We start from the raw sequence: 138,319 nt of genomic DNA on the forward strand, positions 1-138,319 counted from the left end.
TTAATTTTAGAAAACCGGGTACCCGGTACCCCTTTTTTTTTTTTTTTTAAAAAAAAAAACAAATTAACAAAAGAGACAAAGAGTGAAAGACGTCACGAGCCGTCTGTGCAAAAAAAATCCCCAAATGCCAAATCTGAAAATTTCAGATGCCCTAAAACTAAAACCCGTCAGGCCGTCACTCTCCAGTCTCCACTCTCCACTCTCCACTGTGTAAACTTCCAGTCTCACTGTCTCAATCTTCCACTCTTCGTCACTCGTCAGTTGACTCAGTTCGTCTCTTCACTCTCTTCCATTCCAGTACTCAAGTCCTGCAGCTTTGCTTCCCACCAGACTACCATATAGCCGTTTCTTTCACTAATCCGGTCACCGACTGTCGCTGCCAAGTGCTACCAGCAGAGTCTCCTACTTGAAGCTGCTGTCGACCTACAAGTTTCTAACCAGGTAAAATTCTGCATTTTTTTCTCTTTATTATTCATTTCTTTAATATTTTTTCGCTTTTAATTTCATTCATTCAATAACCATCTAGCTACATTTCTTGTCAGGATCTGTCACCGACTACCACCAGTAGCCACCACCAAGCCGAACTTAAAGTTAGAGAGAGAGTAAATTAATTTTTGTTATTGTTAATCTGATGTTATTTTATATTTACAGTAGTTTGTTTTTTTAACTTAACGTAATTTCTTTTAACTTGTGTTATGTTAATTAACTTGGAAGTATCTGAAGTTTAATCCTGAAAACTAGAAACAAATTTGATGGAAAAGATTTCAGCATACAAAGCTGAACAAAATATTATACTGTAGTGTTCTTTTTCTTTTCTCCTTTGTTCATACACAAAAGTGTCCAGAAAATTTTAGCTTTATTAAAGCACTTTCACTCTCTTTTTAGTTCTTCGGCTTAATATATCATATAACTTGAGTCTCTCAAAATTATTGTAGGTATACCTCTTAGTTATGGCAGAATTTTATTCTAGTTTTTATCAAACCCTGTGGGAGAATAACTTTTTTACTGACACTTTCGTAATGACAAGGCTAGCCTTAAAAACAATACGATCACTGAAGTAATGTATGATAATAAGTTGTACATTTCTATATCCTTTGGAATATATTTAACTAATGATACTAAGTTGTGGGGCAGTCACATTTTGACATCAATCAAATTCATAAACCCCATGTAAATATGTTTTTCTCATAAATTAATTACATATTTGAAGCCGAAATTATCAACAACGTTATAAAGAGTTTATTTATTAGTAAGAAAAGCTTATTTAAAGTCATAAACATTAAACACCATTGAATTATTTGGTTGTATTTTAAGAAGGCTTGTAGGATTTTAAATAAATTAATTTACGGCTTTTTTAGATTCTCTCATTAGCTCTTTTGGAGCTTAATTAAATTGTTAAAATTTCAGTCTATTCTTACATGTTAAAACCTTTTTCTTTTTGGTTAATTAATATTTGAAATCTTTTTAAAAATTTTGTAACCAAACAATATAAAAAATTCGGGTACCAAAATCGGATACCCGGTTTTTTACCCGAATTTTCGGGTACCCGCAAAACCGGGTAGTTTAAAACCGGTTCGGTTAGCGGGTATATTTTTGGAGGTATCCAAATTTTCGGGTACCCGGTTTTTGGCTAAATTCGAAGCGGGTATCCGGTTTTGCACAACCCTAGTGCTAGGTTAGCAGATGGTTGGAAATCGTTCACATGTCCAAACCCTACATAAGTCGAGGAAATCATTCGGACAAACCCTACATAAGTCGAGGAAATCATTCGGACAGGTGAGCAATAAATGAAAACTAATGCCATACTGCCATGGAATCAACAATAAAAAATTATTTATCCTCTCAAGTGGCGGGCATAATATTCACCCATACTTTACCACTTTTATGAATCTATGATCAAAGATTCTTAAGAACAACTCTGGTGGACCCAACACCCCTTCAGCTGTTAGTGTTGGAAATTACTATATTATCTGTGCCTATGGTACCTTAACTTATAGATTTCAAGTGTTTGCAGTAATTGATTGGTGTTCAGTAGATATCAAAATCTGACTTTAATCTAAGAACTAAATTTCATTGGTATATGAGTATGAAATATTCATCCAATTGCAATGGAGTGGTACCAGATTAAAACCTATGAGTGCAGGCTATTATTTGTTGATCAAGCTGATATCATGCTGGAAACTGCATGTTGCATGTCAACTTTTTGGAATCTGATGCTGCAAGGTTGGCGGCAAAGGTTAAATGTCTGCTGTAGTTTTTAGGTTCTGCTGTAAATCTTCGAAGCTGAATTTTTTAATTAATGTAATGTTAATTTAGGTGAATTCAACTGTAAATCAGCTGGTTAGGTGTTTTGTAATGTGATGTGTTTGTAGTAGTTAGCAAAGTATGGCTGATTTATTTTGATTGTAAACCTGCTGCAGAGTAGGTGTAACAGCAGTGCAAACCATGTATATTATTTTCATTATTGTTCAATGAAGGGTAACAATTCCCGTATGCAGTTTTTTCAGTGTGTGCCAACCTCATAGCAGTGCTTTTCCTTAGGATTCTCCAACCCAAACAAAACTTTCATTTGGTATCAGAGCCACGTGAGTTTTTAGACCAAAACCTCAACTCTTCAAACACAGCTCAACTCGCTATGAACGCTTGGCTGCCACAAGCCAGTTATCCCTGTGGTAACTTTTCTGACACCTCTAGCTTCAAATTCCGAAAGTCTAAAGGATCGATAGGTCGCGCTTTCACGGTTTGTATTCATACTGAAAATCAAAATCAAACAAGCTTTTACCTTTTTGTTCCACACGAGATTTCTGTTCTTGTTGAGCTCATCTTAAGACACCTGCGTTATGTTTTAATAGATGTGCCGTCCCAGCCAAACTCCCCACCTGACAATGTCTTCCGCCCGGAGCAGCCCGCCGAGACGGGCCTTAGGTCCAAAAAGAGGGGCAGTGCCCCGCCTTCATGGCAACAAATCCAACACCTCTTTCTCCACCTATCTTCAATGGTGAGCAGTACCATATTTGGGCTGTCAAAATGAAGACCTACTTGAGAGCCATTCCTTATGGCAATATGTGGAGGAAGAGAGACAAATCCCTCAACTTGGAGCAAACCCAACACTGAATCAGATTAGGATACATTAAGAGGAGGTAGCAAAGGCTCTAAGAGCACTCTCCTGCATCCATTCTACAGTAACCGACCAGGTCTTCTCCAGGATAGTGGCATGTGATACTTCTAAAGAAGTTTGGGACAAGCTCAATGAGGAGTTTGGGGGAAGTAGCCAAACCAGAAACATGCAGATCCTAAACTTGAGAAGAGAGTTTGAAGTGCTCAAAATGTAAGAAACTGAAAATGTCAAGGAGTATGTGGATAGATAAATGAATGTTGTAAACAAGATTAAGGTACTTGGTGAAGAGCTGACTGATTAGAGGATTGTGGAGAAGGTTTTGGTTAGTTTACCCCAAAGATTTGAAGAAAAAATCTCCTTACTTGAAGACTCTAAAAATCTGTCCCAGATCAGCCTAGTTGAACTTGTGCATTCCCTTTAAGCACAAGAACAGAGGAGGCTACTGAGGCAGGAAGATTTGGATGAAGGAGCTATGTTTGCAAGCCAAAAAAGGAAGGGATTTCAAGGTGAAAGCAGGAGGTATGCTGGAGAGAAGAAGGGAAAAGAAAAGGTGAGTAATCAAGGATGAAAGAATGCGAGTGCAAAAAATTTTGCTCCTTGTCCTCACTACAAGAAAAAGAACTACTCTGAAAACAATTGTTGGTTCAAGCCTAGCATACAATGCAGGTCTTGTAAACAATTTGGACCCATTGAAATGGTGTGTAAGAAAAAAGGGAATCAGTAGGAACAGCAAGCTCAAGCAATGGAAAGTTCCCAGCAGTCCCAACAGACACAAGAGAGTGCAAAGCAGCTATTTGTGGTCTCTGAATGCATGCTTGCAAGCAGCCCTGATGTGTGGTTGATTGACAGTGGCTGCACCAACCATATGACCCTAAATGCTAGCAATTTCGTGAACCTAGATGAGGGTTATCAATCCAAGGTGAAGGTGGGAAATGGTGAGCTGTTGGAGGTGAAAGGCAAAGGTGCTATAGCTATCCAAACCAAAACAGGTACTAAACTCATAGTTAATGTTTTGTTTGTGCCTAAAATCAGTTTAAGCCTACTTAGTATAAGACAAATGTTAGAGAAAAAATATTCTCTGCATTTCAAGGACCTCACTTGTGTTATTTTAGAAAGTGATAGGACTGAATTGATGAAGGTTAGGATGCAGGGAAAAAGCTTTCCTATAGAATGGGGAAAACTTGGTTTTCAAAACCACTCAGCTAGGATAGATGATTCAGAGTTGTGGCATAGGAGATTTGGACACTTTCTTTATCATGCCCTCAAGGAACTCAAACACAAAAACCTTGTCCATAACCTACCCGAAATTGACCAAGGTGAAGGATTGTGCAAAACCTACCAAATTGGCAAACTCAATAGGCCTCCATTCCCTGCAAATAAAGCTAGAGAGCAAGTGAAAAGCTCCAGCTTGTGCACACTGATGTGTGTGGTCCAATGCAGCAAACTTCTCTAAGTGGGAGTAGATACTTCATCCTTTTCATAGACGATTACTCTAGGATGACATGGGTGCATTTCTTGAACTAAAAAAGTGAGGTAGCTGCTGTGTTTGAAAGGTTCAAATTGCTGGTAGAAAACCAAACAGGTTTGACACTCAAGTCATTGAGAAGTAACAATGGTGGTGACTACACTTCCAATGAGTTTGAAGAAGTAAGCAAAGGGGCTGGAATATGGCATCAGTTCAGCAATCCATACACTCCACAACAAAATGGAGTGAGTGAGAGGGAGAATAGAACAATGATGGAGATGGCAAGGTGCATGATGATTGAGAAAAATTTGCCAAAAATTTTCTAGGTAGAAGCTGTCAACACTAGGATCTATCTCCTAAATCGGTTACCAACCAAAGCTCTAGACAACAAGACTCCCTTTGAAGCCTGGTATGGTGTCAAGCCAAATGTGGATCACTTGAAGGTATTTGGAAGTGTGTGTTATGTTTTTGTTCTAGCAAACAAAATGATCAAATTGGATGAGAAGGTTGAAGTAGGCATCATGATTGGATATAGCAGCCAATCTACGGCTTACCGAATTTACAATCCAAGCACCAAAAGGATTGTGATTAGTTGGGATATCAAGGTTGATGAAAGAGCTACTTGGAATTGGGAAAAAAGGCAAGTTGAGAAAAGGACCAGTAGCCAACATGACATAGATCCAGAAAATCAAAATGTAGAATTGAATCCTGAGGAAGTGGATGAAATGCCAGTCCATGAAACCAGGGCTCTTCATGACATATATAAGAGGTGTAATGTGGCTGAATTGGAGCCTACAAGCTATGATGAAGCTGCAAAATCTAAGGCCTTGAAGACTGCAATGCATGAGGAGATGAATGTGATTGAGAGAAATCAAACTTGGGAGTTGGTTGATAGGCCACTTGACAGGAGAGTAATACAAGTTAAATGGATATTCAAAAGGAAGCTGAATCCTGATGGATCAGTGAACAAACTCAAAGCTAGGCTGGTTATTAAACGCTTTTCATAGCAATTTATGGTTGATTTTTCAGAAACCTTTGCACCTGTGGCAAGGCATGACACCATTCAGCTTCTCTTGGCAGTGGCAGCTCAATTCAGTTGGAAAATCTTCCAACTTGATGTAAAGTCTGCATTCCTACATGGATGGCTTGACGAGGAAATCTACATTGAGCAACCGAAGGGGTATGAAGTTAAGGGAAATAAGAAGAAGGTTTATCTCCTTAAGAAGGCCTTGTATGGTCTCAAACAGGCCCCTAGAGCCTGGTATAGCAGAATTAATGACTATTTGTGTAAGCTAGGATATGTTAGAAGTCCAAATGAGCACACCTTTTATGTAAGAGAACAAAGTGGTGAAGTGATGATAGTCTCTCTTTATGTTGATGACCTTCTGGTAACTGGAAGCAAGCTTGATCAATTGGAAGAATTCAAAAGAGTAATAGAGGTGGAGTTTGATATGACTGATTTGGGTGAAATTAGCTACTTTCTTAGCATGGAAATATACCAAAGCTTAAATGGTATATTTGTGTGTCAAAAGAAGTATGCAAATGAAGTGCTGATGAAGTTCAATATGGACAATTGTAGATCAGTTGATATTCCTCTAATTCCTAGCCAAAGGCTGAGTAAAGAAGATGGCACCAAGAGGGTGGATGAATGAGTCTATAGAAGCTTGATAGGATGCTTGCTGTACTTGACAGCAACCAGGCCTGATTTGATGTACACCACCAGCCTCCTGTCCAAATTCATGAGCAAGCCAAGTGAGGTGCATTACAAGGCTGCAAAGAGGGTGCTACAGTACATTAAGGGCATTACTGAGTTAGGAATCTGGTTCAGAAGAGCTGAAAAATTCAGCCTAATTGGGTATTCAGACAGTGACTAGGCAGGTTCTGTTGATGACATGAGAAGCACTTCTGGATATGTTTTCTTTGTTAACCATGGTGCCTTCAGTTGGCTTTCCAAAAAACAAGACACAGTAGCTCAATCTACTGCTAAGGCAAAATACATTTCTGTCATAGCTGCTATAAACCGGGCAGTCTAGTTGAGAAAATTCTGGGAGATTTGAGGTTGAACCAAGGTGAGTCTACTACCATTTATTGTGATAACATGTCAGCTGTTGCAATAGCTAAGAATCCTATTCTCCATGGTCGAACTAAACACATTAAGATCAAATACCATGTTGTGAGAGAGGCAGAACAAAACAGAGAAATCAGTTTGGTTCACTGCTTCGGAGAGAGCCAAGTTGCTGATATTATGACCAAGGGATTGAATAAGTCCAAGTTTGAAGAATTCAGACTCAAACTTGGAGTTTCCAGCATAAATATCAAGGAGGAGTGTTGATCAAGCTGATATCATGCTGGAAATTGCATGTTGCATGTCAACTTTTTGGAATCTGATGCTGCAAGTTTGGCGGCAAAGTTTAAATGTCTGCTGTAGTTTTTAGGTTCTGCTGTAAATCTTTGGAGCTGGATTTTTTAATCAATGTAATGTTAATTTAGATGAATTCAGCTGTAAATCAGCTGGTTAGGTGTTTTTTAATGTGATGTGATTGTAGTAGTTTATTTTGATTGTAAACCTGCTGCAGAGTAGGTGTAACAGCAGTGCAAACCATGTATATTATTTGCATTATTGTTCAATGAAGGGTAACAATTCCCGTATGCAGTTTTTTCAGTGTGTGCCAACCTCTTAGCAGTGCTTTTCCTTAGGATTCTCCAGCCCAAACAAAACCTTCATTATTACGGAGCATTATTGTATTCTTGTGCTCCTTGCCCTCATCGTCTCCAAGTATACAAGAGGGGATTTTTTTTATTGAACAGAAACCTGAGATATGATACTGTCCACCCCTCTTCTAGAAAGAGAACAAGAGCAAGATATTGGTAATGGTAGGCCGTTGCCAATTCATGAAGAAGAGGATGGAATTGCAAAGAACCTTGATGCTGGTGCTCTTTTTGTTCTTAAATCAAAAGGTAAGTGCCATATATAAACACTTAAAGCGCCTTGATAGCTCTTTTCTGCTCATTTTCTTATATAAATCCTCATGCTACGGATACAATCACCATAACTTAGTTTTTATTTTTGTTCTGTTACCATGTTTATATAGAGAAAAAGGAAAATCCAACAACTGGGTTTGAATTGAATGATCAATGAAATACAGGATCATGGCTGCACTGTGGTTACCACTTGACAACTTCAATTGTTGCTCCTTCTCTGCTGAGCCTTCCATATGCCTTTGCTTCTCTTGGATGGATGGCTGGGGTTTCCTGTTTGGTCATTGGAACTCTGGTCACTTTCTACTCCTACAACTTGATGTCCATGGTTCTTGAACACTATGCTCAATTGGGTCATCGCCACCTTCGGTTTAGAGACATGGCTGTGCATATCTTGGGTAAGAAACCTTTTTGAGGTCAATTTTTACATCAAGTTCAGCTTCATAACAGTCTTATTGCAATTCATAAAACTAAGCTAGATCCTAATTGAACTTTCTCTTATGAAGTTGAAAGAAAAATCATGAACCATGCATGTTAGAAATGGCTGCAAAGGTTGCCAATTTTTTATTCATTGGAATCTTGGCAGGGCCTAAATGGGGTTGGTACTATGTGGCACCAATTCAATTCATAGTCTGCTATGGTGCTGTTATAGGTAATACTCTTCTTGGAGGACAATGCATGAAGGTAATGCCCAATCCAAGTTTTCTATAGTATTTTGATTCGTCTCCTTCCAGAACAATTAAACTATCCTTTACTTGTTTCTCTCTTTGCAGACAATATACTTGTTGTCAACCACTGATGGAACTATGAAGCTTTATGAGTTCATAATCATATTTGGATGCTTAATGCTGATTTTAGCTCAAATCCCATCTTTTCACTCATTGAGATACATCAATTTGATATCTCTGTTTCTATGTCTCACATATAGCGCTTGTGTCACTGCCGGTTCTATTTACCTTGGTAATATTTCTAAAAGAGACCACATATCTGACCAGAATCACTTTTACAGTAAATAACCATAGTGATGCTGGTTGTTTAATGATATCTTGCGAATTATGGATTACTTTTACCAGGAAATTCGTCCAAGGCACCAAAGAAGGACTATTCACTGAATGGTAACACTGTAAGTCTCATTTTTGGATTCTTCAACGCCACCGCCATCATCGCGACAACATATGGAAATGGAATAATTCCAGAAATTCAGGTTAATTTGTGCAATAGTTGGGACAATGCTTTTCTACTAAATTTGAGTAACCAGTTATGGTTCTTGTTAGAATATAACTAAATCTCACACAGTTTTTGCTTGTAGGCCACATTAGCTCCACCAGTGAAGGGTAAAATGTTCAAGGGGCTATGTGTATGTTATGCGGTAGTTACAGTAACTTTTTTCAGCGTTGCCATCTCTGGCTATTGGGCATTCGGCAACATAGCAGACAGTCTCATCCTAAGCAACTTCTTGGAGGATGATAAACCTTTATTGCCAAAATGGTTTATTCTTATGACCACAATCTTTATTTGTCTCCAACTATCAGCTGTTGCGTTGGTATGATAACATATTTATCTCCCATTTCACTCCCCAGAAAAATTCTAGGCTCCAATGTTTTACTAGTACTCTGTTTTGTACAGGTCTACTTGCAGCCCACGAATGAAGTGGTGGAGCAAATATTTTCCGATCCAACAAGCAATCAGTTCTCTGTTCGCAATGTTATTCCGAGAGTGATGTTCCGATCAGCAACGATTGTCATAGCAACAACTGTAGCAGCTATGCTTCCATTCTTTGGAGACATCAATTCGTTAATTGGAGCGTTTGGTTTCATGCCTCTGGACTTCGTCCTGCCGATGGTTTTCTTCAACGCTACATTTAAACCATCGAAGTTTGGCCCCATTTTCTGGTTAAATAACATAATTGCAGTAGTTTTCTCAACGTTCGCGGCTATAGCAGCAATTGCAGCTGTTAGACAAATAACCATTGATGCCAAAACTTATCAGTTATTCGCTAATTTATAGAATAACGATGACAAATAACAAAACATAATATTTATATTTATATTTATATGAATGAATTATTTATATGTTATAAAATTAAGACCTCTAGATCATTGTAAGATGATCTGATTATCCTCCAACACAGTTTGTAGTCGTTTAATTTTTTATTGGAACGACTGGGTTTTGTAATTGTTTAATTTACGAGTTCCACATATGCTTTATATCTGCCATTCTGCCTTAATATGTGTGATATAAATGGAAAATTCCCATCAAAAAAATGATGGCATCTTCATTGAGGCCCGGCCCACGTGCACAAATTTCTACTCTCCCATATTATCTTTAAGGTACATTAAACATTTTATAATAGAGTGTTCGGGTTAGTTTATGCGTACCACAACTAATCTCGATTAATATTTGAGATCTCTTGAACACCTTACAAACTTAACGTTCTAAAGTAAGTTATAATCATAAATGTGATAGGTGACCTCAAAGTAATTTAAACTTAAAAAGTCGATAAAAAGAACAAACCTTTTTTATTATCAGGTCAATCTTTTAGGGTTTTGATACGTGTACTTTTTATATAAAATTTGGATTATTTAAAATTATTATTTTTATTTATTGACATATATTTTTAGAATTTTCAAACTAATTTTGATTAAAGAATATTGAAAGTTGAAGACGTACACTACCTTACCGACTTAATNTATATATAAGAAAATGTTTCAAGGTATCATAGAATTCAATTAATTAATGGAGCTTCTAATGCATATATAAGAAAATGTTTCAAGTGCGTTATTTTTTAAAAAGATATTTGTTTTATAATAAATCCAATTGGAATTATATAATTTAAAAATTGAAGTGCTGATTTCATTATTATATATATTTAAAAATTGAGTGCTGATTTCTCTTCTTACTTCAGTAATGTAAATTTCTTCGTTTCAACAATATCAATAACTTATATATAATAGAGGGGAAACGACTTACACCTACCCAAGGTTTGGCGAAATGATGATTAATATCCAAAAGGTTTCAAAACAACAAACAGGTACCTTCCGTTAATGAAAAGACTAGAATGCTCTTTGAGAAATATTAGTCTATTTTTTTAATTATTTTAGACCCCTTAAGTTTATTAATTCCATCAAATACCCTCAGAAAAAAGTTTAAAACTTAACAAAAACACCCCCATCCACCCATACTTGCCAGATTCCGGCGGCCACCACCGGTGGTAGCCTGAATCTATCACAACGGTCTACGCCACCACTAGAAATGGCTGGTAATTCACCGATCTGGCCTTTTTCGGCCAGATCTACGGCCAGATCTGACCGTCGACGGCCGTAACACTCCATCTTTGGTCGTCAGCGACGACTAAAGATGTGGCCGTCGTTGACAGTCAACGATGGCCATTTCTTTGGCCGTCAGTTTCTGGCCAGATCTGGCATTTTCATGTCAGATCTGGACTTTTCCGGCCAGATAGGCCAGATCTGTGAATTACCAGCCATTTACGGTGGTGGCGTAGACCGTTGTGACAGATTCCGGCTACTACTGACGGTGACTGCCGGAATCTAGCAAGTATGGGTGGGTGAGGGTGTTTTTGTTAATTTTTAAACTTTTTTTCTGGGCGTATTTGATGGAATTAATAAACTTAAGGGATCTAAAAGTAATTAAAAAAATAGACTAATATTTCTCAAAGGGCATTCTAGTCTTTTCACTAATGAAAGGTACCTATTTTTCGTTTTGAAACCTTTTAGGTACCAATCGTCGTTCCGCCAAACCTTGGGTAGGTATAAGCCTAGTTAGTAAATACGGGTACGGCAAAAAAAGGGTATGGGAATTTTACAGGTATAATACGACAAACGGTGAAAAATACGTTTATAAAAATTCGGCCATAAAATTCGGGTACGGAAAAAATATGATACGGGTATATACGGGTTTAATACAGTGCATTGTCAATAATACGTTTTGAAAAATACGGCAATATCAATCTTAGTTTTAATACTTTTATGGATTACCTGGTTAAATAAGCTTATTCTTTATGTTAAATAACCTTAAATAAGGTTAAATAATAATTATTATAAAAAATAACTGATATTCAAATTGTAGTTTTCAGACTCAAACACAATATTTAGCCATGATTCTTTACTAATTTAAAACTTGATAAGTTTGATATTAAATGCAACCAATTTTAACTTCCCATTAATCCATTAATATTAAATCAAGAACTAAAATTTTGTCTCACAAATCTATATAAAATATTAGTGTTACAATACCCATAATATATGACTTTAATTGTTTATCATTTATTTATTTATTTTGATTCAATAAAAGTTAAGACTACTGAATTACTAGGTTGAATATCAGTTATTCTTTATAATAATTATTATTTAACCTTATTTAAGGTTATTTAACATAAAGAATAAGATCATTTTAATATCATTAATTCAATCTAAAACCCCTTTTCCAATCTCTTCCCTTACAAAAGAAGACAATATAATTGTATTTTTATAATAATTATTATTGGGAAACCCCAAATATTTTTTGTTGGGTTAATTAGTATTTTATTTCAATTTTATAATCCCATGTTACTATACGTCACAGATTGCTTTGGGATTTTGAAATTGGACAAAATAATTATATCTTGTCCCATTCCACTCTTCTTCTAACGGCTATTTAATTTTCACTGATATTTATTTCTTCTTCCCCATCAAAACGACGTCGTTTCAATCAGCTCCTTTTTTTTTTTTTTCAATCATTCGCGAATAATTCGCGTATAATTCGCGAATTATACGGATATCCAAAAAATTCGCGAATAATTCAGTAGCCATTTAAAAAGTATGTAAATATACGTTTTATATGCGAATTATACGGCTGGCCATATAATTCGCGTATAAAACGCGTATTTACTAACTAGGGGTATAAGTCATTCGGCCTATAATAAATAGCTTTTGTGCTATATATATATATATGAAAGTTGTAAAATTAATGAGCTTTTATAAAGACTGTGATATTAGTTTTATTCAAATAATTAGTGCACATAACATATGAAGCTTACTAAACCAGTATTTAATTACCAAAACAATATTTATTTTATCCTAGTTTTAGTGATTAAATATTGACTAAACTCATCCTAGTCTTGCCATTTTTCACAAAAAATTTGACCTCGGCTGTAGCCCGGGCCATGTAACACTTGCTTCCGCTCCAGAATTAAAATCATTATAAAAAATAATACAGGAGCTCATCCTAAATCAACTAGACCAAAATATATTTTTCCACCCTGATTTTACTGAAATAACATTTGCTTATACTTTGCCACCACAGGTGAATAAAAAATTACAAAATGCCAGCCAAGGTTAGCCTTCGTCTATGGAATATTCTCTTTGAATTGATTTAACGGTTGGAATACCCCCTTTATCAAATAAATTAAGAAATTATTTTACAATCCTTCCTAAGTTAATAAAATTAATGAATAACCACAAATGTTCTCAATTTCAGCACTAAAACCCTCTTCTTCACCACTTACATCTTTACACCACAACACAAAATAAAAAACAAAGCTCCGGCGAAATGAGGTAAGCATACTTTATCTCTCAAAAACAAAGAGAACAAAAGCAGCCTCATCTATCCACAAGGACTTAGCTGGATGGTCAGATTTGTGATTTGTTTCTACAAGGTTTGGGATTTGATCCCCTCATAGAAACCTATATGACAAAAAAACTATATTTAACAGTTTCCTGACGATGACAGGGTTTGGTGGGGGGAAGCTCGCATAGGGATTTCAACAAGCATATAGAAGTGTATTTTTTTCTTTCCCTGTTTTCCTCTGTTTTTCACTCTGCAATTTAGCACTAGAAAAACAGATTAATGGCTACAGATATTCATTCATATTGTGATATGCTTCCATGTCTACCTTTGGCCACATGACGACATTCTTTTAACTCGACATTGCCTTCACCAAGGCTAGACTTAAACTCTCCTTTATTTCAACCCATGTAAACATCCAATACTCTGAAATTCCATAAAATTTAACTTCCCAGTCAAATTTAGTAGATCTCCCATTACCAATTTTGGATCATAAACTCTTGCCTGAAGGTGCTGAGGCAACCATTGATATTTCATTCGCATAAAATCCCATACCTTAAAATCTTTCCTACAAGAAAGATAAAATATATTTTTTATATGATTATATTATTATGGCAACTGAAATCTTTTGAAACTTCAAGTGAAAATGATGGAGAGTTTCTATGCATCACTTCTAATATTTCATGCCAGAAGCATGTACCGAAGAAACTCATTGCTTTCTCATCAGGGTTATATTATACATGTTTGAAGAATGTTGAAATCTATGTAGTTATGAATCAGAAGTTCACTGATCCTAAACTTTTTAAGATTTGGCACGACTATCATGGTCATCCAGGATCTACTATGATCTGTAGGATCATAAAAAACTCACATGGGCACCTATTAAAGAACATGAAGATTTTGTCACCTAATGAGAGTGTTTGTATTGCTTGCTCACAAGGCAAATTGGCTCTTAAGCCATCCATCACTAAAGTTGGTCCAGAATCTTCATCATTTTTACAAAGAATTCAAGGGGACATATATGGACCTATTCAACCACCAAGTGGACTTTTCCTCTATTTTATGGTATTAATTGACGTATCGGCACGATGGTCACATGTTTGTCTGCTATCTACTCGTAATGTTGCCTTTGCTAGATTGCTGGCACAAATTATCAAATTATAGAGACACTTTCCAGATTACCCAATTAAAGCAATCCGTTTAGACAATGCTGATGAGTTCACCTCAAAAATATTTGATGACTATTGTACAACAATGGGAATTGATGTTGAGCACCTAGTACCACATGAACATACCCAAAATGGTATGGCAGAGTCATTTATAAAGTGTATCCAATTAATTGCAAGAACTTTGCTTTTATGTATGCAATTACCGACTTCTGTCTGGGCTCATGCTGTTTTACATGCTACGGCGTTAATTGGCCTAAGACCCACTGCATATCATCAGTGTTCTCCAATACAGCTTGTATTTGGACATTAGCCTAATATATCCCATTTAAGAACTTTTGGTTGTGCTGTGCAAGTTCCAATTGCACCCTGTCAAAGCACCAAAATGGGACCCCAACATCGTTTGGGAATATATGTTGGCTATGACTCACCACCTTCATCATATATCTTAAGCCCTTGATGAGTGATCTATTTATTGCACATTTTGCGGATTGCCATTTTGATGAAACAATATTTCCTCCTTTAGGGGAAAAGGCAAAGCCTCTTGAAGTAAGGCATAAACTTTCTTGGAAAGTGAATTATATGTCTCATTTAGATCTCGCACATCTCAATCTGAAATTGAAATGCAAAGAATAATACATTTGCAAAACATTGCCAACTAAATGCCTGATGCATTTACAGATGCAGCAAAAATAATGAGATCATACATTCTTGCTGTCAATACACCAACAAGGATTGATGTTACCAACGAACAATCCAAGTGAGTAGTAATCAATTCATTTGTTACACGTAAAATCATGGTAGGCTTGTCGGAGCCAAGGATATTGTTCTTAGGAAACAAAAGGCACAAAATCAAATAGGTGCAAATATTGGAATAATTAATTGACAATTCCACATCTTATAAACTAACTCCAGAAGAGTGAACAATCCTTGAAATGGCACAAGCCCCCTAAAGAGAAAGAAATCCCTGAAGGAATACAAGAAAATAGAAATGAAGAAATCTCTATGAACTATGCTCATAGTAAAGAAATGTGGAATCGTGAGACAACGATTGTCAATAACATATTCTCATACACAGTAGCTACTGAAATTATGAATGGTGAGTTTAAACCATGGTTAATTGATGAACGTCGAAAGAGACATGATTGGCCAAAATGGGAAAAGGCAATTCAAGCAGAATTAACCTCCCTAACAAAACGTAATATATTTGGACCTGTAGTCCAAATGCCTCAAAAAGTGAAACTTGTAGGGTACAAGTGGGTATTCACAAGAAAACGGAATGAGAAAAATGAGATTGCTAGATATAAGGCCAGACTAGTGGCTCAAGGTTTCTTGCAGAGACCTAGGATTGACTTTGATGAGATGTATTCACCACTGATAAAGGTGATCACATTTGGATACTTGATTAATTTATCAGTCTTAGAAGGACTTGATATGCGTCTATGGACGTTGTCACTACGTATTTGTATGGTACACTAGATACTGATATCTATATGAAAATCCTTGAAAGATTCAAAGTGCCAAAAGCAAATAAAAGAAACATGTATTCAATAAAATTGCAAAGATTGTTATATGGGTTGAAACAGTCAGGATGAATGTGGTATAATCATCTTAATGAATATTTGATGAAGGATACATCAATAATCCTATCACTACAAGAAAAATGCTTTTCAGCGTCTAGCAAAATTAGACGCAGAAAGTAAAATTTAGACGCTAAACCATATTTTGCGTCTAAATTCTGTAGTCGCTACGTAGTTGTAGAATTGTTGTCGTAGATTGTTTGCGTGTCTAAATTTTTGTTTAGACGCAGAAAGTTTTTTTGTTTAGATGCAGAATTTTTTTTTTTTTAGCAACTAGCAAATTAGTCGCTAATTGCTGGTCAAAATAGTCCCCCTGCTTAGACGCTAATAGTTCAAGAGTAATTTGGTAAAATGGTATAGCGACTAATCAATTAGTTGCAAAATGTACCTTTTAGTGTCTAATAATTTGTTGCGAATGCCACAAAAATTAGATGCTAAAGGTGTAAGGGTAATTTCGTAAAAGGTTTTCGCAACTATTTTATTAGTCGACGAATGTATCTTTTGGTGACCAAAATTTAGTGGTTAATTGTAATACTTTTAGACGCTGAATGTAGAATCCAAAAGGTTTTCGCGACTATTTTATTAGTGGCCGAATATATCTTTTGGTGACCAAAATTTAGTGGTTAATTATAACCATTTTAGATGCTGAATGTAGAATCCAATAGGTTTTCGCGACTATTTTATTAGTGGCCGAATGTATCTTTTGGTGACCAAAATTTAGTGGTTAATTCTAATCATTTTAGATGCTAAATGTGAAATCCAAAAGGTTTTCGCGACTATTTTATTAGTGGACGAATGTATCTTTTGGTAACCAAAATTTGATGGTTAATTCTAATCACTTTAGACACTGAATGTGGAAGCAATTATACTATATTACTTTTTGCTACTAAAACATTAGTTGCAGAATGTGTTTTTTTAGAGCATTTCGTATTGACCTTCAGCGAAATGCAATTATGCTAAATTATTTTTTGCTAGTTTTTTTTAGAGCATTTCGTATTGACCTAGTTTATACATTCAACATCAACAAAATAATTGACACAATATAAAAATCTGATCGCTAACATCAAATATCATATTTTCATACATATATATATTTATATATATAGTCCATACATGGATTTTTATGCATGATGAGCAATAAAAATCCAAAATGCACTATCACATGTGCATAACCGAAAAGAAAAAAAGCATGCACCCACATTTTCCCCACTAGCTATCTATCTGTGCATAACTAACAAAAAAATGCCCACCCCATGTACACCATCTAACATATATATGCAAACAATCCTAAAAAGATGGTTATACCCCATGTCAAAATATCTACTGCCCATACAACAAAAAAGTAACCATCAATACAGTTAGCATGTCAAGTGTCATCAGTTGCGGTTTTTGAAATAGCTGTAGCTGATGAGGACGAGTCTTCATCAGTTGAGATGGCAACGACTGTCGAGTTGGAGTTTTATCAGATTGCTGTAGTTCAAGGGCTATAGTTAGCTGCTTCATCATCTCCAATAGGACAAATTGTTATTGTTCAAGGCTTTATATTTTCTCTTTTTGTTGATCAAATAAGATGAGCTGCTCCTCCAACTGTTCAATCTTATTTTCTTGTTGTTGCACAATGCACCTTAACTCTGCTTCTGCTGCAGTGGAATGATGCTCAGTTTGTGAAAATGCAAAATTTTGGTTAAATCCGGAAGTTTTACCCAGAACTTCCTCACATATTTCAGCTTTTGTTTTTTCACTTTCCCCTGCTTGTGTTTCATCTTGCAGCTCTATTATTTTTTCCTATCATCAATTCAATGCATAATCAATAAGTTAACCAAGAAACTAAATAGCAACATAAAAGAATACTTCAGCACCAAACAAAAATAAAATTGATGGAGTAGAGAAGCAAGTATCTCAAACATTATCAATCTAAACTTCAATTCCCTAGTTTTAATTTTTAAAGTTACATATTTACTAATCAATTAACAACATGCTAACATAAATAAAATCAATCCATGAAAATAAAAATGCTCTTAAAGGCTCCTAAAATTGCACTTTTAGTTATAGCATGTCCCTAGGATGGATGACAACTGACGCAAAAATGCTTAGAAGAAAGTTTGATATATCTACATAAACCATGAAACAGGTTTTTCCTTCTAGAAGAAACTCCAACTTTCTGCTTTAAAAAATACAAACTGTAAAGTTCAATCAAGAGAAACAGTATAACACAAGTTAAATTTGAGCCTTATCCTGCAATGTTTGTAACATATCAATAGCAAACCACAGCATACTTATAAAAGTTTGGTAACACTCAGGAAAACCAAATGCCAATATCAAACAAATGCACAAGCACCAACATAATTACAGGTCAAAAGATGACAGAGAAATGCAATGAGACTCAAATTAAAACAATAAAAGCATGGCAGTATGGAACAGTTATGGAAAAACAATACATTTATACCCAATTGAATGGTAAGACATTTCATTAAATTTTTTATTTAAAGAACATAAGACCATGACCAGTCAACTAATATTTAAAGAACATAAGAGTTACGAAAAACCTACTCCTTTTCACTACTCCTGATCACAACACATAACATTAAAAAAATAAGTTCAATAATGATATTCGGTTGGCTCACATGACACAGCATACAACAGAAATGATATTTTTATGCACTGATAAAGGTGACCTGCAACTTGAATCATTTCCAATGCTATATACATCATTTCCTCTATCACAACACTTTTAAAAGATATCCAAAAATAACAACATTTTAATTTATACACTGCATTATATATAACAATATAATAATTTATCCTCAGTCAATCATGCAACTAGCACTAAACTTGCTATAACTTTAACTATTCTAATTAAACAAAAACATTTCAGTTAATGCTAATAAGATTAGCTAATAACAATAGTAATAATAAAAAGCAAAAATCTATGCTAATTAGTAGTTACATAATGTCTCACCCTTGTCTTCAATATCTTTTTGAGCTGGTTATTGCAAGATTCACAGNCTATTTTTCACTCTTTGTGCTTGGCCATTTATGGTGACGGAGAACTGAGAATAGGTGGTTTTGTGAGCATTGGAGGATAAAAGAAAAGATTGTGAAGAATTTGTTCTTTTTCAATATCACACATATGGGGAAAAATGGGGTTTGGTTTTTCGTTTTGGGTTGTTTACATGGGCTTCCACTAGAATTGGTTAATATGAGATAAATTTGGTTTATAAAAGATACTGAAGTTTTAGTTGCAGTGTCTAGACTATTTTTTTAAATTGATTTTTTATTTATTATGATTTATATGTTTTTGATTTAGTGGATATTGATACGAGGGAAAACGTTTTTCTTTTCTTTTTCTCTTTTTTTTTTTTTTTTTCGGTGTTCGGTGGCTGTGCTTGATTTTTCCGGTGGCTGTATCATGGTCATTGTTATCGGCAGTGGTGAACTGGGTTTATCTTCATTCTTCTATTTCTAAGACATATAGCAAAAGAGTAAACGAACTTTTTCCCACCCAAGGCTTGTCTTAATGACACATATCCATCCAAAAGATTTTAAAATACCACTTTTTCATCCAAAGTTAATATTCCCTTACTATCCAAAGCAGATTCTAATCGCAAAAATTCTTTTGGTCACCACCATTTGAACATTCAATCTCCTCTCGACAAAACCCCTCTCACTTCGACACCTGAGTTTTTGTTAATTGTCGGCTATCGCAAGGCTAAGATTTCCTGTTTTTTAGCTAATTTCGACAATGAATATTCAATCGGTCACCACCATTCAATTCATCGGCCTTCACTCTACAAACCCCTTACCTTAACTCTTAGTAACTAGTTGAACGTCGGCTAAGAAAGTGAAATATATTTTAGGTAGGGGTGTTCAAAAGCGGTTAACCGTTTTTCTAAACCGAACCGGATTTTCGGTTCGGGAAAATTCCCGAACAGAAACCGAACTGGTTTTAGGGAAAACCGGTTTTTCGGTTAACCGAAAAACCGGTTAACCGTTTTAAAAAAAGCGGTTAACCGATTTTGAACCGGTTTTCCCTTTTTTTTTATAAAATTTTTTTTTGTTTTTGTCCTAAATTAAATTGCAAATATAGACAATACATTGGAAACTAAGAAAAAAAATTTGGGTTGGGATTTTAGATTGAATGAATTAGGGATTTATTTTATATATATATATATTTGAAAAACCGGTTTTCGGTTAACCGTTTCTAATTTTTCCCAAATCGGTAACTGAACCGAAAATTCGGTTTTTTGAATTTTTCGAACCGTAACCAAACCGTTTTTTCGGTTAACCGGTTTTTCAGTTCGGTTAGCGGTTTGGTTCGGTTTTTATATTTTTTTGAACACCCCTAATTTTAGGTATTAACGGAATATAAACTTTAAATGGAAAAATAGTATTTGGAAACTTTTTGAGTAGAAAGGTGTCATCAACCCAAACTTTGGGTGGGAAATAGTCGTTTACTGTATAACAAAATTATAATTAAATATATTTATAGTGCAATAAAATAAAATAAAAGGGTATTATAGTATAGTCGTTTTATAACAAAGTTGAGATAGCGTGGCGTCCGTCGAATTGACTTACGGACTCTTTTGGAGCTTAGTTTATGCGCAGTAATGCCCCCGTTTGCGTTGCGTCAATTTATATCTAAAGTTCACATCACAGCCTTTCAAGACAACCTATCAAAAAGTCACATCATGAAAACTAATGCCAGACTACCATGGAATCAACAATAAAAAATTATTTATCATCTCAAGTGGCGGCAGAATATTCACCCATACTTTACCACTTTTATGAATCTATGATCAAAGATTCTTAAGAACAACTCTGGTGGACCCAACACCCCTTCAGCTTTTAGTATTGGAAATTACCATATGATTTGTGTCTATGGTACCTTAAGTTATAGATTCCAAGTGTTTGCAGTAACTGATTGGTGTTCAGTAGATATCAAAATCTGACTGTAATCTAAGAACTAAATTTCATTGGTATATGAGTATGAAATATTCATCCGATTGCAATGGAGTGGTACAAGATTAAAACCTATGAGTGCAGGCTATTATTAAGGAGCATTATTGTATTCTTGTGCTCCTTGTCCTCATCGTCTCCAAGTATACAAGAGGGGATTTTTCTTATTGAACAGAAACCTCAGATATGATACTGTCCACTCCTCTTCTAGAAAGAGAACAAGAGCAAGATATTGGTAATGGTAGGCCGTTGCCAATTCATGAAGAAGAGGATGGAATTGCAAAGAACCTTGATGCTGGTGCTCTTTTTGTTCTTAAATCCAAAGGTAAGTGCTATATGTAAACACTTGAAGCGCCTTGATAGCTCTTTTCTGCTCACTTTCTTATATAAATCCTCATGCTCAGGATACAATCACCATAACTTAGTTTTTATTTTTGTTCTGTTATCATGTTTATATAGAGAAAAAGGAAAATCGAACAATTGGGTTTGAATTGAATGATCAATGAAATACAGGATCATGGCTGCACTGTGGTTACCACTTGACAACTTCAATTGTTGCTCCTTCTCTGCTGAGCCTTCCATATGCCTTTGCTTCTCTTGGATGGATAGCTGGGGTTTCCTGTTTGGTCATTGGAGCTCTGGTCACTTTCTACTCCTACAACTTGATGTCCATGGTTCTTGAACACTATGCTCAATTGGGTCATCGCCACCTTCGGTTTAGAGACATGGCTGTGCATATCTTGGGTAAGAAACCTTTTTGAGGTCAATTTTTACATCAAGTTCAGCATCATAATAGTCTTATTGCATTTCATAAAACTAAGCTAGATCCTAATTGAACTTTCTCTTATGAAGTTGAAAGAAAAATCATGAACCATGCATGTTAGAAATGGCTGCAAAGGTTGCCAATTTTTGATTCATTGGAATCTTGGCAGGGCCTAAATGGGGTTGGTACTATGTAGCACCAATTCAATTCATAGTCTGCTATGGTTCTGTTATAGGTAATACTCTTCTTGGTGGACAATGCATGAAGGTAATGCCCAATTCAAGTTTTCTATAGTATTTTGATTCGTCTCCTTCCAGAACAATTAAACTATCCTTTACTTGTTTCTCTCTTTGCAGACAATATACTTGTTGTCAACCACTGATGGAACTATGAAGCTTTATGAGTTCATAATCATATTTGGATGCTTAATGCTGATTTTAGCTCAAATCCCATCTTTTCACTCACTGAGATACATCAATTTGATATCTCTGTTTCTATGTCTCACATATAGCGCTTGTGTCACTGCCGGTTCTATTTACCTTGGTAATATTTCTGAAAGAGACCACATATCTGACCAGAATCACTTTTACAGTAAATAACCATAGTGATGCTGGTTGTTTAATGATATCTTGCGAATTTTGGATTACTTTTCCCAGGAAATTCGTCCAAGGCACCAAAGAAGGATTATTCACTGAATGGTAACACTGTAAGTCTCATTTTTGGATTCTTCAACGCCACCGCCATCATCGCGACAACATATGGAAATGGAATAATTCCAGAAATTCAGGTTAATTCGTGCAATAGTTGGGACAATGCTTTTCTACTAAATTTGAGTAATCAGTTATGGTTCTTGTTAGAATATAACTAAATCTCACACAGTTTTTGCTTATAGGCCACATTAGCTCCACCAGTGAAGGGTAAAATGTTCAAGGGGCTATGTGTATGTTATGCGGTAGTTACAGTAACTTTTTTCAGCGTTGCCATCTCTGGCTATTGGGCATTCGGCAACATAGCAGACAGTCTCATCCTAAGCAACTTCTTGGAGGATGATAAACCTTTATTGCCAAAATGGTTTATTCTTATGACCACAATCTTTATTTGTCTCCAACTATCAGCTGTTGCGTTGGTATGATAACATATTTATCCCCCACTTCACTCCCCAGAAAAATTCCAGGCTCCAATGTTTTACTAGTACTCTGTTTTGTACAGGTCTACTTGCAGCCGACGAATGAAGTGGTGGAGCAAATATTTTCCGATCCAACAAGCAATCAGTTCTCTGTTCGCAATGTTATTCCGAGAGTGATGTTCCGATCAGCAACGATTGTCATAGCAACAACTGTAGCAGCTATGCTTCCATTCTTTGGAGACATCAATTCGTTAATTGGAGCTTTTGGTTTCATGCCTCTGGACTTCGTCCTGCCGATGCTTTTCTTCAACGCTACATTTAAACCATCGAAGTTTGGCCCCATTTTCTGGTTAAATAACATAATTGCAGTAGTTTTCTCAACGTTCGCGGCTATAGCAGCAATTGCAGCTGTTAGACAAATAACCATTGATGCCAAAACTTATCAGTTATTTGCTAATTTATAGAATAATGATGACAAATAACATAATATTTATATGAATGAATTATTTATATGTTATAAAATTAAGACCTGGAGATCATTGTAAGATGATCTGATTATCCTCCAACACAGTTTGTAGTCGTTTAATTTTTTATTGGAATGACTGGGGTTTGTAATTGTTTAATTTACAAGTTCCACATATGCTTTATATCTGCCATTCTGCCTTAATATGTGTGATATAAATGGAAAATTCCCCATCAAATAAATGATGGCATCTTCATTGAGGCCCGGCCCGCGTGCAAAATTTTATACTCTCCCATATTTCAATCAGGTAACATAATCTTTACGGTACATTAAACACTTTATAATAGAGTGTTCAGACTAGTTTATGAATATCTCAATTAATCTTTGAGATCTCTTGAACACCTTACAAACTTAACGTTATAAAGTAAGTTATAATCATAAATGTAATAGATGACCTCAAAGTGATTTAAACTTAAAAAATTGATAAAAAGAACAAACTTTTTTTATTGTCAGGTCAATCCTTTAGGGTTTTGATACATGTACTTTTTATATAAAATTTGGATTATTTAAAATTATTATTTTTATTTATTAACCTATATTTTTAGAATTTTCAAACTAATTTTGATTAAAGAATATTGAAAGTTGAAGATGTACCCTACCTTACCGACTTAATGATTGTGGAGTAATAGACAGCAAGCGGTGAGTCTCAAGCTGACCAATCCTATTGACTTCAATTATCCTCTTCCTGTTTTTTTGTAATTCAAATGACCATTTCCTCCCCCATTGATTAAACGAGTTTATATATAATTTGATAATTCTTTTAATTTTTTTATGATCATGTTCATCCAAATTAATAACTTTTAAAGAGATAAGATAAAAATATAAAAACTAATACTTGAAAACTATTAATCCCCAAGAATTGACCTGACGATCAAGAATGTTTATTTTTTTAAATGTCTTTTTGAGTTCAAATCACCTTAAGGTCACTTATCATAATTTGTGGCTTACCTTAGAACATTAAACTTATAGGCTGTTCAATAGGTCTCAGTGATTAATTGAAGTGCGTACCTGGCCCAATACCCCAATCATTATTAAAAAAAAAAAAAAAAAAAATTGCCAAATCTAAAACTATTGTTTTCTACTTAGAGAAAGTTAAAAAGAAAAACATTTTACTAAAATTTATGACCTCTCTCATTCCAAGAATTTATTTTTCTTATATACACCTAAAATCAAATTGTAGATATACCAAAAAATTGTACATCCTGGGCTGTTTTTGCTCTTTTTGTTTTGCGCCGTCCGTTGATTTTGTTTAGGGATGTGTTGCTTCGGGTTCTCCCCATTTATTTGTATTTATTTATTCTTTATAAAATTACCGATTACCTAAAATATTGTAGGTATTGTCTAGCCCTCTCCCGAGTATTCTCTATTCCGTCGGATCCGGGCGCTCCGAGGGACTCAGGATCCTAAGAGGAGGATGAATTTTTCAAAAACAGTTTATAAAAATCTATTCATAAAACTTTAATAACTGTAGTGCAACTTAAAATATAATTATGAAAGTGTAAACATTAGAAATCAGTTTATATAAAAACATTGTATCAAAGTGTTCTAATATGTGCAAACATCATGTCGATGAACATGCATCTGTGGCCAACCAAAAGCGTGTAGCATGCGTCTCAAGTGAATATGTGTTTGTGGCCAATTGAAAGCGTGTATCACGTACCCTGTATGCAAACCGGAGAGGATTAAACGATTGTGAAGTAATAGATAGCAAACGGTGAGTCTCAAGCTAACCAATCCTATTGACTTCAATCATCCTCTTCCATTTTTTTCTAATTCAAATGATCATTTCCTCCCCCATTGATAATTTTTTTTATGATTATTGTAGATGCAAAAAATCTACCGTCATGAAAATAAGGTCTGATCCCGTGAGGTTGAGGCCACTGACAATCTGTTAGACCAGCACACATGAAAGGGCAAGCGTGAAGCTTCTGGAAAACACCGGGGTGGTGTTTGCCGTAGGCACTCTGACGTTCAAGTCAAAGAGGCTAAAAGAGATTATTTGATAAGAATTAAGGAGATGAAGAATTATCAGGAGTCTTGTCGGAGGCTAGAATTGCGGCGGAGGCGTCGGGTTCTTGGGAGCAAGAACTTTAGGAGCAAATAGATGGTTTTGAGTAGTGTAGATTGACTATAAGAGATTGCCTCTCTAATGAGAGGGCAAACCTCTGTTTTTATAATGAACTCAAGGGGTTAGAATCTTAGTAGGACATTGAGTCCTCTTTTTTGGGAGATAATCCCTATCAAGAAAGAAATATGATTTCTTGACCTTATCAGATTAAGTTTAATAGTTTAAATAAGATTTGGAATCTTATTAGGACACTAAGTCCTATTTTGGGAGATAATCCCTATCATGAAAGAGATATGATTTCTTAACCTTATCAGATTAAGTTTAATAGTTTGAGTAAGATTTGAAATCTTAGTATAAGAGGAAATAGAATGTGATTCTGATTTCCTATTTATAGACCGTTGCAGGCTAATGGGCTGAAACCCAGTTTAGCTTAACTTATAAGATAGCCCAACTCATAGAGTGGGTAGGTCGCAAGGTGATTTTAAGCGTAGGCCCAATCGGGATTGGGTTGAGGTCTTGGGCCGTGACATGTTTATTTTGTTATTGGGCCTCTTCAAGCCCAAGACAATTTTTGGCCCTAACAGTTAGCCCCCCACTCTCTAAGTTAAAGAGTATTTAGCTTAGAGGGTAGATTTAATCGAATGAGTGCAGACTGAGTGAATTAGTGATAGCAGCTCGTTAGGTCGGATGGATCGTTATGTGGATTAGGTCGATGACTTGTCGATTTGAGGTGCAAGAACCCTTCAACCGGTCTGGCCGACTGAATGTGTAGCTTTATGGACCGGGCAAGGCCGATCGAAGGTGTAAATCCATGGATCGAGCAGGGTTGATCCAAAGGTGAAAATCCGTGGATCGGTAGGGCTGATCCGATGGTGTAAATTCATGGATCGAGTAGGGTCGATCCAAAGGTGTAGATCTGTGGATTGAGCAGGGTCAATCCGAAGGTATAAATCCGTGAATCGAGCAGGGTCGATCCAAAGGTGTAAATACATGGATCAGGCAAGGCCGATCCGAAGGTGTAGATCCGTGGATCGAGCAAGGTAAATCCGAAGGTTTAAATCCGTGGATCAAGCAGGGTCGATCCGAAGGTGTAAATCCGTGGATCGGGTAGGGCCGATCCGAATGTGTAGATCCGTGGATTGAGTAGGGTCAATCCGAAGGTGTAAATCCATGGATCGAGCAGGGTGGATCCGAAGGTGTAAATCCGTAGATTGAGAGCAGGGTCAATCCGAAGGTGTAAATCTGTGGATCAAGCAGGGTCGATCCGAAGGTATAAATCCGTAGATTAAGTAGGGTCAATCCAAAGGTGTAAATCCTTGGATCGCAAAGATGTAAATCCGTGGATTGGGCAAGGCTGATCCGAAGGTGTAGATCCGTGGATTGAGTAGGATCAATCCGAAGGTGTAAATCCGTGGATCGAGCAGGGTTGATCTGAATGTGTAAATCTATGGATCAGGCAGGGTCGATCCGAAGGTGTAGATCTGTTGATTGAGTAGGGTCAATCCGAAGGTGTACATCCATGGATCGAGCAGGGTCGATCCGAAGGTGTAAATCCATGGATGGAGTAGGGCCGATCCGAAGGTGTAGATCCGTGGATTGAGCAGGGTCAATCCAAAGGTGTAAATCTCAAGCAGGGTCGATCCGAAGGTGTAAATCTATGGATAAAGCAGGGTCGATCCGAAGGTGTAAATCCAAGGATTGAGCAGGGTCGATCCGAAGGTGTAAATCCGTGGATCGAGCAAGATCGATCCGAAGGTGTAAATCCGTGGATGGAGCAAGATCGATCCGAAGGTGTAAATCCGTGGATCGGGCAAGGCCGATCCGAAGGTGTAGATTTGTGGATTGAGTAGGGTCCATCCGAAGGTGTAAATCCGTGGATCGAGCAAGGTTGATCCGAATGTGTAAATTTGTGGATCGGGCAGGGTCGACAGAAGGTGTAGATTCATGGATCGAGTAGGGTCGATCCGAAGGTGTAAATCCATGGATCGAGCAAGGCCGATCTGAAGGTGTAAATCCGTGGATCGAGCAGGGTCGATCCGAAGGTGTAAATCATGGATCGGGCAGGGGCAATCCGAAAGTGTAAATCTGTGGATCTTGCAAGGCCGATCTGATGGAGTAAATCCGTGAATCGGGCAGGGCCGATCTGATGGTGTATGCCAAGTGGAGCTTGTATGGAGCTTGCAGTCGAGTCGGCATGATCGACTTGTAGTTGAAACATTTGAGGGCTATGTGGCCCAGTCGGCGTGACCGACTTTGTAGTTGAAAACATTCTATTGAAGTTGGAGCAGTGACATACATGTTTTAAGCAAATAGTCGAATTGAGAGTTAATATGCATGATGTGCATGGGTTATGGACTGAATAAAGAGTGAGCTAAATGGAAAAATAGGCTACATGTATTTAAGTAATGGGCCAAATAGAGAAAGATTTAACCAAATAGAGTGGTAGTTAAAGGAGACAATGACACATACCTTTCCCCTTCAAGTGCTACCACCCATGCTTGCTGGACCGAGTGGAGAGAGGGGTGTTACTTTCTATGTCGGAGCTGAACCAGTTAAAGTTGAGTGGGCACGTGATTCACTTTTGGGTTGATCTGAATGGGCACGTTGGTATTGTATATGCAAACCCAAATATCATTGAGTGGACTACTCGTGTTGTTTAGTGGTGCTGAGTTGTAGTGAGGAGTGGAAAGTTTGCAAATAGCAGGGATGTGAGGGCTTTTGTGACAGGTGTGCTGGAGATTGTGATGTGAAAGTGGTTTGAGTTGATATGTACTGTTTGGGAAGGGGCGATGGTTCGAGTTTGGGTTACCTTCTATTGGAGAGGAGGTCTTGGAGATGCTGGCGTATTGCGGCATCTTCTTGAATGAACAAATTGATTGGTTTTGCGGCAGGTAATGCATTGCAAAGCTTTGATGACGTTGACGGACCACCTGGTGGTTTGATGATTGAAGTGAAAAGGCACGTGCAGAGAGGTTAGAGACAGAAGCTATTGCCTTATCTGAACAGAGGATTAGAGAAGAGAGATTATTGAAGCAAAGTCAATGAATCAAGTGGTTTAGGAACACCACTTTAAACTATGACACATTATTATTCTATTATTAATTTAGAACAATAATATGGAGCTATTATTAATTTAGAACAATAATATGAGCTTCAAGGTCTTATACTACCCGCTGAATGGATATAATATGAAATAAATTACGATATGCCGAATAGATATAATATGACATGTGAATGGATAAAACAAATGAAGAAAAATAAAGAAAAAAAAATCTTATTGTGATGAGATTTTCTGATTAACATTGTTAGTCAAAAGGAGTTTCGTATCACCTCCCATGTTGTAAGTCGTCATTGGCAGATGACTGTCAGGGCCCCACGGTGGGCGTCAAACTGTAGATGCAAAAAATCTACCATCATGAAAATAGGGTCTGATCCCGTGAGGTTGAGGCCACTGACAATCCGTTAGACCAGTACACATGAAAGGGCAAGCGTGAAGCTTCTGGAAAACACCGAGGTGGTGTTTGCTGTAGGCACTCCGACGCTCAAGTCAACGAGGCTGAAAGAGATTATTTGATAAGAATTAAGGAGATGAAGAATTACCAGGAGTCTTGTCGGAGGCTAGAATTACGGCGGCGTCGGGTTCTTGGGAGCAAGAACTTTAGGAGCAAATAGATGGTTTTGAGTAGTGTAGATTGACTATAAGAGATTGCCTCCCTAATGAGAGGACAAGCCTCTGTTTTTATAGTGAACCCAAAGGGTTAGAATCTTAGTAGGACATTGAGTCCTCTTTTTTTGGAGATAATCCCTATCAAGAAAGAAATATGATTTCTTGACCTTATCAGATTAAGTTTAATAGTTTAAATAAGATTTGAAATCTTAGTAGGACACTAAGTCCTATTTTGGGAGATAATCCCTATAATGAAAGAGATATGATTTCTTGACCTTATTAGATTAAGTTTAATAGTTTGAGTAAGATTTGAAATCTTAGTATAAGAGGAAATAGAATGTGATTCTAATTTCCTATTTATAGACTGTTGCAGGCTAATGGGCTGAAACCCAGTTTAGCTTAACTTATAGGATAGCCCAACTCATAGAGTGGGTAGGTCGCAAGGTGATTTTAAGTGTAGGTCCAATCGGGATTGAGTTGAGGTCTTGAGCCGTGACATGTATATTTCATTATTGGGCCTCATCAAGCCCAAGACGATTTTTGGCCCTAACAATTATGTTCTTCAAAATTAGTAACTTTTAAAGAGATAGGATAAAAATATAAAAACTAATACTTAAAAACTATTAACCCCAAAGGGTTGATTTGACTGTCAAAAATGTTTGTTTTCTTCATTGTCTTCTTGAGTTCGAACGACCTTGTGGTTACCTACCACAATTTGTGACTTACTTTGAAGCATTGAGCTCGTAGGATGTTTAATTGGTTTCGAAAATTAGTTGAGGTGTGCGCAAAAAAAAAAAAAAAAAAAATATATATATATATATATATATTAAAACTATGTTTTCTACTTACTGACAGTTAAAAGAAAAACCTTTTACTAAAATTTATGACCTCTCTCATTTCAAGAATTTATTTTTCATATATACTTAAAATCAAATTGTAGGTATATTCTCATTCTTCCTATCCTATAAAGTTGTATAAATGACATTTTTTTTCATGTCCAATAAAGAGTGAAAGAGTAAGAATAGAGAAAGTGCATAACACATAATATTGCTTACATATACCACAAAGAACGATGCACGTAGATCACATGGTTATTAATTTTCATTAATAACTAACAATCATGTTTAATATAAAGATAAATGAGAAAGAAATAATGTGATTAAAGCAAGGATAATGCAGTGCTTCCGTAGAAGAGAGTGAAGGTTAAATAGAAGGGTTTGTAGTTTCTCATAAGGTATCTAACTTCACTTTCTATTTTGAGGTATTAAAACTCTTGAGAGTTGATTATAAATAACCATTAATGACTAAATCAGTATTGTAAACCCTATCAAAACTATCAATTAACACAACATATCTTTTCATTAAATAAATCAGTCGACCTAACCCAAAATAAATGCATATAATTAAGGGCATTGTTGTCCATTCAAATCAACCTTTATCTTTCCGAGCATATAGCTTAAAATACGTAATATACTAATTAAATAACATTTGAAACATTGAATGTTAAGTATAGCTTCATAATTTTCAGGAAAAATAGTCAAAGATACGGTTGCTGGTCACAATATTGAACTATCAATTAACACAACTTGACAAAATTTTTATATAAATATATACAATCTTCTCCATCACAATATTGAAGTATTGAGAGAGATGGGTACAGTTCGTCCAAGCTCCATCCCTGAAGCTTCAAAGATTTCTCAAGAAGCTCACAACGACGGCCATAACCAGAAGGAGCTTGATGCCGGTGCTCTCTTCGTTCTTAAATCCAAAGGTATAATTAAAATAGCTCTTTTTTACTTTTTTTCTTTTTTCCCCTTCCCTCTTTATGCATAGTCGTGATGATCTTTATATTAGATTTTATTCATCAACTTCGATCATTTATATATTCTCCTTTATTTCTTCTTAAACTTGAACACTTTATTAATGAAGAAACTGAACTTCCAAAATGACGATCATCACCATTTCATCCTTTTTTCTTTTTTTCTTCTCATTGACGTGATCATCCTTTGCTTCTTTTGTTTTCTTCTGTGACTCTACCGTCATCTCCATCAACTGTTTTCTTTTTCTTTTTCTTTTTTCTTCTTTACCTGTATTTTCTCCTTGTTTAAGCTTTTACGTAATCAAACAATTTTTTTTTTTTTAAACTATAAAATCTTAATTTGTTTACTTGATTCCGTGAAAAATGTTTCACGGAATCAAGAATCCCGAGATTCAGTTTAGCAGAGTCAAATTATGCAACGTCTATAATTTAGATTATACCTTACAGCTTATCAGGAATTGTCGCACATGCTGATAGCTGTTGGCTTCGGATTAATTTTTTTTTAATACATTAATATTTATTTTAATGAAAAGTTACACCAAATCGTTAACCAGTGATGGGCTGACCAGTGACCACAGTATCTCCCAAATACTAATATTTTATTATTACTTTTTAAAATTTTTATTTTGTAATGGGAGATTGATAAAGATTTGTCCAGGTGTTAAAGACTGTTAAACTCTATTTAAAATTTTAATTACTATATTTTATATTTGAATATTGGATTTTATCACAGTTATTTTGTCTAGATTAATTAAGAAAAAAAAAAAGGTTTTAAAATACGAATTTTGGATGACAAAGATGAATTGGTGTGGAGAGTATTGTTAAGGAAGTTATAAATAACTTACTTGTATTTCAATATATTTAAAATTTTGAAGCATAACTATCTCTAGGTGACTGAGTGGTTCGATAGAGATTTTTAGGTATATTATTTAAAAGGTTCTGGGTTCGAGTCCCTTTTTTATTGCTAATAGAGATAACAATTAGAGTTCTTACCTGATCGATAGTTCAAAGATCTTAGGAGATTAGTTAAGGTACACGTAAGTTGACCTGAACACTCTCAATCATTAAAAAAATTGAAGCATGTATCTTTGATGTAATATTCACTTATTTTCTAAATTAAGAAGTATACAAATGAAAATAATACTAAAGCTGACAAAAAATAGATCTCCTTTATATTCAAAAACCAAAACTAGTATTTAAATTTTATATCTCGTAAGTTAAAAGACTTTCCTTTGTTTGCATACTAAAACTTTAAAACTCCAAAAGCATTAAAATTATATATTTTTAAAAAATAATTTAATAACTATTCAAAATAAAGTTATTTATTAAAACAAAACAACATGCATAATATTTTATTTTTCCTTTAAATTAAATATTTTTTATGCCATCAACCATTAATTTCTGTCACGCATACATCATCACAAACCCTTGGCAATAAATTTTTTTTGTTTTTTTGTTAACATATATAGTTTTTTTAACTCTATAATGGGTAGATAAGATCATATATCACTTTCATTGTCATATATACTGTATATAGGGTCCCATTTCCGTCTATATTAATTGTGATTCTGATTCATGTATATTTATTATTCAATGTTTCTGGATATACATATTGTGGATATCACTTTGATTATTTTTTTTTTTTTAATGTTTTTATGAGTGAAAAAAATATAATAATATCGTGTATACAGGCTCATGGATACACTGTGGATATCACTTGACGACTTCAATTGTGGCTCCAGCTCTCCTTAGTCTGCCGTATGCCTTTACTTTTCTTGGTTGGACAGCTGGAACTTTATGCTTGGTGATTGGAGCTCTCGTCACCTTCTATTCCTACAACTTGATTTCTCTTGTTCTTGAACATCATGCTCATTTGGGTCATCGCCATCTCAGGTTCAGAGACATGGCTTATGATATCTTAGGTAACATATATGTCTTCTACTTTCTACATGTTATATGTCAATAGCGTATTATAGCCTCACATCACACATGATCATTTACTAATATAATTTCAACCTACTCATTAACCAGTTAGACGTAACATTCTACATTCTCTCCTCTACAATTACGTGATGCCCTTGTCACATCCAACACTGTCGTTGACTCACCTTTGGTTGGTTTTTTAATAAGCCCCTCTCAATTACATGATGCTTTCATCACGTCTAACATTATCATTAATCGGTCCGACTTATCTCTGGCCGGTTTTTTAATAGACCCCTCTGCATTACATGATACCCTCATAACATCAGTATCACTGACCAACTGAACTCATCTTTGGTTGGTTTTTTTGGAGGTCCACTTCTTTGGGAAGCCCACATAACAAATGGGAGCTTGAGCTTGCCCTAATACCACCCGCTAACTCTTGGTCGATTTTTAAGAGGCCCATTTATGGGCTTGTTTTGATACGCTTGAAACTTGTCAATTACTTAAAATATTAGGCCAATTATTTAAAAGATTAGCATATTAGATAATGTTGTCTACTCATCATTTTAAACCAAAGATCCGATCCACATAACAAATGAGAACTTGGGTCTGCTTTGATACCATTGGACTCACCATGAGTCAATTTTGTAAAGGGGTCAGTTCCAGGCTTGCTTTGATACTAGTTGTATCCAGTCAGATGCTTACCAATTATCCAAAAGATTAACTTATTAGGTAATATTGTTTACCCGCCCTTCTAAACCCAAAATTCAACCCACGTATATCCTATGTCGGACATAACAATACAAAAGAGTTATCTTACTTAAGTAAATATGTTTCTTTTCTTTTTTATAAAAAAACGTATGTTTAGATCTTATATGGTGAGGAGTAATATGAATTTTATTTTTTAAAATAATAATTTTTGAAAATGAAACTAAGCACTAAGATGCGATAAGTGTGAATTGAATGCTAGGGTTGTACACCTACAAAAGCACTTAAAGATGTATAAATGTGGGTCATACGAAAATGTAAGCAAGTCAAAGAAAATAGGATTGAAAATCCACTCTTTATAGTTTATTGCATACTGCAAATTTGCAAGGCTTGTCACAGTCACAGACTCACAGTCATCTACGTAGTACCCATTCTTGTTAAAATTGAGGCACAGATTTTGTCTCCCAACAACAAGCAACTGTTCATACAACTTCATCTCTCTTCGTGCTGCCCATTTACAAGTTAAACCTGATTGCTATCTTTTCCGACGACAGCTTATATCAATTTTGATGCAGGAGCATCTGAGTTAAATTAGGATTTTAATTAAATTAAGAAAGGATATCAGTTTTAGTTAAACTAGGAAAGAATTTCAGTTATTTCCTTAGTTCTTTTTTTTTTTTTTTTATTTAGGATTCCTATTTAATAAGAAATTGAGAATAGTTTTCAGTCTAGAAATCGGATTTGTCCTAACTAGTATAAATAGGATAACATAGTTAATTTATTGTATCTTTTCTTTAGTTCAGAATTTTAATTCAAAAGTTTTCTTTAAACCTAGTTAATTTTTATTGCTCTAACCACAATCACTTTATTCTAACCCTAATTGTTGAAGATCTAATTGTCCTCAAATTTGAAGCCAAATAATTGGAAAATGACAAACGAGAAATTTGAGTAGACCCATTTATTTGGTTAAATTTTGCAGTGGTAATGAGGGAATCGGACACCACCATCAACACAATTGATAATTCAGTTGTCATAATTAAGAAATTGAAGGCCCTTTTCTATTGTGGCTTCAACTGTTGAACATTATTTACTAGATACCAACTTGACAGTACTACGAAAATCAAATCGTGATAATTGTTGAATTGACAATTTACAAGGGCTTCAGCCTTTTTTTGTAGGGAGAACGACTTATACATACCCAATATTTTTCGAAACAATAAGTTGATATCCAAAAAGTTTTGAAACGACAAATGGATATCTTCCGTCATGTTCTGTTAGTGATTTTGGTTAGATAATAGTGAAAAGACTAAAATACCCTTGAAAGTTTAATTTTTAGTTTTTTATAAATTTAAAAACTTCTAAAAAACCCCCTAGGTTTGCTAATTTGACTAAACAGCCCAATATATAAAAATTTTATAAAATAACAAAAACACCCCCGCCACCCCCGCAGTGCCAGATTCCGGCCACCACCGCCGGAATCTGGCCGAAAAATTGTGTTACGACACAGACCCGTCGGATCTGTGTCGTAACACACCGATCTGGCCTTTTTCGGCCTCGACGGCCAGATCTGGCCTTTTCCGGCCAGATCATCCACGGATCTGGCCGGAAAACGCTAGATCGACGTGTTACGACACAGATCCGATGGGTATGTGTCGTAACACAATTTTCTGGCAAGTTTTCGGTCTCGACGGCCAGATCTGGCCGTAGATCTGGTCTTTTCCGGCCAGATCAACCACGAATCTTGCCGGAAAATGAAAGATCTACGCGTTACGACATAGATCCGATGGGTCTGTGTCGTAATGCAATTTTCCGGCCAGATTCCGGCGGTGGTGGCCGGAATCTGGCACTGCGGGGGTGGCGGGGGTGTTTTTGTTATTTTATAAAATTTTTATATATTAGGCTGTTTAGTTAAATTAGCAAACCTAGGGGGTTTTTTAGAAGTTTTTAAATTTATAAAAAACTAAAAATTAAACTTTCAAAGGTATTTTAGTCTTTTCACTATTATCTAACCAAAATCACTAACAGAACATGACGGAAGGTATCCATTTGTCGTTTCAAAACTTTTTGGGTATCAACTTGTCGTTTCAACAAACCTTGGGTATGCATAAGTTGTTCAGCCTTTTTTTTATTTTTTATGATCGGGTGTTCACAGGGGCTTCAGCTTCTTTTATTTTTATTATAATTGAGATATTTGGATTAGTTTGCACGCATTTTAAATTAATCCTTTGAGATTCTGAAGTTAACGACCGAGTAAGTCTCTAATGGTCACCCCTATTAGCAATCAAGATAGATCGAACTCAAAACTTTTTGAGTAATATATCTATAAGTCTTAGTTGATCGTTCAACCATCTAGTAGTGGTTAAGGTTTCACCTCCATACATACCCCTATGCCTATAAAAAAAAATAATAATAAAGATTGAGAATTTTATTTTTTATGTTAAAATTGTTACGTACTTCTTTTGAAAGTGTTTTAGAAGTCAAAAACATCAGCCTTTTGATAAATGAACAGATTAAGCTACACATTATTAATATTCAAAGTGAGATTAGTTTTCAAAGATGTTTTTGGCCACTACATGTTCATATAGTTGTCAGCTAAATCTAAACTATCCAATTAGGTCAAAAGTTTTGTCTTTGACTATCTTGTTTCAATTTTCTCACCTCCTTCTAATCAATATGTTATAAATAAATAAATAAATAATTGGCTGTTTAAGGGGTGTTGTTGGGTGTGTAAAGGGTATACTTTTCCGGCTTCCATTGCTCTTTTTTGATAGGCGGTGTCTCTTGCCTGTTTAGGGTCATGCTTGTTTTCAGGGTTGTCCCGTTTAGACTGTAATTCTTTATTCTTTATATAATTACCATTTACCTCAAAAAAAATTATAAATAATTGTATTAAAGTGTAAATAATCCAAATGGGCACTTTTTTTTTCTGATTTTTGAGAAATTATATTATATAACCCAAAAACTATTTGTGTTTCCAAACTCTCTCTCAACAGTTATTCCTCTCTATACTTTTTAAAGATAACCACTATATTTCAACCAATCAAGCCAATAGTTCAAATGAACAATATATACAATCCCACAAACACTTATCCAAACATATTATTTTTATTCAAAACAATTTAATTTATCATTCATACTGAAACATGACTTGATACAGAAGCATCCTTGTTTTACTATTCAACAAATCCAAAATGTTACCCAACTTGAATACACAAACTGGATTTTTGCAGGGCCAAATTGGGGTCGATATTTTGTTGGTCCAATTCAGTTCATGGTGTGCTATGGTGCTGTTGTAGCATGCACTCTTCTGGGAGGACAATGCATCAAGGTTAAGTTTCATTATCATTATAATTAACATTCAATTTCTACCCATTTACTGTTTAATCAGATTTATACTATGCTTTTTAAACTTGTTCTTCCTTTTTTGGCAGGCCATTTACTTACTGGTAGAACCAAATGGCACCATCAAGCTATATGAATTCGTGATCATATTTGGATGTCTTATGCTTATTTTAGCTCAAATCCCATCCTTCCACTCTCTTAGGCACATCAACTTGATATCTTTAGCTCTATGCCTCGCATATAGCGCCTGTGCTACAGCCGGCTCTATTTATATCGGTAAGAACAATGGCAGATTATAAACTTATTTCATCAGTTACCAAATGTGTATACTATATTCAGTTATAAATGAACCATTGTTTATTTTTGTCAGGAAGTTCCTCCAAAGGGCCAAGTAAAGACTATTCCGTTACTGGAGATAGTCAGAGTCGAGTTTTTGGGATGTTCAATGCTATCGCCATCATTGCCACAACATTTGGCAATGGTATCATTCCTGAAATTCAGGTCTGAAAATTGAATCTTATCAATTTTTGATGCAAAATTATTTGCACAATCGTTTTGTAGTTGTGGTGTTGTTTGAATGTAATGGGCACTTATAAATTCTACTTGCAGGCGACGATTGCACCACCGGTAAAGGGGAAGATGTTCAAGGGATTATGTGTTTGTTATGCAGTAGTTACTGTAACTTTCTTCAGTGTTGCCATATCTGGCTATTGGGCATTTGGCAACCAATCTGAAGGCCTCATTCTTAGCAACTTCTTGGATGATGGGAAACCTTTGGTCCCAAAGTGGTTTATTTTCATGACCAATATGTTCACCATTCTGCAACTATCAGCTGTTGGTGTGGTAAGAACATTTCTCTATATACAACTTCCTCAGCTCTCTCTGAAAGTTGGAATGTTCATGAAAGCATATTGGTTTTACAGGTTTATTTGCAGCCAACAAATGAAGTGCTTGAGCAAACCTTTGCAGATCCAATAAGCAAAGAGTTCTCTCCTCGCAATGTTATCCCCAGGGTCATTGCTCGTTCATTATCTGTTATTATATCAACAACCATAGCAGCAATGCTTCCATTCTTTGGAGACATCAATTCGGTCATTGGAGCTTTTGGTTTCATGCCTCTCGACTTTGTCTTACCAGTGGTTTTCTTTAACTTGACATTCAAGCCATCAAAGCGTAGCTCCATATTTTGGTTAAATGTCACTATCGCCGTGGTTTTCTCAACACTAGGACTTGTAGCAGCCATTGCAGCAGTTCGACAAATAGGCCTTGATGCCAAAACTTTTAAATTATTTGCTAATGTATAATCACGCCAATCTGGCTATTTGTTAAGACTTTAGGAGCCAGACATATTTTTGTCTCCCCACAACAAGCAACTGTTCATACAACTTCATCTCTCTTCGTGCTGCCCATTTACAAGTTAAACCTGATTGCTATCTTTTCCGACGACAGCTTATATCAATTTGATGCAGGAGCATCTGAGTTAAATTAGGATTTAATTAAATTAAGAAAGGATATCAGTTTTAGTTTAAACTAGAAAGAATTTCAGTTATTTCCTTAGTTCTTTTTTTTTTTTTTTTTTAGGATTCCTATTAATAAGAAATTGAGAATAGTTTTCAGTCTAGAAATCGGATTTGTCCTAACTAGTTAAATAGATAACATAGTAATTTATTGTATCTTTTCTTTAGTTCAATTTTAATTCAAAAGTTTCTTTAAACCTAGTTAATTTTTATTGCTCTAACCACAATCACTTTTTCTAACCCTAATTGTTGAAGATCAATTGTCCTCAAATTTGAAGCCAAATAATTGGAAAATGACACACGAGAAATTTGAGTAGACCCATTTATTTGGTTAAATTTTGCAGTGGTAATGAGGGAATCGGACACCACCATCAACACAATTGATAATTCAGTTTCATAATTAAGAAATTGAAGCCCCTTTTCTATTGTGGCTTCAACTGTTGAACATTATTTACTAGATACCAACTTGACAGTACTACGAAATCAAATCGTGATAATGTTGAATTGACAATTTACAAGGCTTCAGCCTTTTTTTGTAGGAGAACCTTATACATACCAATATTTTTCGAAACAATAAGTTGATATCCAAAAGTTTTGAAACGACAATGGATATCTTCCGTCATGTTCTGTTAGTGTTTTTTGGTTAGATAATAGTGAAAAGACTAAAATACCCTTGAAAGTTTAATTTTAGTTTTTTATAAATTTAAAACTTCTAAAAAACCTCCTAGGTTTGCTAATTTGACTAAACAGCCCAATATATAAAAATTTTATAAAATACAAAACACCCCCGCCACCCCCGCAGTGCCAGATTCCGCCCCACCACCGCCGGAATCTGGCCGAAAAATTGTGTTACGACACAGACCCGTCGGATCTTGTCTAACACCGATCTGGCCTTTTTCGGCCTCGCGCCAATCTGGCCTTTTCCCGGCCAGATCATCCACGGATCTGGCCGGAAAACGCTAGATCGACTGTTACGACACAGATCCATGGTATGTGTCGTAACACAATTTTCTGGCAAGTTTTCGGTCTCGACCCAGATCTGGCCGTAGATCTGGTCTTTTCCGGCCAGATCAACCACGAATCTTGCCGAAAATGAAAGATCTACCGTTACGACATAGATCATGGGTCTGTGTCGTAATGCAATTTTCCGGCCAATTCCGCGGTGTGTGGCCGGAATCGGCCTGCGGGGGTGGCGGGGGTGTTTTTGTTATTTTATAAAATTTTTATATTAGGCTGTTTAGTAATTAGCAAACCTAGGGGGTTTTTTAGAAGTTTTTAAATTTAAAAAAACAAAATTAAACTTTCAAGTTTTTTAGTCTTTTCACTATTATCTAACCAAAATCACTAACAGAACATGACGGAAGGTATCCATTTGTCGTTTCAAAACTTTTTGGGGTATCAACTTGTCGTTTCAACAAACCTTGGTATGCATAAGTTGTTCAGCCTTTTTTTTATTTTTTATGATCGGGTGTTCCACAGGGGCTTCAGCTTCTTTTTTTTATTATAATTGAGATATTTGGATTAGTTTGCATTTATTATTACTTTTTAAAATTTTTATTTTGTAAAGGGGGATTGATAAAGATTTGTCCAGGTGTTAAAGACTGTTAAACTCTATTTAAAATTTTAATTACTATATTTTATATTTGAACATTGGATTTTATCACAGTTATTTTGTCTAGATTAATTAAGAAAAAAAAAAAGGTTTTAAAATACGAATTTTGGATGACAAAGATGAATTGGTGTGGAGAGTATTGTTAAGGAAGTTATAAATAACTTACTTGTATTTCAATATATTTAAAATTTTGAAGCATAACTATCTCTAGGTGACTGAGTGGTTCGATAGAGATTTTTAGGTATATTATTTAAAAGGTTCTGGGTTCGAGTCCCTTTTTTATTGCTAATAGAGATAACAATTAGAGTTCTTACCTGATCGATAGTTCAAAGATCTTAGGAGATTAGTTAAGGTACACGTAAGTTGACCTGAACACTCTCAATCATTAAAAAAATTGAAGCATGTATCTTTGATGTAATATTCACTTATTTTCTAAATTAAGAAGTATACAAATGAAAATAATACTAAAGCTGACAAAAAATAGATCTCCTTTATATTCAAAAACCAAAACTAGTATTTAAATTTTATATCTCGTAAGTTAAAAGACTTTCCTTTGTTTGCATACTAAAACTTTAAAACTCCAAAAGCATTAAAATTATATATTTTTAAAAAATAATTTAATAACTATTCAAAATAAAGTTATTTATTAAAACAAAACAACATGCATAATATTTTATTTTTCCTTTAAATTAAATATTTTTTATGCCATCAACCATTAATTTCTGTCACGCATACATCATCACAAACCCTTGGCAATAAATTTTTTTTGTTTTTTTGTTAACATATATAGTTTTTTTAACTCTATAATGGGTAGATAAGATCATATATCACTTTCATTGTCATATATACTGTATATAGGGTCCCATTTCCGTCTATATTAATTGTGATTCTGATTCATGTATATTTATTATTCAATGTTTCTGGATATACATATTGTGGATATCACTTTGATTATTTTTTTTTTTTTAATGTTTTTATGAGTGAAAAAAATATAATAATATCGTGTATACAGGCTCATGGATACACTGTGGATATCACTTGACGACTTCAATTGTGGCTCCAGCTCTCCTTAGTCTGCCGTATGCCTTTACTTTTCTTGGTTGGACAGCTGGAACTTTATGCTTGGTGATTGGAGCTCTCGTCACCTTCTATTCCTACAACTTGATTTCTCTTGTTCTTGAACATCATGCTCATTTGGGTCATCGCCATCTCAGGTTCAGAGACATGGCTTATGATATCTTAGGTAACATATATGTCTTCTACTTTCTACATGTTATATGTCAATAGCGTATTATAGCCTCACATCACACATGATCATTTACTAATATAATTTCAACCTACTCATTAACCAGTTAGACGTAACATTCTACATTCTCTCCTCTACAATTACGTGATGCCCTTGTCACATCCAACACTGTCGTTGACTCACCTTTGGTTGGTTTTTTAATAAGCCCCTCTCAATTACATGATGCTTTCATCACGTCTAACATTATCATTAATCGGTCCGACTTATCTCTGGCCGGTTTTTTAATAGACCCCTCTGCATTACATGATACCCTCATAACATCAGTATCACTGACCAACTGAACTCATCTTTGGTTGGTTTTTTTGGAGGTCCACTTCTTTGGGAAGCCCACATAACAAATGGGAACTTGAACTTGCCCTAATACCACCCGCTAACTCTTGGTCGATTTTTAAGAGGCCCATTTATGGGCTTGTTTTGATACGCTTGAAACTTGTCAATTACTTAAAATATTAGGCCAATTATTTAAAAGATTAGCATATTAGATAATGTTGTCTACTCATCATTTTAAACCAAAGATCCGATCCACACTCCACATAACAAATGAGAACTTGGGTCTGCTTTGATACCATTGGACTCACCATGAGTCAATTTTGTAAAGGGGTCAGTTCCAGGCTTGCTTTGATACTAGTTGTATCCAGTCAGATGCTTACCAATTATCCAAAAGATTAACTTATTAGGTAATATTGTTTACCCGCCCTTCTAAACCCAAAATTCAACCCACGTATATCCTATGTCGGACATAACAATACAAAAGAGTTATCTTACTTAAGTAAATATGTTTCTTTTCTTTTTTATAAAAAAACGTATGTTTAGATCTTATATGGTGAGGAGTAATATGAATTTTATTTTTTAAAATAATAATTTTTGAAAATGAAACTAAGCACTAAGATGCGATAAGTGTGAATTGAATGCTAGGGTTGTACACCTACAAAAGCACTTAAAGATGTATAAATGTGGGTCATACGAAAATGTAAGCAAGTCAAAGAAAATAGGATTGAAAATCCACTCTTTATAGTTTATTGCATACTGCAAATTTGCAAGGCTTGTCACAGTCACAGACTCACAGTCATCTACGTAGTACCCATTCTTATTAAAATTGAGGCACAGATTTTGTCTCCCGTGCACTAAATACCCAACAACAAGCTACTGTTTATACAACTTCATCTCTCTTCGTGCTGCCCATTTACTAGTTAAACCTGATTGCTATCTTTTCTGAGGACAGCTTATATCAATTTTGATGCAGAGCATCTAAGTTAAATTAGGATTTTAATTAAATTAATAAACGGTATCAGTTTTAGTTAAACTAAGAAAGAATTTCAGTTATTTTTTTAGTTTTCCCTTTTATTTAGGATTTCTATTTAATAAGAAATTGGGAATAGTTTTCAACCTAGAATTATGATTTGTTCTAATTAATAAAAATAGGATAACATAGTCAATTTATTGTATCTTTTCTTTAATTCAAAATTTTAATTCAAAGGTTTTCTTTAAACTTAATTAATTTTTATTGTTCCAACCACAATCACCATATTCTAACCCTAATTATTGAAGATCTAATTGCCCTACAATTCTTCCGCTATGTCAAGTGGTATCAGAGCACACAAGATCCTAATCTAGGGCTGTAAACGAGCCGAGCCGAGCTTTGGGCTTATCGAGCCCGGCTCGTTTACAACAGTGTCGAGTTCGAGTTCGAGCTCGAGCCTGTCGAGCCTCAGAATTGAGACTCGAACTCGAGCTCGGTCGAGTTTGAGTCGAGCTCGCGAGCTTGATTTCCAGCTCGAGCTCGATACGGCTGACGAACTCGATTTCGAGCTCGAGCTCGATAAGGCTCAGTCAGGTTTATGAGAAATTATTCTGGTAAGTTTTGTTTAAAACTACAGCAGGTTTATGAGAAATTCAGGTTAACTTTAAAGAAATTATGGTAACTCAGTCTGTGGATTAGCATAGCCCACTTGCCAAACGGAGCGTCATGAAGCAACAGAGNGGCTTATCTTAGAACATTAGACTTGTAGGGTGTTCAATAAGCCTCAGAGATTAGTTGAGGTGCGTACAAGCTGACCTAATACCCCAATCATTAAAAAAAAAAAAATGCCAAATCTAAAACTATTGTTTTCTACTTAGAGAAAGTTAAAAAGAAAAACATTTTACTAAAATTTATGACCTCTCTCATTCCAAGAATTTATTTTTCTTATATGCACTTAAAATCGAATTGTAGATATACTAAAAAATTATACATCCTAGGCTGTTTTTGCTCTTCTTGTTTTGCGCCGTCCGTTGATTTTGTTTAGGGACGTGTTGCTTGGGGTTCTCCCCATTTAGGTGTATTTATTTATTCTTTATAAAATTACCAATTACCTAAAATATTATAGGTATTGTCTAGCCCTCTCTCGGGTATTCCCTATTCCGTCGGATCTGGGTGTTCCAAGGGACTCAGGATCCTAAGAGAAGGGTGAATTTTTCAAAAACAATTTATAAAAATCTATTCATAAAACTTTAATAACTGTAGTACAACTTACAATATAATTATGAAAGTGTAAACATTAGAAATCAGTTTACATAAAAACATTGTATCACAGTGTTCTAATATGTGTAAACACCATGTCGATGAACATGCGTATGTGGCCAACCAAAAGCGTGTAGCATGTGTCTCACTTGAATACGTGTTTGTGGCCAACCGAAAACGTGTAGCATGCGCCTCACGTACCCTGTATGCAAACCTGAGAGGATTAAACGATTGTGAAGTAATAGATAGCAAGCGGTGAGTCTCAAGCTAACCAATCCTATTGACTTCAATCATCCTCTTCCATTTTTTTCTAATTCAAATGATCATTTCCTCCCCCATTGATTAAACGAGTTTATATATAATTCATTAATTTGAATTTTTTTTTTTTATGATTATGTTCTTCAAAATTAGTAGCTTTTAAAGAGATAAGATAAAAATATAAAAACTAATACTTGAAAACTATTAACCCCAAGGGGTTGGTTTGACGGTAAAAAATATGGTTTGTTTTCATTATCTTCTTGAGTTCGAACCACCTTGTGGTCACCTACCATAATTTGTGGCTTACTTTAGAACATTGAGTTTGTAGGGTATTTAATTAGTCTTGGATATTAGTTGAGGTGTGCGAAAAAAAAAAAATTATATATATATTGTCAAATCTAAAACTATGTTTTCTACTTACTGACACTTAAAAGAAAAACATTTTACTAAAAAATATGACCTCTCTCATTTCAAGAATTTATTTTACATATATACTTAAAATCAAATTGTAGGTATATTCTCATTCTTCCTATCCTATAAAGTTGTATAAATGACATATTTTTTTTCATGTCAAATAAAGACTGAAAGAGTAAGAAAAGAGAAAGTGCATAACACATAATATTGCTTACATATACCACGAAGAACGATGCATGTAGATCACATAGTAATTAATTTTCTTTAATAACTAACAATCATGTTTAATATAAAGATAAATNACTTTAAAGAAATTATGGTAACTCAGTCTGTGGATTAGCATAGCCCACTTGCCAAACGGAGCGTCATGAAGCAACAGAGCTCGATAAGGCTCAGTCAGGTTTATGAGAAATTATTCTGGTAAGTTTTGTTTAAAACTACAGCAGGTTTATGAGAAATTCAGGTTAACTTTAAAGAAATTATGGTAACTCAGTCTGTGGATTAGCATAGCCCACTTGCCAAACGGAGCGTCATGAAGCAACAGAGCTCGATAAGGCTCAGTCAGGTTTATGAGAAATTATTCTGGTAAGTTTTGTTTAAAACTACAGCAGGTTTATGAGAAATTCAGGTTAACTTTAAAGAAATTATGGTAACTCAGTCTGTGGATTAGCATAGCCCACTTGCCAAACGGAGCGTCATGAAGCAACAGAGCTCGATAAGGCTCAGTCAGGTTTATGAGAAATTATTCTGGTAAGTTTTGTTTAAAACTACAGCAGGTTTATGAGAAATTCAGGTTAACTTTAAAGAAATTATGGTAACTCAGTCTGTGGATTAGCATAGCCCACTTGCCAAACGGAGCGTCATGAAGCAACAGAGCTCGATAAGGCTCAGTCAGGTTTATGAGAAATTATTCTGGTAAGTTTTGTTTAAAACTACAGCAGGTTTATGAGAAATTCAGGTTAACTTTAAAGAAATTATGGTAACTCAGTCTGTGGATTAGCATAGCCCACTTGCCAAACGGAGCGTCATGAAGCAACAGAGATACAAAGCGTTTACTCTTACTCAAACAGCTGCCATCACTATCTGACTTTTCCTTTCTTTCTTTATTAATCAATCAATCAATTAATTTATTATTTACATTCAAACAAAACAAGAAACAAGAGGAAGCAACAAAGAAAAGGAAGATGAGATTGAGATAGAGATAGAGAAAGTCGCAGCTGCTCCTCCTAGTCTGGCAAAAATGGCAAAACAAAACCCAAATCAAACAATCTACTCATCACCCAACTCCAACTCCAACAGTTAGACGATCCACTCACAAACAAACAACTAACTATCACACACAGGCACAGCAAACTAATCTGGAAGTTTCAGAGTGTCTGCGCTGCGATTTCGGGCCTCCTTTTTCGGTTGCCGAGATCAGAGATGGCGACGGAGATTATCGATTTCAGAGTGTTGGTTCGCGATTTGGGATTTGAGGGTCTTTGATTGTGATTTGGGATTTAGGGCAACTGGGATGGGGAACTGAAATTGATGCTCTGTTTTGGTGTTTCGTGTTATTTCAAATTTGCACTTTGGGGGGAAACTGTCATTTTTTAAAACTTTTTTCACTGAAAAATATCAGTTTAATACTAATAGTTTAAAAAATCACCAAAACACCCTGCGTAAGTGTACAGTGCTTAATCGAGCCAGATCAGGCTCGCGAGCCCATGAGTCGAGCTTCACTGTATTCGAACTGAACTCGGTTAACGAATCGAGTTCGAGTCGAGTCGAACCGAGCCTTACCGAACTGAGCTCTAAACGAGCTTTTATCGAGCCGAGCCGAGCCGGCTTACAGTCCTATCCTAATCTAGGATTTTTTTTTTGTTTCCAAACTATGGTTGGTCGAGACAGAGGTCGAGGTAGAGACAATAAGCCCCAACAAACTAAGTTGGTTGAGATGCGAAGATGATTGATGACTTGACTTGGGCTGTACAAGCCTTGCAGCGTCAGGAACTTGTGGAAATCCAAATGGAGAATTCAGAAGGCGACCACAAACAGCTTAAGAGTCAAGAAGATCTTGAGACTGAAGAGGAAATTGAGGACGTGAACCCTTTTCATGAAGATGGACCCGCAAATCGAGCGGCACGAAGTGGACTAGAAGAGAGGTTATTACACGCTCTTGATTTGAATGGTGGAGGAGTAAAGATTGAAGTAGCTGATTTTCATGGGAAGTTACATACGGAGGATTATTTGGATTTTGAAGCTAGTTTGGAGAATTACTTTGAATGGAAACCCATGGTTGAAAATCGAAAGGTGCTAATTGTAAAGCTTAAGTTGAAGGATACTGCACTTCAACGGTGCAAGAGAGTTGAAGAGCAACATGCATGACAATGCAAGCTTAAAATCAGCACTTGGGAGCACATGAAAACTAAGCTACGGAAGCAATTTTTACCTGCTGATTATACAATGGAATTGTATGAGAGGCTCCATTGTTTGAAGCAAAACAACATGTCGGTTAAGGAGTACACTGCAGAGTTTAATAACTTATCAATTCGAGTTGGCTTATCTGAAAGTAATGACAAATTACTTCTCGCTACCTTACTGGTTTGAATCAATCTATTAGAGACGAGATGGGAGTAGTTCGTTTATACAATATTGAGGATGCTCGACAATACACTTTAGCAGCTGAAAAGCGAATTTCCCGTTATGGTGTGAGAAAACCCATAGATAGAACCAATTGGAAAAACAATTTGGGACCTAGACGTGGGTATCAAACAGGCCAACGGGAGTGGAAAGAGACCACTACAACTAATAAAACCAACAGAGGTGCAACCAATGTTGAAAGGAGTGATAAAGGGAAAAGTATCGTATCTTATGGGGGACAAAATAATTCTAGTTCATCTGTAGCTAAAGGAGGCAGCAATTCTCAGGTCCGATGTTTTTCACTTGTGGAGAGAAGGGACATACTTCATTCGCTCGCCCACAAAGGAGGGTGAATTTAGCTGGGTGTTGAGGAAGAGTTAGACCCAGTTTTTGATGAATATGATGAGGAGATAGAGGAAATTGATGTTCATGTGGCTGAAAGTGAGTCTTTGGTGGTACGAAAGGTAATGATAACAACAATAAAAGATGAAGAGGAATACTGGAGGAGGTGTAGCATTTTCCGTACACGTGTTGTTTGTGGAGGTAAGGTTTGTGATCTTGTCATTGATGGAGGAAGCACGGGTTGTGGACAAATTAAAGCTTCCTACAATAACACATCCTCATCCATACAAAGTGGGTTGGTTCAAAAAGGGACACAAGATACTGATAACTTCTCAATGTTTGGTGAAATTTACCATGGGAGGTAACTTGGAAGATGAAGCTTTATGTGTCATTGTACCAATGGATGTGGGGCACATTCTTGTTGGAAGACCTTGGTTGTTTGATCATGATATGGATCATAAGACAAAGCCTAATACTTACTCCTTTTACAAGGATAACAAGAGGTACACTTTGTATCCTCTCAAAGAAAAGGCAAAGCAATTGGCAACTAAGAGTTCTACAACCAGCAAAACAACTGGGTATTTGAATGTCGAAAAGTTTAATGCTGAGCATGGTGAGATGGGGATCATGTATGCTTTAATAAACAAAATTGTGGAGAGTGACCAGGTTGGAAAATCACCCCAATATCCCATTGAAATCTGACAGTTATTGAAGGAATACGAAGAGCTAGTTAGTGACGATGTGCCAAAAAGCTTACCACCTTTAAGAAGCATCCAACATGCTATTGATTTTTTTTTTTTTTTTTTTTTAATTTTTTAGTGACAGGGTGTTCACAAGCGCTTCAGGTGTTTTTTTTTTTTTTTTTTTTTAATTATCATCGAATTGTTTAAATCAATTTATACGTATTTTAAAAAAAATTTAGGATTCTAAAGTTCACGATCGGGTAAGTCTCAATGGTCACCCCTATTAACTGTCAAGAGGATCGAACTCAAAACTTCTTGAGTAATACACCCACGAGTCTTAGTTGACCGTTCAACCATCAATAGTAGTTTAAGACTTCACTTTCATACATGTCTATACCTATAAAAAATAAATAAATAAATAAGTGAGAATTTATTTTTTATGTTAAATTGTTGCGTACTTCTTTTGAAAGTGTTTTAGAAGTCAAAAACATCAGCCTTAGATAAATCAAAAGATTAAGCTACACATTATTATATTCAAAGTGAGATTAGTTTTCAAAGATGTTTTTGGACTACTACATGTTCATTAGTTGTCAACTAAATCTAAACTATCCTTAGGTCAAAAGTTTGGTCTTTGACTATCTTGTTTCAATTTTCTCACCTCCTTCTATCATATATTATAATAAATAATAATTGGCTGTTAAGGGGTGTTTGGGTGTGTAAAGGGTATATTTTCCGGCTTCCTTTGCTCTTTTTGTTAGGCGGTGTCCTTGTCTATTTAGGGTCGCTTGTTTCGGGTGTCATCCTTTTAGATGTAATTCTTTATTCTTATCCCAAAAAAAAAATTATAATAATAATTGTATTAAAGTATAAATAATCCAAATGGGCACTTTTTTTCTGATTTTGAGAAATGATATTATATACCCAAAACTATTGTGTTTCCAAACTCTCTCTCAACATTATTCCTCTCTATATTTTTAATATAACCACTAATTTCAACCAATCAAGCCATAGTTCAACTGAACAATATATACAATCCCACAAACACTTATCCAAACATATTATTTTTATTCAAACAATTTAATTTATCATTCATACTGAAACATGACTTATACAGAAGCATCCTTGTTTTACTATTCAACAAACCAAAATGTTACCCACTTGAATACACAAACTGGATTTTGCAGGGCCAAATTGGGGTCGATATTTTGTTGGTCCAATTCAGTTCGGTGTGCTATGGTGCTGTTGTAGCATGCACTCTTCTGGGGACAACTCTCAGGTTAAGTTTCATTATCATTATAAGTAACATTCAATTTCTACCCATTTACTGTTTAATCAGATTTTACTATGCTTTTTAAACTTGTTCTTCCTTTTTGGCAGGCCATTTACTTACTGGTAGAACCAATGGCACCATCAAGCTATATGAATTCGTGATCATATTTGGATGTCTTATGCTTATTTAGCTCAAATCCCATCTCCACTTCTCTGAGCACATCACTTGATCTTTAGCTCTATGCCTCGCATATAGCGCCTGTGCTACAGCCGGCTCTATTTATTCGGTAAGAACAATGGCAGATTATAAACTTATTTCACAGTTACAAATGTGTATACTATATCAGTTATAATGAACCATTGTTATTTTTCAGGAATTCCTCCAAAGGGCCAAGTAAAGACTATTCCGTTACTGGAGATAGTCAGAGTCGAGTTTTTGGGATGTTCAATGCTATCGCCTCATTGCCACAACATTTGGCAATGGTATCATTCCTGAAATTCAGGTCTGAAATTGAATGTTATAATTTTTGATGCAAAATTATTTGCACAATCGTTTTGTAGTTGTGGTGTTGTTTGAATGTAATGGGCACTTATAAATTCTACATGCAGCCACGATTGCACCTCCGGTTAAAGGGGAAGATGTTCAAGGGATTATGTGTTTGTTATGCAGTAGTTACTGTAACTTTCTTCAGTGTTGCCATATCTGGCTATTGGGCATTTGGCAACCAATCTGAAGGCCTCATTCTTAGCAACTTCTTGGATGATGGGAAACCTTTGGTCCCAAAGTGGTTTATTTTCATGACCAATATGTTCACCATTCTGCAACTATCAGCTGTTGGTGTGGTAAGAACATTTCTCTAAATACAACTTCCTCAGCTCTCTCTGAAAGTTGGAATGTTCATGAAAGCATATTGGTTTTACAGGTTTATTTGCAGCCAACAAATGAAGTGCTTGAGCAAACCTTTGCAGATCCAATAAGCAAAGAGTTCTCTCCTCGCAATGTTATCCCCAGGGTCATTGCTCGTTCATTATCTGTTATTATATCAACAACCATAGCAGCAATGCTTCCATTCTTTGGAGACATCAATTCGGTCATTGGAGCTTTTGGTTTCATGCCTCTCGACTTTGTCTTACCAGTGGTTTTCTTTAACTTGACATTCAAGCCATCAAAGCGGAGCCCCATATTTTGGTTAAATGTCACTATCGCCGTGGTTTTCTCAACACTAGGACTTATAGCAGCCATTGCAGCAGTTCGACAAATAAGCCTTGATGCCAAAACTTATAAATTATTTGCTAATGTATAATCACGCCAATCTGGCTATTTGTTAAGACTTTAGGAGCCAGTCATTCTATTGATACTTAACACTATATAACATGGTTGTTAAATCTAGTATTCTATCGTATATCGAAAACTTAATTTTTTGAATCATGTATTACGTATTGTATCGTATTACAGGATACGCTATTTTCAAAAAAATTAATATCATCCCCATGATTAATTAACAAATTTTGTGGTATTATTGGCTTTAAATTATGGTATTACATAATCAAAATTAATCACAAAATTAAGAATCTATATCATTTCATCTGAACCATTCATATCATTTCTAAGATTAATGTGAATATCTATAACTCTACTTGTGTTATTATTATCATGTAAAATAGGCAACATATCTTCCTTTTTCATTTTCTCCATGCAAAATAGGTAAATATGGGCAGGTTTTAGTGAATCGGGTTAGGTGACCTGGATTTGACCTGAAAAATTTTTTGGACCTTTGACTCAAATTAATAAAATCGTATCGATTTGTATCAATATTTTTAAGGATACAAATGGATACGTATCGTATCGAAGGATATATATCAAGGTATCGAAAGGTTTATGATACACTCTCACACTCTCTAATACATATCGTTGACAACCCATATTGAATAGTATCATAGGATACGTATCGCACATCGTAGGATACTAACAACCATGCTATATAATATAAAATTTCCTCAATAGCAACCCCTTCCTGGTTACCGTGAGTTTAGTAGCCATTCTCATTTTACCAATGACAGAGCAATCTTCCCTGGTTACCGTGAGTTTAGTAGCCATTCTCATTTTACCAATGACAGAGCAATCTTCCAACAGGCTGATAGGAAATTCAATATTTTTTCTTCTGAGTCTTCGAGAAATGAGTCAAAAGAAACCAGAAATCCTATCAAGCATGTTTGCTCAGTGCCTGATCCAATAAATTGTTAACCAAGTAAAGCTTGAGGGATATATCAGAAAAGTTAAACTAAATCTAAAAACTTGAGGTCAAGATTATGGGGCACAACCTCATTTTCGTGAAAATGGATATCTGAAATTGCGTGGAATTTTTAGGGGGTGGAAGTGTATTGACGATAGAGAAACATACAAAGATTTCTCATGGTAAATAGAATGAATCATTGAAATACAAATACGGAAACAATAATACTAAGGAATTCATTTTATTAGCAATAAAAGTCATTGGTGAAATCTACAACCCTCAGATGCAAACCGCATATGCCGTTCCTACTTCAGTAATCAGTTTCCACAAGTCTATAATAAATTTTAATCAGTATTAATGTGGATAACAAAAATAATTTGTAGTTTGCACTAGATGGAGAGAGGAAGAAAGACAACTTTACTTGTCAAGGATACTCTAATTGATTTCTGGAGATAATATTTGGTCGAATATGGGCTGCCACATCCGCAACATATTCTTACCAACACCACCATTATGTGGAGAAGCAGGAGTTGAGTTTTGGTCTTCCAAATAGTTAGGGTCCGAAGACTGCTGAACCAGCAAGGTGTTATCACCAACATTGTGTGGAGAAATTGGACTCAAATTTTGGTTTTCAACAATGTTAGTAATTGGGGATGTCTTTTGATATGATATGGACTGCTGAAACTGCAAGGCATTCTCACCAACATTTTGCAGAGAAGGACTCATGTTTTGGTTATCAGCAGTAGTCATTTCTGGCAATGTCTCTTGGTCTGACAAAGTTTGCGAAATCTGCAAGTGATTCTCACCGACAGTGTGTGGAGAAGCAGGATTTGAGACTGGATTTTCAACGACACTAACGGGAGATGTCACTTTGTCTGACATGGGCTGCAAAACTTGCAATGCATTCTCACTAACATTGTGCCTTGAAGTAGAACTTGAGTTTTGGTTTTCTGCAGTAGTCGTATATGGAGATATCTCTTGATCTGGTATGGGTTGCAAATTGTGCAAGGCATTCTCACTATCACTCTGTGGAGAAGCAGGACTTGAGATTTGCTTTTCAGCAGTGAAACCATCTGAAGATGTCCCTTTTTCTGATACAACCAGCAAAACCTCCAAGGGATTCTTGCAAACATTGTGCTGAGAAGTAGGTCTCAAGTTTTGGTTTTCAGTGATAATCGTGTTTGTAGATGTCTCCTGGTCTGATATGGGCCGCAAAGCAATATTGTGTGGAGAAGCAGGACTTGATATTTGGTTTTCAACAGTGACACTGTCAGGAGATGTCCCCCTCTCTGATATGGGCTGCAAATCCTGCAAGGCGTTCTCACTAATATTGTGCAGAGAAGTGGGACTCTGAATTTTGTTTTCAGCAATAGTCATATCTTGAGATGTCTCTTGATCTGATATCTGTTGCAAATCCTGCAATGCATTCTCATTAATATTGTGCAAAGAAGCTGGACTTGAGGTTTGGTTTTCAACAATAATACTATCTGGAGATGTCCCTTTGTCTGATACAGGCTGTAAAACATTGTCACCAACATTCTGTACATAAACAAGACTAAAATCCTGATTTTTAGCAATGAAAATATCTAGACATGTCTTTTAATTTTATATGGGCTGTCAAACCTGCAAGGCATTCTCATCCACAATTTGGGGAGAAGCAGGACTTGAGTGATGGTTTTCAGCAATTACAGTATCTACTCCTTTATGGGCTAATTCCAAGAGTGTAGTTGTTTGTGTACTGGGGTTCTCGTCGTCATCTGTCATCCTAGCATTATTTATGGGAATTCCTGCCATCTTTGAATCTCCAAGCCTACTGGCAGCGGTGGAAGAGTCAGAAGAATACCTTCTTTTAATTTCCTTAGCTATGTTTTTCTTGAAAGTGGCAACAATAAGCTGATAATCACAAGGAATCCAAAATGAGTCTGTCAGTTAAGGTCAAGAGTCATTTAAGTTAATTTGTAAACAGACAAACCTTAATATTTATAAGAATGATATATACTAGTTTCTGTCCTCAAGCAATAACTTTTTCTGCATTTTGCTATAAACAGGGCCACCATCCAATTATAAAACAAGCATCTTCCATTAAATAAATACATGTTAAATGCGGACAAGAATTTTGACCTTTTCATTTCAGTTTAAGATCTCTTAGAGATGCAACATTTTAAAGGGTATTAGGTAGAAGAACTTGAGTTTGAAAAACACAATAAGAGCAAGACGTACTTGGATAGGGCCACCTGCAATTAGAGAACCATTAACAACACCACCAAAAACTTGCCCATTGGGTTTAGCCAAAGAAATGGTTAACATGCCCTTCGCTAGACGATTGCCGCCCGCTTGACCATAACTAAATGATCCAGATAGAGATAGAATTTCAAAGCAACCCTGTATTAAGAAGGAAATGTTCAAGAATTAAATGCTTACCATTAAACACCAACAGCTAAATCTGAATCAATTTCAACATTGTGGTGGTGAATAGCCACTGAGGGCCTAATGGCAGCACTAGCTGCAATCCCAATGTCTTAGAAGCATACTGGGAAATCTGATGCATAAGTTCTGGAATACTATACATATAAGCTTGAAATTCATATGGAAGTATTAACTTGCTGTGTATACCACGAAATTAAGCTTGGTAATTTATGCAGATGTCTTTTCGTCTAGGAAATATCCACACTTAACAGACTCTGGAATTTCACAAGGAGTCCCCTGCCCCTGGAGAACTCTTTGATTCAAGTGCAACACTCTGACACCTTCCCCACCCACCCCCCACCCGAAACCAAAAAGATATCCAAAAATAGGGAAATTATATCAATGATAAGCATAGTATTCAACAAAAAAGCCTTCAAAGGTTGCAATGAAATAAGAAAATCAAGAAAACAGATAGAAAAGAAGTACGTTGCTAGTCAAAATCATACCTCAAAATTCAATACACCATTAGGAGAACCAGGTTGACTTATAACACCTCTAGAGACCATGCCAGCGGCAGAAAGAATGCAAAGTGCAGCTCGAGGAGACCTTTGTAAAAGCGACATCACCTTACCAGCAATATCCTGCAGGTCAAACGACTCATAGAATCACTTCAAGTACGCCAATTGGTATCGAAAAATAGAATACAAAAAGACCAGGCAAAATCCTTCTACCTCCCCTGTGTTTACAGTCAGAACATAAGGGGAGAAGTTTCCTCCAGCCGTTTCTGCAAAGTAACCTCCTGCAAAAGTTGAAGTTTCCGACATAAGAATGAGAAATCCGCTCCAATAAGCTCAAACTTCACATACTAAATTGAAAAAATTGCATCAGATGAAACAAGTAATTAGTCAAGTTTTCTCTCAAGTGCATTATGTTTATCATAAATCTGCTCAATTTAACTCATCTTCTAACCGAAACACAAAAGGGAAGTAATTCACCACCTGGGTTCAACTCTTTTCATAATCAAAACCCAAGTACTTGAAAATTTAAGGCACAAATTAAAACACAAATCAGAAGTACTTAATAGATTATTTCACAAGTAATGCTATCAAACGTTCAAGTGACATTCTATCATCAAAATTTTTTTATAAAATTAAACCAAACAGATATTTTGAAGAGCAAAAACTCACCAAGGGAAGCCAAAACCTGTAACTTTCCAGAGCCTTTGGGCCGGCCTCTTCGCCGTTTAGCTGCAAAATCAACCGAAAAGTTAGAAGACACAAGAGCCAGAGGCTGTGATTCCATGTCTGCATGCTCATGTTTTCTCGGTCTGCCCCTCTTTCTTTTCATTCTAGCTTCAGTATCATCACTAGCAGCTGACCCTTCGCCACAACTTAATCTTAAAGCACTTCCACAGTTCACAGCCGGAGACTCATCAGAAACTGTGGCAGTAGTTTTATTATTGTCCTCCATGATGATTACCCTTCTCAAAGAGATAATAAAAGAGAAGAGTTTGTGTTTAAAAGAGAAGTTGATGAAGAGTTGTGTAACAAACAGTGATTCACAAAAGGCGCCTGAAAGGAAAATTTGTATGGTGCTGATACTGTTCATTCATCTGCATGAAATGTAATAAACGGTAAATCAATTTAATTCCTTTTATTTCTACATTATTAATGTTTTACTGATTATGTTAGATCTTGTAACTTATGATATGAGTGGTAATTAAATTTAACTACCACTAATAAAATGAAAAGATTTGCTCTATGATATGAAAACATTTTTTAAACCTCTAATCCAAGGATTTGACTTGGTATTATTTATTTATTTAATATCTAAATTTATCTTCCTTTATATTTAAAAAGAAGTTGACTTTGTCCGTTTTAGAATTTTATTCAAAAACTGATTCTCAAACTATTTTTTTATTAAATACAAAATTTAATTAAAATGGGTAAAATTTTCAAAATAAATGTTGGAGGAATCACAGTGGCATAATTAAGAAGGGAATTTTATATATTGCTTTAAAAGAGAGATTTTATTTAAGTATATAGTTAATAGTAATTAATGTTATAAATTTGTAACGTTGATTTTAAAACTTAAAGGAATTTCAATGTAATATTGGGAAACAAACTTATAGTTTAACTGTGACAATCATATAATATATTAGATATTTTTATTAGAGTAAACGACTTTTTCCCACCCAAGGTTTACCTTAATACCACTTTCCCACCCAAACCGTTTCAAAATACCACTTTCCCACCTAAAGCTAATATTCTGTTACTACCCAAAGCCGATTCCGGCCATGAAAACTCTTTCTGTCACTATCATTTGAACCTCTGATCTCCTTTCTACAAAACCCCTCTCACTCTGGCACTTGATTTCTCAATTATGTTGGCCACCGCAAAGTTAGGGTTTCCTATTCTTAGCTAATTTTCGACTAATTGCGACGGCGAATATTCAATCGGTTACCATCATTCGATCCACCAGCCTCCTTAACCTGGCTCCTGGTCACTAGCTGAACACCGACTAAGAAAGTGAAGTGTATTTTGAGTATTAACAAAATATAAACTTTTGGTAGGAAAATGGTATTTTGAATCTTTTGGGGTGAAAAGTATCATTAAGGCAAACCTCGGGTGGGAAAAAGTCATTTACTCTATTTTATTATAAGTTAATTATAGAAAGTAATTTAAATATGGAGAAAATAAAATCCTAAATTAAATTGTCTCTTTAATAAATTTATATACTGCAAAATTTGAAGCATCTTGAATACGAACCTCGGTAAAATAAATGAATTAGATATTGTTATTTAAAAAGACGTGAAGTTGATAACTCTTCCTTTTTTTTAATTTCATAAGTGAAGAAAACGTGAAGTTGATAAATATAAAAGATATGATTTTTCATACTTATCCTAATTATTCACCATATTTTATTGATTCTTTCATAGATCATAATAAACACTTCAAATTGCAAGAGGTTATGCTAAACACTATTTACATAATAATTATTTTAAATAATTTTTTATCCCTTCATTTAACTCACCTTTCCAACAATTTTAAGAGGTGTGCTTTACCTGTTTCTCATATAACATAATTTTCCCAACACAATTTATCTTCCATAAAATTTGCTGTCAAAAACAAAAAATCAAATCTTGCATACCACAATTTAACTCATACATATTTATTTCTTCTTAACCAAAATTGAAGTCACATATTTTAGGTTCATATATGAAAATTTCCATGNTCGTTTACTCTATTTTATTATAAGTTAATTATAGAAGGAGAAAATAAAATCCTAAATTAAATGGTCTTTCTAATAATTTTTATATACTGCAAAATTTGAAGCATCTTGAATACGAACGTCAGTAAAAGAAATGAATTAGATATTGTTATTTAAAAAGACGTGAAGTTGATAACCCTTCCTTTTTTTAATTTCATAAGTGAAGAAAACGTGAAGTTGATAAATATAAAAGATATGATTTTTCATACTTATCCTAATTATTCACCATATTTTATTGATTCTTTCATAGATTATAATAAACAATTCAAATTCCAAGAGGTTATGCTAAACACTATTTACATAATAATTATTTTAAATAATTTTTTATCCCTTCATTTAACTCACCTTTCCAACAATTTTAAGAGGTGTGCTTTCCCTGTTTCTCATATAACATCATTTTCCCAACACAATTTATCCTCCATAAAATTTGCTGTCAAAAACAAAAATCAAATCTTGCATACCACAATTTAACTCATACATATTTATTTCTTCTTAACCAAAATTGAAGTCACATATTTTAGGTTCATATATGAAAATTTCCATGTCTATATACAAGAGTTAACGGCTTTTTTCCACTCAAATAATGGTCTAATGACACTTTTCTACATATAGACTTTTAAACTACTATTTTATCATCCAAATTTATATTCCAACAGCAAACAAAGAGCGAACTCGGTCCAAGCTATTGAGGTTTTTGAAGAAAGGAACCCGATGAGTCTTTTGGTAGTGAAAGATCGGATTTTAGTGGTTAGGATTGATCAGAATTTGACTTTAAAGGGGTGGCTACGCAAAGCCTAATCGCTCAATTACCGACGATTGGTGAGGTTGGCGGGAGTACGGTTTAAAGGGTTTTTGTGAGTGATGATCATGGAAGAGAATGGTGGTAGTGTGGGTCACAACGATGCTAAAATTGAAAACTGAATATAAATTTGAGTAATAAAGTGATATTTTAAAAGTCTGTGAATAAAAAAATGTTATTATAAAAAAATGTTATTAAACCATTATTTAGATAGGAAAAAATTGTTTACTTGTATTTAGTATTTACAATATAACATTGGATTAATAACAATAATAACCCTTTTAAGTATAATTAAATAATAAAATTTTCAATAGCCATAGTAATAATTGAAATCTTTTTATTGATAAGTTTTTGATGTTGAAATAAATGGCAGAAAGATAATTAGGTACATTACGCCTCACTAACAACAGGAGAATTTACGTTATTTTTAAAATCTCATAAAGAATTTTGTTATTTGATTAAACTTGAGGCCAACAAAAACCCTATAATTTCTTACAAACAGTTGGATAAAGCTAAAAAGTCAGTATTAAAGATAATATAGTTCCTATATCCAATGGGGGGTGCAATGGTTTTCCTGGTTACCGGACCAAAAGGAAACCCATTACCAAAAGGAAACCCATATCATCACCCAGACACAGGATATTATCGAATGAACTTCAATGGAAACCTGGCATTTAGAGTTTAACACATATGAAGATGATAAAAGGAACATTTAAAACTTTATTTGTAGTTTGGTTTTCTGCAACATTGATGAATCACAACACTCTTAAAGGTCTGATAAACATTGTCATCCGCATCTTCTTTGAATTAGAACCAGCAGTACAAAATCTGGAGAATAATGATTATAAAAGCTCATCATTCATCTAAATGTCCAAACAGACTTTTCCAGTGAGATGTGGCTTCTTCCGGCGTCCGAAATGTCCAGATGTGGGCCTTCTCCTTCTCCTTCTCACGAGCTTCCAGAATGTTCTGCAACCAGAGGCTCTGTTTTTGTTACTTGCAGCCTTGCAGGGTACAGACAAAAAACAACAACTACCCAAACGCATAATTGAAAGTCATAATTTGAGTAAAAGATATTTGTTAATGGTAAAATGGAACTAAAGCAGCTTGATTTGAAGATAGATTTTTGTAGAGGCAAACACAAAGTGAAAAACATGAATAATAGCAGGATTTTATCCTGGAAGGATTGAACTTCACGATTTCCCATCCTGAAGAGGGTTGTGATTCCCTCAAACACCACAATTCATCAACAATATTCAAGCATCAATATCAACATTCATAAACTGCTAAAAAATAAATCAAACCAACTATATAAACAACATCTACAATAAAGTTGAAATATTCAGTATCAACAAAAAGGAGATAGATTTACTAAGTTAAAAGTCTCCTAACAATCCACCAACACAACATCGAAAATGCAAAATCTTTTTCTCACAATAAAACATTGAAAATGCAAAATCTTTTACTCACAATAATACACCAATAAAGATGGATTTCAAAAATTGTTAATTGATTACCTCAACTTGAGAAGAGGGTTTGGTTTTGAGAGATAAACAATCGACAAGAGCAGCCCATTTATTGACACAGTTATCAAAAGTTCCCAGGCGATAATACTGCTGCATCTGATGAACAGGTGAATAGCAGAACCAAAGAGCGTCGAAACACTTGATGCACGACAACCGTGGCCGAGGAGAAACAGATTCTGATTCTGATTCTGAACTCATATTGCCCAATCACAACAATCAATTTCTGATTGGATTCAGTGATTCAAAGGTGGAACGAAAGAGGAAAAAGGGTGGAGTTAGGGTTCGGGCAATGAGAAAAAAATAAAAAAAGTTAAACCATTTTTTTTTTTTAAACCAATTTACCCTTTTTATATCATTATTTGTCTATCAATACATTTTTGTGATTTGTTTCTTTAAACAAAATTTATTCTAAATTACAATTTCATATAAATTGAAGTGGGTCTTTTATTGTGTAAGTAGCAACTTAATCCAACTAAAACATCAAATCCTTGTTCAACTTGTAAATTTAATTGAAATCATTTATTTAGAAATCACAACTCTATCTTTTGGATGCCTTTTCAGCTTCTCTAATTTGAAATCTTACAAATTTTCTATGGCCAATCTTGAACGATCACATCAAATTTGTAAAATAAAATTGTAAATATAATATAGTCCTTCTCAAATTAATGTCTTGGCAATTGAGCTGGTTAAACAATTGAAATGATACAGTAATACTTGCTATAAGTAAAACACTAATACTTATATTACAATAGTTGAGACCAGAAAATGCTATAAATTCTCTATTCATTCATATAATAGTCATGACATAATTAAATCTTCAACGGTTCTACCTCCCCAACTTCAACACATTATAGTGCTTCTCACAAAATATCCAACTAATTCTACGCTTTGAGATAAGGTGATGATTGGTGAATAAGGCTAAGCCCCCTTGGGACCTAAAAATGTATATGCTAAGTACTGTACATCAAAATTTACAGCGTTTCCAACAACGGAATCTCACCCAATCAGCCTACCCCTTCAACAGCCCTAAATTTTAATTTAATTATCATGAATCAACCAGAAAAAAACTGCTTAGCCTCCAATCTTGCCTTCATTAGGACTAAGGCGTGTTTGCTGGATAAAAGAGGACAAGCGGCTAACAAGAGTGACCAACCCATGACAAGTGATCTGAACAAAAATTCTCCATATTTGAGGACGTTTAAGTAAAAAGCATCTTTAGTTCCTGAATGCGAGCACTTTTAACTTCTTGATCTGACAAGGCACCCGCAATCATCCGCTGCTTACGTGCTTGCACTGCTTCCATTCTCTCTTCAACCGTTCCCTATTATCAAGAATTTTTAAACAAGCATGCAAGGATTGGGAAAAAATATCATTTGCAGCAGACAACTGCATTTCCATTTATGGTTGAACAAATTTTAAACCATATTAACGACTCCTAGTTTACAAAAACATAAACAAAAAGTGCAGCTTCATCAGCAAAAGTGACTTTAGTTACTGGGGAACATGTACCTTCACAATGAACCGTTTAATCATCACTCTCTTGGTTTGTCCAATACGATGAATGCGCATGACAGCTTGCTCCTCCACAGCTGGATTCCACCATGGATCCTGCAGAAACATGAATGTTGGTTCATCAACCATGTTGACCAATTCAAGAATTTAAGAAACATTTTGAATAGGCAGAATTGTTGTACTTCCAACTTAAGGGGCCAGTAAAGGCCTCACAAACGCTTGAGCCTCAAACTATCCCAGGCTTTGAACATGATAATATATAACAATACATAAACAAGTCAAGGGGTATTATCATTGAAGGGTCAATTGTTTAAAAAACTTACGAGAAAACAGATCCCAAGTTCTCAAACTCATAAAAAAAGGTCATTTAACAGACCACGACTATTGAAGATTTTATTCATTTGGTGCAAATATTAAAGTACCCTGATACTTAATTAAAGTGAGCTAGGTTATTTAAAAGATGATAATTTCCTTAAAATATTATGAAAGCCTGATATTGCCCTTCAACAAAAAATTGAAATATATCCGTAAGCATGGTCTCAACCTAAAGCTTATCTTTTTTTATTTGTTCTCACATCACATAAGTTGATTAAATAACCCTCCATAAGCATCACCTTATTTCCCTGGAAACAAAACCCCTATAAAATAATATCTAGCCAAAATCCACTTACAGCAATCAAAGCCCAAAAGTAAAATTTCCTGCTATCAAATAAAATCACAAAGTGTCAAAGCTTTACCGGTACTAGACACAAGTCAAACAATTCAAAAATGGAAAGTTGTTCTGTGCGTACCAAGACAAAAGCATTGGAAGCTGCTGTCAGATTTATTCCAACCCCACCCGCCTTTAGTGACATTAGCAACACCTGAAACAACCACCATATCAAAGTGATTGACTAGGCCATCTACAAGAAGAGTTAACACCCCCAACCTTCAAAAGAGGGAGAGAATCGCAGACCAGGACATTGGTATCTTCTGAAAACTGTTTTAACACTTTTTCACGCCGCTGCTGAGTAAGAGTTCCATCCAAGCGAAGAAATGTAATATTGTTCCTGTAAAGAAAACAAGAAATAGATTAATATAATTCCAGGTGTGCAAGATTTCCAGACATAAAACTTCACAACACTGTTACATTTAATGCAGCAGTATAAACATTCATTACCATTTAACGCAGCAGTAAATAAATATTCATTACCAAATAGCATTACTGAGACTTCCATGATAAAGTATAACAAAGCCAAGACATTCAGCCAGAACATTACAGGAAAACACTCGTATAAAAGCATTCTAAAAGATCTCTGACAATTTCATATCCTAAACAACCATCATGTCCGATATCAACTTCATGAAGATTTAACAAGATAACGAATCACATATTGAAATGCATCTGACAAATCATTTGCTTAAGAGTATCCAGTGATGAGAAATTAATAAATGGATAGCCAGATTGTTCTCTAAATAGTGAATGAGCCAAATTGTGTGAAAGAGGTTCTAATCAGGGGCTAAGTTTGCCATGCTCACACAACTGATATACTCTGAAAATTTTAGGCAGCTAAATGTATTACCGAGAAAGAGGAATCTGCAAGAGGTCCAGAAAGGCAGTCCACTGGCTAAATATAATGCTCTTGGAGCCTGATTTGCGAAGATTTTCAAGTTCTTGCAAAAGAACAACGATTTTAGATGATTCCACCCAATCTTTCTCAACATCAACCGTGAAACGACTATCAGTCGGGGCTGTAATAAGGTCTTGCCTATTGATGGCTTTCCTGCAATAAGGTGAAAACATATTATCTGAGAATGTATGACCAGAAAAATTCATAATGAAAATGCTCCAACGAGTACAAAACAAAAGGAATAGGGGAAAGGAATGAAAAGACAACATGATAAAAGTTGAAGTACTTGAAGCTACTAGACTTTACCTGCAAACAGGACATAACCCAGAAGTAGGAGTTCTCCAACTTGCCAGGAGACACTCACGGCATAAACGGTGAGCACACGGTGTCAATACAGCATCTTCAAATACTTCCAGACATATTGGACATTCTCCCTGTTCCCCCTTGCGTAGCTCCTCCACAACCTCCTGTACGTATGCCCGTGAAGGCATATCTTTGGCTTCACCTTCTAGTTCATTATGGCTGCCTTTCAGGAAACGCTTAGCTAGCTTATTCAGATCTGCATATTCTTGGGTATCACCTCGGCTGGATGCATTTAATTCACCCATTATAAACGAAAGTTATTCTTACCTTCTTTTAAGAAAGATTCAAGAGAAGTACATCAAAGTACCCTAGATCATGAAGTTTAATTATGAGAGGAAAAAAGTAGAAAGAAGAAAAAGGGTCACTCTCTATTCTCTCAGCACTTATTTCTACGGCCAGTCTGAAATTTGGAAAATAAACAGTCCAAGGAACTATCAATTTTCCAAAGGATTGTTTGAATGATGGTGACAATGATTACACTAAATATAGCAGTGACAAAAGCAGGTATATCACTTTAAAAAACAACAAAATCAAACCGACTAAAGGGAAAAAATAGAAAACGCAAATGCAACTGGTTTCCATAAGAAAACAGGAATCATGAAAAAAATTGTAAAACTTTTGTGAATTTTATGCTCAGATTCGTGTGAAAAATTTAAGCGTTCTCTAAGCAGAATTCCTGTGCAGTTTTGGCACACTGTAATCACTCAGTTGGCACTCCAATTTGCTGAAAAGAATTTTGAGGTCATCATTGATTTTATCTTTGATTCAGCGCTATACTGATAAGAGAGGAGATTATAGTAGGGGATCACAACCTCTTGAAAAAAAACCCACTGTATACATTTCCGACTCAAAGAATTGATCTATGAATGCATCTAAACTTTGCAAGTTCAGGAATCCCTTCTGGATTACTTAATTAATTAAACTACCAGGTAGGTTAAGATCTACACCTCATCACAAGATATGGATGATCACAACATTGGCGAAGACGCAAAAGTAACTCCAATATCGAAGCATAATTGTGAAGAACCCGTCCTTGCTCAACAAATTTATCAAACTTCACCTGAAAAATCCCCATGAAAAGTTATGTATAAAACAACATAGATGTAACTTAATTAAATATTACTATATAAATGCAATCATGAATAGAACATACCTTGGATCTTTTAAAAAGGGCCTCATAAAAGTCTTTCTCAACATCTGTGAGTTCACAGTAAATCACCTGAATATCAGCAGGAGGGAGAACTAGAATAGGCCTGTAACAATAAAAAACTTTAGGCACACACTATACAAAAAGCTAAGATGGGATAACTTATGGTGTGCGTAGCCGTTGCACACACCTTCCTTCTCTATCAGTGCTAGACTTTGTTCTCCTTAACATGATTGGCTTTAGAATGGATTGAACCAACTTTAGCCCTCTCTCATCGCCTTCCTCAAATGGTTTTTGGACAAGTTTGTTCCACCTATATTATAAAAATAGCATGAAAATATCTTAGCCATGCAAATCAACTCAATCATATAATATCTTAGAAAAACAAAAAGTAAAATCTGCTAAACCTAGAATGCACACATAGGTCACAGTGCAATATAAATAGATGTGTTATGCCGTCCGGTTTTAAGACCTCATCACCTGCCTTTATATGATATGTATGAAAGAAATAGCATTTAGAATTAATGGTTAATTTTGTGTATTTTTTATTTCTCTAATATTATCCAAACATGCACATCCTCCTTGAGTTTGCATAATAGGAAATTCCCTGTCTTTTGGCAGCAAAATTCCGCATGCATCCAAAAGAAAATATAGTTCTGTATAACAATATTTTGTTCTTTTCCTTTGCAGGAATCTACATGCTCTAGATTCAAATCGTAGCATGCAGAGAAATCAAAATTCAAAAGTCAAACAAGAATTCCTCATTGAAAACTTTCCATAAATATATGTCCGCCAATCTTAGTTTCCTTTGCCTCTCTACAAATTTTGTAAATGAATACCTTTTCTTTATCATCTACTAAAAGGTTTCCTTCACAAATCTAATTGTTTTGGAAGCCAGCAACAATGAAATAAATTGAACATGGCACAGAAATGTATATAATGGGTTCTCTAAATTAATAAGCGACCAATATCCTAAGCTAATTTATATCAACTGAATATAAAATCCTAGGTGATTGAAGTCTTAATGATTTCAAGCCAAGAAACTCATCTGATAACTATCTTTCAGAAACCAGTAAAATAAATGTTGTAGTTTCTGCAAGCCAATACCGTGAAACCCAGAGATAACAAGAAATATGTTTCACAAGAAAGGGAATTAAAACTTACCATGCCCAAGTTCCCCATGGTTCCACCCTCAAAAACCGAAGAAGACTATATATGTCCCCAAGGTTGTTCTGCGACAGTAATATTAGAAATAAGCAACAATACAAAAAAGCATGAAGTCAAGCAAATATGAGATGCAACTAATGTAATCACTATCTACAAAATAGCCACACTCTGTCAATACTGAAATGACTTCTGGAGTAATGACTTGACTTCTTATCAAAATCAATACAAAGACTTGATGACAAGCTTATTAATCTAAAAGTTCCAAAGCCAACTTGACTACAGAGCACATGCATATAATAAACAGAAATAATAACAAAATAATCATAGTACTTTTCAGTTATGCATAGGATTACCATCTATAAAAACCCAAGGTTCATGAACCCATGGCCCATGGAAAAAAAGTACATCCCTAGAATTAGTTAAATCTTTATAATAGCCAACTCATTCTACAAAAAAACTTACCTATGGTGCCAATAATCTTAAGAGCATCTATAAGGGTACGGCAGATATTACATAATGCACAAGAAAAATGTAAAGATGCTTCAAACAAGAGACAGAAAGAAATACAATATTAATCAAAATTACAGATGGATATGCAGTTAAACTCAGAGATCCAATCCAAAAAATGGAAGTAAAGCATGGACTTATCAGGTAAACATCTATTTATGTGTCTAATCAAACAATGCTGAATCCTGCAACATAATACAACCTATCAGATTATAGATGAACCAAAGGAATGTTGACTGATTCATACCAGCTACCTAACCTTAAATAGAAGATAAACGGGTTAGCAGAGTATTCACTTAGCAGTTTCATAAAGTCTGTGCGTCAAAACCCAGGACATGAAATAGACTTCAGAAATAGGAGCATAAACTTTCATTGAATAATCAAACAATCCTTTTCCCTGTTTTAAGATATATTAAGTAAACACTAGACAAACTCACCATTTGTTTGCTAACTATCTAATTAACCAATAGAAAAAAAAAATGTCCATAGAGAAGTAACAGAACAACAATCTTCAACTAAACAAGATGGATGAATTTTGAAATCAAAATTGACACCTGGATAGGAGTGCCCGTGAGACACCAGCGGCAATCAGCAACAAGAGCAGCAGCAGCGATGGAAATTTGGCTTTTATATGATTTAATGATATGTGCCTCATCAAGAACAACTCTTAACCACTGAACAGAGTGAACTCCTCCATTGTTTTCAGAATTCTGTAATGTAAACTAGAAAAGAAAATTAAGCATTGATTTTTTCTTGTTTTGAGAACTATGATAAAATGTTCTGAGAAAACTCCCCTAATGTGAAAACCAGAGTTCTTTAACCTACCTCTGATGAAAAGTCAGAGGTAAGTACTCCATAGGTAGTAATTACAACGTCACTCTCAGCTAAAATATTTGCATCCTTATGTCTACCTGGTCCATAATGAACATACAAAGACAGAGACCCCGGTTTTGCATGAGTTTCAATCTCCGCCTGGTAATACAGAGAATATTCAGATTCCAACCAAATAAAGAACATATCTATGCAGTAGTAGAAAGGTTGAAAGGTTGACAATTTTTGATAATCACGCATGTATCAACTACCAAGCATGAAGACGATATAAATATGCAGCAGTAGCAAGTGTATAACCTAAATGGAAACACAGGTACCTTCCACTGGCCTAAAAGAGTCATAGGACATATAATCAGAGTGCCACCTAGAGGAAGTGTAGGATTTTTCGTCACCACCTTATCCAAGACCGAAAATTTTGGTGCTTTCTTTGGGAGATTCGGTGATTGATCTGAAAAATCAACGCCTTCAATAGCCTCACCAGAATGCTGACTTTGGGACTGACTACCTGATGGTGTACCTCTTTCTGAATGAGTGAGGAGGAGGGCTAAGGTCATAATGGTCTTGCCAAGGCCCATAGCATCTGCCAGAATCTTCAAGTGCATAATCAAGTCAATAGAATGTAGCTTATTGCAATAATAAATAAATATTTAATTTTCAATTAGGGCTCCATTTAAAAGCATACTCCTCCTCTGGACACTTCAAGTGTGCTTGGAAATTCTGTGGTAGCATCACCAGAAAATGAATTCAAATAGACCACGGGCTCCCTCCTATCAACATAAAAACCCAATAAAAATCCAATCTCATAATAGGTACTAGAAATTATCAAATCAAAAGATATTATACATACTCATCTGCTAGACGATATGCCTCCCAACATGGGTGAAGGATTCTTGCTGCCTCATCCATTGATTGCCCCTTCTCCCGGTGTGTCATCCAATGAAGGGCCTGCTTCTGGTAGGGGCGAAGTTCACACTGAAGAGTACTAGGGGGGTCCATCTCCTACATCAGAAAATATTCCAAGTGATTATGCCTGTCATAAGCATTTGCAAGTCAAGTAACATAGCATTCTTGGACATGATAATACCTCTAACTCAGAGCTGTTTCCAACACCAACAATGTTGTCAAGATCAGCATCTGAAATAAGCTCCTCATTTTCAACTTTGCTTTCATTTCGAGACTGATTCTTAAACTTGTTGGCTTGTAATAATGAGGGAGAAATACCAGAAAGGACCTGTCAAGGCCAAATCAATCTTTAACAGCATAAAAGAAACATAATTATATGAGGGAAGGGATGTTTTATTTACCTTTGATTCCAAAGGTCTCTTTCTTGTGTACAAATCACTGGGAGTAAATTCTGCCTAAAAAGAAAGAATGATGAACAAACAATTCATTACAAAGTTCTAAACAATTAAAACACAGTTAGAAACTTCAAGTTGCAACAAAAGAGGCCAGTGGCAATAGGATTCATAAATTAGATATGACCTATAAGGGTACTGCAAAGCAAATCAAACAAATAAACTCAGGCAAAAGGATCAGAAATCAGAATTGCAAATCTTCACCTTCATAAAAGGAGTCATGCCAAGCAACCGGAACAAATTTGGAATAGGATGAAAAACTGAATCCTCACCATAACTGCTTCCAGCATCGAGTGAGGCCTGGTGGTGCTTACGAAACATGGAATTGTTGATATACACTCTGAAGAAAGTCAAAGTTTAAATTCAAAACATATGCTACTTGGATAATCATATATCAAGAGAACACAAAAAAATATCAAACACACCAAAGAGTTTGCTTACTTTATCAATTCTGTGACAAGAAAACTACTAACCCAAAAAAAACTGGTATTATAAAAACTGTAATTCCCCACAGAGACTTACCTCAATGACAAAACAATTGTATCCATTATGCTCAACACATCAGGAGCATGCTTGCAACAACCTTCGATCATGACCTTCTTATCCCTCACCAGTGGTAACAAACACCGAGTCCACTCACTTGGTATTCGACCAATCTGCCACAAGCCCACACCCTCATAATTTCACAAATTACCCGGTTCATATCCAAAAAATGCTAAAATCACATCATAATTCAGGAAAAAAAAAGAAAAAAAAAAACTAAAGCCAGAAACTTCGACATCAAAGCAGTGAGATAACTAATCCATGGTGTTCACAATCATCCCAGTTCATAAGCACATACACCGAACGTTTTGTTCAAACACCATCAGGAAATTCCTAAATAAGCCAACGTTCAACCAAAATTTTAATTCATTTCACATCAAAAGAAGACGCAAGCTGCCCAATTTGTGATGCAGGACTCGATTTGACACAACCAATTAAAACAAAGCATTCTTTAGATGATAGTACATACAAATACAGAGTCGTTACCACCTAATCCAAAAAAAAATTAAGTTAAATTTATAGGAGCTTAACTTTAACTCAAAACCTTTCACTATATTACCTCTCCACCACTCTTTGTTGAAAACCTCACAATCTCCGAACAAGCTACCATTGATTGCCTCGCCCTCCCAAAACTCTTACTTGGCAAAGATAAATTCTTCAATGGAAAAGAAAACTCCACTTCATCACCACACTTCAACTTCCTCCCCTTACACGTGGACATCCCTGACACGTAACTCCACCCCAGAAACAACCACTCGCTTCCTTTCCAAGTACTCACTTTTCGCTTCTCATCCTCACTCAAATCCGTAACAACACCATCTCCTGCGCCATTCGCCCCACAAACAACACTAACATCTCCGTTTTCACTCAATGGCCTACTCTCCTGTTGTTTGCGGGGGATCACCTTTGGCTTTGCAGTTATCGGCTTGATTTCTGGGGTTTTAAAATTGGGAGTGTCGAAGATAATGTTAATGGCAGCAGTGGGATTGTAATTGGCCATGTGTAGGGCTCTCATTATGTCCATGTCAGAGTATTCCGAACCGACGATCGTTCGGATAGAGGATAAGAGCTCCTCGGAGACCTTGGTTGCCATTCGATAAATAAAACCCTAACCCTAACTTGACAAAAACAGTGAAATTAATCGGTGATTTTGCTTGTTAGAGGATTCTGAAACTCGGTAGTGAGAAAAGAGCCCGGAGAATCAGAGGGGCTTGGCGGGTGCTACCGTCGGCAGCAATGCATTCTCGCGCGGTAATTCTGAAAAGGAATTAACCGGTTCTGGAAATGGCGGGGTAGTTTGGAAATTATATATATAAATAATGGGATGATGCTGTCCAGTAAGTAGTGGCGCGTCTTTTCCCGCCAAATTCCTTTACTTGCCTTCTCTGCCTTTCTTTTACGCCTACCGCTTTACGCCGTTTATGACAGAAGATTATTTATAAAATATTGAAAAATAATACCCATCTTATATTATCTTTTTATCAATCCTTTTTTTTTATTTTGACTATCCATTAATGTATTAAGTATAAATAAGGATTAAACGATTTTTTCCCACCCAAGGTTTGCTTTTTTACCCAAAAAGTTTTAAAATACTTCTTTCCACCCAAAGTTTATATCAATGTTTTGAAAACCGGACCGGTCTGTCCGATCGGACCGGTTCGACAGGCAACGCCGGCAAATCCAGTCTGGTATATATAAAACCCGCTTTGATTTAACCGGATTGGACCGCGGTTGGACCGTCGGAATAGTGCCGAAATCGGTCCAATTGAGCTAAACCCCGCCGGATTTCGGCATCTTTCGAAGGAGAAAACACCCATTCGAAGGACGGCATCTCCACAACCAATGTAACACCCCACTTGAGGTACGTAGCTAATGTTTCTCCTTTGCTCTTATTTAAATTGTTTTATTAGTATTATTGTTTGGTTGACCTTTGATTGAGTGTTAGTTGAACATTTGCCTTGAAATTGGTTAAAATAAAGGAATTTTGTGTTCCAGACTTCGCCGGGCGAAGAAGAATCTTCGTCGCGGCGAAGAGGTGTTGAAGCCACGGGGAAGCTGCTGGATAGTTTCGCCGCAGCAACAGAAGATTCTTCGCGCGGCGACGTGCCGACCAAATTGTTTGTTAAGTTTTATATTTTCTTCCCTAGGGGCAATTGACCATTCTACCTAATTGTAGGAAAAGTGGGGAGTAAATTGAGGATTTTTCATGGAGAATATGTTAGTGTGGGGGTGTGTTTGTAATGAATCAAAGGATATAGATGGAGTTCCTAAGGAAGAGTAGGGCAAAATGGGAAGGCTTGTGCATAAAGTGTGTTAAAATGAATTAAGTCATTGCAAACCTTTATCTTCTTCTCCATCGCACTCTCCCTTCTTACTTCCTCTCAATTTCTCTTTCATTGTTCAAGGTTTTTAAGGGGCTTTTGGAGTGATTTGGGGTAGGAAAGCAATCTAAGGCATCCTAAGTAAGAATTCTTGCTTTGAATGTGAAGTTTTGTGAAATTGAGTGTATTTGAATATTGAGGGCCTTTGGTTGAATTGTTAAGGGTAGAGAAAAAAATCAAGCAAACCAAGAGAAAGGAAGTGCTAGTGAGATCTCTCCATACGAAGGTAAGTAATCCCAACCAAGTGGAGATTTGAGAATTTTCTTGATTAGGGTTTTAATAGCAATTATGTAGATGTTGTACACATGTATATGCTATGTTATTGAGTCTCAAATGAGATTATTATTGCTTTGTGATTGTTCATACTCCCATTTTGGATGGTTAGAGAAAGACATAGATTATTGTTATAATAGAGTTTATTATGAACTTGAGTTGGTTGACGAAATGCCTAATAGAGGTTTGAGTATGAGGTAGTGAACCTTAATTCTTGCAACATTGCAGTTGGCATTTCATAAGTGATTAGTGGAGATGAACCATCATAGACATTAATTGTGCATTGAGAAATGACTTAAGAAAGAGTAGAAAACTTTGTGTAGGCACTTGCTCATGAGTAGAGAACTTTGTGAATGCAACTACTCTAAGGGTAGGAGAATGAGAAGTGCTATGAGAAGAGTATGAGAAACGGGTTGATGTTTGTGATCGTCACCGATAGTTATTAGAAACGGGTTGATGTTTTGTGATCATCACCCGAAAGTCATGAGAAACGGGTAGGTGCTTTGTGATCTCCACCCAACAGTTAGGAAACCGGATAGGTACTTTGTGATCCCCATCGGTAGTCATTAAGAGCGGGTTGGTGCTGTGTGAACTCCCCCCGAATCATGAAGAGTGTGATGGCGCTGTGTGAACGCCATCGGCCGTACCTCCTGTAAGATGAGGCCATGACGTTTAGTAGAAAACAATAGAAAGAAAGTGTGAGGAAATAATTAAGAGAAATACTTACGGGGATAGATAGATAGAGGGTTTACTATGAGCATTATTTTGTGCTCACCCGTTATTTTCCTTTGTGGATGTAGGATCTAGGTGTAAACCCGCGTTAATTCCAATGCTTAAGGTATGAAATTTACTTTCAAGTAATTTTTTTTTTTGAATGGAAGGGTAAAATAGTCAATTTACATGTATTTCGAGATGTGGCCATTATTAAGTGTAAGGGTGATGTCATTGAAGAGAAATGAGGGTAGAATGGTCATAAAGTTGATTGATATGTTAAATGGCGTAAACAGTAACCAAGGGTATAATGGTCTTTTCATACAAAACCATATGATTAAGTGTCCATAAAAGTGCACCAAGGGTAAATTAGTCATCACCTAATGGGATTGCTTAATGGATAAGTGTTTCAAAGAAGTCAATGGCATTAAATGAGTGCTTATCTTTATGTTGTGGTGGAAATGACCAAAACGCCCTTATATGAAAAATTTATGCCAAAGACTTATATCTAACTTTTATGACCAATCACATTAGAGTATCAAGGATGAATATTTACAAGGTTTAAAAAGAGGTAGTCGGCCTTGGAGACCCAAATTATCATCTTCTTCTTCATCTCTCAAATCCACCATAAAAGCCACTAATCCAACTTTTATTCTCAAATTTTCTTAGGATTTCAAGTTGATTTTTAAAGGAGATCACCATCCACCCTTAAAGAACTTCAATTTCAGGGTTAAAGGTGAGTTTCAAAACCTTAGTTTTTCTGAATTTTTTAGTTAAAAGAGAAATTCATAATGGTTATGTGTGTAAGGTAGAAAGGTGAACTTGGAGCCAAGGAGGAGTACCTTTGTGCTTTGAATAAAGGTAAGGAAAAAATCTCCCTTATGACTACAATTGATAACACCTAGGGTTATGAAACTTACATTTTTTATGTTAATATGAGTGTGATGCTAAGTTTTGGTTATGGTTGTTTAATGGGGTTGGTGATTGGGTGTATGTGTGCATATGGAGGTGATTATGCCAATTAAGAGATTTGTAGTTGGACGATGTTTGGCACTTTGGTTCGGTAAAAAGGGAGGTTTTTATGGCCTTTTATATAGAATGATATGGCAAATAATATGAATGTGCAAAAGTTAAGAAACAGACCTAAAAAGTTTATGTTTTAGCCAAAATAAATTCGAATTAGAAGATAATGGAAAAATTGCTTGAAAGTAACGAACTGTATGGCATCCACCTTCTTAATGGAAATTCCCATTTGTTTCTAATTCTAGTAAACCCCTGAAATCTTACTAATGAAATTCTTTGATTGTATGAGAAATTAAATTAATTAAGTTAGAAGTTTAGTAGGAGAATATAGTATGATTGAGCATGGAATATGTTAGTCCATATGTTTGCATTCATAATGGTAATGCAATAGCTTATTAGTTGTCTTATGAAAAATTTATGAAATGTTAAAGAATGAATTCCATGAGTCTCTTGAGGTTAAAACCAAGATCAGAGGAATGGAATTCTATGGAAACCATGAGTCCTTTGAGGTGAGACCAGAACAAGGTAATGGTTTAAATGAATCCGATCGGATAACAAAGACTAATGAAACCACAAGTATAAAGAAAAAGAAATAAGCATGCCATGTACATGAATATTTCATAAGTCATATATGTTCTATGTATATTATGTATGATTATGTTATGACTTATGTTTATGAGAAAAGTCCAAAGTGTATGATATGTTTTATGAACTTGTTATGTTAAAGAATGAAGGTCATTTTTGTAGGTAGGTAAGGTCCTAAGTAATATACTTGTAAAATGATGTATAATGAACCTAATTGTTTATAAATGGCCATATTCCTTACTGAGCGATTAGCGCTCACCCCACGAAATGTTTTAAAATGTTTTGCAGGTACGGATTAAGGCATGAAGCTGGGAGAGAATTCCAAGGGACGCTATGAGCATGAGGGATGCTTTAATGATGACTATTGAATGGTTTTGCTAATATTTAGTTTAGTAATTATGTTCATATCTCATAATAGTAATTATGTCCATGTTCTATAATGGAGTAAATATGTGTATAACAAAGGAAATCAAATGCTAGTAAATTTTATAAAAGTGGTATGTTCTAGAGTATTACTATGGATTTCATAATTTACTCCAAGAAAGGAAATTATATATTGATTATACAAGAACTTATTATAGTTAAGAAAAAAATTAAACACATATATCTATTATATGTTTTAAACTACAAGTTATTCTTTAAATAGGATTTTAAAATAAACTTCTTTCCTAGGCGTGCTTTTTCTAGGTTCTCAATGGCCAAGGGATATTAGGAAATGACCCGGCTAGGGAAGGGTTTTACACTAGGTGATAATGCAGTCGGAGGGGCGTCGGCAAGCGAGGAGCAATAGCTACACTGTTTCCCCTGTTTTTGTATTTTTAAATGGCATTTTGTAAATAATGTTCTTTGTGTATAAAAGACTTAGTACATATAATAAAAAGAAAGTTTTGGGCCCATTTTCTATTATTATTATGCATGCATTGTACTAGTTTACAGCAGTTGTTACAACCAAACCCATCCATTTTCAGTCGTCGTCGTCCAGCCTTCGTCGATCGCCGTCCACCTAAAGTTTACACGACGTCAGATTTCTTTTGTTGATTCTGGCGAGTTCCGAAGCCGATGGAACTCCTTAGCACCACCATTAGAGTCGTCGGCACCTACACATCAAAAGCCCCAATATTCCAGCTTCGATTGGTCGTCGATCGTCGCTGCCGCCACCATTCACCAGAATCTTCGTGCGACAGGGGTGTTTTAGATAGATTTCAAACCTTAAGGGAGTATTATAGAGGTGTTTCTGATGAATTTCAAACCTTTAGGGACTAAAAATAATTTTATAAATTACGGTCCAACCGACCAATCCAACTGGAAACCGGACCCTTGAACAGGTCATTGTCTAGTCTAGTTTTCAAAACATTGGTTTATATTATGTTAATACCCAAAGTCGATTCCGATTGATTCCAACATCAAAAATTCTCTCCATCTTTGCCATTTGAACCTCTGGTCTCTTCTATACAAAACATCTCTCACTCCGGTACCTGATTTCTCACTGATTGTTAGCCACCACAAAGTTTGAATTTCTTGTTTTTAGCTAATTTTTGGTTGATTCTGACAACGAATATTCAATTGATCACCACCATTCAATCCATCGGTCTCCACTCTACAAAACCCCTCTCACCCTAGCTCCTGGTAACTCGTTGAACACTAGCTGAGAAAGTGAAGTGTATTTTGGGTTTTAGCAAAATATAAAGTTTGGGTGGGGAAGTGGCATTTTGAAACTTTTTGGGTGTGAAAGTGATTAAGGCAAACCTTGGGTGGGAAAAATTGTTTACTCAAAATATAAGAATGATTCACTTTTTCTGTCACGCATACTTGTTTCCCATTAATAAATCATCTTGATCTTAATAAATAAGTAATTAATAGCAACAGAATATATTCAACCATTAACTAAAAGTTTATTTTCTCCAGACACATTGAATGTAAAACGTCATATGGTAAGTGGATCAAGTATGTCACAAGGTTAATACATATGCACATTGTCACGTTAGACCGAATTAACATGTCCATTAAATCAAATATTTTACCTAAGAAGTTATAAGGTTGGTCATAATACTCTCATGCATCCTTCCAAAAGTTTTATTTTCACTCTCACCTACAACATTTATAACTTGAGCATCTTCAATGTAAAAAGCACTTTTCATATAAATAAATAGTGTCTTCATTAATTTTTAAATATAAAAAATAAAATTTTTATTCAAATCCAATAGACTCTTTAAATTTAATGAATATGCTTTTTATTTTCAAGAAAAAAACTTAATAGGAGAGAGAATTAATAAAATAAAATACATAAAAATTTGTAATTTATTAATTAAAATTATGATGAAGAGTGAAATTTGACTCTTTAGATATAGAGAGTCAAAATCACTCTTTAATTTATATTTAAAGAATAAAGAGTCGGTTGGACTCTTGTTTTTATGAATAAACTCTTTATAATAAAGAGTTTTGATATATAAAAAATCTTTTGGAGATGCTCTAATCAATATTGTTAACATTATAATATATATATATGAGTTGTCTTAACATCACTAAGATTGTGTGAATGTTTTCAAGCTTACTTAAAGCTAAAATTACTAAAGTTGTGTGATTTATTTAGCGTCGTGAGAATTGGTATTTAGAGTGAGTTTTGGGTTCCTTAGCTTATTCCATAATCACTTTTTGTTGAAACAATCACCCAAAATGTGTTTGGTAGACACATTTCAAAAGTAATTATGGAACAATCTACTTTTTCCATAATCTATTTTTCTAAGGGGTTCTAAAAGTAAAGATTTCTAACTTTCAAATTTCAAAATCACTTTTAGGATAGTCAATTACCGAACTGTCCTAATATTATACATAAATTCTAATTTTTTTTTATTAAATAACTTTTAAAATAGATTAATAAAATAATAAAAAATTTGTTAAAACTAAAATAACAAAACTTTTCCAGCTCACACGCAGCAACACATTAGGACTTTTGACCACACCGTTGACACCATTGCATAAATAGTTGATGGTGTCAACCCACTTGTTGCTGAAAATTTCTTTGACGACGTTGGCTGGCAACCATCAATGGTGGACTGGTGGTTAGTTGGAGGAGTCCGACTGATTTTCAATTTATTTTAGTTTCAAACTTTTTTTTGTATAAAAATTTAAATTTTATATGTTTTAATAATAGAAAAAAAAAAAATTAGTTAAAATATACCTATTTTGGTCTGTTTTACATTTCTAATTTATCTTCTCTTGAAAACAAAGGTGATTTTAGAAGAAAAACAAACACTCTAATAGATTATTTCTAAAGCTGATTGTTTCTAAAGTTGACTCGTAAGTGATTATGTGACAAGCTACAGCAATCCTAGACTAAGCCTTAAGAACTTAAAAGAAAGAATACCATATAGGTTTGGGATTGAAATTGAAAAATAGCACATTTAAAAATGGCATTTTTTTCCATTTCACACAAATTTCATAGACAAAAATACCCCCTGCATAAAGAAAAAAACCTTAACCTCTTCCTCTCCATCTTCAACTCCATTGAACCAAGCCATCTTTGAAAATACAACGTCAATTTTGTGCTGGAATTGAGCGGATTGAACATGATTATTGTTGATTTTGGCAAAGAAAACCATCCACATTCACTTGTTTTCAGATTTAAGGTGTGTAATATGCTTCTTCTCCTAATTTTTTCAATTAACTCATATGAAATTTTGTTGTGTTGCTATGAAATGTTAATGTGTTATTGTCTAAATTTGGGGGGATTGGATGGGAATCCAGTCGTGAAAATGGCAAATGGAACTTGCATTTTTTGTCGAATCTAGACAATCAGCCAAAAATCGTAGATCATTTGGAGAAGAAGAAGAAGTCATGAGTTGGCCGAATAGGGTGTATTCAGCCAGGTTAAGTTTTGCCCAATTAACCGAAAGTGCAAATTGGCCGAATCAACTAAAACCATGTGATTTGGCCAGTTTCGGCCAATTAGGCAAAACCTATCCTAGTGGAATCCAATCAAATACATTGGTGTTGGCCAAAACTTGAGTCTATATATATATTATATATTGGCTGAATCAATTCAAATTCTTTGGATTCGAACGATTTCGGCCACTACTTGACATTGTCTAAATTTTTGGGAAAACTAATCTAAGTGTTTTGTTTTGTTATATTTTAGGAAAATGAGATCCTTAATTCTAATTCTTGTAAAGTATGGAGGACAGTGGGAGTCTTAGAATAATGGTTCATACAAATACTAACATCCAAAACAAAAGCGCTCTAAATATCTTCGCATTTGAACCATTCAGGCCTATTGAAGTTGTTACATGAAGAATTACTTATTGACAACAATCTATATATGTTGAAGCTGATCATGAAGTACGTCACTCACGGATGTGATGAGCTCGTTGAAATCAACAATGACAAAGAGCTTACATTTTTCATTGACACGTAATTGGAAGAGCCCACCAAATACCTTTGTTGGTTGTTACAATGACTTATGTACCCTTTATCTCGATTTCCAGTAGCAACTGCATTTATAATATCAAAGGTAATCCAATCATGAACAAAAGGGTCGATAATGAAGTTATTTATCGGTTTGAGGCAAGAAAGCATGTGGAACATGGTTATGTAGGTGATCCCCATATGGAAAAGTATGATAATGGCCTGAGGTTGGATGATTTGAATATGGGGATGGAAGATATGCACAATAATGAAGGTGTTGGAATCAAGACTCCGATTCAAACAGTCCATATGGTTGATCCAACTAACATTACTCCATCCCTAATGGTCGCACCGAGATGCTCGACATCCAATATGTTTAGATCAACTACTCTTTAATCATAACAATGCTTCTGCTAAAGTAATTGGTTTATATGTACTACCTAAGTTGATAGTTTCTGAATGAACTATGGTGTAGGCCCTATACAAGATGACATACTCGAAGAATTGAAGATAAGTATATCCTACAACAAAGCGTGGCAAGCGAAAGAGTACGCATTGAATTGTTTGAAAGGAACACATGGGGATTTTTTTTGCCATACTACCTTTGTATTGTCATATGCTTGAGTGCACTAACCCTAGGACGGTGACTTATATTGTTGTCGACGGGGACAACCGATTCCAAATGTTTAAATATTTTGAAACCCAGTCTAGCCCGACTCGCATAGTTTGATTGGTCAAACTAGGAACTGGGGCCTCCACTGATCCGGTCGAAGATAAACCCCACTTAAGCAGTTAACTTGAAATGAACCGCTGTCAGACCGATGGAATAGTAGCGAACTACTGGTCTGACTGGCCTATGGCCCAAACCAAGTCACTAAAATTGCAAAACTCGATTTAGGTTTTTCAATCCCTAAATTCTAATTCAGTCATTCTTCCATCTCATCTACTCAATCTTCTACAGTCTTTGTTCTCTCCACCAGGGATGAAAGGAGGAGGGTCAGGGAAGGTCAATTGACCCTCTTTGACTTTTAATTTTATTTATTTATTTATTTTTGCTAAGTATATACAAAATTGCCCTTATATGAAGTTGACCCTCCTTGACTTTTAAATTTTTTTGCTAAGTTTTTACAAAATTGCCCTTGTATGAAATAAAAATACCCAAAAACTTCAATACACCCAATAAATTAAACTCTTTTTTTTTTTTTTTGGGGGGGGCGCGGGCTACAAACTCAAACTAACCAGCTTCTTCTTCAAACGACATCTTTCTCTTTAACAATCTATCAAGCCAAAATTTTTCTTTTATCCACACAAGTGTAGTTTTCTTCCCCTATCAAGCCAACAAGCCCCTTTTTTCTTCAATTTTTTAGGTAATACATTTTATATTTGTATTCTTTTAATTTTGAAAGTTCAAGATTAAATTATAGGATTATGATTCATGAAATTATCATTGGCATTGAGACCACAAATTGCATCAATTTTTATTTATTTGTATTGATATATTGAAATTAGAGGAAGTAAGAAGATAATTTTTAAAGTTATTTTGGACTAAACCTCGGGACCACATTGTTTTACCCATATTGCCCATTTTGTGTTTTTTTTATTTTTTTTTATTTTTTTTATTTTTTTTATTTTTTTGTGGAGAAGATGAGTTATTGAGACCACATTGTTTTATTTTTATCTTTATTATATAAAAGTGTTTGATTTAAATGGATTTTGGAGTTGGCCTTGGGACCACATTGTTTTACCCATATTGGGCTATTTTGTGTTGTTGTTTTTTTTTAGGAGAAGATGGGTTTTTAAGACCACATTGTTTTACCCAATTTTATATTTGTTATAGAAAAACGTTTGATTCAAATGGGAGTTAACTTTAATTGTTTTACAAGTGTTATGAAAAAATTGATTTAATTATACACGTGTTTGATTATTTGAATACATTTTTTTCACACATATCAATTCAATTTTAGCCAATGTGTATAATGTAAGATCTATTAAAAAAATATTACATTAATATCTATTTCAATTCAATTTCTATTACTTTAATTTAATTTTTGTTAAAGTATTTAAAAATTAGAAAAAGAAAGAGATATACTTGTGATGTGTATGTGTTGTTAGAATACTTTAACTTATTAGCTTTATAAATTTTTTTAGTAGTTGTGATTTCACTTATATTAATAACTATTATTGTATACCTAAATTATTGTTATTGTTTGGTTTATATTGAGTACATAGCTTATTTTGTTGCATTTTTCTCTATCAAATCTTAATATGTTGTTGTTTTGAAATAATATGGAGAGATATTTTAAAAGAAAGTTAACAATGATCTCATCATTTGAACAAGAGGAAATTATTGGTGATTCAAGTAAAAGAGTGGATGTTGATTTGCGAGATCTTCCTACGAATCCAGGCTTAAGACCCTGAATTTTAGATTATGATCCTAATATTTAAGATCAAATTCGAAGAATATATTTGGAAAAAGGTCCTTGTCAACCTAAGGGCCGTGAGTTTCCTTCTAGGTATTTTGGTAGATTTTTCAAGACAATTTATTGTTTCTTGGTTTAATTAATTTGAACAATGGTTGGAATATAGTGTAGCGAAAGATATTACGTTTTGTCTTTATTCTATATTTTTAAGCCAGATGATGATAAAATGGGATAGTGATTGCTTTGTTTGTCAAGGGTTTTCAAACTGGAAAAAGAAATAAAAATTGAATGTTCACGTTCGAGGTTCTACTAGTGCTTATAACCAAGCTCGAAGAATGTGTGAATGATTATTGAATCAAGACCAATATATTCAGACATTTTTTTAATCAACATTCTTCTCAAGCACGAACTAAGTATTGAATTCATTTAAATGCTACAGTTGATTGTATTCAATTTCTTCTAAGGCAAAGACTTGCATTTTGTGGTAATGATGAATCCTATGATTCAAGCAACCAAGGGAATTTTCCCAAGCTTATATGGTTTCTTGCTAATCATAATGAAGATTACAATGTTGTTGCTTTCAATAATGTTCATGATAATCTCAAATTAACATCACCTAAGATTCAAAAAGACATTGTAAGTGTTGCTTCAAACAAAACAATAGGTGTTATCATTAGAGATTTAGGGGATTCATTATTCTCTAAAAAGATTGATAAATCTCGTGATATCTCTAGGAAGTAACAAAGGGTTGTTGTCATATGTTATGTTAACAAGAATGGACTTGTTATGGAGCGTTTCTAGGTGTTGAACACGTTACCAATACCACAACTCTCTCACTCAAGGCAACACTTGATAATTTCTTTTCAAGGCATGGATTGAGTTTTTCTAGACTGTGAGGACAAGGTTATGATGAAGCTAGTAATATGCAAGAAGAATTTAATGGTTTGAATACGTTGATTTTGAATTATAATAGATGTGTTTATTATTTTCATTTTTTTGCCCATCAACTCTAGTTGATTCTTGTGGCTTTAGCAAAGAACCATGACGATGTTAATAATCTTTTTAATATCATGGGAGTTGTGGTTAATATTGCCAGTGTTTCATTAAAGCGTTGCGGTATTCTTAGAGTTAAACAAGTTTGTAAAGTTATTGAAGCTCTTTCTAATTGTGAACTTTCAAATGGAAAAAGGTATCAATCAAGAGACTAATTTGAAATGTGTCAGTGATGCGCGTTGAGGCTTGCATTATGGTATGTTAATGAGCCTAACCTTGATGTTTTCATCCATTATCGATATTCATAAAATTGTGGCAAAAGATGGGTCAAACTCTGAGCAAAAATTTTATGCAAAAAACATATTGAAATTGATGCAATCATATGACTTTGTGTTTAGTCTATTTTTTATGAAAGATATACTTGGCTTTACAAATGAATTTTTTCAAGCACTACAAAGAAAAAATCAAGATATTGTAAATGCTATGAATTTGGTTGAAACATGTAACAAACTTTACAATTGATAAGAGATAATGGATGAGAGACTTTATTAAGCAAAGTGTGTTCTTTTTATGCCAATCACTAAATTGATGTTCCTAATATGATGATATTTTTTTTATTCAAGGGCAATTACAACGTAAGGCTCAAGGTATCACAAACGTGCATCATTACTGCATTGAATTATTTTATAATGTCCTAGATATACAGCTTCAAGAGTTGAATAATCATTTCAATAAGGTAAACATTGAATTGCTTATTTGTTTGGCATGTTTATGTCCAAATAAATCATTTGTTGCTTTTGATAAACAAAAATTGATGTGTCTTGCCGAACTTTATCCAAAAGATTTTTCTGACTTAGAATTCATGACACTTGATTCTCAACTTAATGTTTACATTTTGGATATGCACTCTAATGTCAAATTTATGGGATTGAAGATTTTGCAAAAATGATGGTTGAAACTAAGAAGGATAAAGTGTTTCCATTAGTTTATTTGTTTATGAAATTAACATTGATTTTAGCCGTTGCCACCGCTAGTTTATAGAGAGCGTTTTCAACAATGAATTTTGTGAAGATTTGTTTGCAAAATTTAATGAGTGATCAATGGTTGAATGATAGCTAGTTGTGTATATAGAGAAATATGCATTTGATAGTATTGATAGTGAAGTCATCATACAATATTTTCAAAAGATGAAATCTCATAGAGGATAATTATAAATGTACTAGTTAATGAGAATTTTATAAATAAAAACTTGTACTTATTTTAAATTAAAATTATATTATTCTTCCAACTTTGATTGCCTACATTTCATTTTTGGCTACGCCCTTGCCAGAGAAGAGATAAAGACCGAGAATGTCGTCATTTAGGTCTGCACAACATTCTATGTCCGCGAGTGCTTCCTCACAATCTTTTAGAGGAAGGAATTATGTAGCATGGGGACATTTTAGGACATTGATCAAAATGGAGGGAAGATATTAACATGTTTATATTGTGGCAAGGTAACTAAAGGGAGGGGTATCTATCGAATAAAACTACATCTAGCACAAATAAAAGGGGAAGTTGGAAAGTGCGCAAAAGCTCCTTATGATGTTAGAGTCTAGATGCAAGAGGCACTAAAAGAAATTGAGGTAAAGAATAAAGGAAAAATTGAGTTTCGTAAGTATGCAAATCTTTATTGCGCTAGTGTCCATGGATTTGAGGGGATATGTTAGGCGAAGATTGTGAAGAGGTCCCTCTATCAGAAATGACCATGAATTAAGGTGTTACTAGTAGTAAAAAGTAATGTACAAGCACTAAAGGAAATAGACTTGTTGGGATTATAAATTATTTTGCTTTGAGACTACTCCTAAGTCTCAACTCTCAATTAAGAGTGTTTTGGTAGGAAAAAAAGCTACGTGGATTGAAGTCATGGCTTTTGCAAGGTTTTTTTTTATGATGCTTGCATCCCTATTAATGTTATAAATTCAATTTATCATCAGCCTTTTGTGAATGTTATAGCTACAATGGGTCCTAAGTATAAACACCCAACTTATCATGCTATACGTGTTAGTTTATTGACAGATGCTAAGAAGGAAGTGTAGTTACTTGTTGACAGTTATAGGAGCACTTGGGAAGATGTTGGATGGACATTGATGGCTAATGGATGGACTGATAATTCACATAGGTCATTGATTAATTTTCTTGGGTATAGTATCAGTGGATGTTTCAGATGTTGTAAAAGACGCCGAGACACTATTCAAATTGTTTGAGGAAATTGCTTTATGGATTTGACCAAAAAATATTGTCCATGTTGTCACAGACAATGGATCAAAATATAAAGTTGTTGGAAGAAACTATTAATTGATCGTCTTGTGCAACACATTACATAAATTTGATGTTAAAAGATATGGCTAAGATGGATATCATAGTTAGACAAAGTTTTTATTTTTTTTATTTTTTTTATTTTTATGACCAGGAGTGTTCGGAACAGTTCACGCACACCTCAACTAATCCCCGAGACCTTGAAACTACCAGCTAGTTCCAATGACNTGTTGTCACAGACAATGGATCAAAATATAAAGTTGTTGGAAGAAACTATTAATTGATCGTCTTGTGCAACACATTACATAAATTTGATGTTAAAAGATATGGCTAAGATGGATATCATAGTTAGACAAAGTTTTTATTTTTTTTATTTTTTTTATTTTTATGACCAGGAGTGTTCGGAACAGTTCACGCACACCTCAACTAATCCCCGAGACCTTGAAACTACCAGCTAGTTCCAATGACTATCTTCATTAGCAATTGAGGAGGAATTCGAACTCATGACCTCTTAAGTAATACATTCAAAAGTCCTTATCGGACCACTCGGCCTTCCATGTTTTATATGATCAAACCTTGTTATAAAATATTTAATCTATTTTAATTTTATCCTTAGTAAATAAAATATGAGATCTATTAAATGAACAATGTTACACATCCAAATTAAGAGCTTTGGATCCTAACAAAGTTACATTAATTATAAAAAAATAAAATTTTATCACATCAACCTTTAATTAATGTAATACTGACGCAATAGCAGTTACCTTAATTTGGATCAAAATTTATATATAATAATATTGAAATTAGATATAGGGTATCAATAACATTCCTCTTTATTAAATTTCATTTTTTAGTGTTTCATAATGCATGTGATATTATTTACATAAATAGTGTTTTGAAAATGAAAATGGTGAAAAATTGCTTGCATAATTGACTAAAAATGACAAGACTATTCATAAAGTAATTAAATAACTGAGACACAATCGCATAACAATATTACACAAATTTTGTATGACCAAAATTAGAATAAAAGAGAAATTAAATAAAATTAGCTAAATTCTAACCGCCATTTTACGTAATAAAAACAATTTTATGAACGACATATTTTAAAGATCTTGGCGGGTAATGATATCAAAAGTGAAAATTCTTCCCGCCATTTGTTTTATGTCATTTAAATTATGTCAATTGAATAATAATTTCCCAAATTTGCTTCATCTAAGTTATTAACAGAGGCAGCTTATGAAGTCTCTGGATCGGATTTCACTCTGAGTTGACTCGATACTCACTGAGTCACTCGTTCTTTCTTTTTTTATTTGTAAAGCGCCGAAGTTATAATTGTTACTGTTTATTTGGCGGTTTCCGAAGGGAGTGGTAAATCCTGTGAAAGCACATCCATTTTGAATTTTTTCCAATCGATTTGATTTTGGCTGATATTCGCAAGATTTGAGGGGCCTATTTAAATAAATCCTCATCTCTGATCTCTAAAATTTTATCTTGATTTGGAGTTTAAATTAAATATATAATAAGCAGGTAATGAAAAGTTCAAATGAAAATGTAGTATAAATGAAAATGCAGTATATATCCAAAGGGATACTTTAGTTGAATATTTGTATAAGCCATTCTACTTCGATTTCTGAAATTAATAATTTTAATATAAACACAAAAAAAGTCATTGAATTACCCCTAAACTATCATAATATTTGTTCGTTTGATTTGTCATTCAAAAATAATTTTCAAAAATTAAAACTTGATTCAAATTTTTTAAGTTATATTTCAATATTTGAAAATGTGATTGATATAATATTAATTTTTTTCAGATCAGAAACTATAGAATATTTTGAAAACGATTTTTAGTTATTTTACAATTTTATACTAGTTTTTAGGATTTTATTTGAAAATTGTTTTAGAAAACAATTTGACTCATTTTAAATTTTTAATCAAACGCATTTTCATAAGATTTATTATATTTATTATTTTCAAAAGCAAAAAATTGTATTTAAATTATACATCAAAGAGGGTTGACTTAGCATATAATAACTGTTTTTTTTGTATAGTTTTTACAGTTTTTTTTTTTTCGGTAATAACAATTTCATTATTTAAAATATTATTGGTATTGATTTATGATATTAAATGTAAGACTTGTAACATTGAGCATGAAGACAGTAACATGGAACAAAAAAATTATAGCATTTACTATATCACTCTTGATTTACAATAATGCTACACGTATGTAGAGAGCCTACATGAAGATGCCCTCACCAGAGCATTACTATTATTTTTTTTAATTCAAAAATTCTTCCACTCCATAAAAATATTTTCCACAACTCGAACGAGTCAGAACACCGAGTTTACGAGTCAAGAGTCGAAAACTCAAAACTACCACGAGTAGTTTAACTCGGTACATCAAGCATGGAGAGGCTTTCTTTTTAGGGTTTCTCTCCCCTCCACAAACACAAAAACAGAGAGCATAAAAGACATATCTGTAATGGCGGTTATCAAACCCTAACAAGGTAAAACCTCTCTCTGTGTTTCTCTCCAAACAAATAGAAATATAAATCAACGTATACATATAAAAATCGTTCAATCTATCACTCTATTTCTCCACTTACCACTCGATCACTCTCGATTTCGAAAAAAATCGATTCTAATCCCTATCTATCTCTCGGAACACAGAATTTTATGAAATTTGGTTTTCCAGCAGTTAGTTTAACTAACTGTTGATTTATTTGTCTTGATTTGTTTCATAGGATCTGTGAAGATTCTGGATCTCCGAGTTATTGAAACGAAGCATTAATCGTGTCTGCAGCAAATTGTTCGATTTTTTGGAACATAGAGTTATTTATAGTGAATTTAGTTGAATCTAGGGTTTCGATTTGATTTGATTTGTTATCGATCTAATGGAGGTTAAGGTGAGTAGACCTAGGGGTAGACCGAGGAAAAGAAAGAGACCAGAGGATGAAAATGTTGTGGTCACGGATAAGAGACGCGGTTTTGTTGAGGTGAAACCAATTCCGTTAGTTGGTAGATATGTGCTGAAAGAATTTGCGGGAAATGGTATATATTTAGGGAAAATTGTTTATTATGAGAGTGGATTGTATAGAGTGGATTATGAGGATGGTGATTGTGAGGATTTGGATAGCAGTGAGCTACGTCAGTTCCTTGTAGGTGAAAAAGATTTTGATGATGAACTAAGTAGAAGAAGGGTGAAACTAGATGAATGGATCTTGAAAAGGAGTGTCAAGAAGAAGCAGGATGATATAGAGAAGAAAGATAGGGATTTAAAATGTGAGGTGGACAAGGTAGAAGTTTCTGTTCTGAGTGACGTGAGTGGCAGATTGATGGTTGATGACGATGAGGAACTAGTTGAAGGTGATGTGGATTCGTCAAGTGATTCGTGTGAGCATGTGCGTGACATGGATGCCAGTTTGGAGGCTGAAGCCCCACATATTCCTCCTCTTCAACTGCCACCATCTTCGGGGACTATTGGTGTGCCAGAGGAGTATGTTTCACAACTTTTTTCAGTATATGGGTTCTTGAGGTCTTTTGGTATTCGACTGTTTTTGAGCCCATTTGGATTGGATGATTTTGTTGGGTCACTAAATTGTTGTGTTCCAAACACATTGATGGATTCCATTCATGTGGCTTTGATGCGTGTGTTGAAGCGTCATCTTGAAGCACTCTCTTCTGATGGCTCAGAGCTTGTATCAAATTGCTTCAGGTAATATATATATATTTGTTAGTATATCAGCGTGTTAATATGAGTGCACTTATTGGAAATGATGTTTTTCATTAGTGTTTGTAGTTGAGTATAATATATAACTGGTTACTAAAATAGAATGTATGCACTGGTTAGATTTTGAATGTTTTGGATCTTTAGAAAAAAATACTGTAACTCTTACTTGTGCAGATTACTTTGACCGTATGATTGAAGTGCTTTTTGTTTTTCATTCTTAGAACGAGAATGTGTCAGCTTTAAAAAGTTTTTACATAGCATTATTTTTATCCCAATAACATAGATTTGTGTTAGATGCATTTTTTTTTTTTTTTTTAAATGAGGAATCATTCTTTATGCAGGTGCATGGATTGGAGCTTGCTTGATACATTGACTTGGCCTGTTTATGTAGTCCAGTATCTCACCTTAATGGGATACACAAAAGGACCTGAGTGGAAAGGATTCTACAACGATGCTTTAGAGAGGGAGTATTATTCCTTATCTACAGGAAGGAAGTTGATGATTTTACAAATCTTGTGTGACGATGCATTAGATTGTGGAGAAATACGAGCTGAAATTGACATGCGTGAAGAATCAGAAGTTGGGATAGACCCTGATGCAGTTGTAACTAATGCTCCAGAAAATGGACCCAGAAGGGTCCATCCTAGGTATTCCAAAACTTCAGCTTGCAAGGGTAGAGAGGCTGTGGAGATCATTGCAGGAAGCAATGAGACAAAGTCTGCTTGTAAAGCAGGGGACGTCGATGCTCCTGACGATGATGTGGATGGGAATGGTGATGAATGCTGCATTTGTGGCATGGATGGAACTTTGCTTTGCTGTGATGGTTGCCCGTCGGCATACCATACAAGATGTATAGGTGTTGCCAAAATGTATATACCAGAAGGCTCATGGTATTGCCCGGAGTGCACAATAAATAAGACGGGTCTGATTATCACTATGGGAACATCACTTAGAGGAGCAGAAGTTTTTGGCATTGATTCATATGAGCAAGTCTTCTTGGGTACATGCAATCACTTAATGGTGTATGTTTTCTACACCTTTTTACATCCTACCCCTTTTTGTAGACTACATTATTTATTTAATTTGATGGACCTTTATGCTCTCCTTTTCTCTATGAAACATGTATCATTATACTCTATTATTGCTTTTTGCCCTTGACCTGAAATTTATATGCAACTCTGTCTTTATGCATTATTCTGGACTTCATGGTTTTTTATTTATTTTTCCCTGAAACATGTCTAAGTGCCTTGTATGCTGTTTTGCAATTGATAATTGCAGGCTCAGTACATCCAATAACACTGAACCATATTTTAGATACTACAATCCCTTTGACATCCCAATGGTCCTGCAAGTGCTTTTATCATCTGCACAACATATATCATCGTACTCAGGAATATGCAAGGCAATTCTACAGTATTGGGGCATCCCAGAAGGTGTCATTGATCCCATGGGAGTGATAAAGGCAGATGAAAAGTTTTGTAGTCTATCACCTCATCCTCCTGTCAAGGAAAGCTGTGGAGTTACAGATATGGTTGAAGCTGAGAATGCATGTAGTAACAATGGAAGTAATTTAGATAATGTGGCAGTTTCAAGTTTAGGTACTTCTGTGGACACAATGACCCAACCCAACCTTCCTGTTGGTCAGAGCAATAGTTTAACTGTAACAGAAAAAACAAATATGAAGCTACATGGACATATTAAGATGGAGTCTGCCATGTCTACTGGTTCGATCACCCAGCAAGCTGAACCATCTGATCTAACCTACCAAAGCTTGGTCGACAGGTCAAGTGCAATAGACTTTATGACGTGCACCTCACGAATCAGTAATGAGAGTTATAACAGGCATGAAAGCTCATGCTTACCGGCAAATATGTTCTTCCAAAGCAAGGAAGGAAATTATGCAGGTTTTTTAAGAGGTGGAAGAAACTCTGCTGGTAATTGTGCTTACATGGGATCCAATTTCAAACCCCAGGCATATATAAACCAATATATGCATGGAGACTTTGCTGCAGCTGCTGCAGCTAAATTGGCTGTTCTTTCATCTGAGGAAAGCCAGGTTTCAGAGGCACTCAAATCAGGAAATGCCAGAAAAGTTATCTCTGGTAGCATTTTAATGCAAGCAAAAGCATTCTCGTCAACAGCCTCACGCTTTTTCTGGCCATGTCCGGAAAAGAAGCTTTGGGAGGTTCCTAGGGAGAGGTGTAGTTGGTGTTATTCTTGTAAAGCCCCAGCTTCAAGCAGGAGAGGATGCATGTTGAATTCAGCTATCACAATTGCCACTAAAGGTGCTATGAAGTTTTTTAATGGTCTTCATCCCCCGAAGATTGGGGAGGGGAGTCTTCCTACTATTGCAGCATACATATTATACATGGAGGAGAGCTTATGTGGTCTTATGAAGGGCTCCTTTGTGAGTTCAAGTTATAGAAATAGATGGCGTAAACAAGTTCAAGAAGCTTCTACATTCAATTTGTTAAAAGGCCTCTTACTTGAAGTGAGTCTTTCTTCTTTAACCCCCTAATTTCTTGGCATACTTAATTATTAAAACAGGCATTTTGCATGAACTAGTTTAGCTTTTTATTATTGTTTGAGGTTCCTGCTTATTTTATAAGTAGGTGCCTATTTTTATTCAGTTTGATAGAATGTTTTCTTTTTCCAAAGATGAGGCATATATTTTTGGCAACAATCTTCTTGTCCTCAGTCATGTCAAAAGTTTGATCTTTTCCCTTGGAAGGCATATTACATTCTTTATGCATATGCTTTATGTATGTTGCATTTTATGATGTCATGATCTTCATTTGCAGCTTGAGGAAAACATCTGCCTTATCGCTCTTTCTGGGGACTGGATTAAGTTGATGGATGATTGGCTGGTGGACTCTACCATGATTCAAAGTGCTTCATGCAATGTTGGAACAACAAGGAAACGTGGACCCAGTCGGAAGCGAGGTCGGAAACAATCTGGTGTATCAGAAGATACAGCTGATGATTCCAATGACCAAAGTTTCAGCTGGTGGCAAGGGGGGAAGTCAGCAGATGTTATATTCCAGAAAGCAATTTTGCCACGTTCAATGGTTAGAAATGCAGCTCGCCGAGGTAACTTCTGTACTGCACAGAAATGTTGACAAATTTTGTTCCACTATTCATTGCAGGCATCTTTCATCAATAATTTTCATATTTTATATTAAATAGGGAGAAAACTAATACTCATGATTTTTGGCTTATCAGGTGGTGTGAGAAAATTTTCCAATGTTAATTATGGTGATGGTTCTGAGTTTCCTAAAAGAAGCAGGCAGTTGTTTTGGAGAGCTGCAGTGGAAAGGAGTAAGACTGCTTCGCAGCTTGCACTTCAGGTTTGTCATTGTTTATATTATGTGATTTCATTCATTTTATATTCTTCATCCTCAATTTGTTTTAGCGTTGTCACTTTGGTCTGACTACATAATTGATTTCTCTGGTTGTATTTCTGAAATTGAAGGTATTTGGAATTTTTGCATCAGGTTAGATATGTGGACCTTCATGTTAGATGGAGCGATCTTGTCCGTCCCGACCAGAATCTCCAGGATGGAAAGGGTCCAGAGACAGAAGCTTCTGCTTTCCGAAATGCAATTATTTGCGATAAGAAAATTGTGGAAAACAAGATCAGATATGGAGTTGTTTTTGGGAATCAAAAGCATCTTCCTTCACGTGTTATGAAGAATATCATTGAAATAGAGCAAAATCAAAATGGAAAGGAGAAGTATTGGTTTCCTGAAACTCGCATTCCCTTATATCTGATCAAAGAGTATGAAGAAAGCAAGGATAAGGTTATTTTTCCATCAGCAAAGAAGCCGTCAGATGAATTGTCTGAGTTGCAGAAAAAGCAGTTGAAAGCTTCCCGAAAAGACATGTTTTCCTATCTTGTCTGTAAGAGGGATAAGCTGGAGAAGTGTGCTTGTGCTTCATGTCATCTGGATGTTTTACTTGGGTAATTATTTTGTTTTATTTTACATCTTTCACTGTTTTGGTTCTTCCCACCTACTTGCTCTATGCTCATTAGTCTTTCTCTGGTGTAATTTTCAGGAATGCGGTCAAGTGCAGTGCATGCCAAGGTATAATAATTACTAAGCTTCCATTTTTACTTTCAGAATTCTCTTTAGATTCCCAGTTGTTAATCTATGCTTGCTTGTGCGTTTTAATATCCATTTCAAAGAGTGTGCCTATAATGTAAATATCGGAAGTTTTGGAATTTGCCACATGACATCCAATTATTACCCTCCTTTCTTCTACAACTACTTTGATTGACTGTCTAAATTTACCTTCTGTTCTGTCTATCAAGGATTACTAAAGAATAGGGCATGCTTTTCTGAGATATTGTTTTATCTACAAAATGTAAAATTGCTTTTTTTTTTTTTTTAAATGAGGAATCATTCTTTATGCAGGTGCATGGATTGGAGCTTGCTTGATACATTGACTTGGCCTGTTTATGTAGTCCAGTATCTCACCTTAATGGGATACACAAAAGGACCTGAGTGGAAAGGATTCTACAACGATGCTTTAGAGAGGGAGTATTATTCCTTATCTACAGGAAGGAAGTTGATGATTTTACAAATCTTGTGTGATGATGCATTAGATTGTGGAGAAATACGAGCAGAAATTGACATGCGTGAAGAATCAGAAGTTGGGATAGACCCTGATGCAGTTGTAACTAATGCTCCAGAAAATGGACCCAGAAGGGTCCATCCTAGGTATTCCAAAACTTCAGCTTGCAAGGGTAGAGAGGCTGTGGAGATCATTGCAGGAAGCAATGAGACAAAGTCTGCTTGTAAAGCAAGGGATGTCGATGCTCCTGATGATGATGTGGATGGGAATGGTGATGAATGCTGCATTTGTGGCATGGATGGAACCTTGCTTTGCTGTGATGGGTGCCCTTCGGCGTACCATACAAGATGTATAGGTGTTGCCAAAATGTATATACCAGAAGGCTCATGGTATTGCCCGGAGTGCACAATAAATAAGACGGGTCTGATTATCACTATGGGAACATCACTTAGAGGAGCAGAAGTTTTTGGCATTGATTCATATGAGCAAGTCTTCTTGGGTACATGCAATCACTTAATGGTGTATGTTTTCTACACCTTTTTACATCCTACCCCTTTTTGTAGACTACATTATTTATTTAATTTGATGGACCTTTATGCTCTCCTTTTCTCTATGAAACATGTATCATTATACTCTATTATTGCTTTTTGCCCTTGACCTGAAATTTATATGCAACTCTGTCTTTATGCATTATTCTGGACTTCATGGTTTTTTATTTATTTTTCCCTGAAACATGTCTAAGTGCCTTGTATGCTGTTTTGCAATTGATAATTGCAGGCTCAGTACATCCAATAACACTGAACCATATTTTAGATACTACAATCCCGTTGACATCCCAATGGTCCTGCAAGTGCTTTTATCATCTGCACAACATGTATCATCGTACTCAGGAATATGCAAGGCAATTCTACAGTATTGGGGCATCCCAGAAGGTGTCATTGATCCCATGGGAGTGATAAAGGCAGATGAAAAGTTTTGTAGTCTATCACCTCATCCTCCTGTCAAGGAAAGCTGTGGAGTTACAGATATGGTTGAAGCTGAGAATGCATGTAGTAACAATGGAAGTAATTTAGATAATGTGGCAGTTTCAAGTTTAGGTACTTCTGTGGACACAATGACCCAACCCAACCTTCCTGTTGGTCAGAGCAATAGTTTAACTGTAACAGAAAAAACAAATATGAAGCTACATGGACATATTAAGATGGAGTCTGCCATGTCTACTGGTTCGATCACCCAGCAAGCTGAACCATCTGATCTAACCTACCAAAGCTTGGTCGACAGGTCAAGTGCAATAGACTTTATGACGTGCACCTCACGAATCAGTAATGAGAGTTATAACAGGCATGAAAGCTCATGCTTACCGGCAAATATGTTCTTCCAAAGCAAGGAAGGAAATTATGCAGGTTTTTTAAGAGGTGGAAGAAACTCTGCTGGTAATTGTGCTTACATGGGATCCAATTTCAAACCCCAGGCATATATAAACCAATATATGCATGGAGACTTTGCTGCAGCTGCTGCAGCTAAATTGGCTGTTCTTTCATCTGAGGAAAGCCAGGTTTCAGAGGCACTCAAATCAGGAAATGCCAGAAAAGTTATCTCTGGTAGCATTTTAATGCAAGCAAAAGCATTCTCGTCAACAGCCTCACGCTTTTTCTGGCCATGTCCGGAAAAGAAGCTTTGGGAGGTTCCTAGGGAGAGGTGTAGTTGGTGTTATTCTTGTAAAGCCCCAGCTTCAAGCAGGAGAGGATGCATGTTGAATTCAGCTATCACAATTGCCACTAAAGGTGCTATGAAGTTTTTTAATGGTCTTCATCCCCCGAAGATTGGGGAGGGGAGTCTTCCTACTATTGCAGCATACATATTATACATGGAGGAGAGCTTATGTGGTCTTATGAAGGGCTCCTTTGTGAGTTCAAGTTATAGAAATAGATGGCGTAAACAAGTTCAAGAAGCTTCTACATTCAATTTGTTAAAAGGCCTCTTACTTGAAGTGAGTCTTTCTTCTTTAACCCCCTAATTTCTTGGCATACTTAATTATTAAAACAGGCATTTTGCATGAACTAGTTTAGCTTTTTATTATTGTTTGAGGTTCCTGCTTATTTTATAAGTAGGTGCCTATTTTTATTCAGTTTGATAGAATGTTTTCTTTTTCCAAAGATGAGGCATATATTTTTGGCAACAATCTTCTTGTCCTCAGTCATGTCAAAAGTTTGATCTTTTCCCTTGGAAGGCATATTACATTCTTTATGCATATGCTTTATGTATGTTGCATTTTATGATGTCATGATCTTCATTTGCAGCTTGAGGAAAACATCTGCCTTATCGCTCTTTCTGGGGACTGGATTAAGTTGATGGATGATTGGCTGGTGGACTCTACCATGATTCAAAGTGCTTCATGCAATGTTGGAACAACAAGGAAACGTGGACCCAGTCGGAAGCGAGGTCGGAAACAATCTGGTGTATCAGAAGATACAGCTGATGATTCCAATGACCAAAGTTTCAGCTGGTGGCAAGGGGGGAAGTCAGCAGATGTTATATTCCAGAAAGCAATTTTGCCACGTTCAATGGTTAGAAATGCAGCTCGCCGAGGTAACTTCTGTACTGCACAGAAATGTTGACAAATTTTGTTCCACTATTCATTGCAGGCATCTTTCATCAATAATTTTCATATTTTATATTAAATAGGGAGAAAACTAATACTCATGATTTTTGGCTTATCAGGTGGTGTGAGAAAATTTTCCAATGTTAATTATGGTGATGGTTCTGAGTTTCCTAAAAGAAGCAGGCAGTTGTTTTGGAGAGCTGCAGTGGAAAGGAGTAAGACTGCTTCGCAGCTTGCACTTCAGGTTTGTCATTGTTTATATTATGTGATTTCATTCATTTTATATTCTTCATCCTCAATTTGTTTTAGCGTTGTCACTTTGGTCTGACTACATAATTGATTTCTCTGGTTGTATTTCTGAAATTGAAGGTATTTGGAATTTTTGCATCAGGTTAGATATGTGGACCTTCATGTTAGATGGAGCGATCTTGTCCGTCCCGACCAGAATCTCCAGGATGGAAAGGGTCCAGAGACAGAAGCTTCTGCTTTCCGAAATGCAATTATTTGCGATAAGAAAATTGTGGAAAACAAGATCAGATATGGAGTTGTTTTTGGGAATCAAAAGCATCTTCCTTCACGTGTTATGAAGAATATCATTGAAATAGAGCAAAATCAAAATGGAAAGGAGAAGTATTGGTTTCCTGAAACTCGCATTCCCTTATATCTGATCAAAGAGTATGAAGAAAGCAAGGATAAGGTTATTTTTCCATCAGCAAAGAAGCCGTCAGATGAATTGTCTGAGTTGCAGAAAAAGCAGTTGAAAGCTTCCCGAAAAGACATGTTTTCCTATCTTGTCTGTAAGAGGGATAAGCTGGAGAAGTGTGCTTGTGCTTCATGTCATCTGGATGTTTTACTTGGGTAATTATTTTGTTTTATTTTACATCTTTCACTGTTTTGGTTCTTCCCACCTACTTGCTCTATGCTCATTAGTCTTTCTCTGGTGTAATTTTCAGGAATGCGGTCAAGTGCAGTGCATGCCAAGGTATAATAATTACTAAGCTTCCATTTTTACTTTCAGAATTCTCTTTAGATTCCCAGTTGTTAATCTATGCTTGCTTGTGCGTTTTAATATCCATTTCAAAGAGTGTGCCTATAATGTAAATATCGGAAGTTTTGGAATTTGCCACATGACATCCAATTATTACCCTCCTTTCTTCTACAACTACTTTGATTGACTGTCTAAATTTACCTTCTGTTCTGTCTATCAAGGATTACTAAAGAATAGGGCATGCTTTTCTGAGATATTGTTTTATCTACAAAATGTAAAATTTAAAAAAAAAAAAAAAAAAAACTATATCATTAAAAATCTGAAAAGGTTTTAGAAGAAGTTTATTAGTGCCTTTATGTATTGATGGATTATGTTATGAAATGCTGAAATCATCTGGCCTAAAAAAGACAGTTTGTAAAAGACCCTAATGGGGAAACTTTGCTATTTGCTACATTGGCTTTAATTGGAATATAATGGGCCTGTTTAATTTGTGATTTAAAAAAGTAATAAAAAAATTATACAAGACAAAAAGTTGAGTTGTATTTTTAATATTTTTAAAATCTAAAAATACATCTGATATAATATTTATTTATTTTTGGAAATATCATTGGTATAGTATCTTAAAACAGTGAAAATTTGGATATTTATTTGGTTAACATGTTGTTAGAAACACTTTTCTTCCAAATATCTTTTATTAACATAATCATAACATTTAACAAAATGAAATATGATTGGTACATTATACTGAACTGAGCATAGTCATGAGTGTTTTTATAGATTATAATTATGTAATAGTATTTAGACTAAATTTATTATATAGGTTCCACTGTAATTTTATAATATTTGGCTTTTTAATATGTAGGTACTATTGTTATATTATAGTAAAATACAAACATTTACTATATACTTACTTAAATAAATTGTAATTTCCTATGTATTTTTATGATTTAAAATCAATCTAATGAGAATACTGAAGATGAATGAATATTTAAGTGGTGTAATATTAGTCTTTAATATTTAATAAAATGTGAGAGATATAAGAATCAACATAATATTTAGGTGTACATCATATAGAAGTTCTTATTTTGTTTTGTGGACAGGTTATTGTCATGAGGGTTGTACTTTAAGTTCAATGTACATGAATGGTGAAGTGGAGCCCTTGATCACCTGCAACCAGTGTTATCATGTCAAATTTCTTGCCCCGAGTCTAGTTCGCAGTGAGTCTCCAACTAGTCCCTTGCCCTTGCAACGGCAAGAATATCAAACTGCTATGACGGTCACTAAAGCAACACGACCTAATGCTTTTAGCCAACCTTTAGCATGTGTTAAAACTGAGGAGAGTGTTACTGATGTTAAGCAAACTACTTCTAATTCTAATTTGGCAACGAAAACCCGAAGTAGAACATTGTCTTGGGGAATCATATGGAAGAAAAAGAACATTGAAGATAAAGGTGCTGATTTCAGGCGTGCAAACATTCTCCTAAGGGGTAGCTCAGATGTACAAGGTTTAGGGCCTGTTTGTGATCTGTGTCAACTGCCGTACAACTCTGATCTGATGTATATTCACTGTGAAACTTGCGAAAGTAAGTTGCTTTATTCAATAGGTGCAATATGTTTTAAAAGGTGTATACTATCCTTATATTTACATTGGCACATTCGGTCTGTGATTATCTGCAGGGTGGTTTCATGCTGAAGCTGTTGAACTTGAGGAGTCAAAGCTTTCTGATGTAGTAGGTTTCAAGTGTTGCAAATGTCGTAGGATTGGTGGACCTGAGTGTCCCTACATGGATCCTGAACTCAAGGAAAAAAAGCGCAAGAACCGTCGCTTGAGGGCTCAAAAGCAGGGACAAGGCGCTATGAAGATGGAATCTGAGTTTGGCACCCCTTCTGAATCTAAGGAGTGTAAACCCACTACTCCAATGTATCCCATGGAGGAAGTATTTGTACCAAACACTGATCCTCTCCTTTTCTCTCTTTCAAAAGTTGAGCTTATCAAAGAGCCCAATTCAGAAGTGGGTTTTGGATGGAATGCTGCTGGGCCAGGGCCGCAAAAACTTCCAGTCAGAAGGCATGTGAAATGCGAAGAGGATGTTGATGGTAGTTCTATTGGGAATTATCTTTCTCAAGCTGAATTATCTATGCATTTTGAATCAAATAACGTCATGAACCCAGAGGAACCTTCAGTTCCGTGTGTGGGATGGGATACTTCTGCCAATGGCCTTGAAGGAGAGATGCTGTTTGACCTTGGAGGTCTTAGCTATGAAGATATGGAGTTCGAACCCCAAACCTACTTTTCTTTTTCAGAGTTGCTAGCAACAGATGAGGGTGGTACTTTGGATGGAACTGATACCTCTGGGGTTGTGCCTGGAAACCAGGAAGATATTTCTTTTTCAATTTCACAGGATATACTCCCAGAACATGGAATGGGTACATCTAATGATAAACATTCAAATTCAACTGTTGGTACAATGCATTGTCGAATTTGTTCAGATATGACAGAATCCCCTGATCTCTCATGCAAGGTTTGTGGGTTTTTGATACATCGCCGTTGTTCTCCTTGGGATGAGTCCTGTCACACAGAAGGAAGTTGGAGATGTGGGAATTGTCGAGAGTGGCGATAGCTGACTCCTTGTTTTTTAAAGGTTTTGTGGTGTTCTGTTTTTTCACACAGAGGGAGTGTTGTTTGATGACGATATGACGATCTGCAAGAATGTGGTTGAGCTGGCCTTACAAACGGAAATTGTACATCATTCTGAGGAAGAATGATGATCAACAGCTTAAATTATCTTCTCCTTGGGTGTTGAAATGGGAGAAATTTTGAAAACGCCAAGCGGTTTTTGCAGTTATATACATGGCTCCACTTGTCACGGCACTGGATATGAACTTTACTCTGACTGAATCAGTAAGTTCATGGAGATGCATTTTGTCATTTGGTGAAAGAAGTTGGGAGTTTTTACTCCCAATATTGGCCGTGTTAGTGGTGAAAATTATTTGTGGTGGGAAGTGGGAACAGTAGGAGTATTTCACAGGCTTAAAAGGTGATGTAGGTTGGTAAGGTAAGCATGCCTTTTTGTATTGTGCTTATCTGGTTGCATTGCATTGCTTGTACAAAAATTCGAAATTCCGTGGTATTTTTTGTTGAGATGAGATTATCAAAGATTAATAGAGCTACTTAACTATACAATTTAGCTTTCACACATGCCAAAGATCAATTTATATTTTCTACTAGTCTCCAATTGAATTGCTTTACCCTCACGATCAAACAAATCGGTAAATGTAATCCAACCCGAATACAAGGCTATATTAGTATATTTCGCCCCAAAACTTGGTATTGTATCTTGCATTATAGGACATATATAATATTATAAAAGTAAATGATATCAATTTAATTCTTCAAATTATTATCAAAACAATAATCTGGCCTAAAAAAAGACAGTTTGTAAAGGACCCTAATGGGGAAACTTTGCTATTTGCTACATTGGCTTTAATTGGAATATAATGGGCCTGTTTAATTTGTGATTTAAAAAAGTAATAAAAAAATTATACAAGACAAAAAGTTGAGTTGTATTTTTAATATTTTTAATATCTAAAAATACATCTGATATAATATTTATTTATTTTTGGAAATATCATTGGTAAAGTATCTTAAAACAGTGAAAATTTGGATATTTATTTGGTTAACATGTTGTTAGAAACACTTTTCTTCCAAATATCTTTTATTAACATAATCATAACATTTAACAAAATGAAATATGATTGGTACATTATACTGAACTGAGCATAGTCATGAGTGTTTTTATAGATTATAATTATGTAATAGTATTTAGACTAAATTTATTATATAGGTTCCACTGTAATTTTATAATATTTGGCTTTTTAATATGTAGGTACTATTGTTATATTATAGTAAAATACAAACATTTACTATATACTTACTTAAATAAATTGTAATTTCCTATGTATTTTTATGATTTAAAATCAATCTAATGAGAATACTGAAGATGAATGAATATTTAAGTGGTGTAATATTAGTCTTTAATATTTAATAAAATGTGAGAGATATAAGAATCAACATAATATTTAGGTGTACATCATATAGAAGTTCTTATTTTGTTTTGTGGACAGGTTATTGTCATGAGGGTTGTACTTTAAGTTCAATGTACATGAATGGTGAAGTGGAGCCCTTGATCACCTGCAACCAGTGTTATCATGTCAAATTTCTTGCCCCGAGTCTAGTTCGCAGTGAGTCTCCAACTAGTCCCTTGCCCTTGCAACGGCAAGAATATCAAACTGCTATGACGGTCACTAAAGCAACACGACCTAATGCTTTTAGCCAACCTTTAGCATGTGTTAAAACTGAGGAGAGTGTTACTGATGTTAAGCAAACTACTTCTAATTCTAATTTGGCAACGAAAACCCGAAGTAGAACATTGTCTTGGGGAATCATATGGAAGAAAAAGAACATTGAAGATAAAGGTGCTGATTTCAGGCGTGCAAACATTCTCCTAAGGGGTAGCTCAGATGTACAAGGTTTAGGGCCTGTTTGTGATCTGTGTCAACTGCCGTACAACTCTGATCTGATGTATATTCACTGTGAAACTTGCGAAAGTAAGTTGCTTTATTCAATAGGTGCAATATGTTTTAAAAGGTGTATACTATCCTTATATTTACATTGGCACATTCGGTCTGTGATTATCTGCAGGGTGGTTTCATGCTGAAGCTGTTGAACTTGAGGAGTCAAAGCTTTCTGATGTAGTAGGTTTCAAGTGTTGCAAATGTCGTAGGATTGGTGGACCTGAGTGTCCCTACATGGATCCTGAACTCAAGGAAAAAAAGCGCAAGAACCGTCGCTTGAGGGCTCAAAAGCAGGGACAAGGCGCTATGAAGATGGAATCTGAGTTTGGCACCCCTTCTGAATCTAAGGAGTGTAAACCCACTACTCCAATGTATCCCATGGAGGAAGTATTTGTACCAAACACTGATCCTCTCCTTTTCTCTCTTTCAAAAGTTGAGCTTATCAAAGAGCCCAATTCAGAAGTGGGTTTTGGTTGGAATGCTGCTGGGCCAGGGCCGCAAAAACTTCCAGTCAGAAGGCATGTGAAATGCGAAGAGGATGTTGATGGTAGTTCTATTGGGAATAATCTTTCTCAAGCTGAATTATCTATGCATTTTGAATCAAATAACGTCATGAACCCAGAGGAACCTTCAGTTCCGTGTGTGGGATGGGATACTTCTGCCAATGGCCTTGAAGGTGAGATGCTGTTTGACCTTGGAGGTCTTAGCTATGAAGATATGGAGTTCGAACCCCAAACCTACTTCTCTTTTTCAGAGTTGCTAGCAACAGATGAGGGTGGTACTTTGGATGGAACTGATACCTCTGGGGTTGTGCCTGTAAACCAGGAAGATATTTCCTTTTCAATTTCACAGGATATAGTCCCAGACCATGGAATGGGTACATCTAATGATAAACATTCAAATTCAACTGTTGGTACAATGCATTGTCGAATTTGTTCAGATATGACAGAATCCCCTGATCTCTCATGCAAGGTTTGTGGGTTTTTGACACACCGCCGTTGTTCTCCTTGGGATGAGTCCTGTCACACAGAAGGAAGTTGGAGATGTGGGAATTGTCGAGAGTGGCGATAGCTGACTCCTTGTTTTTTAAAGGTTTTGCGGTGTTCTGTTTTTTGACACAGAGGGAGTGTTGTTTGATGACGATATGACGATCTGCAAGAATGTGGTTGAGCTGGCCTTACAATTGGAAATTGTACATCATTCTGAGGAAGAATGATGATCAACAGCTTAAATTATCTTCTCCTTGGGTGTTGAAGTGGGAGAAGTTTTGAAAACGCCAAGCGGTTTTTGCAGTTATATACATGGCTCCACTTGTCACGGCACTGGATATGAACTTTACTCTGACTGAATCAGTAAGTTCATGGAGATGCATTTTGTCATTTGGTGAAAGAAGTTGGGAGTTTTTACTCCCAATATTGGCCGTGTTAGTGGTGAAAATTATTTGTGGTGGGAAGTGGGAACAGTAGGACTATTTCACAGGCTTAAAAGGTGATGTAGGTTGGTAAGGTAAGCATGCCTTTTTGTATCGTGCTTATCTGGTTGCATTGCATTGCTTGTACAAAAATTCGAAATTCCGTGGTATTTTTTGTTGAGATGAGATTATCAAAGATTAATAGAGCTACTTAACTATACAATTTAGCTTTCACACATGCCAAAGATCAATTTATATTTTCTACTAGTCTCCAATTGAATTGCTTTACCCTCACGATCAAACAAATCGGTAAATGTAATCCAACCCGAATACAAGGCTATATTAGTATATTTCGCCCCAAAACTTGGTATTGTATCTTGCATTATAGGACATATATAATATTATAAAAGTAAATGATATCAATTTAATTCTTCAAATTATTATCAAAACAATTATATGAAAACTTAAAATTACAGACGGAACAACTTAAAATTGATGTAACAATATAAAATTATTATCAGTTTTTATAGACCAATTTGTGAGATAATATATATTCATAGTGGGTTTGCCTCGATGAGATTATTCAATAAAATTTCTAATTAAATTCTTTACTTTTTTTTTTTTTTTAATATTTTCTAATTTTATCATGGTCAGCGTACATGTAATAGTTAGACTACTTCACAACACTTGCACGATAACGATATGCTTCTAAATTGAAATTATATGTACAGGAGAACCTCTATATAATGATACTCTATATATGAATAACTTTCAGATAGTAATAAAAAATTCTGGTCCTAATTTGGGTTATTTATAAATAAAAATAAATTTTATATTATAATAAATTATAATTTTTCTTGATCCCATATTAAAAACTTTGTCTTTATATAGTAATAATTATATGTATATTACAAAAAATATATGTTATGTTATATTAAAAGTTTAAGATGAAATAAAATATTTATATAAAGTTATTTGGAACAATGATTTATGTTTTAAAATTGTTACCGTATCTTTTATCTTACGGGTACGTAATAAACCGCCAGCATAAACACTTTCTTATTGAACCAAAATATTTCTAGCTCTCAAGTATGTTCAGAGCTTCTTGACATAAATTTTTTTATATTTTCGTACTATCATCCTCGGGATTATCTTCTTCTTCTTATCTAATTCAAGTAATGATTTCTTCTTTAGTTAAAATATGCACGACTTGTTGCTCATTTGGATGATTATGGAAAACATTAATATTCATTTGATTAGGATTGTAAGGTTATCGAATCTGATCACTCAATTTTACAGTGACTCTTTGATATCCATTTCCGTACTATTATAATACTACTAAAACAATGAATTAAAATTCTAATACTACTAAAACATGAATTATAAAATCAAAAATCAAAATAATAATCTTATAATTATACCTCTATTAAATTATAATCTCCTTATAATAATAAATTTAATTGGTTCCAACATTATGATTATAAAGAAGTTCTACTATAGTCTGTATGTGGATAAAATAACATAAATGCTCTATTATTTCCATCTATAATAAATTGACAAACAAATACAAACTATCACAACTGGTTCTACTTCATGCAATATCTTACAAATACTGTTTGTATATTTGTACTACAGAAACCAATCCAGTAAAACTGGGAAGAGAAAGAAAAAAAAAAAAAATGAAGAATAAGAAAAACCCTCATCCCAGAAAGACATAAAATGCTCACCAAGGCACAATCCAAAATTGTGCATAAAGAATCTCAAAATCCCGACCAACCCCTCTTCAAATTCCACTCAAAACACTAAGCCGATCACAAATTAGCTCAACCCTCTATTCCGACAGCCCCCGCATCAGGATTGATTTTCCTTATCCACCTCTTAACCGGAAGAATGGGCAGGTAGGTCGGACGTATAAATCAGGTTTACAAGTGTATATTGAACAAATTTTCACACATCAACCACAGCTACTTCATCACAGCAAACCAGCTAGCATTGCCCCAGGATCATTCGATGCTGCTGGTGTACTAGGTGGTTGGGCTACTGGAGAAACTGGCCTGGCTGGTGTACGGGGGGTTGCCATAGGAATGCTAACTAATTGCTCCTTGATGAACTCCTTCAACCTGCACAGCAACAGTCAGAGCAATTCCAAATGTTGTTTAAATATAAAGTTAGCCTATTAAGTACAGAAGACATACTCAAATGTTAGTGCAGGATCACCCGAGGCAACTGTCATACGCAACTGGGTTCTGTCTGCTGGATCTGTTTCAATTCTAATCTGTGTCAGAATAGAAAAGGCTGTCAATAATTTATTCTCTAATAGATTTACAGGAGAATTAACATAACGCATCATCTGCATTTTTTTGAGTATTTTCTTTTCTTTTAATAAGGTATTAAAATACATCAAAGAAATCAAATAGGTGCATCAATGAACCAGATAAATTCCAAAATAAATTAAAATAAAATAAAAACACAGAAATTGATTTCCCAAGTGCGTTACTCATTAACCAGAATGTTTATCTACAGTTACATATTAACCAAGGTATACGGGAGATAGATAGCTAGAAGTGAACATATTCCTTACCAAGCAGAGCATGGCCCGTGTACTCTCCGAATAAAATGTTGTGCTAGCAACCAGATTATTAGGATTAGGGTCCTGAAACAGATAATTAAACTGTGAACAAAATTTACATAATTGATAAAGGGCGGGCCAAGTCAAAAGGAAGAATGACTTACAAGTCCAGGACAAACTGTCACCCGATAACTGTTAAACAAATTAGCCATTTCAAGTAGAGGCATTGGTCGTACACCTCTCACCTGCACATTAATAGGAAAACGTTTATAAATAAAAGAAAAAAATAATTTAATGACAGAAATGTTGTTACAACAACAAAAAGAATATACAAACCACTTCTTGAAGCTTTAAAGGTGGGCCTGAAAGTGATCTCCACTGAGGGAAAAATTCTTCAGCGGATATAGTTATAGGCTGTAGAAATTTATTCAGTATAGCAGGAAGACGAAGCTTGACATTTACCTAGAAAAAAGGAAAAATATAAGAAACCAATAGGTATGCATATTACTTACTTCCAAGTTAAAAAAGACATAATAATAAACCAATATTATAACAAGTACCATATTGGTACCAAACTTGTAGGAAAAGTCAAGAACAGCGACATCCCTGCTAGGTCGGAGATTCATTATTTCAAGGGGGCATTGCACCTATTCAACCAAAAAGGAAAATATAAAATATCATGTAATAATAAAAAGAACACATAAAGTGTGGCCAGTATCCATGAAGCCAATATAAATAATATGCATAACAAGGGCTTCACCTGTGCTCGAGGAGGAATAGTTTCAGGAACTAAAGAAAGTTCCATCTTCAAATGGGCAGGAGGCAATATAATAGCTTGAACTGAAACAAGTGGAGAGGTGTTCTTGTTACCCAAGAAAAGTACTAGACGACCATGATGGCCTCGCCACTCTGCTTTAATACCAATCTGGGACACGTTTAACAAGCAAAATAAGTGTCTAATTAAAGCTTTATAAAAATAATCAAGTCAGCTCCAGGAATACATGGGAAAGCATCTGTAAGCTTAAATAGATGACTGTCAACATAAGATGTGGGGTAATAAAGAAAAGATCAAACCTGAATATAAGGATCCTCATAGAGAATACCACTATCCTTCAAGCATAATGCATGGAATCTTTCGGCAATATTTCCTATTGGCTGCAAAAGTGTACAACAGAATTAGCTAGTTAATGCAACCTAACAAGGTACAAGTTATGATTCCATTGCATAGAAGTACAAACCAAGATGTTTAGATATGATACCATGGAATCATTTCACCATAAAAAAGGATAGTTCTGCAGTTTATGTTAATGTTGCAAGGAAATTGAAAAGTACTTGGGAATTAGAAAATATAAATTTTTACTAAAAGACTTCAGGATATTCACCATAAAAGGAAAGTTCTGCAGTTTATGTTAATGTTGCAAGGAAATTGAAAAGTATTTGGTAATTAGAAAATATCAATTGTTACAAAAAGACTTCAGGATATGTTAATATCTTAACAAAATTTCATGTTATAAATTAACCTATAATGCAGGTGGCAGGAAAGAATGAAACACAGCCATACGTGAAAGAGAATATCAAAATTGTAAATTAGGAAAATTTCAGTATCCATGGGGAAAAAAAGGTGAAATTTTCTATAATAAAGTACTAGAATATACTAAATATCAGGCATTTCATGAATCCAATTTAACTAACTCCTTGAAAGTGAATAAACATGAATCACCAACAGAATTTATAACTATTAGTCCTCTGGTGCAAAAATGCTAGATTCAGAGGTGTTTGTACTAAGGAAGGATGATCAGGGAATATAGTCACAGTAGACAGGAGGGAGCCCATCTGGCAAGGTAGGCTCCAAGATAAATTTACAACCACTCCCATCTTCAGTCTTAGGACAAAAACAGAGTTCACAATGATATGACTATGCAGTACAACAATAGAAAGGGAGAAGTATAAACCTGAACAGCATTTGCCTGCTCTCCAACAGGTACAATGGCTGATCCATCCACTACAACCCCTTCCACTCCAGGGACCACATTTTGCTCAGATTGGACAGCAGGTCCAGGGGGACCTTCAATAGCCAGTGGGCCTAGAAGATCACCAAGAACATCTGCTGATGGAGGTTGAGGATCTGCTGATGGAGGCTGAGCATCTACAACGGTCAAAGTACCATTTGGCTGGCTTAATCCTGGGTCTGCTGAATGATGATCCTGTAAGGTAAAAACACAACAAATCACAATTATAACTGAAAGATGAATTTAAATAGCCTAACAAAGATTATAAGGAAGAATATGCCAATGAACTCTAGGGCTGACAAATAGATAGGCACTAACCACACTACTGCTCATGCTTGGCACCTTTACAAGGCTAAGCTGGCCAACTGGTGGGGTCCCATTGGCGGAGCTTTGATCAGTTACAACCAATGCATTTGACATCTGCTGCTGTTGGGTTCTCAACTTGATAGCACTTTGCTCTGCAGTGTCAACATCAGAATCTTCGGCCTTTTTGATCAATGCAGACTACATTTAGAGAAGATAACCGTTAGCATCAATAAAATCCAGTTGAAACCTTCAATCAAAATTAATGATGAACTATCCCCATGGTTGATAAGAATCAAACAATACCTGGCGCTCAGGGAATTTGGGCATTTCAGCCAAGATATCCATCAGAGCTGCCCCTTTTCTACTCAATGAAAAATACTCGACAGCTCGCTGTTGTATCTCAACATCAATGCAACTCTCATATCTACAACAAGACAGAACTGTATTAGAGGTACAACATTTGTGGACAATTAAGCTTAACTAGCGAAACCAAATACAGAGAAGTGATGCAAGGGTAAATCCCACTTGTTGAATATTGCCCAAATCAGATTCTGTAGTTCTGGATCAGCAGGTTGAGAGTGCATCAAGATCTTGGCATACGTTGAAAGAAGAATCGGAATGGTGGAGGTCCTGCAAACACAATGTGTGATTAAATGAAAAAACAAAAATTAATAAGACAATAAGAAAGGCAAGAATAGATTTAGTTCTTACGAAACAGTTGGAAGCTTTTCATGTATTATGCTAAATATTTCTTTTGGACTACACCCAGGTCGTCTGGCCAAAAGGTGGCTGTACTCTCCAAGAAGATAAGCGCTAACCTATAACAATTGCCAAATTGAGAAGTATTGATTATATCCAAATAGAAAATGTACTATGATACTAAAAGAAGGGGATTGTTGAAAATATTGTCAAACTCTAGTTTGAATTAACTAGTATATCATCAGTTGAATCTCTGAAAGAGAAGGAAAGGTTAACGGATCAAAATTGTAGTATAAAAGATCCATAAAATGCGTAAATGTCAGAGTTATATTAGCATAAGCATAGAACTAAAGCCAAAGATTGAAATTTGGAACATAATGTACAAAAATAAGTTTTCTCGCCAAAGTTCTATTTTATGTAAAATATTACAGCCATCTTGCTTCAATGATGGAAACGAATCTTGCCCACAAATTCTCATATTCACATATTGTATTTCTGATGTCAATTCCAGAATTGAGTAGAAAAAAAAAAAAAAAATCAAATTATGAAGTGAAAACCCAACCAGGAAAACTACTAACTCTATAAGGCCAACGATACAGAGTATACACGATTACTGTTCAAATGTAAACAAGCTAATGTGGAATATGAATCCAAGTCAAAGTATTCACACCTTGACCATTGTCTCATGTATGGCAGGCTTGTCAAGATACTCTCTGGCTTTTGCAGCTGCATATGGCTGATCAAATACATAGAGTAATGTTTCCATCAATATCATCTAAACACCATGTTGATAAGATGTATATACAAAATTTTGATCACCTGAAGGTCTTCATTATTTGTAACAAACTGCACAACACGAAACCATATGTCATCGCTAACAAAATCCCCAGCCTTGTCAATGAGCTGAAGGATCACATCCACGTACCTATGAAGAATCATATGGATGATATCATATAGACATCATTTTACAAAAATAATCTTGTAGCTTCAACAGCGCAGAATTACTTAATAACTACCGATCAAGGCAGCAGGTATAAAACTAAATTCCCAAAAGCTCCACAAGAATATGAAAACAATATAAACTTAGCTTATATCCTCCCGCATAACATTAACTAACTTCGATTTTAAAATCAATGATAAGCCTATCACATTCATTTTGTGTATCACTTGCATTGCATTATCCGATGGATGTACCTCCAAAATCAATCCTAGTCCTCTATTCCTATTAGGGCCGAGCATGTTAGCTTAATGTTTTTAATTGTCTGTCGGTCTACCATAGATATCCTTTTAACATAGCAGAGCTAAAATTATCCACAATTTTCTTAAAGTCTCTAAAGGAAGTCATTCTTACCATGAAAGATCAGGAGCAAATTTTTCTGCAAGAATAGCAGCTTTAAGGGAAAGTTCTTCACGCATTGCAAAGTCAGCAGAGCTGAGATACTGAAAACAGATGCAAATCAGTGGCATGCTCAGATTGTGCTTCAGATGATTAACACTTTCAGTAGATAACATAAAACAATTGCTAATATAAAAAGCATCCCAGAATCATACTAAACAACTAGACTATATTCACCATTCTATACCTGCAACAATTCTTCAACAATGTCCTTTGCATTTGAAACATCACACATTCCATATAGCAGATCAAGGGCACGTCTACGAATACTGGGGGAAATGTTAACCCAAGTTAGTAAAAGCACACATTCTCCATTACAGGACATTAAACATAACTTTCTGGAGATGAGAAACTTCATAAGTGAATACAATATGCACCAATTGTTAACATATACTTAGTTCGTGAAGAAATAAATAATTTTCCGAGGAGAATCACAGCCACATAAATCTTGTTCAAGAAAAAAGATGACTTATTGACAAGATATCAGTAACACCATCCATAAGTCCTGACACTCTCAGCAAGTAACCAAACCAGCTCAAGAAACTCAAATTTAACCTGATGTCGGGGTCCTTCAACGAGGTGATGATCTGAGCCTGATGTCTTTTGATGATATCTTGCACATCTGTTACCATTAACATCCGAGTCATATTTTCCTGCAACAGAGAATTGTAAAGTCTAATCAGTCAGTCATAGGCCAGCAACCAGGTCATAAATTGCCTACACAAAATACTGTATCTGAAAAGAAATAATGGATAAGGTTAGTGATTCAACAACTTACCAAGCCAAGATATCGAATATTTGGTTCACGCACTGCAATAAATTTTCCAAGTAGAGCAACACATTGGGACATCATCTCCTTCTCAGCATCAAGATGCATGACCTGTGATGGAAAATTAGACATGCAATTCTCAATAAAAGCTCTTCAAATTCCAAAACTATGTTTATATTTTTGCTAGGCAATTGAACTCAAAACCAACCTAGTCCATCACAATTGTTTTACCCTAGCCAATGCTGTAACAGTATATAGATTTTTCTTCTCATCAAATAATGAATTCTTACAAGAAGAATAATAGACCAGGTCCTAAATACATGTAATAACAAGGGAAATTGATTTCCAGAAATGAAGAGATGACAGTTTCATAACCATATTGAACTATCAAGCCAGGAATAGAGGGGCTTAAATTAAACAGTTCCCAATTTGCAGGCTAAAAGTCCTATTTGTTCCTTTTATGCATGAGAACACGAGAGAGAAAGATAAGTTTGTCCATCATCAATAAAAGTTCACTTCAACTAATATATCTAACCACACATAGTTGAAGAAGTGAGCAACATGCAGGAATGCGTAGCCCAAGTTTGTTTGTTTCAACATAAGTTTGCTTCCTGTCATGGAACCCCCCCCCCCCCAAAAAATGTTACTGAACTTGGAGAAAACTACTTGGAATCTGGATAAAGATACTGACATCTTAAAGTTTCAGCTAACTAAATATAAACATTGTCTAGAAAAAAACACTAATCTTATAGTAAATAGCAAATTTCATTCACAAAGAAAACACTTTCTGATGCAAACTTACAAGCAAGGGCTTCAAAGAGAACGGCATGTGATGCATTGTTCTTATTAACATTTTTACAACATCAGTTCCATCAATATCCGTTGTAACACCTAAAATCACAAATCCAAATCTCATTAGAGTCACCTGGCAAACAAGAGAAAGTTATTCCTTGGGAGAAGTTGAACTCGAACAATGATCTTTGGTGTTTGGATCTTCAATGGTGGGAAAATATGAAGTGCTCCATTGTCTTGACCTGTACTAACAAAACACTAATCAGCATCGGAGAACTTGTTAATTATACATACGTTACAAATTACTTAAGGCCAATTACATAATTTATGCTGCATCAAAAATAAATGTTAAATTAGCAAGACATGTTATTCAGAAATTGCAACAGCTACACTTTTAAAAACAGAATCTGTTCAAAAAAGGAGCATGTTGCAGCAAAGTACAAATTGATGATCATTTTTATGAGTCCATTATGAAAATTGAGCCATCAAAGAATGCCTTAGAAATAGTGTTAGGATGAAGACACGACAGACATCCCTTTTAATCAGTGAATGTGACAAAAGCTCACTGTTTCCAGAATGGCTAATTCACAAAGATTACAAATAAAACATCAGTACAATTTGATTTCCCCAGGAAGACCAAAGATGTTTGCGCATGCCTGTAATGACCCCTTAAGAGAATGGATCAGCACAAAAAAAAAAAAAAAAAACATATCAATTTAAAATTACTAACAATATTTTATTAAATGTTTTTCACTCTTCAGCTCTTGATCAGACACAGGCCAACCAATTTGACTGGATCTGAAAACCAAACTAGACTTCTAGTTTTTATATATTTGAAGTTCCAAACTTATTCATTCATTGAAGAGTCCACAACAAATCCAACTGATCAGACAGACCAATTAAACCACATTTCAGAACCAGTAACGATCACATGCAGATAAGTTGAACAAGGGGAGAAAATGAAGACAAACCTGAAGCCAGGGAGATGGGATACCATAGTAAGTGTATTCTTGAGGAATATCCTGGTTCCTAGCAAGCGCTCCAATATTTTAACACACTTTGGAAGAGAACTCCAATAGGATTCATGGTGATTAGACACAAAGCAACAAGAAGGCTCATAGAAGATGTCAAAACACCAAGATCTCGTTCATCCAAAAGTTGTGCCATCCGATCCGCCCTGCAAACCCAAAAGAAAAACGAAATCTACAAATTTAAACTCATTTAGAAAGTAGGTTGTCATGAAGAATGTGATATTCAAACATACCAGCCATCTACATTGACAACAATCCGGATTTTTCCTATACAAGCGCAGAGACATAGTGCAGCTTTTTTTCTCACAAGCGGTCTGCAGCTACTTGAAATCTAAGACAAAAGAATGGGTGTCACAACCAATCTTTGAAAGTCCAGATTAAAAACAAACATTCGAAATTATTCTTACAAGTAGTTTTTGAACATCAGGTGCCAAAGATTCTGCGAAATCTCTCCCCACCAATATTCCCAACCTAAAACAAAATACAAATACAAGTGGTAAAGGAAATCAGACAGCCAACACAACACAATACAATGCAATCTAACAATCCTAAGGGGAAAGAAGGATAGAAAAAATTATTCAAAGACGATATAATGACAAGTGACAAAAGCCAATTACTTCATACAAAACAGCTGATAAATCCAAGAAGAATGAGATAAAAAAGGAAAAACTGTAATATGAAATTTATAACATCCTAGACAAAAGGATATTGTACATAACAATCGGTCATACAAAATAAATAAAAACAATTATACTTTTTTTTTAAGAAACTATGACAACATCATTGATTGAAAAAATAGTTACAAACAAGATAACAAGTTGTCCAAAAAAGTCAAGGTCCATCTAAAGGATAACAAAAAGATATATACAAAATAGACCGAATAGTTCAATGAAAAGCTATGGACTACTCAAAAATCAACGACACACAAAATAAAACAAGACATACAAAGAATATCAATCAGCCAAAAAAGCTCAAGTCCATTTAAGAGATTAAAACATAAAGTTAATGCTTCTATGTGATAATAATTACTGTCAATAACTAAAAAGATGCTTGAAAATCTCAATCACGCTAAGACTTTCATCAGTAGTTCCTTGAAAAAAACATCAGCACACAGACCCACTTACATAGAACAAATATCCAGACGTCATGCTCTCAAATAGGCATCCTTTGCCTATAACAGAAGAAGCCCCAAACAATTGAAGAAATTTTATGAAGATGTTTCTTAATTGTCAAAGGTCTTAGAAAATATAATTAACTGGCGATGGCTCTATTAACTTGCCACTATGTATTTTGGAACAAGAAAGAAAGTGCTATACAAAAAGAATAAAAGTTCTAGCACAAGTTCATAGCAGGTTAATTCAAAACCCACATTTTGCTTCAGTAGTTGACCACCAATGCATAAGCAATGGAATGTTGTATGCATGGAAAATTGCTCCATGATAATCAATGAACTCCCAAAGAGCAACTTAAAGAAGTAAAACAAATATTTTTCCACTTAAATAAATTGAAAATTAAATGCAGCAGAATGGCTTACTACCTGATAGAAAGAACATATAGATAAAAATAAAAAGGAGGTTTTAAAGGGTTTCTTGCTAACATACCATAGTCAAGGCTAGGCACTGGAAAGTTTCATTGCGACCAATAATGTCATTCCTTACTGTATTTATCGCTAATCTCAGAAAATCATGATTCTCGTTGAGCAAGCATGACGTCACAATGTACCCAACCTGCAGCCAATTATAGCAAGGTAAAAATTTAAACAGTCACATTTCAGGCTAGTTATTTAAAAAAAGACAACTAGGGAGCATATAAGAATATCACAATGTATCCAATGCAACAACTATATCTTTTAAGAGAAAAACAAACTTTAATATGTAAAAAAGCTGCAAAACTAACAGATTCCAGAATTTCCAGGCCTCCAGTAATTTCACATACCATGATTCTGAGAGGAACAAAAATCTATACTCTATCAATCATATGATAAAAACTAGAAGAGGTTAGGTCAAAACCTCTTTCAAGTTAAGGTGAATAAAGAATTACAAGAAGCCTTAATATTGAATTGTTCAGCCACTATTTAACCCAAAAGCTTAAGCCCATAGCTAGGGACCCAACTATAGTATTTAAGCATTAACAAGGAGAAACTGAATTGCAAAGGACCTTACCTGCTTTTCTGGATACTTTGGTGCAGATATTAAAGAAACAGCTTCCATGTGACCAAAATCTACATCGTAACCCAGCATATAAATGTAAAGCATTTTCCAAACATATTTCTTCTTTTCATAAGGTGACAAACCCTGTTGAAATAGCATAACAATTCAATGACCAATTGCGAATGCTGTTTGAGATCATCAGCAGAAATCAAACAGATTTATAAAGAAAAAGGCGCAACATATAACCAATACTTTAAGGTTCAAAGCAACCAAAGTAAAACAGTGAAATGAATACAACTAGCAACTGAAAAGAGAGAGAGAGAGAGAGAGAGAGAGAGAGAGAGAGAGAACACATGTGATGCACAGACACATCAATTTTAACTTTAACAAATATGGCTATTTTCTTCAAGCAGATATGTGAGGAGATACTTTCCCATAAAAAGACATTACAACGTTAAACAAAGAAAGGCAAGGGGATACGCCAGGTGAATGAAGCTAACTTGAATATCAAGGCCAAAGTAATGCCAAAAGGATTACTCAATTCAAACGCATCCAAATGAAAAAGGGGGCAGAACCATAATTTATGTGATTGTATACAATCATTTAAAAATAAACAGGGATAAAAAAGATATGAAAGGAAGAGAAAAAACAAATCTCAAGTCCTAAAGCTCAAAGCATCAATCATGATTCAGAAAATTTTGAGTAACCTCAGAAGCATAATACAATTGATTAAACTTTAATGCTGTACCTGATCAAAATTAAATGGAGGAACACCAAAATGGTATCAAGTCAAAAACAAAGCACAATCATGTATTCATTGCCTTTTATACTAAAGGACCTGACACAAAAACCTCATAGCTAACAGTGAGGAATCGCTGATGAAAAAACTTAAGCCAATAAAGATAAGTGCTCTAAGATAGAAGGAAAGCTTGGACTTCAAAGATGCCAATGGCTGTGATCACATAATATTAGGAATATATATCATGTATGACTATATCCGTCACCAAACCATAAATGTAAGCCAAATTTGACCCAACACTTCAACTCTTTGCTCGTAGCTCTTATATCCATTATACTTTCGCCAAATTTTGACTAACTGGTCCGGGGGATATCCAATTGCAAATCTCTCATACTGTCAATAATTTTATGATATTACTATTCCAAGCTTTATTAATTACCATGTCCCGAACAGCTATAATATACCCTTCACTAAATCAATATTTTAAAAATAGGGACTACTGTTGCAACCTACAACTTAGTTAGTTAAGAAACTTATGAAATATAATATCCCTAGAAAAAGTTGAACCCTACATAGATCTTAACTAATCAACAGAATCTTTGGGGACCGAGAAACCAACTTGATGAGTAGCTCTGATTTCATATATTCTGATTGTTCTTGCTAATCAATCTCTATAAAACTTTCATTACAGCCTTATTTGTTAAAAGTACCTTATTGTTTTAGAATAAATTGTTGATGTACAAACACTTATGACATTGAAAAAATATAGAACACACATAAAATAAGACTTTTTCTCTCCAAACATAATTAGCTCAAACACACTTAGACCATTGATGTAAAGTTACCAATTGTACAGAATGTTAAATTACTGCAATACTTCTAGCATGTTTAGCTTAATAGTCTATTAGCTGTGTTTTATTTCTTGGCGATAGTAATTTTGAGCAAAATCCTTAATAAGGGGGCTTGCTACAAAATTGGTGTAACTCACAATCAGTTCACTGAAACTTTATATTTGTAGCTGGCTCCAAATATACATAATATCAGATCAGTACTCTAACTAGGTTAGTAAAGAGATCCAAAAACAGAGGGATGAAAGATAAAATCTTCAATAAGCAACCATGATTCTCAAAACAAAAATTAGTGGATTTAAACCAAGGCAGGTATGTATATGTTCTCAAATATTTATTGATGAAAGCAAACCAACTCTTTAAAATTATAATTACCTCAAATTTCTCACTATAATTCTCTATATCTCCATTAACATCTTCAGAAACACCACAAAGTGTGGCCACTTATAATTTTCCCAAAATAAGTCGTCACTCATTAAAATATCATCAACCTTTGGAGTCAATTGGCAGGCAAACATCATTTGGCAGTTTAATGCTAAGCTGAAGTAAGCTCTAACACAATGTGTGACAAGTTTAGACAAGCCTGTCTTTAGTAACTGAAATCCTCACTGGAGAATCGACCCTGCCCAGTATTTTATGGTCTTCTTGACAGTATTTGTTTCACTACATCTACTTTGATGGAATTCAGAGGCAAGGATACTCGCTCTCCACCTCCTTCACAACATCTACGTGTTCTAAGTCTAATTTTTAATGAAGTATATGTAACTCTAAGTCTAATTTTTAATGAAGTATATGTAACTCATTTTGATCAAAATCAATTGCTTACTGGTTTTTACCTATTGCATCTACTGATACCAAGAAGTGCAAAACAAAACTCTTTACCACCAAAATCTTCAATTATAATCTCTCTCTAGAGTATGAAACATACTTTCCACTACATCCTAACAATCCTATAAACCTTGCTAAATCATAGGCAATTCAACAATTAAAATCAGACCCTAATGCAATACTAATCCTAACTACCACTTCCGGCAACACATCCATCACAAGCACGTAGCAAAACAACACTTCATTTAAAAAAATAAAATCTGTAAACTAAAAATCCCACACTAATAATCAGATAAACAATAACTAACACAGCTCAGAATCTGAGTTAACGTTCTGTTCTCACAGCTTTTGTATCCAAAAAGGAAAATTAAAAATTAAAAATCAACAATTCTAATTTCTTAATTTCTTCTCATTTTTCCAGTAACAATCAAACTGTTACATCATTCTTTCAGATCAAAATTTTTAACTTTTTCGAACACAATTAATCACATACAGGTAAAAGCGAGGGAGAGATAGGGTTTTATTTAAAGAGTGTCTAACCTTTTCGTTTTTGAAGCGTGTGCGGACATTGCCAAGCTCTTTATCGACGCGGAGTCTCTCCGCCTCTTTGTTCTGGCAATTACGAATGTCGCTGATGAAAACGGAGAGTCCTCTCATGCCTGACAAAGCCATCTTGTCTCAGATCCACAAGCCCTAACAAAACTAAGAGAAAGAGAACACAATCTCTCTCTTTCTCTCTTCGGCTCCCAACCAATCTCAGATCCTCGCTCTCTCCTCCGCCGGATCTAACATATAATGTTTGTGTTACTACGAGATCTTGATGCACAGTTAGAGATCAACTTCAATTTTCAAAATACAATTCAATTCGAAGCCAAGAGAAAGCAATGTGAAAGTTAAAAGCTTGTAATGGAGAGAGAAAGTGAAGCAAAATTTTGGAGAAAGCCGTCCAGGAGCAGAGAGACGACTTTTATTTTAGTCATTTATTAATTAAATTTTATTTTCGTTTTATTTACTTCATCATTTCACTTTCAATTTTCACCTAATACTTTTGTCAGACTTCTTTTTTCTATTTCTTTTTTAAATTAATATCGCAAATTCTTCTTAATTCTCATTGGTTATCTTATAGTTTCTTATTGGGTGTGTTAGTCTGACAAAGACAAAGACAAATACAAATGAGGTATACAAAGACAATTGTTACCATTGATCTTCATTATTTCTCTCTCTTTTTTTCTGTTCTTTTTTTGTTTTTTTCTTTTTGTTGATATCACTTTGTAGCCCTCTTTGTATTGTCTTTGTAAGGATAATATTTTTCTTTCTTATTTAATGGATATGACTAACTCTGATTAGGTCTAAGCCTCCGTTTGGTATGGTTTCTCCGGTATAATCTATAAAATAAGAGTTTACTGTGAAACTTAAACGAGTAGAACTTGGATTATTATTATTATTTTGTGACTAAGAGATAGTTTACATGTAACTCAATTAATTTTTTGGAACNGTTAGAGATCAACTTCAATTTTCAAAATACAATTCAATTCGAAGCCAAGAGAAAGCAATGTGAAAGTTAAAAGCTTGTAATAGAGAGAGAAAGTGAAGCAAAATTTTGGAGAAAGCCGTCGAGGAGCAGAGAGACGACTTTTATTTTAGTCATTTATTAATTAAATTTTATTTTCGTTTTATTTACTTCATCATTTCACTTTCAATTTTCACCTAATACTTTTGTCAGACTTCTTTTTTCTATTTCTTTTTAAAATTAATATCGCAAATTCTTCTTAATTCTCATTGGTTATCTTATAGTTTCTTAGTAAACAGTGTTAGTGTTACAAACATAAATACAAGGTATACAAAGATAATTGTTACCCTTGCTCTTTATGATTTCTCTCTCTCTCTCTTTCCATTTTTTCTTTGTTTTTTCCTTCTTGCTAACATCACTTTGTAGCCCTCTTTACATTGTCTTTGTAAGGATAGCAATTTTCTTTCTTATTTAATGGATATGACTAATTCTAATTAGGTCTAAGCCTCCGTTTGGAATGGTTTCTTTGGTATAATCTATAAAATAAGAGTTTATTGTGAAACTTAGGCGAGTAGAACTTGGATTATTATTATTATTTTGTGACTAAGAGATAGTTTACATGTAACTCAATTAATTTTTTGGAACTTTAAAAATTTCAATCAAGTAAGGAGCTCCAGTAGTTATCTCTATTAGTAACTGAGGAATGACTCAAACTTAAGACCTTTTAAAATAATACACTCAAGAATCTATATCGAACTACTGAATCATTCAGAGATAGTTGAAAGTAGAGCCTTTAATCTAATTGTTTGCTTAAAAAAAATATAAAAGAAATTTCTATTAATAATTCACTAGAAAGAGCTTTAATATACCAATAATATTAGATGTACAAATAATTTATACAAAGTGATGTGATAGTAAATGAATAGAAGAGAGTGAATACAAAAAGTCAAACTCATTATATTCACTCACCCATTTGTTTTTTATCATATTACTTTGTATAGAAATTTTTGTAAATTTTTTTTATACATGCAGTATTACTCTTAATATATAAGACCCGAATAAGGCAACTTTATGAAATTAAGTAGGAATATTTTTTTTTTTTTAATTTGAGCATTTCCTATAAATAACTTATTTAAAATTCTATAAGCATTTTTCAAATACAATCAAATAATTTTAAAATTTTCAAAAGTGCTTATAACTTTAAATAAATTTTTTTTGTTAATCAATGGAAATCTAACCAAACAGGTTCTAATTATTATTATTATTTATATTAATAAATTATGTGGTTAATTTAAGATTTATCATATGGAAAAAGAAATCAGTGATACAATTGGATTTGAAAACAGTTTTCGGATAATTTTATATATTTTCTTAAAGTTGTGGAGTTTCCTAATTTTAATTTTATTGATTTATCTCTCTTTTAATCATTTTGTTCTGAAAGTGATAATTTAAGATTCATTAATATGGATAAGATCATATGTTTAATAACACAAATTTTATTTAAATTACTATAAAAGTATGTTCGTGAATTTGAAGTGGAAATTTATATAGAGTATATAATTTCTAGTATTCTACTATAAGTGTTTTTCTCTTCAACAAATTGAATTTACTCACAATATATACAATACACGAAAATTCAAAATTTTTAATATGAAATGCAATAACTTAACTTTGTATTTATCAACATTTTATAATATGTTTAATATCTTTTTCAAAAAACAATACTAAATGGATATTGTGAAGCTTTAATCACGGGTTAATAACTTAATATGACATGTATTATTATTATTTTTTTAAAACTTATAAATTCTAGGAAAGTGAAAATCAAGTGAAAGTTAAATACATATGTTATTAATCAAACTCATTTCATCTATATTATTTTAGTATTAAGATGTAGAAAATAAAATAAATTTTTTAAAATTAATAGCAAAAAAATTATACTAGATGGATTGTGCATAAAATACTTTTGTGTCCTATTTAAATTTTTTGTAAAGGATTAAACTATAATTAAAAAGAAAACAATAATTGGGGTCTAATAATTGGGGCCAATAGCATCACTCTATTTTTATTAAAAAATAAAAAATAAAAAAATAAAAATAAAAATAACATACAGGATAATAAAGGAAGATGAAAAAAATTTAAAAATTATATGAGTGGTCTCAACATATTAGTTACACATTGATGTCACAAACAAATGAAAATTTAATTTTATCAATCTATTTTATTCGTAAAATTATATGTCTGAAAAATAAAAAACATTTTTCGTGATACAATTAAAATTTTAGATTTTTACAACTTAGGATGTATACATCTTACCACTACCCTATTATAATATGCTTAAAAATACTTTTCAATTGATAAAAAATGATAATTTTGTATTTTTAGAATACTTTGGTTAATATAAATATCCCAAAATTTATTTTAAAAGAAGAATTTGATTGATACCAGAAGAAAATGCATTTTAGATTGACAAACACTTGAATGACATTCATATTACATTATCAATAACTATTGGCTCACAACCCAATTTTATAAACTTTCTCTCATAACTTTGACGTGGTAGCTTACAATTGGATATGTGAGACCCATTATTGAGCAGACAGGATCCGTTGCGAACTGATCAATTTTGAGATATCACGTCGGGATTGTGAGAAAAAATTTGTGAGATTGAGTTGTAAGTGTAGTATTGCCCTTACATTTTTAATCTCTAGAGTCTAGTTTATGTTTATTATGGGTGCGTTTGGTTCGGCCTCATTTAAGATTACTTCGATAATCTTCGTTTAATTTTCAAGATTCCCTTATTTGGTTTGCAAGTGATAAAACATTACGGTAATCTTTTATTGCAAATAGTGTTTACTATAGATAATATAGAGGGTAATCAGATTACCTTGCCAGGGGGTGTTATTAAAAAAATTACCGAGATAATTTGATTTTTATATTTATTTTACCCTTAATTAAATACTATTTCGGACATAATTGCTTTCAAATGTCTACCAAATAATCATTATCCAAACCCCCAACATTTGAAAATTTGGCTAAAACACCACAATCATAAAAAAAATTTAAAAGTTAACAAAATACCCCTAGTCACCCAAGACTACCATCGGCTGCTGGTGGCAATCACCATATCGGTACACGACCAGTAGGATCTAGTCGGCTATGCACCGATCTAGCTATTTTTGACTTTCGATCTGGCAGAAAACAACTAGATCACGACCACATCTTTGGCTGTAAAATGACAAGATTTGGCCAAAAACGGTCTTACCAGCGACCATTCCGACGATTGCCAATGATGGTGGCTAGCTGTCGGTAGTGGCTTGGGGTGAGTGGGAATGATTTTGCTACAAATTAAAGTTTTATATGGTTGAGGTGTTTTAGTCAAATTTCAAATGTAAGGATTTAAAAAAAATGATTCAAAAATAATAATATTATATTAATATTTTAAAAGGAGGGTAATTTGGTAATCTATATAATATAGCCACCTATTTACCTTCCAACCAAACATATCAATATAACATACTCACTAATTTATTTACACCAAACCAAACATAATTTTCTAAATATTTACAACCAAACATATCAATATAACATACTCACTAATTTATTTTAACCAAACTAAACATATTTTTCTAATTATTTACAGTAATTTTGAAGGTAATCTTTATATTCATTAATATAATATTCCCTAAACTAAATGCAGTAATGCACCCTGCATGATATGCTGTTATCATATTATTTCATTTAAGCATTAATGGAGGATATTATATTTATTAATATTTAAGAGATTTTCATTTTGTGAAAAATAGTTTTTATTGTTTATTATTTTACATGCGTTACTCACACGCTAATATAAAACTCAATTTGACAATTTAATGAAGTTTTGGTAAGCAAATTTATGAAAGGTAATTTCGAAAGGGCCTATTCGTCAACTACGGAACTACCTCCACTGAGATTTCACTTAAGACCAATTTCCCACCTACTGTTACAGAAGCTGTCAAAGTTTCCCCTGAGGTTTCCTTTTTACTCAACTACCTTCCCTAGACAGCGTTTTCAAACAGTAAATGATATTGACAAAGGGTTACATGCGTAATTTTACACCCACTATATAAACGGGTGCACAAACTATTTTGAAGTAAAAACCTCTTTTTTTTTTTTTCTCTCCATCTCTCTACACTATTTTTTCCTTCACCGTCGCTCTCTCTCTTCCTCTTTGTTTGTCACAGTCCTTAGTGACGGCAAGAGTTGCATTTTGGTTTTCCTCAAAATACATATTGTTTAAGTACATATTGACTTATTTAGATTTGGTTTATTAATTAAAAAAAAAATCTTGGCCAAACTTAATTAAGAAAACTAATAAAATGTATATTATATTAATTGTCTTAAGTGGGAATATGATTTAATTAAGGAGAAATAATAACCAATAAATAGTTTTCATCTAATTATATGGCCATTAATTTATTTATTAATTAGTTGTTTTGGGTTAGCAAAAATTCATATATGGACAGTTAATAAAATATAATCATTATTTCAACTTTTAATTCTCATATAAAACACTCAAATCTTCCTTATATTTCATTTTTTTTTTTTTAAAGACTTATGGGTAGAACAACATTTAATAGGGATACTAGTGACTTTTGACATTTTCCGTCCGAATATACAGTTAGAAAACGGTCTACAAGGGAAGTTTTTTTTTTTTTTTTTTTTTAAAATCAATTCTCAAACCTGAAGGGGGGTTAATAGGGGTTTTTGTAACACTTGGTAGCAATTAGATTTTTGGTAAACCATAAGGGAGGTATTGGAGATAAGCCTTTCGATAACGATTTTTACCGGTATCGGTCACGCACTTACGTTTTGAGTACGCCAAGTTTACTCCTCATTTCTTTTCATCCATAGATTGGAGTTGATTTATCTAATAATTTTTCTTTTGATTACTATACCTTTAGATTTATAATTCATCTCTTCAATAATCAATAGTAATCTATTAAAATACATATTAGATATCATTTAAATTAGATAAGCTACTATTAGTTGAATTATTTAATTATATTGCAATCTCTTTTAAAAATAAAAACATTTTATATTCATTTAAAATAAATCAAAGAAAAGTTATTTTAGTTTTAATTTATTAAAAAAGAACTTTCCTATATTACAAAAATGAAAATTTATCAATATTTATAATCGAATAGTAGGTGGGTTTTCAGAGGTGTTGTCTGCTTTGGATTTTATGGCTTGCACGATTTTGTCTTGAAAAAACATCTCTAGGTAGTGAAGATGTTCTTGTGCTATATAAGCGACTAAAATTCTCGTATCTTAATCGATGTGGGATTTTGGCATCAAAAAAACAATTATTCCTAACATCAAGAGTTAATGACATTAACCATATGAAGTTTGATATTATAACAAAAATTTCTTAAAAGTTTCTAAAATAATAAAAAAAATCTATTACCATTAACTTTTAAATGTTAAAATAAAAAGGGTAATTTGATAAATACATATTAACTCATCAACGGTATAAGTTGTAATAAATAATTATTAATTAACAGCATGGTGATTTTTATAGGTTAATATCATTTTAACTCTAACATCAAATTTATAACAGAAACAAAATCCAAAATATAAGATATAACTTATAATCAAATATTGAAATTACATAAGAAAATTAAAACAAATTAAAAAAAAAAAAAATGCATGAGAATAGATTTGTTGAGGTGGTAGTAACATCATGATGAAGTGGGCATGCATAATGCTTTAGAAATTGACAATTCAATAATCCTTTTAAGTAAGATCATCATCCAAAATAAAAGTTGATAATAGCATGTATGGCTAGGCATGCATTTTTGGTCACACACCATAAAATAAGATAATTCACAATCAATAAATTGACTTTCTAACCGTTAATCATGTTCACCCAAACCACAATTTCTATGAAAACTACTTTCATTTTCACATAGAAATGGATCTTTTACGCAAATTTAAAAATAATATATATATATATACACACACACAATTCCCAGAGCCTTGGTCACATCCTCACCGTGAACCTTGGTCCTCTTTGGAGTCGCCGAGTTGGGAAGAGTCTTTGGAGCTTTAAGGTATGTTTGGTACGACTTAATTATTTGAGTAGAGTTTGTGAAAATATAGCTTTTTTGAAAAAAATTTGTTAGTTGTTTAGTTAAAAAAAAAAAAAAATACAAAAGAGCTTTTTAATTTTAATTTACCAAAAAAATTTAATATACAAAAACAAATCAAGTCAAATTTATATAATATAATAAAAATATTTTTCAAATTTCGACGTTTTATATAAATTCAAAAAAAAAAAAAAAATTATGGGGGAAGCTCAAATTTTGAACTTTTTTTTTCTTCATAATTTGAGCTATTTTTTTCATAATTTGAACTTTTTTTCATATTCTGCACGTTCACGCAAACACAAAAATCAACCCAAAATATAGATTTCCCTAAAGGGGGCGTTTGGTTCAGGAATGTTAGATTACTGGGAATATTGGATTACTGGAAAGATAGATTACCTTGAAAGATTACTAGGAATCTTTAAGAAAATGTGGTTGGTTAGTTGGTGGGTATGTTATATTAATATGGTTGGTTATGGGGAATAAATTGGTGGGTATGTTATTTAAATTACCAAATTGTCCCCTTTACAAATATTAATATAATATTATTTTTATTATTAATTTTTGAATAATTTCTTTTAACCCCCAATATTTCAGATTTAGTTAAAACAACCCTGCTTATATAAAACTTTAATTTATTACGAAATCACCCCCACCTCCTGCCAGATCTGGCCTGATATGGCAATTTTCGGCCATCAATATGGCCGTTTCCGGCCATATTAAAGCCTCTTAGTCACGTTGAGTTGCTGATGGGGACTTTCGGAGACTTCCAGCCAGATCTCGTCCAGATCTGGCCGTTTTCGGCCATCAATATGGGCCGAAAGCGGCCATATCAATGACTCTCGGAGCCTCCCACCGAAACTCGTTCTTTTCTAGGGACTTCGGCGAGTTTTCCGAGGCGGTCCGTGGTGGTTGGCCGCTGTAAGCGGTGGTGGCTGGGTGGCAGTGGTGGTGGTGGCTGAATGGCAGTGGTGGTGGTGGTGGCTGAGTGGCAGTGGTCTGTAAATTGTTTTAAATACAAGGACATTATTGTCCAAAATTTTAGTTAAACAAGGGTAAAATTGAAATAAGATATTAATGTAAATTTATTTTAAAATGAGGGTATTATTGTCCAAGATTTTTATTAATAAGGGATAAAATTGTAACAAAAAATGATAACCCTGGTAATCTCAGAATACCTAAGAAAATAGAGGTAATCAGATTACCTCCAATATTACCAATAGTAACTACTATTGGTATTTGAAGATTACCGGAATCTTATATTACTTGACAACCAAACGTGGTAATCAAGTAATATAAGATGATATTACCCCAATAATCTGATATTACCGCGAACCAAACGCCCCCTAAAAGAAATCCAATTTTTTCATTAACAAACATGACAATGTATTACCAGTATCACCAATTAATGTTGGCAAGATACATTTACAGATACTAGCAAAATCAACTTAAGCAACCTACCAATAGCGTCTCAGCCTCAGGGATTCCAAGGTGCTCACTGTCAATGTCCATCAGCTTCATTTCAGAATCTGTTATCCTACCTCGTGCTACAAAAAATTCAATCGAACGGAATCATGTCAATTACTACATGCTTACAGTGGTAAACATAAAGAAAATCCACAGATTCTGAAATGAAGCTGATGGACATTGACGGATCTGTAAGCATAAGATATAACTTATAATTGCAGAGTTACATCATTTAATTTATCCCCACTGTTAGGAACTTGCATGATTATGATGAGTGTGGTGAAAAGGTTCATGCGTTCAAAGAGAAGACCAGCATCGGCAAATGATTATAATTAGAGTATTATTAGTATTTTATTCATCTATTAATATTTTATTCAATATATAATAGTTAGGAATTGTAGTCAATAAAGAATTAGATTTTATCATTGTGCAAGAGTCATTTTGAAGTAGGAAAGAGCTAAGGCGTTACTTGTTAGGCTATATAAGCCTAAAAGAACTTTACATTGAAATATAATAAAATGGCCAAACAACTTACGCATACCCAAAGTTTGCTGTAATAACAAGTTGGTACCTAAAAGGTTTTGAAACGACAAATAGGTACCTTCCGTCATGTGCTGTTAGTGATTTCTGTTTGTTAATAGTGAAAAGACTAGAATGCCCTTAAAAGTTTAATATTTGAGTTTTTTACAAATTTCTAAAAAACCCCATAGGTTTGCTAATTTAACTAAACACCCCCATATAAAAAAAGTTTGTTAAATGACAAAAACACCCCCATGACCTGCATGCCAGATTCCGGCCACCACCGCCGGAATCTGGCCAGAAATTATATTACGACAAAGACCCCGTCGGATCTGTGTCGTAACGCATCGATCTGGCCTTTTCCTGCCAGATCCGTGGCTGATCTGGCCATAGATCTGGCCTTTTCTGGTGGTGGTGGCTAGAATCTGGCACTACGGGTGGTGGGGGTGTTTTTGTCATTTAACAAACTTTTTATATATGGGGGTGTTTAGTTAAATTAACAAACTAGGGGGGTTTTTAAAAATTTTTAAATTTATAAAAAACTAAAATATCAAACTTTTAAGGGCATTTTAGTCTTTTCACTATGAACAAACAGAAATCACTAATAACACATGACGAAAGGTACCTGTTTGTCGTTTCAAAACCTTTTGGGTACCGACTTGTCATTTCGACAAACCTTGGGTATGCGTAAATCGCTCGGCCATAATAAAATTAATAAATTTCTTCTTCAACCTTCGTTCTTGGATGCCCTATCATTCAAAATCTCTTCTTCCCTAACACCCACATGTAATGTATGATAGAATTTTTCCTAATTATAAATCTAACACGAATCATCATAAAGAAAATTAACAACGTTAATCGGTAACTTAACTGATACAAGGAACCTGCCACCATCAATACTTATATTCCAGCAATAATTGTTGAGGAATCTTTAATCTCTGGAGACAATATATGTCTTTTGAATGAGAAATCTTTTGAAATTCGGAAGACAAAAGACCAAAACATTGTGTAAATGAAAGGCCAAATTAGTGATTGGATTTTCTCTCTGCGGAAGATAGAAAGCAAAAGCTCTGGCTGCGAAAATACATTGGACAATTAGGGTATGTTTGGCAGACCAGATTGCATAGTGAAGAAAGTGAAGACTTGAAGAATGAAGAAACCCAGACTCTATTTCTTCTTCCTTTTATTGAATAATGAAGATAGAAATAAATAGGTTACAATAAAGAGACAATTCCGGAAAGGAAATTCTCTTATAAGAAAATAATAAAAAGAAATCAACAAGATTTGTCAATTATGAATCCAATCTTCTTGTAAAAGAAAAAAATAATTAAGAAAAAAAAACCTCATAAAATAATAAGATACAATGGAAAGAAACGACTTGAATTTCAACACTTCCCCTCAAGCCGATGTGTAGATGTTGATCATACCAAGTTTCTCTACAAATTCTTTGAATTTGACTCGAACAAGAGCTTTTGTGAGAATATCTGGAGTTTACCCAGTTGTTGGAGTGTAGCTAACTTTGAAAATTCCTTCTTCACTCTTTTCTTTGATGAAATGTCGGTCAATCTCCACATTCTTAGTTCGATCATGATGAACTGGATTATTGGCTATACCGATGGTGGCTTGATTATCACAATACAATTCCATAAGATGCTCCAAGATGACCTTTAATTTTGACAATAATCTTTGTAACCAAATTCCTTTACAAATTCTTTGTGCCATAGCTCGAAATTCAGCTTCTGCACTCCTATGGGCTACAACTGATTGATTCTTACTTTTCCAAGTCACTAAATTTCCCCACACATAAGAAAAATATCCAGAAGTTGATCATCGATCTGTAATGGATCTTGCCCAATTTGCATATGAATAAACTTCAATATTTCTTTAAGAAGTTCTTGAGAAGAATAGACCCATACCTGGAGAGTCATATGTCTCTCAGTCGGGCAATTCATGAACTAACTTACTACACTAACAGAGAAATGGATATCAGGTCTAGTTTGGGAGAGATAGATAAGTTTCCCCACAAGACATTGATACCATCCCTTGTCGACAGGAGCACTCCCATCATTAGTTTCTAGTTTGATTGTTGGATCCATAGGGGTCTCGGCAGGTTTGCAACCAAGCATTCCTGTTTCACTTAACAAATCCAGTACATACCTACGTTGGGAGACGGAGATGCCTTTTCTTGACGGACCAATTTCCATCCCGAGGAAATACTTTAAGTTCCCTAGGTCTTTGATCTCAAATTCTTTAGCCAAGAATTGTTTAGAAGCTTGATTTCTTCATCGTGGTCATCTGTCAGAATGATGTCATCTACATATACAATAATAATGGCCATTTTCCTTTCCGAGAAGTGCTTCACAAACATAGTATGGTAAAATTGACACTGAGAATATCCATATCCTTTTACCGCTTTAGTAAATCTCTCAAACCATGCCTAGGGAGATTGCTTGAGTCCATACAAGGATTTTCGAAGTTTACAAACCTTGTTGGAGTTGGATTATGTCTCAAGCCCAGCAAGAATATCCATGTAGACTTTTTCCTCTAGATCACCATTGAGGAAGACATTGTTCACATCCAGTTGGTACAGCAACAATCGAGATTAGCTACTAAGGAAAAAAGTACATGAATAATGTTGAACTTGGCAACTGCAGCAAAAGTTTCCTGATAGTCAATGCCATGAGATTGGGTGAATCCTTTGGTGACCAAACGAGCTTTAAACCTATCCATACTGCCATCCGCCTTATATTTCACTGTGAAGATCCACTTACACCCAACAATTTTCTTACCTCTAGGAAGATCAGTAATTTCCCAAGTGCCATTCTTTCTTAGTGCCTGGACCTCTTCATTAATGGCAGCTTTCCACTTAAGACACCCGAAAGCTTCTTGAATATTTTGAGTAACCTGTATCTCTGTAAGGCTAATAGTGAAGGCACAAAAGACGGTGACGAACTATCATAAAAAATAAATTTCCCAATTGGGTGTTGAGTGCATGATCAAACCCCTTTTCTCTAAGCTATGGGTACATTGAGGATCTCATTTTCTAACTCAGAATCAATTAGACCATCTAAGTCAGAACTATTAACTGGAATTTCAGAAGGATTAGGACTTGGTTTAGCTTCATGGTTTTGTTGAGGAAGTGTTCTTTCCTCAGTTTCCTTTTGGACATGCTCCGTATCCCGCAAGTCAACAATGAACTTAGTATTTTCGGCAAGTAGAGACTAACTGAGTGGCTCTAGAGGAATGTTATTTTTGGTGGTGATAGGTGACCCTAGGAATGACTTAAAGTCTCAAAATTGATATTCCCAAGTTGAGTTCTCCCCCTGAATATCAATTTTGGGGTAGTATGACTGATTCTCAAAGAATGTGACATCCATTGTATTGTAGAATTTTATAGTGATTGGAGAGTAACACTTATAACCTTTTTGATTTGTTGAATGCCCAAGAAAGATGCATTTGAGTGACCGAGAATCGAGTTTGCTTCTATATTGTTGATGGATATGAATGAAGACAATGCACCCAAATATTTTGGGTGGAATGATGGAAATGAAACGAGTGTTTGGAAAAGATTGTAGAAGGGTTTGACATGGTGTTTGAAAGTTTAGCACCCTAGATGACATCCTATTAATAAGACATGATGCTGTAAGAATGACTTCCCCCCAAAAAAAATTAGGTACATTTATGTAGAACATTGGTGACCTAGCTACCTCTAACAAATGTCTATTTTTCCTTTCAGCGACTCCGTTTTGTTGCGGGGTGTCTACACAAGAACTTAAGTGAACTATCCCTTCTTTTGATCAGAATTATCCAAGACAAAAGTTGACATAATCTCTAGCATTATCAGACGTTAAGATTTGGATTTGTGCCTGGAATTGGGTATGAATCATATTTTTGAAAATTTTAAATATTTAACCTATTTACGATTTGTCTTTCATAAGAAACACCTAGGTTAATATAGTGTGATCATCCATGAATGAGACTAACCACCTAGCACCTGTAACATTTTTTTATTTTTGATGGACCCCAAATATCTAGATGCTTTATAGGGTAGAATAGGAAAATGGGATCGTATATGCTTGGACAATTGACAAATTTCACACTCAAGAGTTCTTGGATTTTTATTAAATAACGAAGGAAATAAATTTTGAGGTACATAAAATTGGGATGACCTAAGCGATAGTGCCATAACATAATTGTACTCTTATTATTTTTACAAAAAACCAAAAAAGAACTAACACCAACTGTCGTTTGAGGTTGTTCTTGTGAATAGGAGCACTCCTTAAAGATGTAGAGTCCAGAGCACTCTTCAGCATTGCCAATCTTCTTTCTCGAATTAAATTCTGAAATTCACAATGAGTGGAGAAAAAATTAGTAACACACATTCTTTCCGTAGGAAGTTTACTAATTGACAATAAATTGCAGTCCAAGTCAGGAACAAAAAGAACATAATAAAGCGTAAGATCCTTTGATAACACAACTGAACTTATACCAGTAACCTTTGATAGTGAACCATTCACTATTCTAATGGTTAAATTATTTGGACATGAGCTATATGTATTAAAAATCATTTCATCTCTCGGCATATGATCAGATGCTCTTGAGTCCACAATCCAAGGTTTGTTTTGTTTTTTATACACAATAAAGGCGCTCAAAGAATTACCTTCGTGAGCTAAGGTCCCAAAACCAATTACATGATTTGAAGACGAACCAGTTTGTGACTGAGCAGATAGAAGCGGAGATAGTAATTTTATATGAATTCATGCAACCTCAAATCATATATCATCTTATTTCAACTAATTTCAACTCAACCTAAGCTAGGATTCACTTGCAACACCCTAACACAAATCCGGCCAACACTCCACAAGCACACACAACCTTTATGACAACTTTAGAACAACCCCTTTTATCTATTCTCAATCAACACAAACTCATTCCACTTGAAAACACAATACAAATTGGAACAAACACAAAACAAGCCAAACTTGAAATTGAGATGAATGGTAACCAAATGGAAATAACTTACAAGATAGATAGCCAATGATCATTCAAGCCTAAAGGAACTCCACTAGCTTGAAAAAGTCAATCCACCACCAAGCTTGGCCGAAACTTGGGTAAAAGAATTCAAGAGAAAAACAATTCTCTAAGGAAAATACTATTCATGCAATATTCATTGTCTAATTCATATTGTGAAAGAGTGAAATTTAAATAGGCTTTACAAGACATGAGAATTGCCCTAACAAATATTACATAGATATTACAAAATCTTACACAAAATATTAAGGGATAATTCTCCACCATGCAATTACAAAAGTACAAACCATACCTATTTAATGCAAAAGACAACCACCCCTTAAATTAAGGATCTATGTCCCTAATTGCAATTTTCTTGATTTTCCTTCACCAATTGAACCAAATAGCATCCACAAATTGGGCTTGGACCAATTAAGCTTCTCCCCACTTGATCTCCACGGCTTGGGCTACAAAAAAGGGCTTGTGCCATGTCTTAGACCCTTAACATATCTTGGACAAGTTTGTGAGCTTCCTTGAGTGCTTGGGCCGAATGTTGTCCTCCTTGTAAGGCTTGAGCCTCTTGAATCTTCAATGTACAATCTTGCATGTTTAAAGAACACAATGGGCTTGGATTCTCATCATCCTCCTCGGGTTGAGAAGGATTTGTCCTCAAATCCGAAAGTTCCCCATCTTCCAAGTATGGAGACAAGTCCCCAATGTTAAAAGTAGCCAAGACATTACCAAATTCATAGGGTAAATTGACTTTATATTTATTATCCCCAACTCTTCTAAGGACTTCAAAATGACCATCGGCTCTAGGTGCTAATTTGTTTTTTCTCTTGGAAGGAAACCTCTCCTTTCTCAAATGAACCCATACAAGGTCACCCGGTTGGAAAATGGTGGGTTTTCTATGTTTGTTGGTTCTCTTCCTATAGACCTCATTGGACTTGGCTATTTGGGCCCAAATTGATTCATGTAGCTTTTTCATGGACTTGGCCTTCTCCTTAGCATCAAGATTCAATTGGATATCAAGGGGTAAGGCACTAAGTTCTATGGGAGTGATAGGATTAAGGCCATAAAGAACTTCAAACGAAGAATGGTTAGTGGTAGCACTAGAGGACCGATTATAGGCAAATTCGGCATGGGCTAATTTGTTGTCCCAATCTCTCAAACTCTTACTCACCAAGATCTTAAGGATGGTTCCTAGGGTTTTATTGGTGACTTTGGTTTGACCATCAGTTTGGGGCTGATGGGAAGTGCTAAACCAAAGTTTGGTACCCAATATACTCCATAAAAATCTCCAAAAATGGCTAAGAAATTTAGTATCCCTATCTGACACTATACTCCTTGGCACACCATGCAACCTCACAATTTCCTTGAAGAATAATTCAGCCACATGTGATGCATCATTGGTTTTGTTACATGCAATAAAATGTGTTATCTTAGAGAATTTATCAACAATAACCATTTTGAAATCTTTACCTCTTTGGGTTCTCGGCAATGCCACAATGAAGTTCATGCTCAAGTCTTCTCATGGTTGGCTAGGAATGGACAATGGAGTGTATATCCCCGACTTGAAATGACTTTTAACTCTATGATAAACCCCACATCTTGCCACTATGGATTGGACATCCCCAATCATTTTCAGCTAAAAGAAATAATCCTTAAGAATCTCTAAGGTCTTGGTAACTCGAAAATGACCTGTAAGCCCTCTTTCATGCACCTCTCTCACAAACAACTCTCTAAAACTTCCTTGAGGCACACATAACCTGTTGCCCTTCAACAAAAATCTCTATTGAACCACATAATCTTAAAAAATGCCTCTTGAACACTTAGCCATGATTTCGGCCATTTGTTCATCTTGTTTGTAATGCTTCTTCATCATGCTAAACCTAATTACTCTTGCATCCAAAATGGAAAGGATAGAGTGCCTTCTTGACAATGCATTTGCCACTACATTAGTGCTCCCTTGTTTGTACTTGGACACAAATGAAAAGGATTGAAAGAATTCAACCCATTCGGCATGCCTTAAATTCAACTTATGCTGCCCATTAATAAACTTGAAAGCTTGGTGATTCGAATGTAGCACAAATTGTCTAGGCTTCAAATAATGACTTCAATGATCTAAGGCTCTCATAATTGCATAGAACTCTTTATCATAAGTGCTATATCTCTTCTTAGAATTATTGAGCTTTTCACTAAAATATGCTAATGGCCTTTTATCTTGAGTAAGGACTGCCTCAATTCCAACTCCACTAGTATCACACTCTACTTCAAACACCTTAAAGAAACCAGGTGGAGCAAGAATAGGTGCTTCACAAAGCTTCTTTTTAATCACCTCAAAAGCATCTTTTGCCTCCCTTGTCCATTCAAAATTCCTCTTCTTTAAATATTCGGTGATGGGTGACATAAAGGTACTAAAGTTGGGCACAAATCTCTTATAAAATGAGGCTAAATCATGAAAACTCCTTACTTCACTAATGGTTTTAGGTTCGGGTCAACTCCTAATTGCATCTACCTTTGATTGATCAATCATTATACCCTCCTTCGGAATCTAGTGATGGTTTGCTCATTTTCCTCCGGAATATCACTTCTCATCATAAGACCCTCAAACTCCCTTATATACTCCTCTACTTTCCTATCCCATTGCTTAAGATTGTACAAACTTAAGTAGAGATCTTGCTTGTAATTATCGGGCAAGAATCTCTTTTTCAACATCCTTTTTAATTTATCCCATGACCTTGCTCTAGTTTTCCCCTCTCATTCTCTCTTCTTTCTAGTATTTTCCCACCATAAGGAAGCATATCCCTTAAACTTAAGGATAACTACCTTACATTTCTTCTCATCCGAATGCCCCTTGAGCTCAAATACTCTTTCAATATCACTCAATCAATCAAGAAAAACATTAGGGTCTAGACTACCTTCAAATTTGGGTAAATCTATTTTGATACCCCTATCATCATCAATTCTTCTCTTCCTCCTAGGTACCTCAAATTCACCATAGAAGGCACTACTATCTCTTAAGTCCTCCATACGTAATGGTGTCCTAATGATGGTTCTTTGGCGGTAGTGTGGTTGACCTTCTCGTTGGGGTTGGTATGGGGTTTCTTCATGGGTGGATTTGGATTGGGATAGATTAGTAATGTCTTTAGACATGTTAACCATTAAAACCATCATGCTAGTCATATTCTTCTTTACATCATCAAGTTCCTCTTGAATTTTTAGGTTGGCAAACTCTCATGGTGGTGGGGGTGAAGTTAGGGAGGATGTGGTCTTATTTGCTAAGAAAATTGGATCAGTTTTAGGTACTGTGAACAATATCACTTTTGAATAGTAGAATAGTGTTATATGGGGTGTGAAGGGTGAGAGGATGAAATTTGGGTAATTTGGTTTTGGAGAACAGTAATTTGTGAATAGTGTTTGGGAATAGTGGAATTAGGTTAATGAATGGTGTTTAGGTAGATGGTTAGTGTTTAAGGTTTTTGGTTGAAATGAAATTGGTTTTAGTTGAATTTAGATGGAATTGGTTAGATTTGGATGAGGTGTTAAGTTGGTGGTTAGGGTTGCTAATGGGAATAGTATTCAATGAAAGAGAAAAATTGAAAGAGAAGTGGCAAGGAATGGCTTAATCGAAACTACACAAACTCAACACTTCCATACAAATTTTTTGATTAATGACAACTCCAATCATCACAAATTCAATCCATAACCATAGCTCTGATACCAATTTGATATGAATTCATGCAACCTCAATTCATATATCACCTTATTTCAACCAATTTCAACTCAACTTAAGCTAGGATTCACTTGAAACACCCTAACACAAATCTGGCCAACACTCCACAAGCATATACAACCCTTATGACAACTTTATAACAACCCTTTTTATCTATTCTCAATCAACATAAACTCATTCCACTTGAAAACACAACACAAATTGGAACACAAACAAAACAAGCTAAACCCGAAATTGAGACGAATGGTAACCAAATGAAAGTAACTTACAAGATAGATGGCCAAGGATCATTCAAGCCCAAAAGAACTCCACTAGCTTGAAAATTTCAATCCACCACCAAGCTTGGCCGAAACTTGGATAAAGGAATTCAAGAGAAAAACAATTCTCCAAGGAAAACACTATTCATTGTCTAATTCATATTATGAAAGAGTGGCCTTTAAATAGACTTGACAAAACATGAGAATTGCCGTAACAAATATTACAAAATCTTACACAAAATATTACGGGATAATTCTCCACCATGCAATTACAAAAGTGCAAACCATACCCATTTAATGCAAAGGACAACCACCCCTTTAATGGATCTATGGCCCTAATTGCAATTTTCTTGATTTTCCTTCACCAATTGAACCAAACAACATCCACAAATTAAGCTTGGACCAATTAAGCTTCTCCCCACTTGATCTCCATGGCTTGAGCTACAAAAAAGGACTTGTGCCATGTTTTGGACCCTTAATACATCTTGGAAAAGTTTGTGAGTTTTCTTGAGTGCTTGGGCAAAATGTTGTCCTCCTTGTAAGACTTGGGCCTTTTGAATATTCAATATACAATCTTGCATGTTTAAAGAACACAATGGGCTTGGATTTTCATCAAATTTTTGAAGATTTCTATATGTCCCTTGTTAAAAGGGCTTGCTTCAGGAGATGGTAGCTCTTCTATGGAGGTGTGATTGTCTCGGCCTTCTTTCTCCATCTCATGTGCTGGTTTCCAATCAGACGGCTTCCCATGTAATTTCCAGCATGTTTTCCTCAAATGCCCTGGTTTTCACAATGATCACACCAAGGCCTTCCTCCTTTATTTTTTTGACGATTATTTGAAAGGGAAAACTGAGTTCCCTTAGTGAAAAATGCAGAGTTGTCGACTACATTTAGATGTTGAGGTGACCCCATCATGAATTTCTTTCTACTTTCTTCCCGCCAAACTTCAGAGAAAGCTTCCCTAAGACTAGGTGATGTCTTTGCTCCCAAGAGTCTCCCACAGACCTCATCAAAATTTTTATTTAGACCTAGCAAAGACTTTTAAACACGTTTGTTTTTCTACAATGATCCATTAGCAATACATGACCAATTATGAACCTCATACATATCAAGTTGACGCCAGTAGAAAGTAAGAATATTAAAATATTGAGTTACCATAAGATCCCCTTGTCGCAGATCATGGAGAATCCCTTCAATCTCTACCACCTTCGAAGTGTTCTCTATGTCTGAGTAAGTCTCCTTGGCTGCATCCTAGATCTCCTTAGTAGTTTCGAAGGCCAGAAAATTCTCACCGATGTCCACATTCATTGAGTTGACGAGCCATGACATCACCATGTTGTTTTCTGTCAACCACTTCTTGTAGGTAGGAGTCATTGGTTCTGGGTGTAGGAATCGTGTCTCTGGCAAACGCGGAATAATAAAATTTTTCTTGCCATGGCATGATCCCCTTATCCAAGATCACAACTCGATAAATTAATCCACAATATATATATTGATTAAACCATACAAGGTTAGTAATTTTATACCTTCATTAGCGGCTCCTTCTCTAGAATCGACCCAACATAGAATCAAGCTCGACAGTATTCACACGAAAGTAGGCTCAGGATCACCCTAGGATTGATTGCTAGACCACTCAAAGGGCTTAAAGGAGTTGGCAGAATTAGAAAGAGAATTTCTCTCTACGGTTGGCAGCGGCTAAGGTTTTTGGGAGAATTTTTTTGCTATTCAATTTTGCAAAAATAACTTATGAAAATTGCTCTATTAAATGAAAACCCGATGACCCTTTATATAAGCAATTCCAAATAAGAATCCAATAAGGATTGTAAATCCTTAATTCCTATTTGGATTGGATTACAATCATTTAATTCCTATTTGAATTGGATTGCAATCCTTGATATAAGGGATTAGAATATCTCTTAAAGATATTCTCCTTAAATATGAATCCTAATTAAATAAATATCCCTATTTATTTAATTCCTATATAAATACATATTCTAATTAAATATTACTATTTATTTAATTCATATATATTTATCATATTTAATATATGGGTTTTAATACATATTTAATTAAATTAAATATATATTCTCCATATTAATTGAAATTAATGTGATTCCAATTTTGCTAAAAATTCTCCCAATAAATTAGATAATAGCGTCAACCCCTTAGCAAAATTACTAGAGTGCACTTTTCTCCCATAATGACAAAAATGCCCTTGGACTCCCAAATTACCGAAATACCCTTTTCATCCCAAGGACAAGGTTGTCCTTCCATTTCTGTTTCTCACTTAACCACTTTCTATGTGTATGACCCGAAGTCTTTTTACTTTGCCGATAGTGTCCCGATAACCATTTAAGCATCAACCAATTAGTGTTTTTGTATACAATCAAGATTGACCTCTAGCAAGACATCATGATTCCCCAATAAGTAAAGAATCAACGATTTAGGGTTACCTTTTCTACGGTATGATTACCGTACAATTCGATCCATTTCACCATCTTATATCTTATCAAGGTTTGAGGTAAAGAAATAGTCTACCTCAAAATGTTACCTTGACATGTTCTATATTTGGTTCTTGACTCTGATGACTATATAAAATTGGATTCGAGCACCAACTCGATTCCACCGTGGCCACAGATTTGAGGTCGTACTTCTTAACCAAATATCTCACCGAGATAAGATCTCCTGTAACCAGGAGTGATGAATCCTTTGTTGATGCACCATAGCTATAGTGTATTCCTCGATGCAACCAATCACTACTGTTATGGTAATCCCTAAAAGAGATGACATTGGGTTGGTGTCAAATCACATCGATATTTACACACAGCGCTCTAGTGATCTCAAATCGAAGGACCACATGTACCACCATTTGTAAGGGTATATATTCCACAGACACTGGGTTTACCATCTTGTGTGGAATCTTTTGATGGGTAATTCCAGTGGACTTGCAAAAGCAAGCACCCATGCGTTGCACCAGGTTGATGTCCACAACCTTAACATGTGAGATCTATCACTACTCGTTCAACGTGATGATAAGTCTCTCCATATAATCTGTGTCCTTGGTCAGATTTAGCGATGCAAAAAAAAAATAAAATGGAAAACCCAATCGAACCGAGAAACCAGCCCAAAATCGAACCGAAAAACCGACTTCTCGAATTAACCGATTCAGTTTCAGTTTTTAAAAATGATTAAACCAAATTTCTGGTTTGGTTAACAGTTTAAGGGTAATATTAAACCGGTTTTGAAAAAAATATAAGAAAATATAAATAATGCCTACTTTTCAGTTTTCCCCCATTTTTCCTTGGGCATTGCGTCTGCTGTCTGCTACTCTGCTTCAACTCTTGTTTTTCTTGGGTTTGCTTCTCACTCTTTTTCTTTTTCGTCTTCTTCTCTTTTCACTTATTTTCTCTTTCTTTTCAGTTTTTCTTCTTCTCTTCCTTTCCTTCTCCACTTTTCTTTTCTCTTTCGTCTTCTTCTCTTCCTCTCCTTCTCCACTTTTCTTTTTCTTTTTTGTCTTCTTCCCCTTCCCCTTCCCCTTTCTCTTTCTTTTTCTTTTTTGTCTTCTCCATCACTCCTTTTCTCTTTCTTTTTCTTCTTCTCTTTAGTTTGGAAAGGAGATTTTAGGTTGGTGGAGGTTATCTGGCTTCCAAAAAATACACAACCACCACAACAAACACCAAGGTGAAAGATGGGGGCACGGAAGGGGAAAAAAAGGGCGATTTGTAGTGGAAAAGGGTCGCAAAGGGTGACTGCTACATAGCTGTGAGGGTGGATAATGGACGACAAACAACGAGTGGGGACAACCGGTGGGGGGTGGGTTTTGTTGAGGAAAGTATGAGGGTTTGATAGTGTCTCTATCATCTTGGGCACTTGGAATGAATTGTTTCCGAACGGGAAAATTTTAGCAAATTGAAGGGCTGGATTACTTATTCGATTATTGGGAGTCTATATATTTAGAAAATAGAATTAGGTTTATTGGTTTTGGAGTAGTTTTATAATCGGTTTATAAACTAGTTAACCAGTAACCGAACT

At 34.8% G+C, this 138,319-nt stretch overlaps 9 protein-coding genes and 1 pseudogene across 17 annotated transcripts; 6 read left to right on the forward strand and 4 right to left on the reverse strand.

The window, feature by feature from the left end:
- Nucleotides 1-7,402: 7,402 nt before the first annotated feature.
- On the forward strand, nucleotides 7,403-9,569 carry LOC116142143 (GABA transporter 1-like). Its single transcript, XM_031427579.1, has 7 exons — nucleotides 7,403-7,541; nucleotides 7,730-7,960; nucleotides 8,149-8,246; nucleotides 8,336-8,522; nucleotides 8,636-8,766; nucleotides 8,872-9,105; nucleotides 9,189-9,569. The coding sequence occupies exons 1-7, from the start codon at nucleotides 7,403-7,405 to the stop codon at nucleotides 9,567-9,569; spliced, it is 1,401 nt and encodes a 466-aa protein (XP_031283439.1).
- An 11,443-nt stretch (nucleotides 9,570-21,012) lies between these two features.
- On the forward strand, nucleotides 21,013-23,179 carry LOC116142144 (GABA transporter 1-like). The gene is made up of 7 exons (XM_031427580.1): nucleotides 21,013-21,151; nucleotides 21,340-21,570; nucleotides 21,759-21,856; nucleotides 21,946-22,132; nucleotides 22,246-22,376; nucleotides 22,482-22,715; nucleotides 22,799-23,179. Exons 1-7 carry the CDS (start codon nucleotides 21,013-21,015, stop codon nucleotides 23,177-23,179), a joined length of 1,401 nt encoding a protein of 466 aa, XP_031283440.1.
- Nucleotides 23,180-30,622: 7,443 nt separating this feature from the next.
- LOC116142195 (GABA transporter 1-like) lies at nucleotides 30,623-38,069 on the forward strand. The gene is made up of 7 exons (XM_031427643.1): nucleotides 30,623-30,744; nucleotides 32,484-32,714; nucleotides 36,654-36,751; nucleotides 36,855-37,041; nucleotides 37,136-37,266; nucleotides 37,375-37,608; nucleotides 37,689-38,069. Exons 1-7 carry the CDS (start codon nucleotides 30,624-30,626, stop codon nucleotides 38,067-38,069), a joined length of 1,383 nt encoding a protein of 460 aa, XP_031283503.1. The 5' UTR covers nucleotide 30,623.
- Nucleotides 38,070-40,700: 2,631 nt separating this feature from the next.
- On the forward strand, nucleotides 40,701-50,739 carry LOC116142145 (annotated as a pseudogene).
- A 1,005-nt stretch (nucleotides 50,740-51,744) lies between these two features.
- On the reverse strand, nucleotides 51,745-55,529 carry LOC116142190. Of its 4 annotated transcripts, none has more exons than XM_031427637.1 (6): nucleotides 55,116-55,529; nucleotides 54,660-54,727; nucleotides 54,435-54,569; nucleotides 53,743-53,904; nucleotides 53,146-53,415; nucleotides 51,745-52,926 (listed from the first exon to the last, which is right to left on the reverse strand). In XM_031427637.1, exons 1-6 carry the CDS (start codon nucleotides 55,396-55,398, stop codon nucleotides 51,958-51,960), a joined length of 1,887 nt encoding a protein of 628 aa, XP_031283497.1. In that variant the 5' UTR covers nucleotides 55,399-55,529; the 3' UTR covers nucleotides 51,745-51,957. The 4 variants fall into 4 exon arrangements, with proteins under 4 accessions (XP_031283497.1, XP_031283496.1, XP_031283495.1 ...); XM_031427636.1 differs by having other exon boundaries at nucleotides 51,745-52,938; XM_031427635.1 differs by having other exon boundaries at nucleotides 51,745-53,037.
- Nucleotides 55,530-58,694: 3,165 nt separating this feature from the next.
- On the reverse strand, nucleotides 58,695-59,861 carry LOC116142192. Of its 2 annotated transcripts, none has more exons than XM_031427638.1 (2): nucleotides 59,515-59,861; nucleotides 58,695-58,981 (listed from the first exon to the last, which is right to left on the reverse strand). In XM_031427638.1, exons 1-2 carry the CDS (start codon nucleotides 59,719-59,721, stop codon nucleotides 58,853-58,855), a joined length of 336 nt encoding a protein of 111 aa, XP_031283498.1. In that variant the 5' UTR covers nucleotides 59,722-59,861; the 3' UTR covers nucleotides 58,695-58,852. The 2 variants fall into 2 exon arrangements, with proteins under 2 accessions (XP_031283498.1, XP_031283499.1); XM_031427639.1 differs by having other exon boundaries at nucleotides 58,695-58,966; nucleotides 59,515-59,856.
- A 316-nt stretch (nucleotides 59,862-60,177) lies between these two features.
- LOC116142175 (DNA repair protein RAD5A) lies at nucleotides 60,178-69,848 on the reverse strand. 3 transcript variants are annotated; one of them, XM_031427610.1, is made up of 20 exons: nucleotides 69,118-69,847; nucleotides 68,538-68,671; nucleotides 68,220-68,355; nucleotides 67,965-68,018; nucleotides 67,745-67,891; nucleotides 67,508-67,659; nucleotides 67,343-67,427; nucleotides 66,978-67,250; nucleotides 66,655-66,801; nucleotides 66,384-66,551; nucleotides 65,320-65,387; nucleotides 64,346-64,468; nucleotides 64,162-64,261; nucleotides 63,956-64,068; nucleotides 62,952-63,230; nucleotides 62,598-62,798; nucleotides 61,991-62,084; nucleotides 61,827-61,898; nucleotides 61,033-61,131; nucleotides 60,178-60,844 (listed from the first exon to the last, which is right to left on the reverse strand). In XM_031427610.1, the coding sequence occupies exons 1-20, from the start codon at nucleotides 69,649-69,651 to the stop codon at nucleotides 60,722-60,724; spliced, it is 3,102 nt and encodes a 1,033-aa protein (XP_031283470.1). In that variant the 5' UTR covers nucleotides 69,652-69,847; the 3' UTR covers nucleotides 60,178-60,721. The 3 variants fall into 3 exon arrangements, with proteins under 3 accessions (XP_031283470.1, XP_031283471.1, XP_031283472.1); XM_031427611.1 differs by having other exon boundaries at nucleotides 60,179-60,844; nucleotides 66,384-66,539; XM_031427612.1 differs by lacking the exons at nucleotides 60,178-60,844; nucleotides 61,033-61,131 and adding an exon at nucleotides 61,191-61,734 and having other exon boundaries at nucleotides 69,118-69,848.
- Nucleotides 69,849-86,056: 16,208 nt separating this feature from the next.
- Nucleotides 86,057-98,182, forward strand: LOC116142177 (DDT domain-containing protein PTM). Of its 3 annotated transcripts, XM_031427613.1 has the most exons (10): nucleotides 86,057-86,153; nucleotides 86,391-87,361; nucleotides 87,718-88,398; nucleotides 88,655-89,867; nucleotides 90,178-90,466; nucleotides 90,599-90,723; nucleotides 90,871-91,337; nucleotides 95,507-95,535; nucleotides 96,642-97,124; nucleotides 97,219-98,182. In XM_031427613.1, the coding sequence occupies exons 2-10, from the start codon at nucleotides 86,541-86,543 to the stop codon at nucleotides 98,160-98,162; spliced, it is 5,052 nt and encodes a 1,683-aa protein (XP_031283473.1). In that variant the 5' UTR covers nucleotides 86,057-86,153; nucleotides 86,391-86,540; the 3' UTR covers nucleotides 98,163-98,182. The 3 variants fall into 3 exon arrangements, with proteins under 3 accessions (XP_031283473.1, XP_031283475.1, XP_031283474.1); XM_031427614.1 differs by having other exon boundaries at nucleotides 86,087-87,361; XM_031427615.1 differs by lacking the exons at nucleotides 95,507-95,535; nucleotides 96,642-97,124; nucleotides 97,219-98,182 and adding an exon at nucleotides 91,433-91,749.
- A 1,386-nt stretch (nucleotides 98,183-99,568) lies between these two features.
- On the forward strand, nucleotides 99,569-101,792 carry LOC116142178 (DDT domain-containing protein PTM-like). Its single transcript, XM_031427616.1, has 2 exons — nucleotides 99,569-100,149; nucleotides 100,244-101,792. Exons 1-2 carry the CDS (start codon nucleotides 99,699-99,701, stop codon nucleotides 101,185-101,187), a joined length of 1,395 nt encoding a protein of 464 aa, XP_031283476.1. The 5' UTR covers nucleotides 99,569-99,698; the 3' UTR covers nucleotides 101,188-101,792.
- A 1,243-nt stretch (nucleotides 101,793-103,035) lies between these two features.
- On the reverse strand, nucleotides 103,036-116,598 carry LOC116142153 (AP-2 complex subunit alpha-1-like). Its single transcript, XM_031427587.1, is given in 32 exon segments — nucleotides 103,036-103,647; nucleotides 103,723-103,802; nucleotides 104,109-104,180; nucleotides 104,261-104,341; nucleotides 104,433-104,558; nucleotides 104,657-104,743; nucleotides 104,857-105,021; nucleotides 105,171-105,251; nucleotides 106,049-106,300; nucleotides 106,424-106,609; nucleotides 106,715-106,835; nucleotides 106,937-107,041; nucleotides 107,123-107,229; nucleotides 107,781-107,846; nucleotides 107,930-108,035; nucleotides 108,462-108,550; nucleotides 108,694-108,775; nucleotides 109,062-109,159; nucleotides 109,285-109,386; nucleotides 109,939-109,940; nucleotides 110,078-110,139; nucleotides 110,141-110,186; nucleotides 110,248-110,314; nucleotides 111,039-111,103; nucleotides 111,106-111,168; nucleotides 111,171-111,244; nucleotides 111,332-111,429; nucleotides 111,506-111,553; nucleotides 111,555-111,569; nucleotides 112,700-112,825; nucleotides 113,261-113,392; nucleotides 116,204-116,598. Coding segments are annotated over 32 exon segments (3,084 nt in total). The 5' UTR covers nucleotides 116,336-116,598; the 3' UTR covers nucleotides 103,036-103,499.
- Between the last annotated feature and the right edge of the window lie 21,721 nt (nucleotides 116,599-138,319).

The sequence above is a fragment of the Pistacia vera genome, unplaced genomic scaffold (assembly GCF_008641045.1).
Source record: "Pistacia vera cultivar Batoury unplaced genomic scaffold, PisVer_v2 Contig405, whole genome shotgun sequence".
Classification (NCBI taxonomy): Eukaryota; Viridiplantae; Streptophyta; class Magnoliopsida; order Sapindales; family Anacardiaceae; genus Pistacia; species Pistacia vera.

What these genes read in the sequence shown, in the direction of transcription:
- LOC116142143 (XM_031427579.1), top strand. Translation starts at nt 7,403, where the DNA reads ATGATACTGTCCACCCCTCTTCTAGAAAGAGAACAAGAGCAAGATATT. An exon ending in TTGGAGGACAATGCATGAAG is followed by an intron (nt 8,247 to 8,335) that starts GTAATGCCCAAT and finishes CTCTCTTTGCAG; the next exon opens with ACAATATACTTGTTGTCAAC. An exon ending in TGCCGGTTCTATTTACCTTG is followed by an intron (nt 8,523 to 8,635) that starts GTAATATTTCTA and finishes TACTTTTACCAG; the next exon opens with GAAATTCGTCCAAGGCACCA.
- LOC116142144 (XM_031427580.1), top strand. Translation starts at nt 21,013, where the DNA reads ATGATACTGTCCACTCCTCTTCTAGAAAGAGAACAAGAGCAAGATATT. An exon ending in CATGGCTGTGCATATCTTGG is followed by an intron (nt 21,571 to 21,758) that starts GTAAGAAACCTT and finishes GAATCTTGGCAG; the next exon opens with GGCCTAAATGGGGTTGGTAC. An exon ending in AACTATCAGCTGTTGCGTTG is followed by an intron (nt 22,716 to 22,798) that starts GTATGATAACAT and finishes TGTTTTGTACAG; the next exon opens with GTCTACTTGCAGCCGACGAA.
- LOC116142195 (XM_031427643.1), top strand. Translation starts at nt 30,624, where the DNA reads ATGGGTACAGTTCGTCCAAGCTCCATCCCTGAAGCTTCAAAGATTTCT. An exon ending in GTATCATTCCTGAAATTCAG is followed by an intron (nt 37,267 to 37,374) that starts GTCTGAAAATTG and finishes TTCTACTTGCAG; the next exon opens with GCGACGATTGCACCACCGGT. An exon ending in AACTATCAGCTGTTGGTGTG is followed by an intron (nt 37,609 to 37,688) that starts GTAAGAACATTT and finishes TTGGTTTTACAG; the next exon opens with GTTTATTTGCAGCCAACAAA.
- LOC116142190 (XM_031427634.1), bottom strand. Translation starts at nt 55,398, where the DNA reads ATGGAGGACAATAATAAAACTACTGCCACAGTTTCTGATGAGTCTCCG. An exon ending in ACAGGTTTTGGCTTCCCTTG is followed by an intron (nt 54,728 to 55,115) that starts GTGAGTTTTTGC and finishes CAACTTTTGCAG; the next exon opens with GAGGTTACTTTGCAGAAACG. An exon ending in TTGCAGGTGGCCCTATCCAA is followed by an intron (nt 53,416 to 53,742) that starts GTACGTCTTGCT and finishes TGTGATTATCAG; the next exon opens with CTTATTGTTGCCACTTTCAA.
- LOC116142192 (XM_031427638.1), bottom strand. Translation starts at nt 59,721, where the DNA reads ATGAGTTCAGAATCAGAATCAGAATCTGTTTCTCCTCGGCCACGGTTG. An exon ending in AACCCTCTTCTCAAGTTGAG is followed by an intron (nt 58,982 to 59,514) that starts GTAATCAATTAA and finishes TAACAAAAACAG; the next exon opens with AGCCTCTGGTTGCAGAACAT.
- LOC116142175 (XM_031427610.1), bottom strand. Translation starts at nt 69,651, where the DNA reads ATGGCAACCAAGGTCTCCGAGGAGCTCTTATCCTCTATCCGAACGATC. An exon ending in GAAACAGCTCTGAGTTAGAG is followed by an intron (nt 67,660 to 67,744) that starts GTATTATCATGT and finishes TTTCTGATGTAG; the next exon opens with GAGATGGACCCCCCTAGTAC. An exon ending in TTGAAGTGTCCAGAGGAGGA is followed by an intron (nt 67,251 to 67,342) that starts GTATGCTTTTAA and finishes ATGCACTTGAAG; the next exon opens with ATTCTGGCAGATGCTATGGG.
- LOC116142177 (XM_031427613.1), top strand. Translation starts at nt 86,541, where the DNA reads ATGGAGGTTAAGGTGAGTAGACCTAGGGGTAGACCGAGGAAAAGAAAG. An exon ending in CTTGTATCAAATTGCTTCAG is followed by an intron (nt 87,362 to 87,717) that starts GTAATATATATA and finishes TTCTTTATGCAG; the next exon opens with GTGCATGGATTGGAGCTTGC. An exon ending in TCACTGTGAAACTTGCGAAA is followed by an intron (nt 97,125 to 97,218) that starts GTAAGTTGCTTT and finishes GATTATCTGCAG; the next exon opens with GGTGGTTTCATGCTGAAGCT.
- LOC116142178 (XM_031427616.1), top strand. Translation starts at nt 99,699, where the DNA reads ATGTACATGAATGGTGAAGTGGAGCCCTTGATCACCTGCAACCAGTGT. An exon ending in TCACTGTGAAACTTGCGAAA is followed by an intron (nt 100,150 to 100,243) that starts GTAAGTTGCTTT and finishes GATTATCTGCAG; the next exon opens with GGTGGTTTCATGCTGAAGCT.